This window comes from Erythrolamprus reginae, unplaced genomic scaffold, assembly GCF_031021105.1.
Source record: "Erythrolamprus reginae isolate rEryReg1 unplaced genomic scaffold, rEryReg1.hap1 H_53, whole genome shotgun sequence".
NCBI lineage: Eukaryota > Metazoa > Chordata > Lepidosauria > Squamata > Dipsadidae > Erythrolamprus > Erythrolamprus reginae.
Window position 1 is genome coordinate 9,539 of NW_027248510.1, and position 121,193 is coordinate 130,731.

Sequence of the window (121,193 nt, forward strand, 5' to 3'; positions counted from 1 at the left end):
AACATACATACTTACATTCAAGCCTAATTCCAGGCCTGCCGGAAAAGCCAGGTTTTAACAGCTTTCCGGGAGAACAGAAGGATGGAGATAATGCGGATCTCTAGAGGCAGTTGGTTCCAAAGGGTCAGAACCACCACAGAGAAGGCTCTTCCCCGAGGTCCCGCCAGCCGACATTGTTTGTCAGATGGGACCTGGAGATGGCCAACTCTGGGCCCTTACTGGCCACAGCCATTAAATTTAGGAGAAAATATCCCCCCCCTTTTTTTTTCTATGTTGGTCTTGTAGATATGTATGTTTTGTACTTTGTGCATTGATTTAAACTCTAGAAAAAATGCAGAGAAGAGCAACAAAAATGATTGGTCCTGGAGGCTAAAACATATGAAGAACAATTGCAGGAAATGGGTATGTCTAGTTTAATGAAAAGAAGGACCAGAGGTGACATGATAGCAGTGTTCCAATATCTCAGGAGTTGCCACAAAGAAAAAGGAGTCAAGATATTCTCCAAAGCACCTGAGGGTAGAACAAGAAGCAGTGAGTGGAAACTAAACAAGAAGAGAAGTAACTTAGAACTAAGAAATTTCCTGACAGCTTACCACCCGAAGTTGAGAATGTTCCAACACTGGAAGTTTTTAAGCAGATGTTGGATAACCATTTGTGTGAAGTAGTGTAGGGTTTCCTGCCTAAGTAGGCGGTTGGAGTAGAAGACCTCCAAGGTCCCTTCCAACTCTGCTGTTGTTGTTATATTGTTTGCTGCTGTTGTAGTAATAATAACAACAACAACAACAACAATAATTATTATTATTATTATTATTATTATTATTAGCCTGGTTGTCAGTTAGCCATATAGTTTGATAAGCTATTCTCTTTTTATTCTCTTTTGCTTTTTGTTTTTTATAAATCCTTTTGCAAACATTTCTTCTACCATATAGAGTATAGGCTATCACTCCCTCTTTCCTAGACCCCTTTTTCTAAACCCTGCTGCATACTGTTCCTTTTTCTGGAGATTTCTTTGCACGTCAATTCACAGAGGAACATGGCATTTAGCATTTAGCAGATATAAAATTTCTACCTTCAGGTATACTATATTGGATGAAGACCATAGGAATGAATTTGGATCCCTTAGAGCAGTGTTTCCCAACCTTGGCAACTTGAAGATATTTGGACTTCAACTCCCAGAATTCCCCAGCCAAGTTTGCGAAACACTGCCTTAGAATATCTGGCCTGATGGTGCTACCATGTAATAAGTCCTTGGGAAGCATGGGAAATCAGTCTTGGGATGTAGAGAGGTTTTGATTTACACTGAGAGTCACCCTTAACAAAGATGATCGTGTCATTCTTTAAACCTTCCTGAACATTTACAATGGAAAGAGCCCAGAAATATTTCACTCCTCAACTCACAACAGAATACCTTATTCCACCACACTTGAAATTTTGGGCTTAGAAAATTTAGAGGTACGTCGCCTTTGATGTAATCTAAATGTAGTTCATAAAATCATCTGCCACAATGTTTTATCTGTCAATGAATACCTCAGCTTCAACCACAACAACACACAAGCACACAATACATTGAAACTCAATGTAAAAGCTTCAAAATTCCACTACAGAAAATACGACATGAGCACCAGGGTGATCAATGCCTGGAATGCACTAACTGACTCTGGTTCTTCCCCAAACCCCCAAACCCTTAACCTTAGACTGCAATCGACCTCACCCCTTTCCTAAGAGGTCTGTAAGGGGCGTCCATAAGTGCACCACTGTGCCTACCGTCCCTGTCCTACTGTAGTATTGCCCAAATTTATCTATACCTATTTTGGTTTTGTTTATATTCATACCTGTTATCATGTATATGTTTTTAGAAATAAATAAAATAAAAATATTTCCTTTTAAAAAATTCATTTAGGGTAAAATATTTCCCAATTATTATTATTTATTATATTTGTATGCCGCCCCTCTCCGAAGACTCGCAGCGGCTCACAACAACAATCCCCCCCCTTTTTGTATGTTGGTCTTGTAGATATGTATATTTTGTATTTTCTAGATTGCTTTGTTTTAAATTCAATAAACATTTTTTTAAAAAATAAAATAAATCTACAGCTCAGCACATATCTAATCTTGATAAGCCAAGTAGCATCACATTTCACTATTTCTCTAGGCTCACATGCAAAAGTCAGTTGCTAGAATGAAAAACGATTTGGCATTTATACAGTGAAAACATCTTGCAAATGCCTTAGGTAAAGACGGGACCATAATGTTTTTCTTCTGCTCTCAGGAGATGGCAATCACATAGGCAACATCTGTGCCTGAAACGTGACTAATAGAGGAGTTGTAACCATCGAGCACCGAATTGCTAGAAGATACCGGAAAAGAGAAGAAACGCAGAGGAACTTCCTCTTCCGGAAGACTCGGGAGGAATGTGGTGTTAGAGCGTCTTTTGTGCTCTTCCGAGGACCGAAGCAGCCGCTGGAAGGTGAGTTGAGGGCAGGTGGGGGGAGAGTCCGGGAGCAAGTCGGACTGTTTGGTTCCCTCCAAGGCCTGGAAGCAGAGAAGCAACCGGGCTGAAGCGCGTCAGCTGCTGGTGCTGCAGGTTCCTCCTCTGCCCAAATTTAATCCCACTGGTGCTGTACTCTGTGATACTGGTGGCTGCAATTTTCTGCTGGTGGGAAGATTGAAAAAGTCTCTCAAGTTAAGGTTGATTCTCTGGGAATGGCTTCCCTCCAGAGGTTGTGAGTTTCTCCATCACTGGGGGTTGTGAGAGAGTTGGGAGGGACTTTGCGGGTCTTCTATTCCGATCCCTGCGCAAGCAGGAGACCCAATACCATTTCAGGCAATCGGTTAACTGTTCTCAGGGTCAAGAAAATTCTCCTTAGTTGTTGGCTGGTTCTCTCCTGGGTTAGTTTCCAACCACTGCTTCTTGTCTTTCCTTCTGGTGCATTGCAAAATAAGTTGACCCTCTTTTTCTTGATCCCTCAAGTGTTGGAAAATGGCTGTCCTGTCATACCTAGTCCTTCCTTTCACTGGACTAGACAAACCCAATTCCTGCAACTCTTCTTTATATCTTTTAGCCTCCAGCCCCCTAATCATCCCTACTTCTCTTCTCTGCGATCTTTATAGAGTCTCTACTACACTTTTTTTAATGTGGCAATCAAAACTTGTCACAGTAATCCAAGTGTGATCTTACTAAAGCATTATAAATCGATATGAACACTTCTCATGATCCTAAGTGTAGCCCTTTGTTAAGACAGCCTAGGATTGCATTAGCTTTTGTGGCTACTGCAATCACACAGTTGACTCTTTTTAGGGGATTGTTCACTAATAATAATAATAATAATAATAATAATAATAATAATAATTATTATTATTATTATTATTATTATTATTTATTAGATTTGTATGCCGCCCCTCTCTGAAGGGTAGGACTTCAAGATCCATCTGATAGTTACTGCTATTGAGCCAGGTTATAAAAACTGATTGTGAGCAATCTTATACTGCAACAAAATTATTGGATTTCAGAAAAACAAATGTTAATGAAATGGGGGAATATTTAAATATTTTTATTATTACTATTTATTAGATTTGTATGCCGTCCCTCTCCGCAGACTCGAGGCGACATACTAATAATGAATTAAGAGAGTGGGATATAATGGTAGAAGCGAGTGCCCAGTGGACTGTATTAAAAAAGGCCATCTTAAAAGCCACTGGACCGTATGTAAGGCAAATAACTAAAGGTAAAAGGAAGAAGAAACCGCTTTAATGAAAAAAACTCTTCTGGAAGTATAGCTGACAGTTGTATAAAATGAGACAGAAGGAGGTGAAACAGGTAATATATGCCGCTAAAGCCTGAAAAGAGGAAGAAATTGCCAAATCTGTAAAGAAGGGGGATAAAACCTTCTTTAGATATATAAGGAGAAAAACTGCAGCATCACAAAGTTTGTACATACATTGATGTGAATAAGGAGGTCGCTGAATAGCTACTTCTGCTCAGTTTTCTCACAAGACAGCTTACAATATACAGTAATACCTCGACTTACGAATTTAATTGGTGTCGGGAGGAGGCTCGTAAGGTGAAAAGTTCGTATCATGAAACATTGTTTCCCATAGGAATCAATGGAAAAGCGATTAATGCGTGCAAGCCCCAAAATCAGAAACCGTCCGCCACCACCGAAGGAGGCTTGAGCCTCCCGATCCTCCCCGCCCCTTTGCCATGCATGTCATCCTGCATGCAGGATGCCATGCAGTCAGGAAGGTCATCCTGCTTCCCCCCCCCAGCCAAAAACACAAAGGCGGTCTGCCGCCGCCCGCGGAGCAATGGGAAGCTGAAGCAGCCGGCGGTTTGAGCCTCCCTTTGCTGCATGCTGCTTTGCCCTGCCTGTGGTCGTGGGCGAAGTGCTGGGGGGAGGGAGTTAGGAAGGTTCTTTTTCTTTCTTTCCTTTCTTTCTCTCTTTTCCTCCCTCTCTCTTTTTTCTATCTGTTTCTCTCTCTTCCTCCCTCCCTCTCTTTCCCCCCCTCTTCTTTCTATCTCCCTCCCTCATTCTCTCTCACTCTTTCCTGCTCTTTCTCTTCCTCCTTTCCTTTCTATTTATCTCTCCCTCCCTTCTTTCTCTCTTTCTTCTCTTTCTTCTCTCTGTCTTACTCTTTTCTTCTTCTTTTTTGCCCTGCAACACCACTCACGTGCACAAATATGTTTTTGGGTCCAGAAGCGCAGGGGCTTCCCAGGAAACTTTCCTTTTTCCCACCTGGGACCCGGAGAAGGCAGCTGTCAGATTCGGGCCGAAAACGCTCTGAGGCAGCAGCAAAAGCCCCGCCATCAGCCCAAGCAATTAGTGTGATGAAGTAGGAGTGGGAGGGCGCCAGGCACCGGGCAGTAGCCGTGGGATGGTCGGGGGAACCGCGATAGGCCGGCGGCCGGGCTTGGGTAGCAGGTGGGCCATGGCATGCTGGCGGCCAGATCTGGGTGGCGATGGGGGAACCGCGGTAGGCCGGCGGCTGGACCTGGGTGGCGGGTGGACTGCAGCAAGCCGGTTGCCTGATTTGGGCGGCGGGGAGACGGCGGGGGAACCGCGATAGATAGGCTGCCTGGCCTGGGTGGCGGGCAAGCTGTCGGCTGGGTCTGGGCAACGGGGCCGTGGCGGGGGAACCACGATGGGCCAGTGGCCGGGTCTGGGTGGTGGCCGGGGCGGAGCAAGCCAGCGGCCGGGTCTGGGGGGCTGGGCGGCAGCGGGGGAACCGCAATAGGCCGATCGTATTCTGCAGTTTTGCAGCCGAGCCAAAGAGACGGGCTAGCAGGCGCTGCTCCGACTCTGTCTGCGATGGCGGCGATCCAAAGGAGGCAAAAGAGCCCAAGTGTTGGAGCTGCCGCCGCCACCCCTACTTGTAACTTCAAGCATAAACCTCTCTCTCCCCCTCTCCTTCCTTCCTCCCTCTCTCTCCCTCCTTCCCTCTCTCCCTCCCTCGCCCTCTCCCTTCCTCCCTGCCTCTCTCCCCCTCCTCTTAATAGTCCCTCCGTAGGGGATCTGGAGTCTCCCCGGTCTGTTTGATACTCCTGCTCCCGGGAAAGCTGGGTTCTGTCCTGCAATGCCATCCGGGGGCAACAGCTGCCCTCCTGCCCTGCCCCGGGGCTTTGGGTCTTGCCTGCCTTTCTCCTCCCCAGCGGCCAGCCTGGCCGCACCTCTTCCTAACCTCCCTCCCTCTCCTCCTCCTCCCATCTCCCTCCCAGCCTCCCATCCGGCCGACAGCTCCCCGGCGATGCAAAGCCTTGAGTAAAAGCCTTATGGGAAAAGAAGACGAACCTGAGGGGGGGTCCCTGGGCGGTGGGTGTAGATGGGATTTAAAAGGCCCCCTCTCCTGTCCTTGCGGGGGAGGAGAAAGGCGGACCAAAGCCGAAGCCACGCCTCCTCTTCCTCCTCCTCCTCTTCTTCCTCTGCCGCCTCCTGGTTTAAGAACCTTCTCAAGCTCAGAAATGGCACAAGGCACAGCTCCAGCGCAGGGCCTGAGCGCGCCATCCCCAGGGCAGGAGGGTGGCTGGTGCCCCTGGAGGGCATCGCAGGATAGAACCCAGCCTTTTGCTTCTGCACGGCAAGGCCTTCAGGCACCTGAAAGAGAATCGTGCTGCCACAACGGCATCCTGAGCAACACGGAGCCTTCCCGGAAGCGGCAGGGGCTTCAGTGGAGCCCAGGGGTTTCCCAGCAGCTACCTGTCAGACTAAGCTTTTGTTGCCTGCGAAGAAGCCGCAGAACCAAGCAAACAATTCAACAAGGGCTGCTCCCTACAGGGAGGGAGAGCTTCGCCCTCCGCTCTCCTGAAGGCTTTTGCTCTGTTCTATGGCTTCTTCGCAGGCAACAAAAGCTTAGGCTGACAGGTAGCTTCCAGCCAACTGGGCGTCTCTTGGCAGAGCAGAGGCTTCCTCCGCTGGCGCTGGGAAAAGGCTGAACTGCCCCACTCCTGCCTTTGTGCAGGTCTCCGGGAACGGCTGTTTTACCCTTCCGCTCCTGACTTGGTTCAGCCGCGGCCGCCCTGGCCAGTGAACTTCCAGGGTCTCCGGCTGCTTAGCTCCTCTCGATGCAGCTCAGCCGAACAAAACCTCCCGGAAGAGAATCCCAGCGGGGGCAGCAACCAAATAGGAAATTCCGGGTGGTGACAGTCACAAGGCAGGGGAATCCCCGGGGCAGTAAGAGAGCACATGCGCTGTAATAGACCACACACACCCGGGCTCGGGTTCGTAAGGTGAAAATGGTTCTTAAGACAAGGCAAACAAATCTTAAACTCTGGGTTCATATCACAAAAAGTTCGTATGAAGAGGTGTTTGTAAGATGAGTTATCACTGTAATATATATATATATTTCTTTTTTCAAATGATATCTAATTATTTTATAAACAATTAAAATTCTCTTTTTCTTTGAATCTTACAGACTAAGAGGATGGCAATAACAGCACTCGGGACAATTGTAAATAACAAGCAACATTGAAAACGAAGAAAATCAAGCGAAAAAATCATAATATTTTCCATTTTTCAAAGAAAACCATACAATTCTCCTCTTCCAGAAGCTGTTAGACAAGAGAGAGAAAATCAAGAAACATTTCAAGCTCAAATAAGCAGATTATGTAAAACTCAAGAATACGTTACATGGTTTTTCCTCCATCAGCAAAAAAGGGAGATATCTGGAAGGTCAGTTGAAATGAAAAGGTCAATAATAAAGCCATGTAGAGCAGACAGTAATGCAGGCCTCTCCCAGTGAGGAAGAAAATGGCTTGAATGAAAGCACCACTAAACAAGGCATTGTCCATATTTTTGATGAACTCAGCTTTGGAAAACAAGATATTGCAAATCACAGCTGTTTATGAGGAGCTAGACAGGAGAAGACTATCTAAAGGTAGGAAAAATTAGTCAGAATAGTTCCCTTGTGATTCTTGGAACAAACTACACAAGAGATAAGCCACAAAAGAACCCCCAAAGTATTAAATCTTTAGTGAACATGGCAACATGGTGGTACGCCAGAAGACACACATGAGGGTGGAAACATATGACTGTACAGATTGTGTGAACATTTCATTAGAAATTCTCAGGTCATGAGACACTAAAGGATGCAGACATAGGAATAACACAATTTGAATATCCGTTCTGTGAGGAAAGTTTCCAAGAGAAAATTCCAGTCTAGTGAAGCACCCAAGACTCGCAAAAAAGAGAAAACATTTGAATGTGCTGACTGTGTAAAAAAACACGGTCACAATTTCAGTCATGAATCACCAGAGGAGTCACACAGGAGAGAAACCCTTTGAATGTCCTGACTGTGGGAAAGGTTTTAGTCAGAGTTACCACTTGGTGCAACACCAGAGGACTCACACAGGAGAGAAACCCTTTGAATGTCCTGACTGTGGTAAAAGTTTTAGTCAGAGTCAACACTTGGTGCAACACCAGAGGACTCACACAGGAGAGAAACCCTTTGAGTGTCCTGACTGTGGGAAAAGTTTTAGTCAGAGTCAACACTTGGTGCAACACCAGAGGTCTCACACAGGAGAGAAACCCTTTGAATGTCCTGACTGTGGGAAAAGTTTTAGTCAGCGTCCCCACCTGGTGACACACCACAGGACTCACACAGGAGAGAAACCCTTTGAATGTCCTGACTGTGGGAAAAGCTTTATTGATAGTTCTCACCTGGTGACACACCAGAGGACTCACTCAGGAGAGAAACCTTTTGAATGTCCTGACTGCGGGAAAAGTTTCAGTCAGAATTCCAGCTTGGTGACACACCAGAGGACTCACACAGGAGAGAAACCCTTTGAATGTCCTGACTGTGGGAAAGGTTTCAGTGATAATTCCAGCCTGGTGACACACCAGAGGACTCACACAGGAGAGAAACCCTTTGAATGTCCTGACTGTGGTAAAAGTTTTAGTCAGAGTCAACACTTGGTGAAACACCAGAGGACTCACACAGGAGAGAAACCCTTTGAATGTCCTGACTGTGGTAAAACTTTTAGTCAGAGTCAACACTTGGTGCAACACCAGAGGACTCACACAGGAGAGAAACCCTTTGAATGCCCTGACTGTGGGAAAGGTTTTAGTCAACGTTACCACCTGGTAAGACACCGGACGACTCACTCAGGAGAGAAACCCTTTGAATGCCCTGACTGTGGGAAAGGTTTTAATCAGAGTTACCACTTGGTGCAACACCAGAGGACACACACAGGAGAGAAACCATTTGAATGTCCTGACTGTGGGAAACGTTTTAATCAGAGTCAACACTTGGTGCAACACCAGAGGACGCACACAGCAGAGAAACCATTTGAATGCCCTGACTGTGGGACAGGTTTCAGTAATACTTCCAAACTGGTGACACACCAGAGGACTCACACGGGAGAGAAACCATTTGAATGCCCTGATTGTGGGAAAGGTTTCAGTAATAATTCCAGCCTTGTGATACACCAGAGGACCCACACAGGAGAGAAACCCTTTGAATGTCCTGACTGTGGTAAAAGTTTTAGACTGAGTCAACACTTGGTGAAACACCAGAGGACTCACACAGGAGAGAAACCCTTTGAATGCCCTGACTGTGGTAAAAGTTTTAGTCAGAGTCAACACTTGGTAAGACACCACAGGAGTCACACAGCAGAGAAACCATTTGAATGCCCTGACTGTGGGACAGGTTTCAGTAATAATTCCAAACTGGTGACACACCAGAGGACTCACACAGGAGAGAAACCATTTGAATGCCCTGACTGTGGGAAAGGTTTTAGTCAGAGTCAACACTTGGTGAAACACCAGAGGACTCACACAGGAGAGAAACCCTTTGAATGTCCTGACTGTGGGAAAAGTTTTAGTCAGAGTCAACACTTGGTGAAACACCAGAGGACTCACACAGGAGAGAAACCCTTTGAATGCCCTGACTGTGGGAAAGGTTTTAGTCAACGTTACTACCTGGTAAGACACCGGACGACTCATTCAGGAGAGAAACCCTTTGAATGCCCTGATTGTGGGAAATGTTTTAGTCAGAGTCACCACTTGGTGCAACACCAGAGGACTCACACAGGAGAGAAACCCTTTGAATGTCCTGACTGTGGGAAAAGTTTCAGTAATAATTCCAGCCTGGTGAAACACCAGAGGACTCACACAGGTGAGAAACCCTTTGAGTGCCCTGACATAGAAACATAGAAGACTGACGGCAGAAAAAAACCTCATGGTCCATCTAGTCTGCCCTTATACTATTTCCTGTATTTTATCTTACAATGGATACATAGAAATATAGAAGTCTGACGGCAGAAAAGGACCTCATGGTCCATCTAGTCTGCCCTTATACTATTTTCTGTATTTTATCTTAGGATAGATATATATTTATCCCAGGCATGTTTAAATTCAGTTACTGTGGATTTATCTACTACGTCTGCTGGAAGTTTGTTCCAAGGATGTACTACTCTTTCAGTAAAATAATATTTTCTCATGTTGCTTTTGATCTTTCCCCCAACTAACTTCAGATTGTGTCCCCTTGTTCTTGTGTTCACTTTCCTATTAAAAACACTTCCCTCCTGGACCTTATTTAACCCTTTAATATATTTAAGTGTTTTGAATATGTCCCCGCTTTTCCTTCTGTCCTCCAGATTATACAGATTGAGTTCATGAAGTCTTTCCTGATACGTTTTATGCTTAGGACCTTCCACCATTCTTGTAGCCCGTCTTTGGACCCGTTCAATTTTGTCAATATCTTTTTGTAGGTGAGGTCTCCAGAACTGAACACGGTATTCCAAATGTGGTCTCACCAGCATTCTATATAGCGGGATCGGAATCTCCCTCTTCCTGCTTGTTATACCTCTAGCTTTGCAGCCAAGCATCCTACTTGCTTTCCCTACCGCCTGACTGCACTGTTCACCCATTTTGAGACTGTCAGAAATCACCACCCCTAAATCCTTTTCTTCTGAAGTATTTGCTAACACAGAACTGCCAATACAATACTCAGATTGAGGATTCCTTTTCCCCAAGTGCATTATTTTACATTTGGAAACATTAAACTGCAGTTTCCATTGCTTTGACCATTTATCTAGTAAAGCTAAATCATTTACCATATTACAGACGCCTCCAGGAATATCAACCCTATTGCACACTTTAGAGTCATCAGCAAATAGGCAAACCTTCCCTATGTCACTCACAAACATATTAAAAAGAATAGAACCCAGAACAGACCCTTGTGGCACACCGCTTGTAACCTGACTCTGCTCAGAATACTCGCCATTAACAATAACTCTCTGATGTCTATGCTTCAGCCAGCTGCAAATCCATTGAACTATCCAGGGATTAAGTCCAATCTTCACTAATTTATCTATCAGCTCTTTATGTGGAACCGTATCAAAGGCTTTGCTGAAGTGCAGGTAGGCAATATCCACGGCACCACCTTCATCCAACACCTTTGTGACATAGTCAAAGAAATCAATGAGATTAGTCTTACATGATTTGCCTTCAGTAAAGCCATGCTGATTTGGGTCCAATAAGTTATTGTTTTTTAGGTGCTGATTTATCCTCTTTTTGAGTAGAGTCTGCCCTTCTTCTGGATAGGCACAACACTGGCCATTCTCCAATGCTCAGGAACTTCTCCTGTTAACAAGGATTGGTTAAACAAATCAGTCAGGGGGGTGGTAGCAATGACAGATCTGAGTTCTTTAAGAACTCTGGGGTGGATGCCATCTGGACCCATTGCCTTATTTATCTTTAATCGTTCAAGTTCTTCTAAGACATCGGCTTCTAAGATCACTGAAGCTGAATCCGTACAGCTGGAAGAAATGCTATATCCCTCTATAGTATTATTTTGTAAGGTGTCTTTTGAGAAAACTGAACAGAAGTAGCTATTGAAATGGTCAGCGATCTCCTTATTGCCATTAATGCATGTATTATTCCCGGTACTAAGCTTCGTGCTGCCGCAGTTTTTCTTCTTCCTATCACAAATATATCTGAAGAAGGTTTTATCTCCCTTCTTTACAGATTTGTCAATTTCTTCCTCTTTTGAGGCTTTAGCAGCATATATTATCTGTTTCACCTCCTTCTGTCTCATTTTATACACCTCTCTATCAGCTATACTTCCAGACTCTTTTTACCTCCTATAGGCAGCCTTTTTCATTGACTATAGCCCTTACATCAATGCTAAACCATAACGGTTTCTTCTTCCTTTTACCTTTAGTTATTTGTCTTACATACAGTCCAGTGGCTTTTAAGATGGCCTTTTTTAATACAGTCCACTGGGTGCTCGCTCCTGCCATTTTATCCCTCCCCTTTAATTCATTATCTAAATACACTGGGAGCTCGCTCCTGCCATTTTATCCCTCCCCTTTAATTCATTATCTAAATATTCCCCCATTATATTAAAATTTGTGTTTCTGAAATCCAATACTTTGGTTGCATTATAGGATTGCTCAAAATGAGTTTTTACATCAAACCACAAACATAGATGGTCACTGCAACCTAAATTTTCTGCCACCTTGACCTCTGAAACCCAATTCCTATTCGTAAAAACTAAATCTAGAATATTCTCCCCTCTAGTTGGTGTCTTAACCAGCTGTGCCAGAGCTGCTCCTGTAAAGGCCTCTACTATATTCTTATTTTTGCATGTAAGGGCACTGGGGATATTCCAGTCAACATCAGGCATGTTGAAATCACCCATAACCACAATATCTCCCTTTGCTGCCATTTGCGTAATTTCATCCACCATTTTGTTGTCATATTCCTCAGATTGCCCTGGAGGCCTACATATCACCCCAATTCTAATGATAGAACCTTCTTTATTTTGCATGCAAATCCATAGAGTCTCCAGATCTTGACATGTATTTTGAATTAGTGCTGTTTTTAGACTTTCTTTAACATAAATGGCTCCTCCACCTCCCCTTCTCTCTATTCTATCTTTCCTATTCTGTATATCCTGGTATGGATATTTCCCATTCATTAGAATCCTTAAGCCATGTCTCAGTTATGGCAACCAGATCCAAATTATCTCTAGATATTATGGCCATTAACTCACAGAGCTTGTTGCTCAAGCTTTGAGCATTCGTGCACATTACCCGAAGAACATTATTTTCATTATTAGTTTGCCCCTTATCATCAACAACTACATCTATTTTATTTGCAGCTCCCTTTTCATTAGCTTCCAGAAACTGATTTATCCTCATTGGTCGGGGACAGAAATCCTCCACATCTGGTACATCTCTGTCCCCTTTACCTAGTTTAAATGCCTGTCCAAAAAAGTCCTGAATTCCTGGGTACCTCTGTATGATGGATGCAAACCATCCCTCTTAAACAACTCCCTATTAGACCACCTACTGACATCATGACTTACATAGACAAAACCTTCACCTTTAAACCACTGCCTTAACCACACATTAAACTCTCTGATACAAGTTGTTTTATCCTCCTGGCCACAAACCGGTAACACCTCTGAGAAAGTCACTGAATCAGTTATTTTACCCAGCTCCACACTTAGACATTGAAAATCTCTTTTTACTAAATTAACATTTCTCTGGGACAAATCATTTGTGCCAAGATGCACCACCACATCAACGTTATTACCTTTACTCACAGCCTTGACAATGTTTGTAATCCGCCTCCTGTCCCTGCTGGCAGTGGCTCCTGGGAGACACCTCATCACCTTCACCACATCCTTACTCTATCCCAAATGAACACCTCTAACAATCGAATCACCCACAAGAAAATGTGTCCTCTTTTTATTTCTACTAACTGCCCTTGGTTTGGTGACACTATGCACCTCATTTACAACAACTTCTCCTTTGAACATCCCCTCATTCTCCACCTGAGGGGCCTTGCTAATACCTACAACATCCTTACTATTTAAATCCACAAGAACATTATAGGAATTGGATACAGAGAGACCAAAATTGCTATGTTTTTGCTCAACTGCACGTAATCTTCCTGAACCAACAGTTGTCCACAGAGCCCTCCTCCTCGGGAGGCGCTTTGGAAGTGGAGGCTGCACACATGGCTGCATTACAGCACGTGGCTGGGACAATCTTTCCACTTCTGCCTGCAAGCTACAAACTAAGGACTGCAATCTAGAGATATCGCCATATAAACTATATGTCCTTATGCAAAGAGGGCAGCTCCCCAAGTTCCACAAGGTACTACGGAACACAACAGCCAAACAAGTGTTACACTGCACCAAACCAGTCATCTTAACAATGTATAGAAATACAAGTACTTAGCAAGAAAACCAACCCCTATTGCTACCCAACTTTGCTGATTTTGGTTTGAAGTTTTCTCTACTTCCCAGTCTAGACCCACTCCAGCCTAATGTGTGAGTGGTCTGTGCTTAAACACAATCAGCCAATAAATTTGTCCCTTACAGTCTGTAATATCCCCTCCTCCTTGAATTAAAAAAATACAAACTGTAAAAGAGCACCAGTTTTCTCTCCTCTTTCTCTGTGTTCTGAAAGTGCAATTTAAAATGGCTTTCCCCACCTTTTTATACTTCCCAGTCTAGACCCACTCCAGCCTAATGTGTGAGTGGTCTGTGCTTAAACACAATCAGCCAATAAATTTGTCCCTTACAACCAGTAATATCCCCTCCTCCTTGAATTCAAAAAATACAAACTGTAAAAGAGCACTAGTTTTCTCTCCTCTTTCTCCCCTGTGACTATGGGAAAGGTTTCAGTAATAATTCCAACCTGGTGACACACCAGAGGACTCACACAGGAGAGAAACCCTTTGCCGTCAATCTTCTATGTTTCTATGAATGCCCTGACTGTGGGAAAGGTTTCAGTAATAATTCCAACCTGGTGACACACCAGAGGTCTCACACAGGAGAGAAACCCTTTGAATGTCCTGACTGTGGTAAAAGTTTTAGTCAGAGGTCCCACTTGTTGCAACACCAGAGGACTCACACAGGAGAGAAAACTTTTGAATGTTCTGACTGTGGAAAAAGATTTAGTTGCACTTCCAGTCTGGTGCAACACCAGAGGACTCACACAGGAGAGAAACCCTTTGCCGTCAATCTTCTATGTTTCTATGTTTCTATGAATGCCCTGACTGTGGGAGAGGTTTCAGTAATAATTCCAACCTGGTGACACACCAGAGGTCTCACACAGGAGAGAAACCCTTTGAATGTCCTGACTGTGGTAAAAGTTTTAGTCAGAGGTCCCACTTGTTGCAACACCAGAGGACTCACACAGGAGAGAAAACCTTTGAATGTTCTGACTGTGGAAAAAGATTTAGTTGCACTTCCAGTCTGGTGCAACACCAGAGGACTCACACAGGAGAGAAACCCTTTGAATGCCATTACTGTGGGAAAGATTTCAGTCAGAGGTCCCACTTGTTGCAACACCAGAGGACTCGCACAGGAGAGAAACCCTTTGAATGTCCTGAGTGTGGGAAAAGTTTTAGTCAGAGTTGGAGCCTGGTGGAACACCAGAGGACTCATACATTAGGGAATCCCTTTGCATTTCCTTTTTTGGGGGAAAGGTTTTAGTCATAATTCCAGCTTGGTGAGACACCAGCAGACTCACACCATTGGGAAACCTTTGAAATGTCCAATCTGTGGACATTAACATAAATCATCCCTTATTACACACAAGGAAATTCACATGAGGCAACATTTCAAGAGTTTAGAGAAGTCTTGAATTTCATTTTTTGAACTCCCATTGAAAATGTAGGTGAATACCGTAATTGATTGTTGGAATTTTGGCCTGATTTAGTTTACTCTCACATTTCTCTGGATTAAATTTATAGGTGGGTAGAAAAGGAAAGTGGAAAATGGCCTCACTCGCATAACATTGACAGGTTTAATATGTTGTGTAAGAATTGTTAAATCTCTGCTGGTAATCTATCTGGTTCTGGGGGTCTTGTATTTTTTTTTTCTTTTTACCATCTCCATTAGCTCCATCATTGTTATTTTTTCATTAAACATATTTTTAATATTCTCAGGCACTTTTGGTAATTTAGCTCTTCCCAAATTATCTCTTACTCTTAATTTTTTTTTGTCATATAATTTTTTATTAAATTCATGAACTGTTGGAAATGCAGTGAGTTACCTGGCTCATTCTATCACATGTGATGGACTTGTCCGGAAGCACGTAAATTTTGGACCCAAATTCAACATTGGATTCAGAAGATTTTAAGAAAGACTATTGATCTTAGATCCAAGATATACCTTCTGAGTATTTTACCAGATAATTTTGATGAAGAAGAGACATATTTAATTATACATATGATTACAGAAGCTAGGGTTGTATATGCACAATGTTGGAAACAGAATAGGATACCAACGGAAAGGGAGGTTTTGAGAAAAACTATGGATTGTGCAGAGATGAGTAGATTGACTTTAAAATTTAAAGATAAACAAGACTCAGATTATTATAAAATTTGGGGGAAGTTTTATGATTGGATAGAAAATTAAGAGATATATTATGTATTAGTAATTGGTTAATTTTGGAAAAATTGAAACAAGAGAATTTGATTCAAGCTTTGCAAGCCAGATGGCAAAGATGAGAAATGGTGGTAGCACTATATAATGATATAACACAAAAATTACTTATTATTTAGATATACTGTAAACATATAGAAATTTATTTTACGATGTAGGTGATATATTATGAATAGCTTCTTTTACTAAAGATACATATATAGAGAGAGAATTTTTAATTGGCTATATGATATAAGATTAAATTTAGATAAAAGATATTTTATTATTCTTTACATTGTTATAACCTTTTGTAGTAAGACGGTGAGGGGAAAATTTTAAGTTAGAATTTTAAGAATTGCTAATAATGTATAAAATTAACAGAAACTTTTATACGGGGAAAGATAAGACCCTCCATGGAACGAGTAATGAGAAAAGAGGGGACAAATTTGTAGATGATACCAAACTGACAGGAATAGCCAAATCTCCAAAAGATATAGAAGGATCTTGACAGATTTTAACATTGGGCTCTATCAAATAAAATGAAATACAATGGTGAAAAAAGTTAGGTTCTACATTTAGGCAGGAAAAACAAAATTCACATGTACAATATATGTGGTACATTGCTCAACAGTAGTAACTGTGAGGGATATTGAAGTCCTAGTGGACAACCATTTAAATATGAGCCAGCAATGTGCAGCAGCTGCCAAAAAAGCCAACACGGTTCTAGACTGCATTAACAAAGGGATAGAATCAAGATCACACAGTGTTAATACCATATACTTACATCAACTTTTGCAGGAGGATTTGGCTTTAAGTAGTAAACACCTCTAACTGGAAAACCAGTAGCAGTGACTTTACCATTCTTAATGATGTAAGCTTCTGTTAGTTTATGAGTATTAGGTATTTATCATCTTTTATAATATTCATATCAACCATTCCCAATATGAGTGTTTCTGGTTCAAATTTGATCTCTATTCCGGTTATTTCCTTTATCCATTTCCATTTTAATTTTCAAAATTGTCTAACTTTCCCACAGGTCCACCACATATGAAAGTATGTGCCTAAATCGTCTTTACACTCCCAACAGTTTGGAGACATTCCTTTATAAATTTTTGCTAGTTTAACTGGTGTAAGATACCAACGATAGAAAGTTTTGTAAAGGTTTTCTTTATATACAGAAGAGATGGTAAGTTTTGAATTATAATCCCAGAGGTTTTCCCATTTATCTAGCTCAATTGTGTGGGCTATATTTTGGGCCCATTTAATCATAACCTCTTTGACTCTCTCTTCCTCCATTTCATTTTTAAGGAGGCATCTATAATTGTAATTCCAAAGGTTTTCCCATTTATTTAGCTCAATCGTGTGGCCTACAGTCTCTTGTTTACTAATACTACCCAATCTTTTAATCATAAAGCAGAGGCAGCTTGATAGTATAGCTTCTAATTTGGTAGACCCATGCCTCTTTGTTTTTTTGCAGCTTGTAAAAGTTTGCATTTAATTCTGGGTTTTTTCCCCTTCGAAATAAATTTTGTAACCGATTTATCCAATTCTTTGTAGAATTTTTGTTCATTTCTAATTGGGGCTGTCTGAAATAAATAAAGGACCTTTGGGAGTACGTTCATCTTAATTACTGAAATTCTACGTAACAGGGATATCTATAATTTAGACCACTTTAATAGATCTTTCTGGATATCCTTTAATAATTTTTGGTAATTATCTTCTTTTATTGAAGTACATTTAGCTGTTAGCCAGATTCCCAAATATTTAACTTTTTTAACCAACCTGATTCCTATGCTTTCTTCCAATTTCTTTATGTGTTTTTTAGACAGATTTTTAGTTAACATCTTCATTTTATCTTTGTTAATTTTGAGTCCTGCTACTCTTCCAAAATTTTCCATTTCCCTTAGTAATTCCAATCCAGAAGTTAATGGATTCTCTATAGACTATGTCATCCGCTAAAGCTTATGTTCTGTAATGTTTATCTTTGTAATGTTGATTTTGTAATGTTGAGCATTTGCCCAGGTTCGCCTGGTGCACCAGTTGCGACCGTATTTGGACAGGGAGTCTCTGCTTACAGTCATTCATGTCCTCATCACCTCAAGGTTCGACTACTGCAACACTCTCTACATGGGGCTACCTTTGAAAAGTGTTCAGAAACTTCAGATCATGCAGAATGCGGCTGCGAGAGCAACCATGGGCCATAGTTGATACGCCTATCAATGTTATTTCTAAGGTGCGTGGCCGCGCACCCCAAAATAACTTCCCAGGCAGCCTTTTCTAAGGCCGTGCAACGGGAGGTGCCGCCCGCCCCTGCCCCCCACCCCAGGCGCCTCCAGCCCCTCTTGTCCCTGGCCTCCCACCGCTGCTCGCCTGATCTGCCCCTCTCTCCGGCTTTCTCCTCCATCTCCTGCCTTGGGACGCAGCTCCTCCCGCAGCGGTGGCGGCTGCAGCTTCTCCTCATCTGGCCGCTAGTGAAGGGGCTGCAAGAGAGGAGGGGCAGGTGTTCTCGAAGCACTCCCAGGCTATAAGAGGATTTTCTCTGAGTGCTCCGGGAGCGCCCGCCCCGCCCCTCTCGAATTGCAGCCCCTTCGCTCGGGGCGCTTTCCCCGAGCGCTTCAGGTATGCCTCAAAATAAGAAAAACCTTCCGCGACCTCCAGAGAAGAAAGGAAGAGACAGAACGAGAGAGAGAGAGAGAGAGCAACAGACAGAGCGATGTAGAAAGAAAGATAGGGAGAGAGAAAGATAGCAAAAGAGAACGGGAGAGAGAAAGAGAGAGCAACAGACAGAGCGAGATAGAAAGAAAGAGGGAGAAAGTGAGAAAAAGAGCAGGAGGGTGGAGAGAGAAAGAGAGAATTTTTTTCCTGTTTGTCTGTCTGTCTGTCTATCTATCTCTATCTATCTGTTTATCTATCTATCTATCTATCTATCTATCTATCTATCTATCTATCTATCTATCTATCTTTCTTTCTATGCCGTTCAGTCCCAAAGTGACTGCCGCTCAGACACTATACTTTTCCGGCCACACAGAAATAAAATTTGAGAGAACATTGACACCCATGTCTCGTCAACACTCCACATGGCCTGCACTGGCTGCCGATCAGTTTCTGGGCACAATTCAAAGTGTTGATTATAACCTATAAAGCCCTACATGGCATCGGGCCAGAATACCTCTGAAAGCGCAAAACTTTTACCTTAGACTACAACCTCACTCCTTTCCTAAGAGGTGTGTAAGGTGTAATTGCACCAATGTGTCTATCATCCCTGTCCTACTGTAATATTGCCCAAATTTACCTCTACGTATTTTGCTTTTGTTGATATTTATACCTATTATCATGTACACATTTTACAAATAAATAAAATAAAAATATGTCATTTAAAAAATAAATTTAGGAGAAAATATCCCCCCCTTTTTTTCTGTTGGTCTTGTAGATATGTATGTTTTGTACTTTATGCATTGATTAAAGACTAGAAAAACTGCAGAGAAGAACAACCTAAGTGATTGGGACTGGAGGCTAAAACATATAAAATACGATTGCAGGAACTGGGTATGTCTAGTTTAATGAACAGAAGGACCAGGGGTGACGTGATAGCAGTGTTCAAATATCTCAGGAGTTTCCACAAGGAAGAGAGAGTCAACCTATTCGCCAAAGCACCGGAGGGTAGAACAAGAAGCAATGGGTGGAAACTAAACAAGGATAGAAATAACTTAGAACTAAGAAATTTCCTGACAGAACAATTAATCAGGGGAACAGATTGTTTCCAGAAGTTGTGAATGTTCCAACACTGGAAGTTTTTAAGCAGGTGTTGGATAACCATTTGTTTGAAGTAGTGTAGTAGGGTTTCCTGCCAAAGCAGGGGGTTGGTCTAAAAGACCTCCAGGATCCATTCCAACTCTCTTGTTGTTTTTATTGTTATTGTTGTTGTTATTTTAAGTCTGGTTGTCAGTTAGTCATTTAGTTTGATGGGTACTCTTTTGCTTTTTTACAAATCCTTTTGGAAACATTTCTTCCACCATATATAGGCTATCACTCCCTTTTTCCTAGATCCCATTTTCTAAACCCTGCTGCATACTGTTCCTCTCTCTGGAGACTTCCTTGTAGGTCAATTTACAGAGGAACATGGTATTTAGTGGATATAAAATTTCCTCCCTGAGGTACAGTATACTGGTTGCTCTTGGATGCAGACCACAAGAGTGAAGTTGGCTGCCTTACAGTTTCTGGCCTAATGGTGCTACCATGTAATACATCCTTGGGAGCCATAGGAAACCGGTCTTGGGATGTAGAGAGGTTTTGATTTCCACAGAGAGTCACCCTTAATAAAGATGATTGTGTCATTCTTCAAATTTTGGGCTCAGAAAAATTAGAGGTAAGTGGCCTTCAATCTGATGTAAATGTAGTTCATAAAATCATCTGCCATAATGTTTTGCCTGTCAATGAATGTCTCAGCTTCAAACGCAACAACACACAAGCACACAATAGATTGAAACGCAATAACACCTTGAAACTTAACTTCAGAAAATTCGACTTCAGCAACAGAGTGATCAATGCCTAGAATGCACTGCCTGACTCTGGTTCCTTCCCCAAACCCCAAAAATTTTAACCTTAAATTACAGTCGACTTCACCCCTTTCCTAAGAGGTCTGTAAGGGGCGTCCATAAATGCACCTACCATCCCTGTCCTACTGTAGTATTGTCCAAATTTATCTATACCTATTTTGGTTTTGTTTATATTTATACCTGTTATCATGTATACGTTTTGACAAATAAATAAAATAAAAATATGTCCTTTAAATAATAAATTTAGGGGAAAATATCCCGCCCCCTTGCAAACGCCTTAGGTAGAGAGGGGACAAGAGTGTTTTTCTTCTGCTATCAGATGGCAATTAGATAGGCCATATCGGTGCCAGAAACGTGCCTAATCCAGGAGTTAAAACCATCGAGTACCGAATTACTAGAAGAGATCGGAAGAGAGAAGAAACGCGGAGGAACTTCCTCTTCCGGAAGACTCACTGGAGGATGGTGGGGTGCAGAGCGGATCGAAGCATCAGCTGGAAGGTGAGTTGAGGGAAGGGGGGGGGGGAGAGTCCTGGAGCAAGTCGGGCTGTTTGGTTTCCTCCACGGCCTGGAAGCAGAGAAGCAACCGGGCTGAAGCGTGTCAGATGCTGGTGCTGCAGGTTCCTCCCCTGCCAAATTTAATCCCACTGGTGCTGCACTCTGTGAAACACGTGGCTGCAATTTTCTGCTGGTGGAAGATTGAAAAATTCTCAAGTTAAGGTTGATTCTCTGGGAATGGCTTCCCTCCAGAGGTTGTGGGTGCTCCATCACTGGGGGTGGTGGGAGAGTTGGAAGGAACCTTGCGGGTCTTCTATTCCGACGCCCTACACAAGCAGGAGACCCAATACCATTTCAGGCAATCGGTTAATTGTTCTCAGTGTCGGGAAAATTCTCCTTAGTTGTTGGCTGCTTCTCTCCTGGGTTAGTTTCCATCCGCTGCTTCTTGTCTTGCCTTCTGGTGCATTGCAAAATAAGTTGATCTCCTTTTTCTTCACCCCTCAAGTGTTGGAAGATGGCTGCCATGTCATACCTAGTCCTTCCTTTCACTGGACTAGACATACCCAATTCCTGCAACTCTTCTTTATATCTTTTAGCCTACAGCCCCCTAATCATCCCCACTTCTCTTCTCTGCTCTCTTTATAGAGACTCTACTACACTTTTTTTTAACATTGTGGTATTCAAAAAACGTTGCAGTAATCCTAAAGGTGATCTTTCTAAAGCATTATAAATTAATACTAATACTTCACATGATCTTAAATCTAGCCCTCTCTTAAGGCAGTTTTTGCTTTTGTGGGCCCTGCAATCACACTGTTTGCTCTTTTTAGGGGATTGTTCACTACGATAGGACTCCAAGATCCATCTCACAGTTACTGCTATTGAACCAGATTGTATCTATTCTGTACCTTGCCATTTGGTTTTTCTTCGCTAAGTGTACAACCTACTTTTTCTCTCTTTAATTTCATTTTGTTGGATAGGGCCCAGTGTTCAAATCTATAGATAGTCAAGTCCAAAGTCCACAAGGAAAGTCTGAATTTTACAAAATGGTATCAGAAGAGGCAGTTAAAAAGAGATACTTACCTTGGAAGAATTAATTAAAATAAAGACCACAAAAAAAATTACCGCATTTTTCGCTCTATAAGACGCACCTGCTGATAAGACGCACCTAGATGTTAGAGGAGGAAAATAGAACAAAAATATTTTGAGCCAAAAAGTAGCTACCACACATGAGCAAGTTCTTGCATCCATAATTCTATCCTTTCTATGTCTTCCTCCCTCTTTCCTCCCTCCCACTTTCCTTTCTATCTCTCCCTCCCTCTTTTCTTTCTATCTTTCCCTCCCTCTTTCCTTTCTATCTCTCCCTCCCTCTTTCCTTTCTATCTCTCCCTCCCTCTTTCCTCCCTCCCTTTTTCCTTTCTATCTCTCCCTCCCTCTTTCCTTTCTATCTTTCTTTCCCCCTGCCTTTCTCCAAGCCCTTCCTTTTCCCTCTCCCTAACTACCCCTTCTCCCTCCTTTCTATCTCTCCCTCCCCCTTTCTCTCTCCCTTCCTTCATCTTTCATTCCCTCTCTCTCCATCCCTCTTCCTTTCTCTCTTCCTTCCTCCCTCTTTTTTGTTCTTTCTCTCTCCCTCCTTCCCTCCCTCTATGTCTTTCCCTCCCCCTTCTTCCCCCCTCTCTTTCTCTTTCTCTTGCTTTCTTTCCCTGTCTTTCTCTCTTGCTTACTTTCTTGCTTTCTTTCTCATTCTTTCTCCCCTCTTTTCTTTCTCTCTCTCTTTCTCTCTCGTTCACCACGCCGGCAACAGAGAGAAAAAGAGAGAGAGAGAGAGGGAGAGAGAGTGGAGGGCGCCGTTGTCTTCGCCTCTTCCCGACAGCTCTGCAGCGAAGAGGAAACAGTCGCGCACCGCCTCCCGGGAGCCCGGCCGACTTTTGGAGCTGTTTTGTTTTCGGCCGGGCGGAGGCGGCGCGCGGAGGCGAAGACACGGTGCCCGGCCACGCTCCGCCTCCCGGGAGCCCAGCCGATTTTTGGAGCCGTTTTGTTTTCAGCTGGGCTCCCGGGAGGCGGAGCGTGGCCGGGTACCGTGTCTTCGCCTCCGCGCGCTGCCTCCGCCCGGCCGAAAACAAAACGGCTCCAAAAGTTGGCCGGGCTCCCGGGAGGTGGTGCGCGACTGTTTCCTCTTCGCTGCAGAGCCACACGGAGGCGAAGACACGGTGCCCGGCCACGCTCCGCCTCCCGGGAGCCCAGCTGAAAACAAAACGGCTCCAAAAATCGGCTGGGCTCCCGGGAGGCGGAGCGTGGCCGGGCACCGTGTCTTCGCCTCTGTGTGGCTCTGTAGCAAAGAGGAAACAGTCGCGCACCGCCTCCCGGGAGCCCGGCCGACTTTTGGAGCCGTTTTGTTTTCGGCCGGGCGGAGGCGGCGCGCGGAGGCGAAGACACGGTGAACGGTGCTTCGAGACCTCCCCGTCTCCTGAAGCGATTCCCGTAGCCTTCCCAAAGGCTCGGAACCGCCAACGCTCCTCCGGTGCCGCTCCGCCTCCTAAACCTGCGCGGTGGAGGCGTCCCCCGGCCCAGCACTCCCGGAGGCCGAAAGGCGCGGCTCTCTTCAGGGTTGGGAAGAGGAGAGGCGGCGACAGAGGCGGGACACTTTTGGTGAGTATATCGCCGCCCCCCCTCTGCTCCAGCGCCTCCCCCCCCTCCCTGCCTGCAGCTTCGCTCCATAAGACGCCGCTGATTTTTCATCCTACTTTGGGAGGAAAAAAACTGCGTCTTATGGAGCGAAAAATACGGTAAATACTTAGGAATTTGGATGACTTCGAATTATGCTACGATCAAAAAGGACAATTACGAACGATTAATTAAAGAAATACAACAAGATCTTAACAGATGGTCAAAATTAAACCTATCTATTATGGGGAAAATAGCTGCCATAAAATCAAACATTCTTCCAAGGTTTCTTTATCTATTTCAAGTTGCTCCAATAAATTTGAATAAAACTTTTTTCAATACTCTTCACAAACAAGTAAAGAAGTTTATTTGGACCAAGAAGAAGGCCAGAATAAAATTGAAAAACCTTCAAGACCTTAGATCCAGGGGTGGACTTGGACTTCCAGATTTTTATATGTATTATCAAGCTACCATTTTAACCATGATTAAAAATTGGATTACGCTCCAAAATACAAGACTCCTAACTCTGGAAGGATTCGATCTTCTTGCTGGGTGGCATACTTTCTTGACAGCAGACTACCACAAAATACCTAAATACTTCAAAAATCATTACCTACGTAAAACACTAATAACAATCTGGTTTACTATTAAAAAAAATTATTACACCTCAATACCAAAATGGATATCCCCCAATGAAATACTAATCTTTCCCAATCTTTTCTCGCACTCTAAAATTCTGAGATACCAACAACTACTCGACGAATCAGATGCTCTTATCCCTAAACAACAACTGAACAATCAAGGAATTAATATAGACTGGTTAACATATTTACAAATTAAATTAAAATACGAACAACACAAAAAGCAATTTGGATTTCAAAATAATAATGTAATAGACACGATTCTTTTCGGCCCCTCTACAAAAATGATCTCAAAATTGTACAACTACTTACTAATCCAAGAAAATCCCGAAGAGCAAGTGAAATGCTGTATGATAGCTTGGGCTCAGAATTTTGGATATACGATTAACCTAATTGAGTGGGAGAAAACATGGACATCAAATTATAAAATGACAACGGCAATGTCTTACAAGGAGAACCAAATTAAAATGTTTTATCGTTGGCATCTGCCCCCAGCAAGAATATCCAAAATGTTTCCCAACTTTTCACCGATCTGCTGGAAGTGCAAGACCAAACCTGGAACTTACTACCACACATGGTGGACATGCCCAATTGCACAAAAATATTGGACAACAATTCAATCCCTAATCGACCAAGTCATGTCAATCAAATTACCACTCAAACCCGAGCTTTATCTTTTAGGTATATTTAGACAAAACCTTACCAAGACACAAAAATATCTTATACTACAAATTATAACTGCAGCCAGAATATCATATGCCTCTCTTTGGAAATCTGATCAAGTACCCTCTTTCTTTACAATAATTACGAAAATTAATGAATGTGCTGAAATGTCTAAAATAGCAATGGAAGCACAAAACAAAAAAGATTCAGAATACTACGAAGTATGGGAAAATTGGCATAAATGGGTTTCTCAGAAAAAATACAAAAAACTTTTATTGTAAAATTCATACTCTATCACACCCTTCAACACTCAAGTACCTTCAACACTCAAATTAATATTAAAATAAATTAGAAAAGAAGCACCAAAAACTAATTAAATTTGCAACAAGAAAATATATTAAATCTCTTTTTATCTGTCTTCTAACTAACCCAACACACACTATAAACGTATTAACTACCTTTAGAATAACTAATCTTTATATACACCCATTATATCACCTATATACTCCCCACACTACAACTAAACAAAAGTCGTCCATAAAAACGTCTGCACTAAATGCAGATTCTTCTCTCTCTCCCTTTCCTTTTTTTTCTTTCCTCCTCCTTTTCACCGCTAGAACTTTAATGCCTATATATACTAAGAAATACGACATTTGAGTTATAAACATATATAAATATTAAGATTAGGAAAGTAAGAGTTATTACATTCCCTTTAAGACACCTGTGTATTACAACTCACGTGTATTACAATTCTATCATAAATGTTTTGTTTTTGAATTCTCCCTCCCCTTCCTACTCTACCCCACCCCCAACCCTTCGTTCTGTCCCCCTTCCCCCCAATCCCTTTCCTTGTTTTTAATTATATTTGTAAATAAATAAAGTATATTTTCAAAAAAAAAAATGAGGGGCTAATTGTGAGAAGAGTCTAAGAGGGATTAAGAATATACCTACACAAATAATATATTCAAAAGGAAGAAAATGAGTTGGGGAAGTTATTAGTACAAAAATAAAAGAAAGGGGGGGAAAGGTTAAGAGAGTAGAATTGGAAGGGAAATATTTACAATAATGGAATATTTGAGAGATTAAAAAATAATGGATGATTGACGGTGGAATGTCATGTAATTTTTTATGAATTATTTTATTATACCTAATTTTGTTAACAATATTAGCTGTGTATCAGTTTGTATAATTAGTATAAATATTTTAGTTAAAAGGTATTTTAATAAGTTAATTTATATTAGTTTGTTATTTGATGGACTGAATTATATTGGAAAGACCCTATTGGTCTTTCGAAAGGCCGTGAAGACCCGGCTTTGCTGGCAGGCCTGGGGGCTGTGAATACTACCACCTTTCACGGCCAAACTGTATTGATTGGATAGATATGTGTGTTAGGTCTATTGGATTGAGCATAAATTTATATTACAGGATTTTATGGTTTATAATTTTAGAGTATTATAATTTTAATATTTACTTCTTTCTACTATATTGTATTGTTTTATGTTTTTGTAAGAAGCCCTGAATCCTATGGGATTGGACAGCAAATAAACAAACAAATAAATAAATAAATAAATTGAACTAATTGAATTAGTTATTAACATTGACAGGGAAAAAAAGAATAAAGAAAAGGGAAATATATTAGACTCTAGTAGGTCAATTGTTGGAAAGATATATAATTTGGAAAATTATTACCCTTTTTTATAAGTTTGTTTTATATAAGATTTGTATTTGTATTTCTCTCTGTCACAGAAAGGATGTTCAAATGGTGTTATTCCTGTGTCTGCATCTATTAGTGCTTATGTCCAGTATATTTGGCGTCAACCTGCCAGGAAAGCAGTCAAAGGTGTCTGCGAGCTATGACTGATGTGACCATGCTAGAGGATGGGAACCTGGCCGCTTGTAGGGAAGCGAGCGGCTACTAGCATCTTGGCTATGTCCTGGTGAGATCTGGTATCTGCCGCTGGAATCCTTTCCTGCAAGTCTTGTAACAAGGTTGTTAGCTCTAGAAAAGAAGGAAGCCAAAGTGGCTGCCCTTACGGCCCAGGCGCCCGTCTGATGATTCATGACGAGGATCTGCTCAAGTCTCTTGTCCTCCAGCCATAACAGCTCTGCTGCATCGCCAGGAAGATTGGTGGGAGATAGGAGAGCCGTAACTGCTGGAGCGCTGAGTGTGGGAGCTAATTTTGGGGCAACGGTAAAGAATTAATTAATTAATTATTAATTAGATTTGTATGCTGCCCCTCTCCATAGACTCGGGGCGGCTCACAGCAATAATAAACAATATATAACAAATCTAATAATTTAAAAGAAACACTAAAAGCCCCATTATTAAAAGCAAACATACACACAAGCATACCATACATAACTGTATAGGCCCGGGGGAGATGTTTCAATTCCCCCATGCCTGACGGCAAAGGTGGGTTTTAAGGAGTTTACGAAAGGCGAGGAGGGTGGGGGCAGTTCTAATCTTTGTGGGGAGCTGGTTCCAGAGGGTCGGGGCTGCCACAGAGAAGGCTCTTCCCCTGGGGCATTGTTTAGTTGACAGGACCCGGAGAAGGCCAACTCTGTGGGACCTAATCGGTCACTGGGATTCGTGCGGCAGAAGGCGGTCCCGGAGATATTCTGGCCCGATGCCATGAAGGGCTTTATAGGTCATAACCAACACTTTGAATTGTGACCGGAAACTGATCGGCAACCAATGCAGACTGCGGAGTGTTGGTGTAACATGGGCAAACCTAGGGAAGCCCATGATTGCTCTCGCAGCTGCATTCTGCACGATCTGAAGTTTCCGAACACTTTTCAAAGGTAGCCCCATGAATTTCCTATCATTGGTCAAGGATAGAGTCCCTGTTGAAGGGGATTGACACTGCCCATGGACTGCATGGACAAAGAGGGGTGGACATGGTGTCACCTGGGCCTCCAGCGTACATAAGGAGAAAAGGGGATTGATATCTGACCCAGGAATGGCATAAGGGGCTGCAGCAGAAATGTTGCCAACGTTGCGAGCTTTAAATAAAGAGCAAAAGAGGGTGGGATGGAACAGCCCCACCGTTGCTGGGGGTTCTGGGTCTATGCCCTCATCATTGGATAGCTCTATATCAGGACCCCCTTCGTCCTCCTCAGAAGGATTCCTGAATTCTGCCACATAGGTAGATATAGACATATTTTGCCAGTTCTGGTTGTGAGGGTGACTCACGAGAGGTGGCATATTGAGTTGAGGAGCAGTGGCAACAGAGGTTTGGTTCCCCTCATGAATTGCATGCACTGTGCAATACTCTGAGTAAGAGCTGCTGAGATAATGGCTTGTACCTTGTTGGGATCCTGTAAGAATGGAATAGAGGGAAAGGCCTGGACAGACATTGCAGGAGGAGCAGGAGTTTGAAATAAGATGGAAGGCAGAGAATCAGGAGGAGGGGGAGGAGAAAGAGGAGAGGAGTAAAAGAGTTAAAGAAAAGCCCCAAATATCAGTATCTGCCAGTACTAAATGATTAGATCCCATCAGGGCAGAATTGCTGAGAGGTATCCCCCACTCGTGACAGCATGAGATTTTGAAGCCTGGTCACAGATTTTAGTTAAGGCCCTATGCAGCCTAGTTTCAGATTTTTTTGAGGCCTTGCTGGCTTTCGGCCTACCCTTCTTTGTCTTTAAGACACGTTTCCTGGAATGAGCAAATGAGTAGCCTAAGGCACTGGCACCTGGAGAGTTAGATTCCCCTTCAGGAGCAGAGGGCAATAAGGATTGTACCTCTGAGCCTTGAGCCATTGGGTTACTGCCAGCCATTGAAGTAAAGGCCCAGATAAAATGGCTGATGCAAAGCTGTGATTATAAAATGGCTGCCAGCAGTTAAGAATTCGAAAAGGGGGGGAGGCCTTTCCTGAGGGGATTAGCTCTGCTCAGATATAGTCTCCTTTTTTTATTTTATTCTTCTTCTCGTTTCTTTTAATACCAATCAGTGAAAATTTTGGAAATTGAAAGAACCCCCCCCCCCCTTGAATCAATTAATTAAATTACCAGTAATTTCTGCTGCTGATGATTATCATTAAGAGCCCAGGCTCAGGCAGTGGCAGGAGTGCTCCGCAGTGAACAAGCACCCTGCCGAGAGCCCCAAGAAACCATAGCTGAGAAATTATTCAGTAAAAGGCAAATTGCTGCCGAGCCCAACTGCCACCGGAGCCAATCAGCTGTTAGGCGGGAAGGAAGCAATTAATCAAAGCCAGGCGCCGAGAAAACCCGAAAATGGAAGAGAGGCTGTGAGGGAAGGACTTACAAAGGCATGGGGGAAGAAGGTACCTCTGCCCAGCTTTGGCTCGTAGAAATAGAAAAAAGGTAGCCGATAAGAGGTTGGCAGGCCTGGGCGGGGGTCGAGCACGGAAAGATGAACCTCCCCTCGCCCCTGAATAGCCCTTCCTGTGACAGCAGCCAGAAGGGAGGAAAAAGCAATTCTTTCTTCTTCTTTTTAAAAATATATATTTATTAAATTTTCCCTTTTTTTAAAAAAGTACATAATCATATTTACAGATGAATCTACATCGTATATCGACATTGTCTTTTATTACTTTTAGATTTCTTGATGTTTTATTTCAATGCTTCTTTTAAGTTTCTTTTTTTTGTCCATTGGTACCATTTTGTCCAGGTTTCATAATAGTCCGAGTCTTTTCGATTATTAAGTTCCATTGTCAATCTGTCCATCTCTGCACAGTGGTATATCTTCTTGATGACCTCGTTGTCTTCAGGTATTTGCGGATTTTTCCAGTTCTGTGCAAATACAATCCTTGCAGCTGTTGTAATATGCAAACTTAAATATTTTACATTTTTAGAATAGGTACCTCTCATAATACCCAATAGAAAAAATTATGGCGTATATTCTATTTTTGTATTTCTTATTTGACACAACCAATTATTTATTTTCTTCCAGTATTTTCTTGTCTCTGGACATAACCACCATTGGTGAAAGAAGGTGCCTTGAGTGTTTTTACATTTCCAACACGTTGGGCTGTAATTTTTGTGCATTTTAGCTATACGTGGGATCAGGAGACTGGTAGTTGTAATGGAAGAGAGGAGAAAGCAGTGAGGTAGATTGAACCACGTGTCCTGCACTGTGGAGGACTGAGGGGAAAAGCGGAGGGATTGAAAGACTACAAGCTTTTATAGTATGGGCTCAGTCCTCATTTGTTGACGGATGAGGTCAACCCACTGACTGCTATCGCCGCCTCTCTGGAGAATGAGTTAAAACAAAATTTTAAAATGTTAGAACATTGGAAGGGAGATATGAATGGGGAGAAGAAATTAAAAACTATGGGCATCTAGAAATGATAGAACTAAACAAAAATGATGAGTAAATATACCAATGAGGGGAGGGAAAAATATGGCCTAAAATCAAAGGCACAAGAAATAATGACTATTTCTGGAAGTTAAGTCATTGCGATTAATTAGGAAGGAAATTGAAAATTAGAGGTGGTAGGCCCAGGCGACAAAAATAGGAGGATGGAGGCAGCATTAGAGCAATAGTAGATACAGTGTTCCCTCGATTTTTGTGGGTTCAAACTTCGCGAATAGCCTATACCACGGTTTTTCAAACAATATTAATTAAAAAATACTTCACGGTTTTTTTCCTATACCACGGTTTTTCCCACCCAATGACGTCATATGTTATCGCCAAACTAATAATTTTTGCAAATAAATAATAAATAAATGATTATTGTTAATAAATAATTACGTTTATAAATATCAGGATCATTAAGTGTCTTATTCAAAGGTGAGTACCAGCAATAATGGTGAGTAAATGGTTGTTAAGGGAATGGGAAATGGTAATTTAGGGGTTTAAAGTGTTATGGGAAGGCTTGTGATACTGTCCATAGCCAAAAATGGTGTATTTACTTCCGCATCTCTACTTCGCGGAAATTCGACTTTCGCGGGTGGTCTCGGAACGCATCCCCCGCGGAAATCGAGGGAACACTGTATATCTGGAAGAATATATTTAAAATGTAAATAAAGATAAAGGGAAAGGTATAAGTTTAAGAAATAACTCCAACGCTGAATTTCTTTAATTATTCAATTTTTATGCCGCCCTTCTCTTTCAGACTCAGGTTGGCTTATAGCACTTTTTAACAGAGCCAGCATATTTCCCCCACAATCCGGGTCCTCATTTTACCCACCTCGGAAGGATGGAAGACTGAGTCAACCTTGAGCCAGTGATGAGATTTGAACCGCTGACCTTCAGATCTACAGTCAGCTTCAGTGGCCTGCAGTACAGCACTCTACCTGCTGCGCCACCCCGGCTCTTCTAGTCTGGTATTCATAAAATGGATTATGGTTAGATGTACTCAGGGAAGGGTGAGAGGGAGACAGAAAAAGTAAAAAGGGAGAGAAAGAGGAGGGAAGTAGGAGAGAGGGAGAAAGAAGGTAGCTAGGGAAGAGAGGGAGATAGAAGGAGGCAGGTAGTACAAAATATTGAAGCAAAGCATACTGGAGATAAAAGTATAAAAAGAGAAAACCAAGGATATATGTTCATGATATTTTGGATAGAAATATATAACTATGGATTTCTCGATAATATGGTATATGTATGTATGTCTTGTGTAGGTTTGGTGAAAAAATAAATATTTTAAAAAATAAACGAGGAATCATACATATCTTTGACCTCAAAGAATATAAGTGCTGGGAAAGCTCCATGGATGCACCTTTGAGGGGAAATGCAGAAACAGCAAACCACAGCTGCTTATGCACAAAAAGGTCCACACAGGAGAAAAGTCTTAAAAATGCTCCCAATGTGGTAAATCCTTTAGTGAGCATGGCAACATGGTGAAACGTCAGCGGAATCACATGATGTAACAATGTCCAGATTGTGTGAAAGTTTCATTGGAAGCTCCCACCTCATGAGACCACAGAGGACTCACATACGGGAGAGGGGGATTTGAACGAGAAAAATCTCTTTGAAAGTCTTGATTGTGGAAAAAGTTTCAGTGAGCATTTCAGCCTGGTAAAACACCAGAGGACTCACAGTAAAGAAACCCTTTGAAACATTTTAGTTGGTATTCCAGCCTTGTGAAACACCAAAAGACTCACACACAATAACAGGGTTGGAAGCGACCTTGGAGGTCTTCTAGTCCAACCCCCTGCCTAGGCAGGAAGCCCTACACCACTTCTGAAAAATGGTTGTCCAACAGCCTCTTAAAAACCTCCTGCGTTTTTCTAGTGGTGCATCTACAACTCCTGAAAGTAAGGTGTTCCATTGGTTATGCGTTCTCACTGTTAGGAAGTTTCTGCAGATATGAAGTTGTAAGTTGCTTCTCTCCTTGGTAAGTTCCATCCATTGCTTCTTGTCTTACTCACTGTTGCTTTGGAAACTAAGCTGACACTCTCGTCTTTATCAAACTCCTCCAGTATTGGAATACTTTTCAAGTTTGTTTTTTAATATTAATAATAATAATAATAATAATAATAATAATTATTATTATTATTATTATTATTATTATTATTAATATTAAAAAACAAACTTGAAAAGTATTCCAATACTGGAGGAGTTTGATAAAGACGAGAGTGTCAGCTTCCAATATTCCAGTATTCCAATTATTCCAATTATTATTATTATTATTAATTAGATTTGTATGACATTCCTTTCTGGAGACTCAGAGCGGCTCACAACAATCACAACAATATACAAATCCAATATTTAATAGAAACATAGAAGTCTGACGGCAGAAAACGACCTCATGGTCCATCTAGTCTGCCCTTATACTATTTTCTGTATTTTATCTTAGGATGGATATATGTTTATCCCAGGCATGTTTAAATTCAGTTACTGTGGATTTATCTACCACGTCTGCTGGAAGTTTGTTCCAAGGATCTACTACTCTTTCAGTAAAATAATATTTTCTCATGTTGCTTTTGATCTTTCCCCCAACTAACTTCAGACTGTGTCCCCTTGTTCTTGTGTTCACTTTCCTATTAAAACACTTCCCTCCTGGACCTTATTTAACCCTTTAATATATTTAAATGTTTCGATCATGTCCCCCCTTTTCCTTCTGTCCTCCAGACTATACAGATTGTTCATTAAGTCTTTCCTGATATGTTTTATGCTTAAGATTTTCCACCATTCTTGTAGCCCGTCTTTGGACCCGTTCAATTTTGTCGATATCTTTTTGTAGGTGAGGTCTCCAGAACAAAACATTTAAGAAACCCATCATTAAGAACCATTCAATACAATCATACCATTTATAAAACTATATGTTCAGGAGTATCTCAGTTATCCCAATGCCTGGCGACAAAGGTGGGTCTTAAGTAAGTTGCAAAAGGCAAGGAGGGTGGGGGCCGTTCTGCTCTCCGGGGGGAGTTGATTCCACAGGGCCGGGGCCACCACAAAGAAGGCTCTTCCCCTGGGTCCCGCCAGACAACATTGTTTCATCGACAGGACCCGGAGAAGGCCAACTCTGTGGGACCTAACCGGTCGCTGGGATTTGTGCGGCAGAACACGGTCTTGGAGATATTCTGGTCCGATGCCATGAAGGGCTTTATAGGTCATAACCAACACTTTGAATTGTGACTGGAAACTGATCGGCAACCAATGCAAACTGTGGAGAGTTGGTGTAACATGGGCATACCTAGGGAAGCCCATGATTGCTCTCGCAGCTGCATTCTGCACGATCTGAAGTTTCCAAACACTCTTTAGAGGTAGCCCCATGTAGTTGAACCTCAAGGTGATGAGGGCATAAGTTACTGTGAGAAGTGAGTCCCGGTCCAGATTGTCCCACCACGAGACGGGCATCTTACAGGTACTGGAGTTTGGCACCTATGTGTGTTTCTCGGCTGGTCTCTTTAGGGGAAAAAAGCTTGAAAATACAGAAACTCTGGTCGTGAGGGTAAGCCATTAACAACTTCTCACATTGAGAAGAGTTTCTATACCGTACAAGGTTTTTTTCTGTAAAGAGACCATCCGAGAGACAAACAGAGCTGCTAAACTCCAGTACAGGTAAGACGCCCCTCTCACGCCCAACCCCAACCTTCCGCACCCTGCTCCACCCCACCCGCCCTGCCACCCCCCCCAATTGCGTCCCACCACGAGATGGGCCCTGTCTTATCTTCGGGGAAGCAGGGTATCTACCATTATATATTTGCAGCAGTTCAAGATATATTTGATGATAGTCCTTTGCATTGCTAAGAATGCTTGATTGACCTAATTAAACAACTGGATTTGAATGGATATTTGAACATGGATCTCGATAGTCTTCTATGAAACATAAATAATGTAAGTGATTAGCATTGGGTCATTTTTGATTTTTTCATTGTAATATATACTTTTTTATTTTTTCAAATGATTTCTAATTATTTTATAAACAAAGCTCTACTTTTCTTTACAGACAAAGAGGAAGGCAATAAGAGCACTTGGGACAATTGTAAATCACACGCAACATTGAAAAGGGAAGAAAATCAAGCAAAAAAATCAAAATATTTTCCATTTCTTTTGGAAAACCATACAATTCTCCTCCTCTTCCAGAAGCTGTTAGACAAGAGAGAGAAAATCAAGAAAGATTTGCAGCTGGAATAAGCAGATTATGCAGAACTCAAGGATACGTTACATGGTTTTTCCTCCATCAGCAAAAAAGGGAGATATCTGGAAGTCAGTTGAGAGGAAAAGGTCAATACTAAAGCCATGTAGAGCAGACAGTAATGCAGGCCTCTCCCTGTGAGGACGAAAATGGCTTGAATGAAAGCACCACTAAACAAGGCATTGTCCATATTTTTGATGAACTCAGCTTTGGAAAACAAGATATTGCAAATCACAGCTGTTTATACATTGAGGAGCTAGACAGGAGAAGAGGCATGGACACTATCTCAGTGTAGCAAAAATTGGTCAGAACAGTTCCCTTGTGATTCTTGGAACAAACTACACAAAAGGGAAGCCACAAAAGAACCCCCAATATATTAAGTCTTTAATGAACATGGCAACATGGTGGTACTCCAGAAGACACACATGAGCGTGGAAACATATGACTGTGCAGATTGTGTGAACATTTCATTAGAAATTCTCAGGTCATGAGACACTAAAGGATGCAGACACAGCAATAACACAATTTGAATATCCTTTCTGTGAGGAAAATTTCAAAGAGAGAATTCCAGTCTAGTGAAGCACCCAAGGCTTACAAAAAAGAGAAAACATTTGAATGTGATGACTGTGTAAAATAACACAGTCACAATTTCAGTCATGAAACACCAGAGGAGTCACACAGGAGAGAAACTGTTTGAATGCCCTGAATGTGGGAAAACTTTTAGTCGCAGTTCCAACCTGGTGCAACACCAGAGGACTCACACAGGAGAGAAACCCTTTGAATGCCCTGACTGTGGGAAAGGTTTTAGTGATAATTCCAACCTGGTGCAACACCAGAGGACTCACACAGGAGAGAAACCTTTTGAATGCCCTGACTGTGGGAAAGGTTTTAGTCACAGTTCCCACTTGGTGCAACACCAGAGGACGCACACAGGAGAGAAACCCTTTGAATGTCCTGACTGTGGGAAACGTTTTAGTGATAATTCCAGCCTGGTGAGACACCAGAGGACTCACACAGGAGAGAAACTCTTTGAATGTCCTGACTGTGGGAAAAGTTTTAGTGAGAACTCCAAACTGGTGCAACACCAGAGGATTCACACAGGAGAGAAACCCTTTGAATGTCCTGACTGTGGGAAAACTTTTAGTCACAGTTCCAACCTGGTGCAACACCAGAGGACTCACACAGGAGAGAAACCCTTTGAATGTCCTGACTGTGGGAAAAGTTTTAATCAGAGTTCCCACCTGGTGACACACCAGAGGACGCACACAGGAGAGAAACCCTTTGAATGTCCTGACTGTGGGAAACGTTTTAGTGATAATTCCAGCCTGGTGAGACACCAGAGGACTCACACAGGAGAGAAACTCTTTGAATGTCCTGACTGTGGGAAAAGTTTTAGTGATAATTCCAGCCTGGTGAGACACCAGAGGATTCACACAGTAGAGAAACCCTTTGAATGTCCTGATTGTGGGAAAAGTTTTTTTCAGAGTTCCGGACTGGTGAGACACCAGAGGATTCAGACAGGAGAGAAACCCTTTGAATGTCCTGATTGTGGGAAAAGTTTTTTTCAGAGTTCTGGACTGGTGAGACACCAGAGGATTCAGACAGGAGAGAAACCCTTTGAATGTCCTGACTGTGAACAAAGTTTTAGTAAGAATTCCAACCTGGTGCAACACCAGAGGACTCACACAGGAGAGAAACCCTTTGAATGCCCTGACTGTGGGAAAGGTTTTAGTGATAATTCCAACCTGGTGCAACACCAGAGGACTCACACAGGAGAGAAACCTTTTGAATGCCCTGACTGTGGGAAAGGTTTTAGTCAGAGTTCCCACTTGGTGCAACACCAGAGGACTCACACAGGAGAGAAACCCTTTGAATGCCCTGACTGTGGGAAAGGTTTTATTAATAATTCCAACCTGGTGCAACACCAGAGGATTCACACAGGAGAGAAACCCTTTAAATGCCCTGACTGTGGGAAAGGTTTTAGTCAGAGTTCCCACCTGGTGACACACCGGAGGACTCACTCAGGAGAGAAACCCTTTGAATGTCCTGACTGTGGGAAACGTTTTAGTGATAATTCCAGCCTGGTGGCACACCAGAGGACACACTCGGGAGAGAAACCGTTTGAATGTCCTGACTGTGGGAAAAGTTTTACTCAGACTTGCCACCTGGTGACACACCGGAGGACTCACTCAGGAGAGAAACCCTTTGAATGTCCTGACTGTGGGAAAGGTTTTAGTGAGAATTCCAAACTGGTGCAACACCAGAGGACTCACACAGGAGAGAAACCCTTTGAATGTCCTTACTGTGGGAAAAGTTTTAGTCAGAGTTCCGGACTGGTGCGACACGAGAGGACTCACACAGGAGAGAAACCCTTTGAATGTCCTGACTGTGGGAAAGATTTTAGTCATAATTCCAGTCCGGTGAAACACCAAAGGATTCACACAGGAGAGAAACCGTTTGAATGTCCTGAGTGTGGGAAAAGTTTTAGTCAGAGTTGGAGCCTGGTGGAACACCAGAGGATTCACACAGGAGAGAAACCATTTGAATGTCCTTTTTGTGGGAAAGGTTTTAGTTATAATTCCAGCCTGGTGAGACACCAGCAGACTCACACCATTGAGAAATCTTTGAAATGTTAATTCTACGGTCATTACTTCAAGCATAAATCATCCCTTATTGTACACAAGGAAATTCACATGAGGCAACATTTCAAGTGTTTAGGGAAGTTTTGAATTTCATTTATTAACTCCCATTGAAAATGTAGGTGGGAAATTGATAGATAGATAGTGAATTAATGTCACACGAATTTTTCGAGGAATTTATGGTAGAAGAAAGATCTGAATTAGAAAGTAAAAGCCAAGAACAACCCTTAATAGACTTAGAAAGCGGAAATGAAGGAACTTCCAAAGATAAAGAACAGGAAGAAGAAGGAGTTCTCACTAGTGCGCAGAAAGAAAACAGAATAAACAGAAGACAACTAAGTGGGAATGGAAAGTACGGTGAAGCTACTTTCAATCAATGTAAATAGTTTGAGTTCACATACCAAACAAAAATGAATATTTAACAAACTACAAGAAGAAATCTTGAATATTATTTGTTTACAAGTTGTACACATTCCACAACAAAATGAAAAACAACTAGAAAATAATAAGCTAGAAAGAGTATTTACAGCCTTATCACACAACAAAAAAAGAGTTTGCGATATATGTGAAAAAAGGACTAGATGCCCCAATAATTTATGCTGATAAAAAAGGAAGAATTTGAATAATCTCAGTCCCAATTTTTAATATACAAATTACACTAGTAGTTATGTATGCGCCAAACAAAAATCAAAAAGCTTTTTAAAAAAAATTACATCAGAAATTGGTAGAACTGGAAGTTGAGCATATTTGTGTAATTGGGGATTTTAATGGTATAATTGATGCTGTTAAAGACTACAAAAGTGTAAATAGAAATTTATACAAAAAAAAAGGAAAGTGCTTCCAAAAACATTCCACCAAATGTGTGAAGAATTAAGCATGGGAGATTGTTGGAGAATGAGAAATAAAGATAAGAGAGAATATACATTTTACTCCAGAGTTGGTCTAGAATAGACTTGGTTTGGGCTAATTGTACAGTAGAAAATTGAATAAATTCCATTAAAATAGATATTAACAAATGGGCAAAATGTAAAAGTCTTTTGGAAAGGTGAAAGTAGAAAAAAATAAAAGATGGATGCTGAATTTGCAATTATTGAAAGATCAAGAATATATAGATTGGATTTTAAAAGAAATGGAGTTATTTCTTAAAGAAAATAATTATCAAGAAACTTCTCTGCAGAATCTATGGGACACAGCTAAGGCATACCAGAGAGGGTTAACAATAGCCTATACATTCAGAAAAAATAAAGAAAAAAGACAATGTAAAAATGAATTAATATGTAAACTGAAAAATTTAGAAAAAGAATCTCAGGATGATACAAGACAACAAATTGAGCTAATTAAACATAAATTAGAATTATTGGATCAGGAAAAGGTAGTAAGGAAATTAAGAGCTGCAAAACAAGATCAATTTCAAAACGCAAACAGACCAGGTAGATCAGTGTTTCCCAACCTGTTTTGAGCCGCGGCACATTATTCACATTTTCAAAATCCTGGGGAACATTGGGGGGGGGGGGGGCACAAAAAGGTTTGGACAAAAAATCGCTCTTTCTCCCTTTCGCTCTATTTCTCTCTCCCTCTCTCTTTCTCTCCCTCCCTCTTTCTCTCTCCATCCCTTTCTTTCTCCCTTCCTTCCTCTCTCTTTTGCTCTTTCTCTCTCCCTCCTTCCCCCCTCTTGCTGTCTTTCTTTCTTTCCTTTCTCTCATTCTGTCTCTCTTGCTATCTCTTTCTTTCTCCCTTCCTCTCTCTTTGGCTCTCTTTCTCTCTCCCTCCTTCCCCCCTCTTGCTGTCTCTTTCTTTCTTTCTCTTTCTCTCTCTCTCTCATTCTGTCTCTCTTGCTATCTCTTTCTCTCTTCCTTCCTTCCTTCCTCTCTTTTGCTCTTTCTCCCTCCTTCCCCCCTCTTGCTGTCTCTTTCTCTCTCTCTCTCATTCTGTCTCTCTTGCTATCTCTTTCTCTCTTCCTTCCTTCCTTCCTCTCTTTTGCTCTTTCTCCCTCCTTCCCCCCTCTTGCTGTCTCTTTCTCTTTCTCTCTCATTCTGTCTCTCTTGCTATCTCTTTCTTTCTCCCTTCCTTCCTCTCTCTTTGGCTCTCTTTCTCTCTCCCTCCTTCCCCCCTCTTGCTGTCTCTTTCTTTCTTTCTCTTTCTCTCTCTCTCTCATTCTGTCTCTCTTGCTATCTCTTTCTCCCTTCCTTCCTCTCTTTTGCTCTTTCTCCCTCCTTCCCCCCTCTTGCTGTCTCTTTCTCTCTCTCTCTCTCATTCTGTCTCTCTTGCTATCTCTTTCTTTCTCCCTTTCTTTGGCTCTCTTTCTCTCTCCCTCCTTCCCTCCTCTTGCTGTCTCTTTCTTTCTTTCTCTTTCTCTCTTTCTCTCATTCTGTCTCTCTTGCTATCTCTTTCTCTCTCTTCCTTTCTTTCTCTCTTTTGTTCTCTCTCTTCCTTCTCTGCGGAGGCCGGCAAAGCTTTTCCGGGTAGGCTGGCTGGGGGATAGGGCGCGCGCACGCACGCACCCCCGACGTTCCAAAGAAACTTCTCCGACCTCCGCTGTGAGAAGGTTTTCTCCGAGCGCTCGCCGGAGGAGCTGGAGAAAGGGGCAGATCGGGCGGGCGGGCGTCAGCGGCGAGAAGCCAGGGGCACGAGGGGAACGGAGGCACTGGGGGGTGGGGGCAGCCACGGCGCCGGCCTCCGCACTTTCATCGCTCCCCACCCCAAACTCCAACGCCCAGTTCCTTGCACGGCACTGGAAAAGGGTGCTGCATTGCCGGCTTCTACCTGGTGCTGCCAGGGAATCTCCAGCTGGGCAGGGCTCTCCTTAAGCTCTCCTTTTTCCTGCCTTCCTTCTTTGGGGCCCAGCAGGTTTGCGCCGGAAGCAGCGGCATGGGCCGGAGCCGGGGGACAGCTGCGAGTGGGAGCTCCAGGTCGAGGCACTGGCAGCGCCCCGCCCAGCTGGAGTTCCCTAGGAGCTTGGCGGCACACCTGGCTGTGTCTCGCGGCATACTAGTGTGCCGTGGCACACCGGTTGGGAAACGCTGAGGTAGATGGTTATCTTATAAATTGAGGAAAGAAAAGGAAAAAAGATCAATTCAACAGTTAACAGACAAGAATAAAATATTACACCACCAAGTAGAAAAAAAGAAAGAGATAGCATTAGAATATTATAAAGAACTATATGATAAAGATAACATTAGAGAAGAAGATATAATAAAATATTTAGAAGACTCAAAGATTAAGCCAATAAGTAAAGAAGATAAAGAAATGTTAAACAAAGAAATAACTAAGGAAGAGTTAGAACATGTAATCATGAAACAGAATAATAACTAAATCGCTGGACCGGATGAATTTCCAATTGAATTTTATAAGGCAACACTACATATAACAGGAGATTTATTATTAGGAATTTACAAAAACACGTTAAAAAATGTCATATATCCCTTATCATGGCAAGAAGCCAATATTGATACATAAAGAATGTGCAGATCCAGATCAGATTAAAAACTATACACTGATATCTTTGCTAAATGCCGATTACAAACTGTACATGTCAATTATAGTAGAGAGACTGAAAAATATACTAAATAAGATAATTCATCCAGATCAGAATGGTTTTCTGCCTGATAAGACAAATAAGATACAACACTAGAATAGTTTGAACATGTTAGGGTATTATGAAAGCTATAGCGATAAAGAATTTGCAAGGCTGCAGCAGAGGCTCTTGACCGGATTGTGCCGTTGCAACCTCTCTGCGGCACTAGACCCCGTAGAGCTCCATGGTTCAATGAGGAGCTCCGGGAGTTGAAATGTCAGAAGAGAAGTCTAGAGAAGCGATGGAGGAAGAGTAAGTCCAAATCCGATCAAACACTTGTAAGAGCTCTTGTTAAAACTTACAAAGTGGCGCTCAAGGTGGCAAGATGCGCATATCATGCCGCCTGGATTGCATCAGTGGAATCCCGCCCGGCCGCTCTGTTTAGGGTGACCCACTCCCTTCATAACCAGGGGGGAGTTGGGGAGCCCTTGCAGAGCAGTGCCGAGGATTTTAACACGTTTTTCGCTGATAAAATCCCTCGGATCCGAGCGGACCTCGACTCCAATTGGATAACAGAGTCGACTGACAACAAGTCAGTCGAGGTGACTGGGGCCCGTACTTGTCTATCTTTCTGGGAAGAGTTTGATCTGGTGACACCTGATGAAGTGGACAAGGCCATTGGAGCTGTGAGTTCTGCCACCTGTTTACTGGATCCGTGTCCCTCCTGGCTGGTCTTGGCCAGCAGGGAGGTGACACGGAGCTGGGTTCAGGAGATCGTTATTGCTTCTTTGGGGAGGGGGTCCTTTCCGGCTCCCTACAAGGAGGCACTTTTGCGCCCCCTCATCAAGAAGCCTTCCCTGGACACAGCCATTCTTAACTATCATCCAGTCTCCAACCTTCCCTTCATGGGGAAGGTTGTTGAGAAGGTGATTGCGCTCCAGCTCCAACGGTCCTTGGAAGAAGCCGATTATCTAGGCCCTCAGCAGTCAGGATTCAGGCTTGGCTACAGCACAGAAACTGCTTTGGTTGCGTTGATGGATGATCTCTGGTGGGCCCGGGACAGGTTTATCCTCTGTCCTGGTGCTTCTCGACCTCTCAGCGGCTTTGATACCACCGACCATGGTATCCTTCTGCATCGGCTGGAGGGGTTGGGAGTGGGAGGCACTGTTCTTCAGTGGTTCTCCTCCTATCTCTCTGATCGATCGCAATCAGTGCTAGTGGGGCGTCAGAGGTCGACCTCTAGGCCTCTCCCTTGTGGAGTGCCTCAGGGGTCAGTCCTCTCCCCCCTGCTATTTAATATCTACATGAAACCGCTGGGCGAGATCATCCAAGGGCATTGGGTGAGGTAACATCAGTACGCGGATGATACCCAGTTGTACATCTCCACCCCATGTCTAGTCAACGAGGGAGTGGATGTGATGTGCCTGGAGGCTGTTGGGGTCTGGATGGATGTCAACAGACTCAAACTCAACCCTGATAAGATGGAGTGGCTGTGGGTTTTGCCTCCCAAGGACAATTCCATCTGTCCATCCATTACCCTGGGGAGGGAATCATTGACCCCCTCAGAAAAGGTTCGCAACTTGGGCGTCCTCCTTGATCCACAGCTCCCATTAGAGAAACATCTTTCAGCTGTGGTGAAGGGGGCGTTTGCCCAGGTTTGCCTGGTGCACCAGTTGCGGCCCTATTTGGACTGGGAGTTACTGCTCACAGTCACTCACGCGTTCGTCACCTCGAGGTTCGACTACTGCAATGGTTTCTACATGGGGCTTCCTTTGAAAAGTGTTCTGAAACTTCAGATCGTGCAGAATGCGGCTGCGAGATCTATCGTGAGGCTTCCAAGATTTGCCCACGTTTCGCCAACACTCCGCCACCTGCACTGGTTGCCGATCAGTTTCCGGTCACAATTCAAAGTGTTTGTAATGACCTATAAAGCCCTACATGGCATCAGACCAGAATACCTCTGGGACTGCCTTCTGCCGCACGAATTCCAGCGGCCAATCAAGTCCCACAGTGTTGGCCTTTTCCGGGTTCTATCGACTAAGCAATGCTGTTTGGCGGGATCCAGGGGAAGAGCCTTCTCTGTGGCAGCCCCGACCCTTTGGAACCAGCTCCCCCCAGAGATCAGAATTGCCCCCACCCTCCTTGCCTTTCGTAAGCTCCTTAAAACCCACCTGTCATCGAGCATGTGGGAATTGAGATATTCCCCTCCCCCAGGCCTATACAATTTATGCATAGCATGTTTGTGTGGATGTCTTGCTTTTTAATAAGGGTTTTTTAGTTACTTTAATATTAGATTTGTCATATATTGTTTATTGTTGTTGTGAGCCGCCCCGAGTCTATGGAGAGGGGTGGCATACAAATCTAACAAATAAATAAATAAATAAATAAATAACTAAATAAAATGTTGTTTTTAGATGCTGAAAAAGCCTTTGATAATTTAAATTGGGAGTTTAAAAAAAAAAGGTATGGAATTTGGATCCAATTTTGAAAATAGGATAAACAATATATACTCTAAACAAAAGGCAAGGATCTTAGTTAATGGAGATTTGACGGATACATTTGATATTAGGAAGGGAGTGAGACAAGGGTGCCCGCTCTCCCCTTTCCTTTTTATATTGTCAATTGAAATTTTATTAAATCAAATTAGGATGAATCCTCAAATACAAGGAACCAAGGTCAAAAAACAAGTTTATAAAATACAGGCATTCGCAGACGAATTAGTCTTCTTTTTAGAAGATCCAATTAATTCAATGATACATTTATTAAAAGAATTGGAATCATATGGAAGGGTAGTTGGTCTTAAAATAAAGAGGAATAAAACCAAGATACTAACTAAAAACTGCAACCAAGACCAAACCATAACATTAATGGAGAGAACTGTATTTCAAATAGGAAAAAAAAAAAGTATTTAGGAATTTGGCTCTCATCTAGATATTCGTCTTTAAAAGAATTAAATTTTATTAAACTTTTATATAGAACCAAAGAAGACTTAGAAAAATGGTCCATATAAAATCTATCTTTAATGGGAAGGATTAGCACTATAAAATCTAATATACTTCTGAAATGGTTGTACCTCTTTCAAACGGCAGCAGTCCAATTGGATAAAAAAAAATTCAAACGTAAACAGAATAATGTTTAAATTTATTTGGCATAACAAAAAACAAGAATAAGTATAAAAGCACTGCAGGATTCGAAACTGAAAGGAGAATTTGGTCTTCCGAACTTAGAACTATATTATCAGGTGACAATATTACTGTGGATTAAAGAATGGATTAAATTGGGCAACAATAGAATTTTAGCAATGGAGGGACATAATATTAGTGAGGGATGGCACGCACACCAGGAGAGAAACCCTTTGAATGTCTTGACTGTGGGAAAGGTTTTAGTCAGAATTCCAAACTGGTGCGACACCAGAGGACTCACATAGGAGAGAAACCCTTTTAATGTCTTGACTGTGGGAAAAGTTTTAGTCAGACTTCCAATCTGGTGCAACACCAGAGGACTCACAAAGGAGAGAAACTGTTTGAATGTCCTGACTGTGGGAAAAGATTTGGTCAGAGGTCTGGACTAGTGAAACACCAGAGGACTCATACAGGAGAGTAACCCTTTGAATGTTCTGACTGTGGAAAAAGATTTAGTCAGAGTTCCCAACTGATGAGACACCAGAGGACTCACAAAGGACAGAAACCGTTTGACTGTGGAAAAAGATTTAGTTGCACTTCCAGTCTGGTGCAACACCAGAGGACTCACAAAGGACAGAAACCGTTTGAATGTCCTGACTGTGGGAAACGTTTTAGTCAGAGTTCCCACCTGGTAGAACACCAGAGGACCCATATTGGAGAGAAACCCTTTGAATGTTCTGACTGTGGAAAAAGATTTAGTTGCAGTTCCCAATTGGTTCAACACCGGAGGACTCACACAGGTGAGAAACACTTTGAATGTCCTGACTTTGGGAAAAGTTTTAGTGATAATTCTATCCTGGTGCAACACCAGAGGAATCACACAGGAGAGAAACCATTTGAATGTCCTGATTGTGGGGAAAGTTTTAGTTGCAGTTCCCATCTTGTGCAACACTAAAGAACTCACACAGGAGAGAAACCCTTCGAATGGGAAAAGTTTTAGTCAAAATTCCAGCCTGGTGAAACATCAGAGGACTCACAAGGAGTGAAACCGTCTGAATGTCCTGACTATGGGAAAAGTTTTAGTCAAATTCCCACCTGATGAAACACCAGAAGACTCACACATGAGAGAATTCATTTGAATGTCCTTTTTGTGGGAAAGTTTTAGTTATAATTCCAGCCTGGTGAGACACCAGCAGACTCACACAATTGAGAAATCTTTGAAATGTCCAATCTGTGGAGATTACTTCAAGCATAAATCATCCCTTTTTGCACACAAGGAAATTCACATGAGGCAACTTTTCAAAAGTTTAGAGAAGTCTTGATTTTCATTGATGAACTCCCATTGAAAATGTAGGTGAATAATTGATTGTTGGAATTTTGGCCTGGTTTAGTTTATTCAAAGTTCAATTCCAGAGCTATGGGTGGAAACTAAACAAGGATAGAAGTAACTTTGAACTAAGAAATTTCCTGACAGTTAGAACAATTAATCAGTGGAAAAGATTGCTTCCAGAAGTTGTGAACGTTCCAACACTGGAAGTTTTTAAGCAGATGTTGGATAATCATTTGCCTGAAATAGGGTTTCCTGCCTAACCTGCTTAGGTTGGTCTAAAAGATCTCCAAGGACATTCCAACTCTCCTGTTGTTTACTTTACTCTGTGGTTTCTTCCCCAAACCCCAAAAATTTTAACCTTAGACTACAGCCGACCTCGCCCCTTTCCTAAGAGGTCTGTAAGGGGCATTCATAAATGCACCACTGTGCCTACCATCCCTGTCCTACTGTAGTATTGTCCAAATTTACCTATACCTATTTTGCTTTTGTTTATATTTATACCTGTTATCATGTACATGTTTTGACAAATAAAATAAAAATATGTCCTTTAAACAATAAATTTAGGGGGAAATATTACACACACCTTCCGCTGTTGGGTGTGTGTGCGTTTTTGTATGTTGGTCTTGTAGAGATTATTATTATTTATTAGATTTGTATGCCGCCCCTCTCCGAAGACTCGGGGCGGCTCACAACAATAAAGACAGTACAAATCCAATAATTAAAAACAGTTTAAAACCCCTTAATATAAAAACAATCATACTTCTCATACAAACTGTAATAACTCTCAATAAAAGTTGAATCAAAAGCCAGTTTATTGTTCTGACAGGAACAAGGTAGATTAACTCAGTCAATTAGCAATTGTGTATTGAGAGCGCAATACAGTGACAGTTCTCAGTATTTATACAAACTAGCCCCAGCAACAGGCAGCTTTTACATTGATACAATTTTAGCGCTGAAAAGAGGCTAACCAATCAACATACTATAAACAAATCTGAACTTTTGACTTTTACTCTGTAACTGGGTAGGTAACTGGGCAGCATATCTAACACAAACCACACATAAAACGGAAATGGCCCAGGGGAATCAATTTCCCGATGCCTGACCACAGAGGTGGGTTTTAAGGAGTTTACGAAAGGCAAGGAGGATGGGGGCAATCCTAATCTCTGTAAGGGGCGTCCATAAGTGCACCACTGTGCCTACCGTCCCTGTCCTACTGTAGTATTGCCCAAATTTATCTATACCTATTTTGGTTTTGTTTATATTCATACCTGTTATCATGTATATGTTTTTAGAAATAAATAAAATAAAAATATTTCCTTTTAAAAAATTCATTTAGGGTAAAATATTTCCCAATTATTATTATTTATTATATTTGTATGCCGCCCCTCTCCGAAGACTCGCAGCGGCTCACAACAACAATCCCCCCCCTTTTTGTATGTTGGTCTTGTAGATATGTATATTTTGTATTTTCTAGATTGCTTTGTTTTAAATTCAATAAACATTTTTTAAAAAAATAAAATAAATCTACAGCTCAGCACATATCTAATCTTGATAAGCCAAGTAGCATCACATTTCACTATTTCACTAGGCTCACATGCAAAAGTCAGTTGCTAGAATGAAAAACGATTTGGCATTTATACAGTGAAAACATCTTGCAAACGCCTTAGGTAAAGACGGGACAATAATGTTTTTCTTCTGCTCTCAGGAGATGGCAATCACATAGGCAACATCTGTGCCTGAAACGTGACTAATAGAGGAGTTGTAACCATCGAGCACCGAATTGCTAGAAGATACCGGAAAAGAGAAGAAACGCAGAGGAACTTCCTCTTCCGGAAGACTCGGGAGGAATGTGGTGTTAGAGCGTCTTTTGTGCTCTTCCGAGGACCAAAGCAGCCGCTGGAATGTGAGTTGAGGGCAGGTGGGGGGAGAGTCCGGGAGCAAGTCGGGCTGTTTGGTTCCCTCCAAGGCCTGGAAGCAGAGAAGCAACCGGGCTGAAGCGCGTCAGCTGCTGGTGCTGCAGGTTCCTCTCCTGCCCAAATTTAATCCCACTGGTGCTGTACTCTGTGATACTGGTGGCTGCAATTTTCTGCTGGTGGGAAGATTGAAAAAGTCTCTCAAGTTAAGGTTCATTCTCTGGGAATGGCTTCCCTCCAGAGGTTGTGAGTTTCTCCATCACTGGGGGTTGTGAGAGAGTTGGGAGGGACTTTGTGGGTCTTCTATTCCGATCCCTGCGCAAGCAGGAGACCCAATACCATTTCAGGCAATCGGTTAACTGTTCTCAGGGTCAAGAAAATTCTCCTTAGTTGTTGGCTGGTTCTCTCCTGGGTTAGTTTCCAACCACTGCTTCTTGTCTTGCCTTCTGGTGCATTGCAAAATAAGTTGACCCTCTTTTTCTTGATCCCTCAAGTGTTGGAAAATGGCTGTCCTGTCATACCTAGTCCTTCCTTTCACTGGACTAGACAAACCCAATTCCTGCAACTCTTCTTTATATCTTTTAGCCTCCAGCCCCCTAATCATCCCTACTTCTCTTCTCTGCGATCTTTATAGAGTCTCTACTACACTTTTTTTAATGTGGCAATCAAAACTTGTCACAGTAATCCAAGTGTGATCTTACTAAAGCATTATAAATCGATATGAACACTTCTCATGATCCTAAGTGTAGCCCTTTGTTAAGACAGCCTAGGATTGCATTAGCTTTTGTGGCTACTGCAATCACACAGTTGACTCTTTTTAGGGGATTGTTCAATAATAATAATAATAATAATAATTATTATTATTATTATTATTAATTAGATTTGTATGCCGCCCCTCTCTGAAGGGTAGGACTTCAAGATCCATCTGATAGTTACTGCTATTGAGCCAGGTTACAAAAACTGATTGTGAGCAATCTTATACTGCAACAAAATTTTTGGATTTCAGAAAAACAAATGTTAATGAAATGGGGGAATATTTAAATATTTTTATTATTACTATTTATTAGATTTGTATGCCGTCCCTCTCTGCAGACTCGAGGCGGCATACAAATAATGAATTAAAGGGGAGGGATATAATGGTAAAAGCAAGCGCCCAGTGGACTGTATTAAAAAAGGCCATCTTAAAAGCCACTGGACCGTATTTAAGGCAAATAACTAAAGGTAAAAGGAAGAAGAAACTGCTTTAATGAAAAAAACTCTTCTGGAAGTATAGCTGACAGTTGAATAAAATGAGACAGAAGGAGTCGAAACAGATAATATATGCTGCTAAAGCCTGAAAAGAGGAAGAAATTGCCAAATCTGTAAAGAAGGGGGATAAAACATTATTTAGATATATAAGGAGAAAAACTGCAGCATCACAAAGTTTGTACATACATTGATGGGGATAAGGAGGTCGCTGACCATTTGAATAGCTACTTCTGTTCAGTTTTCTCACGACAGCTTACAATATAATACTATGGATAGATATAGCATTGCTTCCAGCTCCAGTGAACTCATTGCTAAACCATAGCGGTTTCTTCTTCCCTTTTCCTTTAGTTATTTGCCTTACAGTCCTGTGGCTTTTAAGATGGCCTTTTTGCCTTACGTCCACTGGGTGCTCGCTCCTGCCATTTTATCCCTCCTCTTTAATTCATTATTTAAATATTCCCCCATTGCATTAAATTTTGTTTTTCTGAAATCCAATACTTTGGTTGCAGTACAGGATTGCTCACAATCAGGTTTTACATCAAACCACAAACATAGATGGTCACTGCAACCTAAATTTTCTCCCACCTTGACCTCTGAAACCCAATTCCCATTCGTAAAAACTAAATCTAGAATATTCTCCCCTCTAGTTGGTGTCTTAACCAGCTGTGCCAGAGCTGCTCCTGTAAAGGCCTCTACTATATTCTTACTTTTGCATGTAAGGGCACTGGGGATATTCCAGTCAACATCAGGCATGTTGAAATCACCCATAACCACAATATCTCCCTTTACTGCCATTTGGGTAATTTCATCCACCATCTTGTTGTCATATTCCTCGGATTGCCCTGGAGGCCTATAGATCACCCCAATTCTAATGACAGAACCTTCTTTATTTTGCATGCAAATCCAGAGAGTCTCTAGATCTTGACATGTATTTTGAATTAGTGTTGTTTTTAGACTATCTTTAATATAAATGGCTACTCCACCTCCCCTTCTCTCTATCCTATCCTTCCTATACAGTGTATATCCTGGTATGGATATTTCCCATTCATTAGAATCCTTAAACCATGTCTCAGTTATGGCAACCAGATACAAATTATCTCTAGATATTATGGCCATTAACTCACAGAGCTTGTTGCTCAAGCTTCGAGCATTCGTACACATTACACGAAGAACTTTATTATCATTACAGTGTTCCCTCGATTTTCGCGGGTTCGAACTTCGCGGATAGCCTATACCACGGTTTTTCAAAAAAATATTAATTAAAAAAGACTTCGCGGTTTTTTTCCTATACCACGGTTTTTCCCACCCAATGACGTCATATGTCATCGCCAAACTAATAATTTTTGCAAATAAATAACAAAAAAATAATTATTGTTAATAAATAATTATGTTTATAAATATCAGGATCACTAAGTGTCTTATTCAATGGTGAGTACCAGTAATAATGGTGAGTAAAAGGTTGTTAAGGGAATGGGAAATGGTAATTTAGGGGTTTAAAGTGTTAAGGGAAGGCTTGGGATACTGTCTATAGCCAAAAATGGTGTATTTACTTCCGCATCTCTACTTCGCGGAAATTCGACTTTCGCGGGCGGTCTCGGAACGCCTCCCCTACGGAAATCGAGGGAACACTGTATTTGTTTTCCCCTTATCATCAACAACTACATCTATTTCATTTACAGCTCCTTTTTCACAAACTTCAACAAATTTATTAATCTTCATTGGTCGGGGACAGAAATCATCCACATCGGTTACATCTCTGTCCCCTTTACCTAGTTTAAATGCCTGTCCAAAAAATTTCTGAACTCCTCACCAAGCACCTGGGTACCTCTGTATGATGGATGCAAAACAGTGAGCATGTTTCAAAAGACTGCTGAAGGCAGCCCAGAGCAGCCGAGCCAGTCCAGCAAGTGAGGGAGGCGTCGGCAAGAGGCAGAGCCGAAAGGGACAGCGACAGGGACGTCTGCTTCTCAAACCCTTCGCTCATCTGGGCCCTGCCTATGTCAATTTGAAATGCCTCCTGCTCACTCACCGACTGGGGATTCTTCATCCTCCACCTCCCTTCCTTCAGATGGGAGATGCAGGCAAGGGCGGTGCATTTGAATGCCCTGAAGGATATGGATCCTCCTCTGCCTCCAGCTCTCGAGCAAAGCGGGAGGGGAAATACACTCTCGTGGGCTGCGTAAGAAAGCCGAGCTGACAGCCAAATTTCTAGCTGGGCTGAGCTGCCCTAATTTGTCTTTTCCAAACATGCTGATCACAGGAAATCTTTCTCTCTTCAAAACTTGGCCACAAATGAGTGTTCATGAGACTCTTGGAGCGAAATGGGAAAGATTTATTGCATTCAGAAGAAGGGTTCCTTCTGTTGCTCTTTAATCGTGCAATCTTTTTTGTCGTGCACTCTCCCCATCCTCGTTACCAAGAGAGAGGCGGACATGCATGAGAGAGGGGAGCAAAAAGAAATTACTTAAAAATTATTCATCAAGAAAAATATCCAACAAAAACAACTTGTAAAACTAGCAACCTACGTCACAAATCATAACATCAAATTGAAACGACAAACTGTAAACATCGATTGACACGAACTTTAAATTACAAAGAAAACAAACCCTTAAACCACTGATACGTATTGGCACTAACAATTACATCAAAAACATATGGATAAAACTTTAGGGAAATCTACACCACCTATGTGCTTAAACCACAGGCCGCAAAGCATGAAAGCCCCAGCTCTAACGCTGGCCTTCTCTTCTTAATACTCCTCTTTTACTCCAATTTCCTATCTCCCTTCCCCTTATATCTCTTTCCCCTCTTCCCCAACCCCCTACCTTTCTTCTTTTCTCCCTCCCCACCTACGTGTACTATATAAGTGAATTATAAATCTTAGAATGTACATTATATATATTCCCTTTTGCTTTTCTGTACCCTGTTTTTAATGTATATATTCAAGAAAATTATTTATTTATTTTTTTAAAAAAGAGAGAGGGGAACAAGGAAGTGCATAGCCGGCTGCTTCTGCCACTGAGCTCTGCTAGAAGTATGGCTGTCAGCTCTTCCTCAGGCAGCCCTCAAGAGTTTCTTTCTCCTACCGCCGGAGGAGGGTCAGTGGATACAACATCTGGAATGTGATGGAACTCCGTGTCCCATGTAGGAAGCGTGGACTGCCCCCACCCTGCCCCGCTCTGCCCTGCCCTGCCCAACCTGCCACCTCTAAATTGTGTCCCACCGCGAAATGGGCATCTTACAGGTACTGGAGTTTGGCACCTCTGTGTGTCTGTTGGCTGCTCTCTTTACGGGAAAAAAGCTTGAAAATACAGAAACTCTGGTCGCGAGGGCCAGCCATTAAGAACTTCTCACATTGAGAAGAGTTTCTGTACTATACAAGGTTTTTTTCTGTAAAGAGATCAGCCGAGAGACACACACAAAGCTGCTAAATTCCAGTACATCTAAGACACCAGTCTCACACTTAACCCCACCCTTGCCCCCTCTGCTCCACCCCACACACTCTGCCACCCCCAATTGAGTTCCACCACGAGACGGGCCCCTGTCTTATCTTCAGGGAAGCACGATATCTACAATTATATATCCCCAGCAAGTCAAGATTATTATTATTATTTATTATTTATTAGATTTGTATGCCGCCCCTTTCCGTACACTCGGGGCGGCTCACAACACAATAAAAACAGTTTATAACAAATCTAATAATTTACACTTTAAAATATTTTAAAAACCCATTATTAAACAGACATACACACAAGCATACCATACATAAATTGTATAGGCCCGGGGGAGATATCTCAGTTCCCCCATGCCTGACGACAAAGGTGGGTTTTAAGGAGTTTGCGAAAGGCGAGGGTAGGGGCAGTTCTAATCTCTGGGGGGAGCTGGTTCCAGAGAGTCGGGGCCGCCACCGAGAAGGCTCTTCCCTTGGGGCCCACCAACCGACATTGTTTAGTTGACGGGACCCGGAGAAGACCCACTGTGGGACCTAATCGGTTGCTGGGATTCGTGCAGCAGAAGGTTGTCTCGGAGATATTCTGGTCCGTTGCCATTAAGGGCTTTAAAGGTCATAACCAACATATCATTATCATAATCAAAGATATCATTGATATATCAAGATATATCTTTGATGATAGTCCTTTGTATTGCTAAGAATACTTGATTGATCCAATTAAACAACTGAATTTGAATGGATATTTGAACATGGATCTTGATAGTCTTCTATGAAACATAAATAACGTAAGTGATTAATATGGGAGGCATTTTTGACTTATTGATTGTACAGTGATACCTCATCTTACGAACTTAATTCGTTCCGTGACGAGCAGTGTTCCATCTAATTTTTTTTCGTTGTGGGCGGAAAAGTATAGTGTCTGAGCGGCAGTCCCTTCAGGACTGGACGGCATAGAAGTATGTATGTATGTATGTATGTATGTATGTATGTATGTATGTATGTATGTATGTATGTATGTATATCTAAATAAATAAATTTCCCTTCTTTTTTATTAAAAGAAATTAATAATAAAAGAAAACCAAAATCTATTACAGTGCATAGTTCCCTCTAAGCTGAGCAGTGAGCAATCGCTCACTTAAAAATCATCATCAACTCAGAGTTTTTCAAACCTGCCCAGAAGCCGAGAGGGAAAGAGTGAGAGGGAAGGAGAGAGAGAGGAAGAGAGGAAGAGAGAGAAACAGATAGAAAAAAGAGAGGAAGGAAAAGAGAAAGAAAAAGAATGGGAGTAAGGAAGAGAGAAAGAAAATCAAAATCTAGTTTGAAACTAGCTCAACTATTTAAGTGGCATTTTGATATTGATAGAGTTGCCCTATTATGAGCTCACTGTTATAGACACACAGTACAGTCTTTTATTTTGAAATTCTCTGAGGCAAAACAGGGTGGGTTTTTTAATTGTTTGTTTGTTTGTTTGTTTGTTTATTTATTTATTTATTATTTCTGTGCTGCCCAGTCCCGAAGGGACTGCCGCTCAGACAGTATACTTTTCCGCCCACCCCCCAAAAAAATTAGAGGGAAAACTGTTACAGCGTTCTCTCGATTTCCGCAGGGCATGCGTTCCGAGACCGCCTGTGAAAGTCGAATTTCCGCGAAGTAGAGATGCGGAAGTTAATACACCATTTTTGGCTATGGACAGTATCACAAGCCTTCCCTTAACACTTTAAACCCCTAAGTTACCATTTCCCATTCCCTTAATAACTATTTACTCACCATTATTACTGGTACTCACCATTGAATAAGACACTTAGTGATCCTGATATTTATAAACATAATTATTTATTAACAATAATTTTTTTGGTTATTTATTTGCAAAAATTATTAGTTTGGCGATGACATATGACGTCATTGGGTGGGAAAAACCGTGGTATAGGAAAAAAACCGCAAAGTATTTTTTAATTAATATTTTTTGAAAAACCGTGGTATAGGCTATTCGCGAAGTTCGAACCCGCGAAAATCGAGGGAACACTGTACCATTAAAACTAAAACAACCAGCAAAACCAAAAAACACAACTATTAATATATCCATGCTTTAAAATCTTCATTTCTTAATTATTTATCATAGTATTATAGTAATCTAATAATACTATGAAAATCTATCTGAACACCAATGCATCAATTAATATATTTCCATATTTACTTTTCTATAATTTCATTCAATATCTCAATTAATTAATCTCAAGCTCAATTAATTTTCAGGCACTTAGCATTTACTGTTATTAACTTTCACCAATCTTCTACATTTACAAGAATATTTTAAGTTCATAATGCAAAGTCATAAAATTATACAGTACATATCCCCTTATTTATCTTATGTATCTTCCATTAATTTTACCTATGTAAATCTATATAGTTCTAAATTCTAATCCAATTTTACAAATGAATACATCCTAATATTAAACAACACCTAAATATGTCTTTTACCATCATTCCATAGTCAATCCGTATTTTATAATCAATCTTCCCTCCTCAAATTTCCACCACTCTTGCCAAAGGGAAGAAACTATCTTGTTTTTCAGTAGCCTGCATTTTTCTTTTGATATTTGTTATTTTTCTTTTTAATTATAAGCTACCAAAGGTTTTTATGCAGGTGAGAAACATGAAAATTAAAGCATATTAAAAAATTGGATGATTGATATTTTTTTGCTAATCTTAATCTGCAGTAAAGAAATTTGGGTTTTTACAAAACCCACCATATTTTGCCTCAGAGAATTTCAAAATAAAATACTGTGTGTCTATAACAGTGACCTCAGAATAGGGCAACTCTATCAATATCAAAATGCCACTTAAATAGTTGAGCTAGTTTCAAACTAGATTTTCATTTTCTTTCTGTCTTTCTTACTCCCATTCTTTTTCTTTCTTTCCTTTCTTTCTCTCTTTTCCTCCCTCTCTCTTCTTTCTATCTCCCTCCCTCCTTCCCTCTCACTCTTTCCTGCTCTTCCTCTTCCTCCTTTCCTTTCCTTTCTATTGATCTCTCCCTTCTTTCTCTCTTCCTTCCTCTCTTTTTTCTCTCTGTCTTACTCTTTTTTTTTTGGCCTGCAACACCACTCACGTGCACAAATATGTTTTCGGGGCCAGAAGCGCGGGGGCTTCCCAGGAAACATTCCTTTTTCCCACCTGGGACCCGGAGAAGGCAGCTATCAGATTCGGGCCAAAAAGGCTCTGAGGCAGCAGCAAAAGCCCCGCCATCAGCCCAAGCAATTAGTGTGATGAAGTAGGAGTGGGAGGGCGCCAGGCACTGGGCAGTAGCCGTGGGACGGTCGGGGGAACCGCGATAGGCCGGCGGCCGGGCTTGGGTGGCAGGTGGGCCATGGCATGCTGGCGGCCAGATCTGGGTGGCGATGGGGGAACCACGGTAGGCCGGCGGCTGGACCTGGGTGGCGGGTGGACTGCAGCAAGCCGGTTGCCTGATTTGGGCGGCGGGGAGGCGGCGGGGGAACCACGATAGATAGGCTGCCGGGCCTGGGTGGCGGGCAAGCCGTCGGCTGGGTCTGGGCAACGGGGCAGTGGCGGGGGAACCACGATGGGCCAGTGGCCGGGTCTGAGTGGTGGCCAGGGCGGAGCAAGCCAGCGGCCGGGTCTGGGGGGCCGGGCGGCAGCAGGGGAACCGCAATAGGCCGATCGTATTCTGCAGTTTTGCAGCCAAGCCAAAGAGACCGGCTAGCAGGCGCTGCTCCGACTCTGTCTGCGATGGCGGCGATCCAAAGGAGGCAAAAGAGCCCAAGTGTTGGAGCTGCCGCCGCCACCCCTACTTGTAACTTCAAGCATAAACCTCTCTCCCTCTCTCTCTCCTTCCTCCCTCCCTCTCTCTCCCTCCTTCCCTCTCTCCCTCCCTCGCCCTCTCCCTTCCTCCCTGCCTCTCTCCCCCTCCTCTTAATAGTCCCTCCGGAGGGGATCTGGAGTCTCCCTGATCTGTTTGATACTCCTACTCCCGGGAAAGCTGGGTTCTGTCCTGCGATGCCATCCCGGGGCAACAGCTGCCCTCCTGCCCTGCCCCGGGGATGGCGCACCTGGGCCTCGCACTGGAGCTGTGCCTTGTGCCCGGCTTTGGGTCCTGCCTGCATTTCTCCTCCCCCGCAGCTGGCCTGGCCGCACCTCTTCCTAACCTCCCTCCCTCCCTCTCCTCCTCCCATCTCCCTCCCAGCCTCCCATCCGGCTGACAGCTCCCCGGCAATGCAAAGCCTTGAGGAAAAGCCTTATGGGAAAAGAAGGCGAACCTGAGGGGGGGGTCACTGGGCGGTGGGTGTAGATGGGATTTAAAAGGCCCCCTCTCCTATCATTGCAGGGGCGGAGAAAGGTGGACCGAATTCGGAACCACGCCTCCTCTTCCTCCTCCTCTTCTTCCTCTGTCGCCTCCTGGTTTAAGAACCTTCTCAAGCTCAGAAATGGCACAAGGCACAGCTCCAGCGCGGGGCCCGAGCGCGCCATCCCCAGGGCAGGAGGGTGGCTGGTGCCCCTGGAGGGCATTGCAGGATAGAACCCAGCCTTTTGCTTCTGCACGGCAAGGCCTTCAGGCACCTGAAAGAGAATCGTGCTGCCACCACGGCATCCTGAGCAACACGGAGCCTTCCCGGAAGCGGCAGGGGCTTCAGTGGAGCCCAGGGGTTTCCCAGCAGCTACCTGTCAGACTAAGCTTTTATTGCCTGCGAAGAAGCCGCAGAACCGAGCAAACAATTCAACAAGGGCTGCTCCCTGCAGGGAGGGAGAACTTCGCCCTCCGCTCTCCTGAAGGCTTTTGCTCTGTTCTATGGCTTCTTCGCAGGCAACAAAAGCTTAGGCTGACAGGTAGCTTCCAGCCGACTGGGCGTCCCTTGGCAAAGCCGAGGCTTCCTTCGCTGGCACTGGGAAAAGGCTGAACTGCCCCACTCCTGCCTTTGTGCAGGTCTCCGGGAACGGCTGTTTTACCCTTCTGCTCCTGACTTGGTTCAGCCGCGGCCGCCCTAGCCAGTGGACTTCCAGGGTCTCCGGCTGCTTAGCTCCTCTCGATGCAGCTCAGCCGAACAAAACCTCCCGGAAGAGAATCCCAGCGGGGGCAGCAACCAAATAGGAAATTCCGGGTGGTGACAGTCACAAGGCAGGGGAATCCCCGGGGCAGTAAGAGAGCACATGCGCTGTAATAGACCACACACACCCGGGCTCGGGTTCGTAAGGTGAAAATGGTTCTTAAGACAAGGCAAACAAATCTTAAACTCTGGGTTCATATCACAAAAAGTTCGTATGAAGAGGTGTTTGTAAGATGAGTTATCACTGTAATATATATATATTTCTTTTTTCAAATGATATCTAATTATTTTATAAACAATTAAAATTCTCTTTTTCTTTGAATCTTACAGACTAAGAGGATGGCAATAACAGCACTCGGGACAATTGTAAATAACAAGCAACATTGAAAACGAAGAAAATCAAGCGAAAAAATCATAATATTTTCAATTTTTCAAAGAAAACCATACAATTCTCCTCTTCCAGAAGCTGTTAGACAAGAGAGAGAAAATCAAGAAACATTTCAAGCTCAAATAAGCAGATTATGTAAAACTCAAGAATACGTTACATGGTTTTTCCTCCATCAGCAAAAAAGGGAGATATCTGGAAGGTCAGTTGAAATGAAAAGGTCAATAATAAAGCCATGTAGAGCAGACAGTAATGCAGGCCTCTCCCAGTGAGGAAGAAAATGGCTTGAATGAAAGCACCACTAAACAAGGCATTGTCCATATTTTTGATGAACTCAGCTTTGGAAAACAAGATATTGCAAATCACAGCTGTTTATGAGGAGCTAGACAGGAGAAGACTATCTAAAGGTAGGAAAAATTAGTCAGAATAGTTCCCTTGTGATTCTTGGAACAAACTACACAAGAGATAAGCCACAAAAGAACCCCCAAAGTATTAAATCTTTAGTGAACATGGCAACATGGTGGTACGCCAGAAGACACACATGAGGGTGGAAACATATGACTGTACAGATTGTGTGAACATTTCATTAGAAATTCTCAGGTCATGAGACACTAAAGGATGCAGACATAGGAATAACACAATTTGAATATCCGTTCTGTGAGGAAAGTTTCCAAGAGAAAATTCCAGTCTAGTGAAGCACCCAAGACTCGCAAAAAAGAGAAAACATTTGAATGTGCTGACTGTGTAAAAAAACACGGTCACAATTTCAGTCATGAATCACCAGAGGAGTCACACAGGAGAGAAACCCTTTGAATGTCCTGACTGTGGGAAAGGTTTTAGTCAGAGTTACCACTTGGTGCAACACCAGAGGACTCACACAGGAGAGAAACCCTTTGAATGTCCTGACTGTGGTAAAAGTTTTAGTCAGAGTCAACACTTGGTGCAACACCAGAGGACTCACACAGGAGAGAAACCCTTTGAGTGTCCTGACTGTGGGAAAAGTTTTAGTCAGAGTCAACACTTGGTGCAACACCAGAGGTCTCACACAGGAGAGAAACCCTTTGAATGTCCTGACTGTGGGAAAAGTTTTAGTCAGCGTCCCCACCTGGTGACACACCACAGGACTCACACAGGAGAGAAACCCTTTGAATGTCCTGACTGTGGGAAAAGCTTTATTGATAGTTCTCACCTGGTGACACACCAGAGGACTCACTCAGGAGAGAAACCTTTTGAATGTCCTGACTGCGGGAAAAGTTTCAGTCAGAATTCCAGCTTGGTGACACACCAGAGGACTCACACAGGAGAGAAACCCTTTGAATGTCCTGACTGTGGGAAAGGTTTCAGTGATAATTCCAGCCTGGTGACACACCAGAGGACTCACACAGGAGAGAAACCCTTTGAATGTCCTGACTGTGGTAAAAGTTTTAGTCAGAGTCAACACTTGGTGAAACACCAGAGGACTCACACAGGAGAGAAACCCTTTGAATGTCCTGACTGTGGTAAAACTTTTAGTCAGAGTCAACACTTGGTGCAACACCAGAGGACTCACACAGGAGAGAAACCCTTTGAATGCCCTGACTGTGGGAAAGGTTTTAGTCAACGTTACCACTTGGTGCAACACCAGAGGACACACACAGGAGAGAAACCATTTGAATGTCCTGACTGTGGGAAACGTTTTAATCAGAGTCAACACTTGGTGCAACACCAGAGGACGCACACAGCAGAGAAACCATTTGAATGCCCTGACTGTGGGACAGGTTTCAGTAATACTTCCAAACTGGTGACACACCAGAGGACTCACACGGGAGAGAAACCATTTGAATGCCCTGATTGTGGGAAAGGTTTCAGTAATAATTCCAGCCTTGTGATACACCAGAGGACCCACACAGGAGAGAAACCCTTTGAATGTCCTGACTGTGGTAAAAGTTTTAGTCAGAGTCAACACTTGGTAAGACACCGGACGACTCACTCATAAGAGAAACCCTTTGAATGCCCTGACTGTGGGAAACGTTTTAATCAGAGTCACCACTTGGTGCAACACCACAGGAGTCACACAGCAGAGAAACCATTTGAATGCCCTGACTGTGGGACAGGTTTCAGTAATAATTCCAAACTGGTGACACACCAGAGGACTCACACAGGAGAGAAACCATTTGAATGCCCTGACTGTGGGAAAGGTTTCAGTAATAATTCCAGCCTTGTGATACACCAGAGGACTCACACAGGAGGGAAACCCTTTGAATGTCCTGACTGTGGTAAAAGTTTTAGTCAGAGTCAACACTTGGTGAAACACCAGAGGACTCACACAGGAGAGAAACCCTTTGAATGTCCTGACTGTGGGAAAAGTTTTAGTCAGAGTCAACACTTGGTGAAACACCAGAGGACTCACACAGGAGAGAAACCCTTTGAATGCCCTGACTGTGGGAAAGGTTTTAGTCAACGTTACTACCTGGTAAGACACCGGACGACTCATTCAGGAGAGAAACCCTTTGAATGCCCTGATTGTGGGAAATGTTTTAGTCAGAGTCACCACTTGGTGCAACACCAGAGGACTCACACAGGAGAGAAACCCTTTGAATGTCCTGACTGTGGGAAAAGTTTCAGTAATAATTCCAGCCTGGTGAAACACCAGAGGACTCACACAGGTGAGAAACCCTTTGAGTGCCCTGACATAGAAACATAGAAGACTGATGGCAGAAAAAAAACCTCATGGTCCATCTAGTCTGCCCTTATACTATTTCCTGTATTTTATCTTACAATGGATACATAGAAATATAGAAGTCTGACGGCAGAAAAGGACCTCATAGTCCATCTAGTCTGGCCTTATACTATTTTCTGTATTTTATCTTAGGATAGATATATATTTATCCCAGGCATGTTTAAATTCAGTTACTGTGGATTTATCTACTACGTCTGCTGGAAGTTTGTTCCAAGGATGTACTACTCTTTCAGTAAAATAATATTTTCTCATGTTGCTTTTGATCTTTCCCCCAACTAACTTCAGATTGTGTCCCCTTGTTCTTGTGTTCACTTTCCTATTAAAAACACTTCCCTCCTGGACCTTATTTAACCCTTTAATATATTTAAGTGTTTTGAATATGTCCCCGCTTTTCCTTCTGTCCTCCAGATTATACAGATTGAGTTCATGAAGTCTTTCCTGATACGTTTTATGCTTAGGACCTTCCACCATTCTTGTAGCCCGTCTTTGGACCCGTTCAATTTTGTCAATATCTTTTTGTAGGTGAGGTCTCCAGAACTGAACACGGTATTCCAAATGTGGTCTCACCAGCATTCTATATAGCGGGATCGGAATCTCCCTCTTCCTGCTTGTTATACCTCTAGCTTTGCAGCCAAGCATCCTACTTGCTTTCCCTACTGCCTGACTGCACTGTTCACCCATTTTGAGACTGTCAGAAATCACCACCCCTAAATCCTTTTCTTCTGAAGTATTTGCTAACACAGAACTGCCAATACAATACTCAGATTGAGGATTCCTTTTCCCCAAGTGCATTATTTTACATTTGGAAACATTAAACTGCAGTTTCCATTGCTTTGACCATTTATCTAGTAAAGCTAAATCATTTACCATATTACAGACGCCTCCAGGAATATCAACCCTATTGCACACTTTAGAGTCATCGGCAAATAGGCAAACCTTCCCTATGTCACTCACAAACATATTAAAAAGAATAGGACCCAGAACAGACCCTTGTGGCACACCGCTTGTAACCTGACTCTGCTCAGAATACTCGCCATTAACAATAACTCTCTGATGTCTACGCTTCAGCCAGCTGCAAATCCATTGAACTATCCAGGGATTAAGTCCAATCTTCACTAATTTATCTATCAGCTCTTTATGTGGAACCGTATCAAAGGCTTTGCTGAAGTGCAGGTAGGCAATATCCACGGCACCACCTTCATCCAACACCTTTGTGACATAGTCAAAGAAATCAATGAGATTAGTCTTACATGATTTGCCTTCAGTAAAGCCATGCTGATTTGGGTCCAAGAAGTTATTGTTTTTTAGGTGCTGATTTATCCTCTTTTTGAGTAGAGTCTGCCCTTCTTCTGGATAGGCACAACACTGGCCATTCTCCAATGCTCAGGAACTTCTCCTGTTAACAAGGATTGGTTAAACAAATCAGTCAGGGGGGTGGTAGCAATGACAGATCTGAGTTCTTTAAGAACTCTGGGGTGGATGCCATCTGGACCCATTGCCTTATTTATCTTTAATCGTTCAAGTTCTTCTAAGACATCGGCTTCTAAGATCACTGAAGCTGAATCCGTACAGCTGGAAGAAATGCTATATCCCTCTATAGTATTATTTTGTAAGGTGTCTTTTGAGAAAACTGAACAGAAGTAGCTATTGAAATGGTCAGCGATCTCCTTATTGCCATTAATGCATGTATTATTCCCGGTACCAAGCTTCGTGCTGCCGCAGTTTTTCTTCTTCCTATCACAAATATATCTGAAGAAGGTTTTATCTCCCTTCTTTACAGATTTGTCAATTTCTTCCTCTTTTGAGGCTTTAGCAGCATATATTATCTGTTTCACCTCCTTCTGTCTCATTTTATACACCTCTGTATCAGCTATACTTCCAGACTCTTTTTACCTCCTATAGGCAGCCTTTTTCATTGACTATAGCCCTTACATCAATGCTAAACCATAACGGTTTCTTCTTCCTTTTACCTTTAGTTATTTGTCTTATATACAGTCCAGTGGCTTTTAAGATAGCCTTTTTTAATACAGTCCACTGGGTGCTCGCTCCTGCCATTTTATCCCTCCCCTTTAATTCATTATCTAAATACACTGGGACTGGGAGCTCGCTCCTGCCATTTTATCCCTCCCCTTTAATTCATTATCTAAATATTCCCCCATTATATTAAAATTTGTGTTTCTGAAATCCAATACTTTGGTTGCATTATAGGATTGCTCAAAATGAGTTTTTACATCAAACCACAAACATAGATGGTCACTGCAACCTAAATTTTCTGCCACCTTGACCTCTGAAACCCAATTCCTATTCGTAAAAACTAAATCTAGAATATTCTCCCCTCTAGTTGGTGTCTTAACCAGCTGTGCCAGAGCTGCTCCTGTAAAGGCCTCTACTATATTCTTATTTTTGCATGTAAGGGCACTGGGGATATTCCAGTCAACATCAGGCATGTTGAAATCACCCATAACCACAATATCTCCCTTTGCTGCCATTTGCGTAATTTCATCCACCATTTTGTTGTCATATTCCTCAGATTGCCCTGGAGGCCTACATATCACCCCAATTCTAATGATAGAACCTTCTTTATTTTGCATGCAAATCCATAGAGTCTCCAGATCTTTACATGTATTTTGAATTAGTGTTGTTTTTAGACTTTCTTTAACATAAATGGCTCCTCCACCTCCCCTTCTCTCTATTCTATCTTTCCTATTCTGTATATCCTGGCATGGATATTTCCCATTCATTAGAATCCTTAAGCCATGTCTCAGTTATGGCAACCAGATCCAAATTATCTCTAGATATTATGGCCATTAACTCACAGAGCTTGTTGCTCAAGCTTTGAGCATTCGTGCACATTACCCGAAGAACATTATTTTCATTATTAGTTTGCCCCTTATCATCAACAACTACATCTATTTTATTAGCAGCTCCCTTTTCATTAGCTTCCAGAAACTGATTTATCCTCATTGGTCGGGGACAGAAATCCTCCACATCTGGTACATCTCTGTCCCCTTTACCTAGTTTAAATGCCTGTCCAAAAAAGTCCTGAATTCCTGGGTACCTCTGTATGATGGATGCAAACCATCCCTCTTAAACAACTCCCTATTAGACCACCTACTGACATCATAACTTACATAGACAAAACCTTCACCTTTAAACCACTGCCTTAACCACACATTAAACTCTCTGATACAAGTTGTTTTATCCTCCTGGCCACAAACCGGTAACACCTCTGAGAAAGTCACTGAATCAGTTATTTTACCCAGCTCCACACTTAGACATTGAAAATCTCTTTTTACTAAATTAACATTTCTCTGGGACAAATCATTTGTGCCAAGATGCACCACCACATCAACGTTATTACCTTTACTCACAGCCTTGACAATGTTTGTAATCCGCCTCCTGTCCCTGCTGGCAGTGGCTCCTGGGAGACACCTCATCACCTTCACCACATCCTTACTCTATCCCAAATGAACACCTCTAACAATCGAATCACCCACAAGAAAATGTGTCCTCTTTTTATTTCTACTAACTGCCCTTGGTTTGGTGACACTATGCACCTCATTTACAACAACTTCTCCTTTGAACATCCCCTCATTCTCCACCTGAGGGGCCTTGCTAATACCTACAACATCCTTACTATTTAAATCCACAAGAACATTATAGGAATTGGATACAGAGAGACCAAAATTGCTATGTTTTTGCTCAACTACACGTAATCTTCCTGAACCAACAGTTGTCCACAGAGCCCTCCTCCTCGGGAGGCGCTTTGGAAGTGGAGGCTGCACACATGGCTGCATTACAGCACGTGGCTGGGACAATCTTTCCACTTCTGCCTGCAAGCTACAAACTAAGGACTGCAATCTAGAGATATCGCCATATAAACTATATGTCCTTATGCAAAGAGGGCAGCTCCCCAAGTTCCACAAGGTACTACGGAACACAACAGCCAAACAAGTGTTACACTGCACCAAACCAGTCATCTTAACAATGTATAGAAATACAAGTACTTAGCAAGAAAACCAACCCCTATTGCTACCCAACTTTGCTGATTTTGGTTTGAAGTTTTCTCTACTTCCCAGTCTAGACCCACTCCAGCCTAATGTGTGAGTGGTCTGTGCTTAAACACAATCAGCCAATAAATTTGTCCCTTACAGTCTGTAATATCCCCTCCTCCTTGAATTAAAAAAATACAAACTGTAAAAGAGCACCAGTTTTCTCTCCTCTTTCTCTGTGTTCTGAAAGTGCAATTTAAAATGGCTTTCCCCACCTTTTTATACTTCCCAGTCTAGACCCACTCCAGCCTAATGTGTGAGTGGTCTGTGCTTAAACACAATCAGCCAATAAATTTGTCCCTTGCAACCAGTAATATCCCCTCCTCCTTGAATTCAAAAAATACAAACTGTAAAAGAGCACTAGTTTTCTCTCCTCTTTCTCCCCTGTGACTATGGGAAAGGTTTCAGTAATAATTCCAACCTGGTGACACACCAGAGGACTCACACAGGAGAGAAACCCTTTGCCGTCAATCTTCTATGTTTCTATGTTTCTATGTTTCTATGAATGCCCTGACTGTGGGAAAGGTTTCAGTAATAATTCCAACCTGGTGACACACCAGAGGTCTCACACAGGAGAGAAACCCTTTGAATGTCCTGACTGTGGTAAAAGTTTTAGTCAGAGGTCCCACTTGTTGCAACACCAGAGGACTCACACAGGAGAGAAAACTTTTGAATGTTCTGACTGTGGAAAAAGATTTAGTTGCACTTCCAGTCTGGTGCAACACCAGAGGACTCACACAGGAGAGAAACCCTTTGCCGTCAATCTTCTATGTTTCTATGTTTCTATGAATGCCCTGACTGTGGGAGAGGTTTCAGTAATAATTCCAACCTGGTGACACACCAGAGGTCTCACACAGGAGAGAAACCCTTTGAATGTCCTGACTGTGGTAAAAGTTTTAGTCAGAGGTCCCACTTGTTGCAACACCAGAGGACTCACACAGGAGAGAAAACCTTTGAATGTTCTGACTGTGGAAAAAGATTTAGTTGCACTTCCAGTCTGGTGCAACACCAGAGGACTCACACAGGAGAGAAACCCTTTGAATGCCATTACTGTGGGAAAGATTTCAGTCAGAGGTCCCACTTGTTGCAACACCAGAGGACTCGCACAGGAGAGAAACCCTTTGAATGTCCTGAGTGTGGGAAAAGTTTTAGTCAGAGTTGGAGCCTGGTGGAACACCAGAGGACTCATACATTAGGGAATCCCTTTGCATTTCCTTTTTGGGGGAAAGGTTTTAGTCATAATTCCAGCTTGGTGAGACACCAGCAGACTCACACCATTGGGAAACCTTTGAAATGTCCAATCTGTGGACATTAACATAAATCATCCCTTATTACACACAAGGAAATTCACATGAGGCAACATTTCAAGAGTTTAGAGAAGTCTTGAATTTCATTTTTTGAACTCCCATTGAAAATGTAGGTGAATACCGTAATTGATTGTTGGAATTTTGGCCTGATTTAGTTTACTCTCATATTTCTCTGGATTAAATTTATAGGTGGGTAGAAAAGGAAAGTGGAAAATGGCCTCACTCGCATAACATTGACAGGTTTAATATGTTGTGTAAGAATTGTTAAATCTCTGCTGGTAATCTATCTGGTTCTGGGGGTCTTGTATTTTTTTTTTCTTTTTACCATCTCCATTAGCTCCATCATTGTTATTTTTTCATTAAACATATTTTTAATATTCTCAGGCACTTTTGGTAATTTAGCTCTTCCCAAATTATCTCTTACTCTTAATTTTTTTTTGTCATATAATTTTTTATTAAATTCATGAACTGTTGGAAATGCAGTGAGTTACCTGGCTCATTCTATCACATGTGATGGACTTGTCCGGAAGCACGTAAATTTTGGACCCAAATTCAACATTGGATTCAGAAGATTTTAAGAAAGACTATTGATCTTAGATCCAAGATATACCTTCTGAGTATTTTACCAGATAATTTTGATGAAGAAGAGACATATTTAATTATACATATGATTACAGAAGCTAGGGTTGTATATGCACAATGTTGGAAACAGAATAGGATACCAACGGAAAGGGAGGTTTTGAGAAAAACTATGGATTGTGCAGAGATGAGTAGATTGACTTTAAAATTTAAAGATAAACAAGACTCAGATTATTATAAAATTTGGGGGAAGTTTTATGATTGGATAGAAAATTAAGAGATATATTATGTATTAGTAATTGGTTAATTTTGGAAAAATTGAAACAAGAGAATTTGATTCAAGCTTTGCAAGCCAGATGGCAAAGATGAGAAATGGTGGTAGTACTATATAATGATATAACACAAAAATTACTTATTATTTAGATATACTGTAAACATATAGAAATTTATTTTACGATGTAGGTGATATACAGTGGTCCCTCGACTTGCGCGTTCTCGATTAGCGCGAAACGCTGCAACGCGGTTTTTCAAAAAATATTATTTAAAAAAATAAAATATTAAAAAATAAATTTTTTTTTATTCTGTTCCCTGAATGGAGACCGCCGGCCGCTCAATCGGGCCGGCAGGGAACAGAATGGAGCCTTCCGCGGCGGGGCTGGGGGAGCCGAGCCCAGCCCCGTGACATTCGCTTTCCTGCCACCCGATTGAGCGGCCGGCGGTCTCCATTCAGGGAACAGAATGGAGCCTTCCGCGGCGGGGCTGGTAGGAGGGGAGCCGAGGGGATAACCAAGCCCAGCCCCGTGGGATTCGCCTTCCTCCCGCTTGCAGCCGAGTGATCGTGGGCTCCTTCGCAACCTCAGAGAGCTTCCTGGTTTTCGTGAGCTTTCATGCCCAGGAAGCTCTCCGAGGTTGCGAAGGTTACATCTTCCGCTGCCAGCCAGGCCATGCTGGCGGCAGCGGAACAATCGCTGGCTGTCAACTTTTCTTTTTAAAACTGGGCAGGAGCTGACTTGCCTCCCCAGTGCTAAAAAGAAAAGTTGACAGCCAGCGCTGCGAAACCTTCTTGCGACACCTCTCTTCTTTCCCCCCCTCCCTCTCAGGCAACCCATTCACATGCCATTAACTTGCACTGAGCAAGAGACGCACCCTTCTCGCCATCTCGTCGCGCGCGGGTGGGCGTGGCAGACAAAAGACTGCCGCTATTCCAGAGGGGGCATTCCGATTTTCGAAAGAGATGGGAAAGGGGCGGGGCGGCTCGAGTCACGTGACCCGGAGCGCTCCCGGCGAAATGAATGACTTTTTAAAAAAGGGGGTTCAGGCTCAGGAGGACCACGGAAAGCTGCGAAGATGGCGGCGTCGGCGTTTGGCGGCATGGGGATTCTGGCGGCTGGTCTCCTTCGCAGTCACGTGGCCATCGTGACGGGCGGAGGCACGGGCATCGGCAAGGCTATCGCTGCTGAGTTGCTGCATCTCGGTGGGCAACGGAGCTCCCAAAGGAGAGAGCCGAGTAGCCTCTCTGGCAGCGGGCTGATTTCTCCTCCCTTGAGGGAATGCTGCCAGGTTACAGACTCTCCTGCGAGGCCTTCCTCCCTGTTATGGATGGTAGCTTTAGGACTTGGACAAGAGTGACAGGATGTCTCTGGAGATTCTCAGTCTTCCATGGTTGTCCCAAAAGTGCTTTCTTTCAAAAGGCAACTGGACTTTCTTGATTACAGTGATCTCTCGAGGGGCGAGGTGGGGGAGAACGGGAGGCTCAGCATTCCGTCAGCCGCAGCGCTGGCTGTCAACTTTTCTTTTTAAAACTGGGCAGGAGCTGACTTGCCTCCCCAGTGCTAAAAAGAAAAGTTGACAGCCAGCGCTGCGACTGACGGAATGCTGAGCCTCCCGTTCTCCCCCACCTCGCCCCTTCCGGTTTCGGCGTTCGGCAACGGAGTCCGGCGCTGGGCCATGCGGGGCCGCTCATCCAGGGGGGCGTGGACTGGCAAGCGGCAAGCGGCAAGTGATCTGGCGGGAAGACCAAGGGAAGGTTCCTTCAGCCGCCCAACACCTGATCCGCTCCGCAGCGCAGCAGCAGCGAGGAGCTGAAGATGGGGTTTCCCCTTTGCCTTTACCCCATCTTCGGCTCCTCGCTGCTTCCGCGCTGCGGAGCAGATCAGCTGTTGGGCGGCTGAAGGAATCTTCCCTTGGTCTTCCCCACCGCCCACACGCAAACTCCACCATCTTCGCATGTGCGGCCATGAAAAAAATGGCGCACATGCGCAGATGGTGGTTTTACTTCCGCATCCAGTATAACGCGGAAATCGGTTAGCGCGGGAGGTCTTGGAACGTAACCCCCGCGCTAATCGAGAGATCACTGAATAGCTTCTTTTACTAAAGATACATATATATAGAGAGAATTTTTAATTGGCTATATGATATAAGATTAAATTTAGATAAAAGATATTTTATTATTCTTTACATTGTTATAACCTTTTGTAGTAAGACGGTGAGGGGAAAATTTTAAGTTAGAATTTTAAGAATTGCTAATAATGTATAAAATTAACAGAAACTTTTATACGGGGAAAGATAAGACCCTCCATGGAACGAGTAATGAGAAAAGAGGGGACAAATTTGTAGATGATACCAAACTGACAGGAATAGCCAAATCTCCAAAAGATATAGAAGGATCTTGACAGATTTTAACATTGGGCTCTATCAAATAAAATGAAATACAATGGTGAAAAAAGTTAGGTTCTACATTTAGGCAGGAAAAACAAAATTCACATGTACAATATATGTGGTACATTGCTCAACAGTAGTAACTGTGAGGGATATTGAAGTCCTAGTGGACAACCATTTAAATATGAGCCAGCAATGTGCAGCAGCTGCCAAAAAAGCCAACACGGTTCTAGACTGCATTAACAAAGGGATAGAATCAAGATCACACAGTGTTAATACCATATACAGTGAACCCTCGAGTTTCGCGTCCTCAAGGATCGCGAAAGGGCTATTTCGCTAGTTTGCAACCCGGAAGTAAACTCCACCATCTACGCATGCGTGCCCTTCCACGCATGCGTAGATGGTGGAGTTTCCCCGCCGGGCAGAGGCTTCCCTGGGTCTTCCCCCTCTTGCCCCGTAAGACCCCAGCGGCGGTGGGCTGGAGCGAGAGCTTGGGGCACCCTAGCTCCGCTTCCCAGCTGGGAAGCGGAGCCGGCAACAGCGTGGGCGGGCGGGCGGCGCGCGCGAGCTTGGGGCAGCCTAGCTCCGCTCCCCAGCTGGGGAGCGGATCTAGGGAGTCCCCCACCGCGCGCGCGTTGCTGGGGAAAGCGCGCGCGCTTGGGAACATCCCAGCTTCGCTCCCAGCTGGGGAGCGGATCTAGGGAGTCCCCACCGCGCGCGCGTTGCTGGGGAAAGCGCGCGCGCTTGGGAACATCCCAGCTTCGAAGCTGGGATGTTCCCAAGCGCGCGCGCTTTCCCCAGCAACGCGCGCGCGGTGGGGGACTCCGTAGATCCGCTCCCCAGCTGGGAGCGAAGCTGGGATGTTCCCAAGCGCGCGCGCTTTCCCCAGCAACGCGCGCGCGGTGGGGACTCCCTAGATCCGCTCCCCAGCTGGGAGCGAAGCTGGGATGTTCCCAAGCGCGCGCGCTTTCCCCAGCAACGCGCGCGCGGTGGGGGACTCCCTAGATCCGCTCCCCAGCTGGGAGCGAAGCTGGGATGTTCCCAAGCGTGCGCGCTTTCCCCAGCAACGCGCGCGCGGTGGGGACTCCCTAGATCCGCTCCCCAGCTGGGGAGCGAAGCTGGGATGTTCCCAAGCGCGCGCGCTTTCCCCAGCAACGCGCGCGCGGTGGGGACTCCCTAGATCCGCTTCCCAGCTGGGGAGCGAAGCTGGGATGTTCCCAAGCGAGCGGGCACCCAGGGAAGCCGTTGTGCGAGCAACGGGGTGGGCGGGCGAAGGGCGGGCGGCAGTAGAAGCAAAAACACCATCTGCGCAAGCGCAGATGGTGTTTTTACTTCCGCACCGCTACTTCGCTAAAAATCGATCATCGCGTGGGGTCCTGGAACGGAACCCTCGCGATGATCGAGGGTTCACTGTACTTACATCAACTTTTGCAGGAGGATTTGGCTTTAAGTAGTAAACACCTCTAACTGGAAAACCAGTAGCAGTGACTTTACCATTCTTAATGATGTAAGCTTCTGTTAGTTTATGAGTATTAGGTATTTATCATCTTTTATAATATTCATATCAACCATTCCCAATATGAGTGTTTCTGGTTCAAATTTGATCTCTATTCCGGTTATTTCCTTTATCCATTTCCATTTTAATTTTCAAAATTGTCTAACTTTCCCACAGGTCCACCACATATGAAAGTATGTGCCTAAATCGTCTTTACACTCCCAACAGTTTGGAGACATTCCTTTATAAATTTTTGCTAGTTTAACTGGTGTAAGATACCAACGATAGAAAGTTTTGTAAAGGTTTTCTTTATATGCAGAAGAGATGGTAAGTTTTTAATTATAATCCCAGAGGTTTTCCCATTTATCTAGCTCAATTGTGTGGGCTATATTTTGGGCCCATTTAATCATAACCTCTTTGACTCTCTCTTCCTCCATTTCATTTTTAAGGAGGCATCTATAATTGTAATTCCAAAGGTTTTCCCATTTATTTAGCTCAATCGTGTGGCCTACAGTCTCTTGTTTACTAATACTACCCAATCTTTTAATCATAAAGCAGAGGCAGCTTGATAGTATAGCTTCTAATTTGGTAGACCCATGCCTCTTTGTTTTTTTGCAGCTTGTAAAAGTTTGCATTTAATTCTGGGTTTTTCCCCCTTCGAAATAAATTTTGTAACCGATTTATCCAATTCTTTGTAGAATTTTTGTTCATTTCTAATTGGGGCTGTCTGAAATAAATAAAGGACCTTTGGGAGTACGTTCATCTTAATTACTGAAATTCTACGTAACAGGGATATCTATAATTTAGACCACTTTAATAGATCTTTCTGGATATCCTTTAATAATTTTTGGTAATTATCTTCTTTTATTGAAGTACATTTAGCTGTTAGCCAGATTCCCAAATATTTAACTTTTTTAACCAACCTGATTCCTATGCTTTCTTCCAATTTCTTTATGTGTTTTTTAGACAGATTTTTAGTTAACATCTTCATTTTATCTTTGTTAATTTTGAGTCCTGCTACTCTTCCAAAATTTTCCATTTCCCTTAGTAATTCCAATCCAGAAGTTAATGGATTCTCTATAGACTATGTCATCCGCTAAAGCTTATGTTCTGTAATGTTTATCTTTGTAATGTTGATTTTGTAATGTTGAGCATTTGCCCAGGTTCGCCTGGTGCACCAGTTGCGACCGTATTTGGACAGGGAGTCTCTGCTTACAGTCATTCATGTCCTCATCACCTCAAGGTTCGACTACTGCAACACTCTCTACATGGGGCTACCTTTGAAAAGTGTTCAGAAACTTCATATCATGCAGAATGCGGCTGCGAGAGCAACCATGGGCCATAGTTGATACGCCTATCAATGTTATTTCTAAGGTGCGTGGCCGCGCACCCCAAAATAACTTCCCAGGCAGCCTTTTCTAAGGCCGTGCAACGGGAGGTGCCGCCCGCCCCTGCCCCCCACCCCAGGCGCCTCCAGCCCCTCTTGCCCCTGGCCTCCCACCGCTGCTCGCCTGATCTGCCCCTCTCTCCGGCTTTCTCCTCCATCTCCTGCCTTGGGACGCAGCTCCTCCCGCAGCGGTGGCGGCTGCAGCTTCTCCTCATCTGGCCGCTAGTGAAGGGGCTGCAAGAGAGGAGGGACAGGTGTTCTCGAAGCACTCCCAGGCTATAAGAGGATTTTCTCTGAGTGCTCCGGGAGCGCCCGCCCCGCCCCTCTCGAATTGCAGCCCCTTCGCTCGGGGCGCTTTCCCCGAGCGCTTCAGGTATGCCTCAAAATAAGAAAAACCTTCCGCGACCTCCAGAGAAGAAAGGAAGAGAGAGAACGAGAGAGAGAGAGAGAGAGCAACAGACAGAGCGAGGTAGAAAGAAAGATAGGGAGAGAGAAAGATAGCAAAAGAGAACAGGAGAGAGAAAGAGAGAGCAACAGACAGAGCGAGATAGAAAGAAAGAGGGAGAAAGTGAGAAAAAGAGCAGGAGGGTGGAGAGAGAAAGAGAGAGAATTTTTTTCCTGTTTGTCTGTCTGTCTATCTATCTGTTTATCTATCTGTTTATCTATCTATCTATCTATCTATCTATCTATCTATCTATCTATCTATCTATCTTTCTTTCTTTCTATGCCGCTCAGTCCCAAAGTGACTGCCGCTCAGACACTATACTTTTCCGGCCACACAGAAATAAAATTTGAGAGAACATTGACACCCATGTCTCGTCAAAACTCCACATGGCCTGCACTGGCTGCCGATCAGTTTCTGGTCACAATTCAAAGTGTTGATTATAACCTATAAAGCCCTACATGGCATCGGGCCAGAATACCTCTGAAAGCGCAAAACTTTTACCTTAGACTACAACCTCACTCCTTTCCTAAGAGGTGTGTAAGGTGTAATTGCACCAATGTGTCTATCATCCCTGTCCTACTGTAATATTGCCCAAATTTACCTCTACGTATTTTGCTTTTGTTGATATTTATACCTATTATCATGTACACATTTTACAAATAAATAAAATAAAAATATGTCATTTAAAAAATAAATTTAGGAGAAAATATCCCCCCCTTTTTTTCTGTTGGTCTTGTAGATATGTATGTTTTGTACTTTATGCATTGATTAAAGACTAGAAAAACTGCAGAGAAGAACAACCTAAGTGATTGGGACTGGAGGCTAAAACATATAAAATACGATTGCAGGAACTGGGTATGTCTAGTTTAATGAACAGAAGGACCAGGGGTGACGTGATAGCAGTGTTCAAATATCTCAGGAGTTTCCACAAGGAAGAGAGAGTCAACCTATTCGCCAAAGCACCGGAGGGTAGAACAAGAAGCAATGGGTGGAAACTAAACAAGGATAGAAATAACTTAGAACTAAGAAATTTCCTGACAGAACAATTAATCAGGGGAACAGATTGTTTCCAGAAGTTGTGAATGTTCCAACACTGGAAGTTTTTAAGCAGATGTTGGATAACCATTTGTTTGAAGTAGTGTAGTAGGGTTTCCTGCCAAAGCAGGGGGTTGGTCTAAAAAACCTCCAGGATCCATTCCAACTCTCTTGTTGTTTTTATTGTTATTGTTGTTGTTATTTTAAGTCTGGTTGTCAGTTAGTCATTTAATTTGATGGGTACTCTTTTGCTTTTTTACAAATCCTTTTGGAAACATTTCTTCCACCATATATAGGCTATCACTCCCTTTTTCCTAGATCCCATTTTCTAAACCCTGCTGCATACTGTTCCTCTCTCTGGAGACTTCCTTGTAGGTCAATTTACAGAGGAACATGGTATTTAGTGGATATAAAATTTCCTCCCTGAGGTACAGTATACTGGTTGCTCTTGGATGCAGACCACAAGAGTGAAGTTGGCTGCCTTACAGTTTCTGGCCTAATGGTGCTACCATGTAATACATCCTTGGGAGCCATAGGAAACCGGTCTTGGGATGTAGAGAGGTTTTGATTTCCACAGAGAGTCACCCTTAATAAAGATGATTGTGTCATTCTTCAAATTTTGGGCTCAGAAAAATTAGAGGTAAGTGGCCTTCAATCTGATGTAAATGTAGTTCATAAAATCATCTGCCATAATGTTTTGCCTGTCAATGAATGTCTCAGCTTCAAACGCAACAACACACAAGCACACAATAGATTGAAACTCAATAACACCTTGAAACTTAACTTCAGAAAATTCGACTTCAGCAACAGAGTGATCAATGCCTAGAATGCACTGCCTGACTTTGGTTCCTTCCCCAAACCCCAAAAATTTTAACCTTAAATTACAGTCGACTTCACCCCTTTCCTAAGAGGTCTGTAAGGGGCGTCCATAAATGCACCTACCATCCCTGTCCTACTGTAGTATTGTCCAAATTTATCTATACCTATTTTGGTTTTGTTTATATTTATACCTGTTATCATGTATACGTTTTGACAAATAAATAAAATAAAAATATGTCCTTTAAATAATAAATTTAGGGGAAAATATCCCGCCCCCTTGCAAACGCCTTACGTAGAGAGGGGACAAGAGTGTTTTTCTTCTGCTATCAGATGGCAATTAGATAGGCCATATCGGTGCCAGAAACGTGCCTAATCCAGGAGTTAAAACCATCGAGTACCGAATTACTAGAAGAGATCGGAAGAGAGAAGAAACGCGGAGGAACTTCCTCTTCCGGAAGACTCACTGGAGGATGGTGGGGTGCAGAGCGGATCGAAGCATCAGCTGGAAGGTGAGTTGAGGGAAGGGGGGGGGGGAGAGTCCGGGAGCAAGTCGGGCTGTTTGGTTTCCTCCACGGCCTGGAAGCAGAGAAGCAACCGGGCTGAAGCGTGTCAGATGCTGGTGCTGCAGGTTCCTCCCCTGCCAAATTTAATCCCACTGGTGCTGCACTCTGTGAAACACGTGGCTGCAATTTTCTGCTGGTGGAAGATTGAAAAATTCTCAAGTTAAGGTTGATTCTCTGGGAATGGCTTCCCTCCAGGGGTTGTGGGTGCTCCATCACTGGGGGTGGTGGGAGAGTTGGAAGGAACCTTGCGGGTCTTCTATTCCGACGCCCTGCACAAGCAGGAGACCCAATACCATTTCAGGCAATCGGTTGATTATTCTCAGTGTCAGGAAAATTCTCCTTAGTTGTTGGCTGCTTCTCTGCTGGGTTAGTTTCCATCCGCTGCTTCTTGTCTTGCCTTCTGGTGCATTGCAAAATAAGTTGACCTCCTTCTTCTTGACCCCTCAAGTGTTGGAAGATGGCTGCCATGTCATACCTAGTCCTTCCTTTCACTGGACTAGACATACCCAATTCCTGCAACTCTTCTTTATATCTTTTAGCCTACAGCCCCCTAATCATCCCTACTTCTCTTCTCTGTTCTTTTTATAGAGACTCTGCTACACTTTTTAAAATATTGTGGTATTCAAAACACGTTGCAGTAATCCTAAAGGTGATCTTTCTAAAGCATTATAAATTAATATTAATACTTCACATGATCTTAAATCTAGCCCTCTCTTAAGGCAGTTTTTGCTTTTGTGGCCCCTGCAATCACACTGTTCGCTCTTTTTAGGTGATTGTTCACTACGATAGGACTCCAAGATCCATCTCACAGTTACTGCTATTGAACCAGATTGTATCTATTCTGTACCTTGCCATTTGGTTTTTCTTCGCTAAGTGTACAACCTACTTTTTCTCTCTTTAATTTCATTTTGTTGGATAGGGCCCAGTGTTCAAATCTATAGATAGTCAAGTCCAAAGTCCACAAGGAAAGTCTGAATTTTACAAAATGGTATCAGAAGAGGCAGTTAAAAATGAGGGGCTAATTGTGAGAAGAGACTAAGAGGGATTGAGAATACCTACACAAATAATATATTCAAAAGGAAGAAAATGAGTTGGGGAAGTTATTAGTACAAAAATAAAAGAAATGGGGGGAAAGGTTAAGAGAGTAGAATTGGAATGGAAATATTTACAATAATGGAATATTTGAGAGATTAAAAAATAATGGATGATTGACGGTGGAATGTCATGTAATTTTTTATGAATTATTTTATTATACCTAATTTTGTTAACAATATTAGCTGTGTATCAGTTTGTATAATTAGTATAAATATTTTAGTTAAAAGGTATTTTAATAAGTTAATTTATATTTATAAAGATTATAATTTATATAATATATAAAAATTATAATTTATAAAGAACTCAGATCTGTCATTGCTGCCCCCCTGACTGATTTGTTTAACCAATCCTTGTTAACAGGAGATGTTCCTGAGGATTGGAGAATGGCAAGTGTTGTGCCTATCCACAAGAAGGGCAGTAGAGAAGAAGCTGGTAACTACAGGCCAGTTAGCTTGACATCAGTTGTCGTTAAAATGATGGAGACTCTACTGAAAAAGAGGATAAATCAGCACCTAAAAAACAATAAATTATTGGACCCAAATCAGCATGGCTTTACTGAAGGCAAATCATGTCAGACTAATCTCATTGATTTCTTTGACTATGTCACAAAGGTGTTGGATGAAGGTGGTGCCGTGGATATTGCCTACCTGGACTTCAGCAAAGCCTTTGATACGGTTCCACATAAAGAGCTGATAGATAAATTAGTGAAGATTGGACTTAATCCCTGGATAGTTCAATGGATTTGCAGCTGGCTGAAGCATAGACACCAGAGGGTTGTTGTGAATGGCGAGTATTCTGAGCAGAGTCAGGTTACAAGCGGTGTGCCACAAGGGTCTGTTCTGGGTCCTATTCTTTTTAATATGTTTGTGAGTGACATAGGGGAAGGTCTGGTAGGGAAGGTTTGCCTATTTGCCGATGACTCTAAAGTGTGCAATAGGGTTGATATTCCTGGAGGCGTCGGCAATATGGTAAATGATTTAGCTTTACTAGATAAATGGTCAAAGCAATGGAAACTGCAGTTTAATGTTTCCAAATGTAAAATAATGCACTTGGGGAAAAGGAATCCTCAATCTGACTATTGTATTGGCAGTTCTGTGTTAGCAAATACTTCAAAAGAAAAGGATTTAGGCGTAGTGATTTCTGACAGTCTCAAAATGGGTGAACAGTGCAGTCAGGCAGTAGGGAAAGCAAGTAGGATGCTTGGCTGCATAGCTAGAGGTATAACAAGCAGGAAGAGGGAGATTATGATCCCGCTATATAGAATGCTGGTGAGACCACATTTGGAATACTGTGTTCAGTTCTGGAGACCTCATCTACAAAAAGATATTGACAAAATTGAACGGGTCCAAAGACGGGCTACAAGAATGGTGGAAGGTCTTAAGTATAAAACGTATCAGGAAAGACTTAATGAACTCAATCTGTATAGTCTGGAGGACAGAAGGAAAAGGGGGGACATGATCGAAACATTTAAATATATTAAAGGGTTAAATAAGGTCCAGGAGGGAAGTGTTTTTAATAGGAAAGTGAACACAAGAACAAGGGGACACAATCTGAGGTTAGTTGGGGGAAAGATCAAAAGCAACATGAGAAAATATTATTTTACTGAAAGAGTAGTAGATCCTTGGAACAAACTTCCAGCAGACGTGGTAGATAAATCCACAGTAACTGAATTTAAACATGCCTGGGATAAACATATATCCATCCTAAGATAAAATACAGAAAATAGTATAAGGGCAGACTAGATGGACCATGGGGTCTTTTTCTGCCGTCAGACTTCTATGTTTCTATTAGTTTGTTATTTGATGGACTGAATTATATTGGAAAGACCCTATTGGTCTTTCGAAAGGCCGTGAAGACCCGGCTTTGCTGGCAGGCCTGGGGGCTTGAATACTACCACCTTTCACGGCCAAACTGTATTGATTGGATAGATATGTGTGTTAGGTCTATTGGATTGAGCATAAATTTATATTACAGGATTTTATGGTTTATAATTTTAGAGTATTATAATTTTAATATTTACTTCTTTCTACTATATTGTATTGTTTTATGTTTTTGTAAGAAGCCCTGAATCCTATGGGATTGGACAGCAAATAAACAAACAAATAAATAAATAAATAAATTGAACTAATTGAATTAGTTTTTAACATTGACACGGAAAAAAAGAATAAAGAAAAGGGAAATATATTAGACTCTAGTAGGTCAATTGTTGGAAAGATATGTAATTTAGAAAATTATTACCCTTTTTTATAAGTTTGTTTTATATAAGATTTGTATTTGTATTTCTCTCTGTCACAGAAAGGATGTTCAAATGGTGTTATTCCTGTGTCTGCATCTATTAGTGCTTATGTCCAGTATATTTGGCGTCAGCCTGCCAGGAAAGCAGTCAAAGGTGTCTGCGAGCTATGACTGATGTGACCATGCTAGAGGATGGGAACCTGGCCGCTTGTAGGGAAGCGAGCGGCTACTAGCATCTTGGCTATGTCCTGGTGAGATCTGGTATCTGCCGCTGGAATCCTTTCCTGCAAGTCTTGTAACAAGGTTGTTAGCTCTAGAAAAGAAGGAAGCCAAAGTGGCTGCCCTTACGGCCCAGGCGCCCGTCTGATGATTCATGACGAGGATCTGCTCAAGTCTCTTGTCCTCCAGCCATAACAGCTCTGCTGCATCGCCAGGAAGATTGGTGGGAGATAGGAGAGCCGTAACTGCTGGAGCGCTGAGTGTGGGAGCTAATTTTGGGGCAACGGTAAAGAATTAATTAATTAATTATTAATTAGATTTGTATGCTGCCCCTCTCCATAGACTCGGGGCGGCTCACAGCAATAATAAACAATATATAACAAATCTAATAATTTAAAAGAAACACTAAAAGCCCCATTATTAAAAGCAAACATACACACAAGCATACCATACATAACTGTATAGGCCCGGGGGAGATGTTTCAATTCCCCCATGCCTGACGGCAAAGGTGGGTTTTAAGGAGTTTACGAAAGGCGAGGAGGGTGGGGGCAGTTCTAATCTTTGTGGGGAGCTGGTTCCAGAGGGTCGGGGCTGCCACAGAGAAGGCTCTTCCCCTGGGTCCCGCCAAACGGCATTGTTTAGTTGACGGGACCCGGAGAAGGCCAACTCTGTGGGACCTAATCGGTCACTGGGATTCGTGCGGCAGAAGGCGGTCCCGGAGATATTCTGGCCCGATGCCATGAAGGGCTTTATAGGTCATAACCAACACTTTGAATTGTGACCGGAAACTGATCGGCAACCAATGCAGACTGCGGAGTGTTGGTGTAACATGGGCAAACCTAGGGAAGCCCATGATTGCTCTCGCAGCTGCATTCTGCACGATCTGAAGTTTCCGAACACTTTTCAAAGGTAGCCCCATGAATTTCCTATCATTGGTCAAGGATAGAGTCCCTGTTGAAGAGGATTACCACTGCCCATGGACAAAGAGGGGTGGACATGGTGTCACCTGGGCCTCCAGCGTACATAAGGAGAAAAAGGGATTGATATCTGACCCAGGAATGGCATAAGGGGCTGCAGCAGAAATGTTGCCAACGTTGCGAGCTTTAAATAAAGAGCAAAAGAGGGTGGGATGGAACAGCCCCACCGTTGCTGGGGGTTCTGGGTCTATGCCCTCATCATTGGATAGCTCTATATCAGGACCCCCTTCGTCCTCCTCAGAAGGATTCCTGAATTCTGCCACATAGGTAGATATAGACATATTTTGTCAGTTATGGTTCTGAGGGTGACTCACGAGAGGTGGCATATTGAGTTGAGGAGCAGTGGCAACAGAGGTTTGGTTCCCCTCATGAATTGCATGCACTGTGCAATACTCTGAGTAAGAGCTGCTGAGATAATGGCTTGTACATTGTTGGGATCCTGTAAGAATGGAATAGAGGGAAAGGCCTGGACAGACATTGCAGGAGGAGCAGGAGTTTGAAATAAGATGGAAGGCAGAGAATCAGGAGGAGGGGGAGGAGAAAGAGGAGAGGAGTAAAAGAGTTAAAGAAAAGCCCCAAATATCAGTATCTGCCAGTACTAAATGATTAGAACCCATCAGGGCAGAATTGCTGAGAGGTATCCCCCACTCGTGACAGCATGAGATTTTGAAGCCTGGTCACAGATTTTAGTTAAGGCCTTATGCAGCCTAGTTTCAGATTTTTTTGAGGCCTTGCTGGCTTTCGGCCTACCCTTCTTTGTCTTTAAGACACGTTTCCTGGAATGAGCAAATGAGTAGCCTAAGGCACTGGCACCTGGAGAGTTAGATTCCCCTTCAGGAGCAGAGGGCAATAAGGATTGTACCTCTGAGCCTTGAGCCATTGGGTTACTGCCAGCCATTGAAGTAAAGGCCCAGATAAAATGGCTGATGCAAAGCTGTGATTATAAAATGGCTGCCAGCAGTTAAGAATTCGAAAAGGGGGGGAGGCCTTTCCTGAGGGGATTAGCTCTACTCAGATATAGTCTCCTTTTTTTATTTTATTCTTCTTCTCGTTTCTTTTAATACCAATCAGTGAAAATTTTGGAAATTGAAAGAACACCCCCCCTCCCTTGAATCAATTAATTAAATTACCAGTAATTTCTGCTGATGATGATTATCATTAAGAGCCCAGGCTCAGGCAGTGGCAGGAGTGCTCCGCAGTGAACAAGCACCCTGCCGAGAGCCCCAAGAAACCATAGCTGAGAAATTATTCAGTAAAAGGCAAATTGCTGCCGAGCCCAGCTGCCACCGGAGCCAATCAGCTGTTAGGCGGGAAGGAAGCAATTAATCAAAGCCAGGCGCCGAGAAAACCCGAAAATGGAAGAGAGGCTGTGAGGGAAGGACTTACAAAGGCATGGGGGAAGGAGGTACCTCTGCCCAGCTTTGGCTCGTAGAAATAGAAAAGTAGCCGATAAGAGGTTGGCAGGCCTGGGCGGGGGTCGAGCACGGAAAGATGAACCTCCCCTCGCCCCTGAATAGCCCTTCCTGTGACAGCAGCCAGAAGGGAGGAAAAAGCAATTCTTTCTTCTTCTTTTTAAAAATATATATTTATTAAATTTTCCCTTTTTTTAAAAAAGTACATAATCATATTTACAGATGAATCTACATCGTATATCGACATTGTCTTTTATTACTTTTAGATTTCTTGATGTTTTATTTCAATGCTTCTTTTAAGTTTCTTTTTTTTGTCCACTGGTACCATTTTGTCCAGGTTTCATAATAGTCCGAGTCTTTTCGATTATTAAGTTCCATTGTCAATCTGTCCATCTCTGCACAGTGGTATATCTTCTTGATGACCTCGTTGTCTTCAGGTATTTGCGGATTTTTCCAGTTCTGTGCAAATACAATCCTTGCAGCTGTTGTAATATGCAAACTTAAATATTTTACATTTTTAGAATAGGTACCTCTCATAATACCCAGTAGAAAAAATTATGGCGTATATTCTATTTTTGTATTTCTTATTTGACACAACCAATTATTTATTTTCTTCCAGTATTTTCTTGTCTCTGGACATAACCACCATTGGTGAAAGAAGGTGCCTTGAGTGTTTTTACATTTCCAACACGTTGGGCTGTAATTTTTGTGCATTTTAGCTATACGTGGGATCAGGAGATTGGTAGTTGTAATGGAAGAGAGGAGAAAGCAGTGAGGTAGATTGAACCACGTGTCCTGCACTGTGGAGGACTGAGGGGAAAAGCGGAGGGATTGAAAGACTACAAGCTTTTATAGTATGGGCTCAGTCCTCATTTGTTGATGGATGAGGTCAACCCACTGACTGCTATCGCCGCCTCTCTGGAGAATGAGTTAAAACAAAATTTTAAAATGTTAGAACATTGGAAGGGAGATATGAATGGGGAGAAGAAATTAAAAACTATGGGCATCTAGAAATGATAGAACTAAACAAAAATGATGAGTAAATATACCAATTGAGGGGAGGGAAAAATATGGCCTAAAATCAAAGGCACAAGAAATAATGACTATTTCTGGAAGTTAAGTCATTGCGATTAATTAGGAAGGAAATTGAAAATTAGAGGTGGTAGGCCCAGGCGACAAAAATAGGAGGATGGAGTCAGCATTAGAGCAATAGTAGATACAGTGTTCCCTCGATTTTTGTGGGTTCAAACTTCGCGAATAGCCTATACCACGGTTTTTCAAAAAATATTAATTAAAAAATACTTCACGGTTTTTTTCCTATACCACGGTTTTTCCCACCCAATGACGTCATATGTTATCGCCAAACTAATAATTTTTGCAAATAAATAAAAAAAAATGATTATTGTTAATAAATAATTACGTTTATAAATATCAGGATCATTAAGTGTCTTATTCAAAGGTGAGTACCAGCAATAATGGTGAGTAAATGGTTGTTAAGGGAATGGGAAATGGTAATTTAGGGGTTTAAAGTGTTATGGGAAGGCTTGTGATACTGTCCATAGCCAAAAATGGTGTACTGTATTTACTTCCGCATCTCTACTTCGCGGAAATTCGACTTTCGCGGGTGGTCTCGGAACGCATCCCCCGCAGAAATCGAGGGAACACTGTATATCTGGAAGAATATATTTAAAATGTAAATAAAGATAAAGGGAAAGGTATAAGTTTAAGAAATAACTCCAACGCTGAATTTCTTTAATTATTCAATTTTTATGCCGCCCCTCTCTTTCAGACTCAGGGTGGCTTATAGCACTTTTTAACAGAGCCAGCATATTTCCCCCACAATCCGGGTCCTCATTTTACCCACCTCGGAAGGATGGAAGGCTGAGTCAACCTTGAGCCAGTGATGAGATTTGAACCGCTGACCTTCAGATCTACAGTCAGCTTCAGTGGCCTGCAGTACAGCACTCTACCTGCTGCGCCACCCCGGCTCTTCTAGTCTGGTATCCATAAAATGGATTATGGTTAGATGTACTCAGGGAAGGGTGAGAGGGAGACAGAAAAAGTAAAAAGGGAGAGAAAGAGGAGGGAAGTAGGAGAGAGGGAGAAAGAAGGTAGCTAGGGAAGAGAGGGAGATAGAAGGAGGCAGGTAGTACAAAATATTGAAGCAAAGCATACTGGAGATAAAAGTATAAAAAGAGAAAACCAAGGATATATGTTCATGATATTTTGGATAGAAATATATAACTATGGATTTCTCGATAATATGGTATATGTATGTATGTTTTGTGTAGGTTTGGTGAAAAAATAAATATTTTAAAAAATAAACGAGGAATCATACATATCTTTGACCTCAAAGAATATAAGTGCTGGGAAAGCTCCATGGATGCACCTTTGAGGGGAAATGCAGAAACAGCAAACCACAGCTGCTTATGCACAAAAAGGTCCACACAGGAGAAAAGTCTTAAAAATGCTCCCAATGTGGTAAATCCTTTAGTGAGCATGGCAACATGGTGAAACGTCAGCGGAATCACATGATGTAACAATGTCCAGATTGTGTGAAAGTTTCATTGGAAGCTCCCACCTCATGAGACCACAGAGGACTCACATACGGGAGAGGGGGATTTGAACGAGAAAAATCTCTTTGAAAGTCTTGATTGTGGAAAAAGTTTCAGTGAGCATTTCAGCCTGGTAAAACACCAGAGGACTCACAGTAAAGAAACCCTTTGAAACATTTTAGTTGGTATTCCAGTCTGGTGAAACACCAAAAGACTCACACACAATAACAGAGTTGGAAGCGACCTTGGAGGTCTTCTAGTCCAAACCCCTGCCTATGCAGGAAGCCCTACACCACTTCTGAAAAATGGTTGTCCAACAGCCTCTTAAAAACCTCCTGCGTTTTTCTAGTGGTGTATCTACAACTCCTGAAAGTAAGGTGTTCCATTGGTTATGTGTTCTCACTGTTAGGAAGTTTCTGCAGATATGAAGTTGTAAGTTGCTTCTCTCCTTGGTAAGTTCCATCCATTGCTTCTTGTCTTACTCACTGTTGCTTTGGAAACTAAGCTGACACTCTCGTCTTTATCAAACTCCTCCAGTATTGGAATACTTTTCAAGTTTGTTTTTTAATATTAATAATAATAATAATAATTATTATTATTATTATTAATATTAATATTAAAAAACAAACTTGAAAAGTATTCCAATACTGGAGGAGTTTGATAAAGACGAGAGTGTCAGCTTCCAATATTCCAGTATTCCAATTATTCCAATTATTATTATTATTATTATTATTAATTAGATTTGTATGACATTCCTTTCTGGAGACTCAGAGCGGCTCACAACAATCACAACAATATACAAATCCAATATTTAATAGAAACATAGAAGTCTGACGGCAGAAAAAGACCTCATGGTCCATCTAGTCTGCCCTTATACTATTTTCTGTATTTTATCTTAGGATGGATATATGTTTATCCCAGGCATGTTTAAATTCAGTTACTGTGGATTTATCTACCACGTCTGCTGGAAGTTTGTTCCAAGGATCTACTACTCTTTCAGTAAAATAATATTTTCTCATGTTGCTTTTGATCTTTCCCCCAACTAACTTCAGACTGTGTCCCCTTGTTCTTGTGTTCACTTTCCTATTAAAACACTTCCCTCCTGGACCTTATTTAACCCTTTAATATATTTAAATGTTTCGATCATGTCCCCCCTTTTCCTTCTGTCCTCCAGACTATACAGATTGAGTTCATTAAGTCTTTCCTGATATGTTTTATGCTTAAGATTTTCCACCATTCTTGTAGCCCGTCTTTGGACCCGTTCAATTTTGTCAATATCTTTTTGTAGGTGAGGTCTCCAGAACAAAACATTTAAGAAACCCATCATTAAGAACCATTCAATACAATCATACCATTTATAAAACTATATGTTCAGGAGTATCTCAGTTATCCCAATGCCTGGCGACAAAGGTGGGTCTTAAGTAAGTTGCAAAAGGCAAGGAGGGTGGGGGCCGTTCTGCTCTCCGGGGGGAGTTGATTCCAGAGGGCCGGGGCCACCACAAAGAAGGCTCTTCCCCTGGGTCCCGCCAGACAACATTGTTTCATCGACAGGACCCGGAGAAGGCCAACTCTGTGGGACCTAACCGGTCGCTGGGATTCGTGCGGCAGAACACGGTCTTGGAGATATTCTGGTCCGATGCCATGAAGGGCTTTATAGGTCATAACCAACACTTTGAATTGTGACTGGAAACTGATCGGCAACCAATGCAGACTGTGGAGAGTTGGTGTAACATGGGCATACCTAGGGAAGCCCATGATTGCTCTCGCAGCTGCATTCTGCACGATCTGAAGTTTCCAAACACTCTTTAGAGGTAGCCCCATGTAGTCGAACCTCAAGGTGATGAGGGCATAAGTTACTGTGAGAAGTGAGTCCCGGTCCAGATTGTCCCACCACGAGACGGGCATCTTACAGGTACTGGAGTTTGGCACCTATGTGTGTTTCTCGGCTGGTCTCTTTAGGGGAAAAAAGCTTGAAAATACAGAAACTCTGGTCGTGAGGGTAAGCCATTAACAACTTCTCACATTGAGAAGAGTTTCTATACCGTACAAGGTTTTTTTCTGTAAAGAGACCAGCCGAGAGACAAACAGAGCTGCTAAACTCCAGTACAGGTAAGACGCCCCTCTCACGCCCAACCCCAACCTTCCGCACCCTGCTCCACCTCACCTGCCCTGCCACCCCCCAATTGCGTCCCACCACGAGATGGGCCCTGTCTTATCTTCGGGGAAGCAGGGTATCTACCATTATATATTTGCAGCAGTTCAAGATATATTTGATGATAGTCCTTTGCATTGCTAAGAATGCTTGATTGACCTAATTAAACAACTGGATTTGAATGGATATTTGAACATGGATCTCGATAGTCTTCTATGAAACATAAATAATGTAAGTGATTAGCATTGGGTCATTTTCGATTTTTTCATTGTAATATATACTTTTATTCTTTTTTAACTATCATCTCTAATTATTTTATAAACAAAGCTCTACTTTTCTTTACAGAGAAAGAGGATGGCAATAAGAGCACTTGGGACAATTGTAAATCACACGCAACATTGAAAAGGGAAGAAAATCAAGCAAAAAAATCAAAATATTTTCCATTTCTTTTGGAAAACCATACAATTCTCCTCCTCTTCCAGAAGCTGTTAGACAAGAGAGAGAAAATCAAGAAAGATTTCAAGCTCAAATAAGCAGATTATGCAGAACTCAAGGATACGTTACATCGTTTTTCCTCCATCAGCAAAAAAGGGAGATATCTGGAAGTCAGTTGAAATGAAAAGGTCAATAATAAAGCCACGTAGAGCAGACAGGAATGCAGGCCTCTCCCTCTGAGGAAGAAAATGGCTTGAATGAAAGCACCACTAAACAAGGCATTGTCCATATTTTTGATTAACTCAGCTTTGGAAAACAAGATATTGCAAATCACAGCTGTTTATACATTGAGGAGCTAGACAGGAGAAGAGCCATGGACACTATCTCAGTATAGCAAAAATTGGTCAGAACATTTCCCTTGTGATTCTTGGAACAAACTACACAAAAGGGAAGCCACAAAAGAACCCCCAATATATTAAGTCTTTAATGAACATGGCAACATGGTGGTACGCCAGAAGACACACATGAGCGTGGAAACATATGACTGTGCAGATTGTGTGAACATTTCATTAGAAATTCTCAGGTCATGAGACACTAAAGGATGCAGACACAGCAATAACACAATTTGAATATCCTTTCTGTGAGGAAAATTTCAAAGAGAGAATTCCAGTCTAGTGAAGCACCCAAGGCTTACAAAAAAGAGAAAACATTTGAATGTGATGACTGTGTAAAATAACACAGTCACAATTTCAGTCATGAAACACCAGAGGAGTCACACAGGAGAGAAACTGTTTGAATGCCCTGAATGTGGGAAAACTTTTAGTCGCAGTTCCAACCTGGTGCAACACCAGAGGACTCACACAGGAGAGAAACCCTTTGAATGCCCTGACTGTGGGAAAGGTTTTAGTGATAATTCCAACCTGGTGCAACACCAGAGGACTCACACAGGAGAGAAACCTTTTGAATGCCCTGACTGTGGGAAAGGTTTTAGTCAGAGTTCCCACTTGGTGCAACACCAGAGGACGCACACAGGAGAGAAACCCTTTGAATGTCCTGACTGTGGGAAACGTTTTAGTGATAATTCCAGCCTGGTGAGACACCAGAGGACTCACACAGGAGAGAAACTCTTTGAATGTCCTGACTGTGGGAAAAGTTTTAGTGAGAACTCCAAACTGGTGCAACACCAGAGGATTCACACAGGAGAGAAACCCTTTGAATGTCCTGACTGTGGGAAAACTTTTAGTCACAGTTCCAACCTGGTGCAACACCAGAGGACTCATTCAGGAGAGAAACCCTTTGAATGTCCTGACTGTGGGAAAAGTTTTAATCAGAGTTCCCACCTGGTGACACACCAGAGGACGCACACAGGAGAGAAACCCTTTGAATGTCCTGACTGTGGGAAACATTTTAGTGATAATTCCAGCCTGTTGAGACACCAGAGGACTCACACAGGAGAGAAACTCTTTGAATGTCCTGACTGTGGGAAAAGTTTTAGTGATAATTCCTGCCTGGTGAGACACCAGAGGATTCACACAGTAGAGAAACCCTTTGAATGTCCTGATTGTGGGAAAAGTTTTTTTCAGAGTTCTGGACTGGTGAGACACCAGAGGATTCAGACAGGAGAGAAACCCTTTGAATGTCCTGACTGTGAACAAAGTTTTAGTAAGAATTCCAACCTGGTGCAACACCAGAGGACTCACACAGGAGAGAAACCCTTTGAATGCCCTGACTGTGGGAAAGGTTTTAGTGATAATTCTAACCTGGTGCAACACCAGAGGACTCACACAGGAGAGAAACCTTTTGAATGCCCTGACTGTGGGAAAGGTTTTAGTCAGAGTTCCCACTTGGTGCAACACCAGAGGACTCACACAGGAGAGAAACCCTTTGAATGCCCTGACTGTGGGAAAGGTTTTATTAATAATTCCAACCTGGTGCAACACCAGAGGATTCACACAGGAGAGAAACCCTTTAAATGCCCTGACTGTGGGAAAGGTTTTAGTCAGAGTTCCCACCTGGTGACACACCGGAGGACTCACTCAGGAGAGAAACCCTTTGAATGTCCTGACTGTGGGAAACGTTTTAGTGATAATTCCAGCCTTGTGGCACACCAGAGGACACACTCGGGAGAGAAACCGTTTGAATGTCCTGACTGTGGGAAAAGTTTTACTCAGACTTCCCACCTGGTGACACACCGGAGGACTCACTCAGGAGAGAAACCCTTTGAATGTCCTGACTGTGGGAAAGGTTTTAGTGAGAATTCCAAACTGGTGCAACACCAGAGGACTCACACAGGAGAGAAACCCTTTGAATGTCCTTACTGTGGGAAAAGTTTTAGTCAGAGTTCCGGACTGGTGCGACACGAGAGGACTCACACAGGAGAGAAACCCTTTGAATGTCCTGACTGTGGGAAAGATTTTAGTCATAATTCCAGTCTGGTGAAACACCAAAGGATTCACACAGGAGAGAAACCGTTTGAATGTCCTGAGTGTGGGAAAAGTTTTAGTCAGAGTTGGAGCCTGGTGGAACACCAGAGGATTCACACAGGAGAGAAACCATTTGAATGTCCTTTTTGTGGGAAAGGTTTTAGTTATAATTCCAGCCTGGTGAGACACCAGCAGACTCACACCATTGAGAAATCTTTGAAATGTTAATTCTACGGTCATTACTTCAAGCATAAATCATCCCTTATTGTACACAAGGAAATTCACATGAGGCAACATTTCAAGTGTTTAGGGAAGTTTTGAATTTCATTTATTAACTCCCATTGAAAATGTAGGTGGGAAATTGATAGATAGATAGTGAATTAATGTCACACGAATTTTTCGAGGAATTTATGGTAGAAGAAAGATCTGAATTAGAAAGTAAAAGCCAAGAACAACCCTTAATAGACTTAGAAAGTGGAAATGAAGGAACTTCCAAAGATAAAGAACAGGAAGAAGAAGGAGTTCTCACTAGTGCGCAGAAAGAAAACAGAATAAACAGAAGACAACTAAGTGGGAATGGAAAGTACGGTGAAGCTACTTTCAATCAATGTAAATAGTTTGAGTTCACATACCAAACAAAAATGAATATTTAACAAACTACAAGAAGAAATCTTGAATATTATTTGTTTACAAGTTGTACACATTCCACAACAAAATGAAAAACAACTAGAAAATAATAAGCTAGAAAGAGTATTTACAGCCTTATCACACAACAAAAAAAGAGTTTGCGATATATGTGAAAAAAGGACTAGATGCCCCAAAAATTTATGCTGATAAAAAAGGAAGAATTTGAATAATCTCAGTCCCAATTTTTAATATACAAATTACACTAGTAGTTATGTATGCGCCAAACAAAAATCAAAAAGCTTTTTTAAAAAAATTACATCAGAAATTGGTAGAACTGGAAGTTGAGCATATTTGTGTAATTGGGGATTTTAATGGTATAATTGATGCTGTTAAAGACTACAAAAGTGTAAATAGAAATTTATACAAAAAAAAAGGAAAGTGCTTCCAAAAACATTCCACCAAATGTGTGAAGAATTAAGCATGGGAGATTGTTGGAGAATGAGAAATAAAGATAAGAGAGAATATACATTTTACTCCAGAGTTGGTCTAGAATAGACTTGGTTTGGGCTAATTGTACAGTAGAAAATTTAATAAATTCCATTAAAATAGATATTAACAAATGGGCAAAATGTAAAAGTCTTTTGGAAAGGTGAAAGTAGAAAAAAATAAAAGATGGATGCTGAATTTGCAATTATTGAAAGATCAAGAATATATAGATTGGATTTTAAAAGAAATGGAGTTATTTCTTAAAGAAAATAATTATCAAGAAACTTCTCTGCAGAATCTATGGGACACAGCTAAGGCATACCAGAGAGGGTTAACAATAGCCTATACATTCAGAAAAAATAAAGAAAAAAGACAATGTAAAAATGAATTAATATGTAAACTGAAAAATTTAGAAAAAGAATCTCAGGATGATACAAGACAACAAATTGAGCTAATTAAACATAAATTAGAATTATTGGATCAGGAAAAGGTAGTAAGGAAATTAAGAGCTGCAAAACAAGATCAATTTCAAAACGCAAACAGACCAGGTAGATCAGTGTTTCCCAACCTTTTTTGAGCCGCGGCACATTATTCACATTTTCAAAATCCTGGGGAACATTGGGGGGGGGCACAAAAAGGTTTGGACAAAAAATCGCTCTTTCTCCCTTTCGCTCTATTTCTCTCTCCCTCTCTCTTTCTCTCCCTCTTTCTCTCTCCATCCCTTTCTTTCTCCCTTCCTTCCTCTCTCTTTTGCTCTTTCTCTCTCCCTCCTTCCCCCCTCTTGCTGTCTTTCTTTCTTTCCTTTCTCTCTCTCATTCTGTCTCTTGCTATCTCTTTCTTTCTCCCTTCCTCTCTCTTTTGCTCTTTCTCTCTCCCTCCTTCCCCCCTCTTGCTGTCTCTTTCTTTCTCTTTCTCTCTCTCTCTCATTCTGTCTCTCTTGCTATCTCTTTCTTTCTCCCTTCCTCTCTCTTTGGCTCTCTTTCTCTCTCCCTCCTTCCCCCCTCTTGCTGTCTCTTTCTTTCTCTTTCTCTCTCTCTCTCATTCTGTCTCTCTTTCTATCTCTTTCTCCCTTCCTTCCTTCCTCTCTTTTGCTCTTTCTCCCTCCTTCCCCCCTCTTGCTGTCTCTTTCTTTCTCTTTCTCTCTCTCTCATTCTGTCTCTCTTGCTATCTCTTTCTCCCTTCCTTCCTCTCTCTTTGGCTCTCTTTCTCTCTCCCTCCTTCCCCCCTCTTGCTGTCTCTTTCTTTCTTTCTCTTTCTCTCTCTCTCTCATTCTGTCTCTCTTGCTATCTCTTTCTTTCTCCCTTCCTCTCTCTTTGGCTCTCTTTCTCTCTCCCTCCTTCCCCCCTCTTGCTGTCTCTTTCTTTCTTTCTCTTTCTCTCTCTCTCTCATTCTGTCTCTCTTGCTATCTCTTTCTCTCTTCCTTCCTTCCTTCCTTCCTCTCTTTTGCTCTTTCTCCCTCCTTCCCCCCTCTTGCTGTCTCTTTCTCTTTCTCTCTCATTCTGTCTCTCTTGCTATCTCTTTCTTTCTCCCTTCCTTCCTCTCTCTTTGGCTCTCTTTCTCTCTCCCTCCTTCCCCCCTCTTGCTGTCTCTTTCTTTCTTTCTCTTTCTCTCTCTCTCTCATTCTGTCTCTCTTGCTATCTCTTTCTCTCTTCCTTCCTTCCTCTCTTTTGCTCTTTCTCCCTCCTTCCCCCCTCTTGCTGTCTCTTTCTCTCTCTCTCTCTCATTCTGTCTCTCTTGCTATCTCTTTCTCCCTTCCTTCCTCTCTCTTTGGCTCTCTTTCTCTCTCCCTCCTTCCCCCCTCTTGCTGTCTCTTTCTTTCTTTCTCTTTCTCTCTTTCTCTCATTCTGTCTCTCTTGCTATCTCTTTCTCTCTCTTCCTTTCTTTCTCTCTTTTGTTCTCTCTCTTCCTTCTCTGCGGAGGCCGGCAAAGCTTTTCCGGGTAGGCTGGCTGGGGGATAGGGCGCGCGCACGCACGCACCCCCGACGTTCCAAAGAACCTTCTCCGACCTCCGCTGTGAGAAGGTTTTCTCCGAGCGCTCGCCGGAGGAGCTGGAGAAAGGGGCAGATCGGGCGGGCGGGCGTCAGCGGCGAGAAGCCAGGGGCACGAGGGGAACGGAGGCACTGGGGGGTGGGGGCAGCCACGGCGCTGGCCTCCGCACTTTCATCGCTCCCCACCCCAAACTCCAACGCCCAGTTCCTTGCACGGCACTGGAAAAGGGTGCTGCATTGCCGGCTTCTACCTGGTGCTGCCAGGGAATCTCCAGCTGGGCAGGGCTCTCCTTAAGCTCTCCTTTTTCCTGCCTTCCTTCTTTGGGGCCCAGCAGGTTTGCGCCGGAAGCAGCGACATGGGCCGGAGCCAGGGGACAGCTGCGAGTGGGAGCTCCAGGTCGAGGCACTGGCAGCGCCCCGCCCAGCTGGAGTTCCCTACGAGCTTGGCGGCACACCTGGCTGTGTCTCGTGGCATACTAGTGTGCCGTGGCACACCGGTTGGGAAACGCTGAGGTAGATGGTTATCTTATAAATTGAGGAAAGAAAAGGAAAAAAGATCAATTCAACAGTTAACAGACAAGAATAAAATATTACACCACCAAGTAGAAAAAAAGAAAGAGATAGCATTAGAATATTATAAAGAACTATATGATAAAGATAACATTAGAGAAGAAGATATAATAAAATATTTAGAAGACTCAAAGATTAAGCCAATAAGTAAAGAAGATAAAGAAATGTTAAACAAAGAAATAACTAAGGAAGAGTTAGAACATGTAATCATGAAACAGAATAATAACTAAATCGCTGGACCGGATGGATTTCCAATTGAATTTTATAAGGCAACACTACATATAACAGGAGATTTATTATTAGGAATTTACAAAAACACGTTAAAAAATGTCATATATCCCTTATCATGGCAAGAAGCCAATATTGATACATAAAGAATGTGCAGATCCAGATCAGATTAAAAACTATAGACTGATATCTTTGCTAAATGCCGATTACAAACTGTACATGTCAATTATAGTAGAGAGACTGAAAAATATACTAAATAAGATAATTCATCCAGATCAGAATGGTTTTCTGCCTGATAAGACAAATAAGATACAACACTAGAATAGTTTGAACATGTTAGGGTATTATGAAAGCTATAGCGATAAAGAATTTGCAAGGCTGCAGCAGAGGCTCTTGACCGGATTGTGCCGTTGCAACCTCTCTGCGGCACTAGACCCCGTAGAGCTCCATGGTTCAATGAGGAGCTCCGGGAGTTGAAATGTCAGAAGAGAAGTCTAGAGAAGCGATGGAGGAAGAGTAAGTCCAAATCCGATCAAACACTTGTAAGAGCTCTTGTTAAAACTTACAAAGTGGCGCTCAAGGTGGCAAGATGCGCATATCATGCCGCCTGGATTGCATCAGTGGAATCCCGCCCGGCCGCTCTGTTTAGGGTGACCCACTCCCTTCATAACCAGGGGGGAGTTGGGGAGCCCTTGCAGAGCAGTGCCGAGGATTTTAACACGTTTTTCGCTGATAAAATCCCTCGGATCCGAGCGGACCTCGACTCCGATTGGATAACAGAGTCGACTGACAACAAGTCAGTCGAGGTGACTGGGGCCCGTACTTGTCTATCTTTCTGGGAAGAGTTTGATCTGGTGACACCTGATGAAGTGGACAAGGCCATTGGAGCTGTGAGTTCTGCCACCTGTTTACTGGATCCGTGTCCCTCCTGGCTGGTCTTGGCCAGCAGGGAGGTGACACGGAGCTGGGTTCAGGAGATCGTTATTGCTTCTTTGGGGAGGGGGTCCTTTCCGGCTCCCTACAAGGAGGCACTTTTGCGCCCCCTCATCAAGAAGCCTTCCCTGGACACAGCCATTCTTAACTATCATCCAGTCTCCAACCTTCCCTTCATGGGGAAGGTTGTTGAGAAGGTGATTGCGCTCCAGCTCCAACGGTCGTTGGAAGAAGCCGATTATCTAGGCCCTCAGCAGTCAGGATTCAGGCTTGGCTACAGCACAGAAACTGCTTTGGTTGCGTTGATGGATGATCTCTGGTGGGCCCGGGACAGGTTTATCCTCTGTCCTGGTGCTTCTCGACCTCTCAGCGGCTTTGATACCACCGACCATGGTATCCTTCTGCATCGGCTGGAGGGGTTGGGAGTGGGAGGCACTGTTCTTCAGTGGTTCTCCTCCTATCTCTCTGATCGATCGCAATCAGTGCTAGTGGGGCGTCAGAGGTCGACCTCTAGGCCTCTCCCTTGTGGAGTGCCTCAGGGGTCAGTCCTCTCCCCCCTGCTATTTAATATCTACATGAAACCGCTGGGCGAGATCATCCAAGGGCATTGGGTGAGGTAACATCAGTACGCGGATGATACCCAGTTGTACATCTCCACCCCATGTCCAGTCAACGAGGGAGTGGATGTGATGTGCCTGGAGGCTGTTGGGGTCTGGATGGATGTCAACAGACTCAAACTCAACCTTGATAAGATGGAGTGGCTGTGGGTTTTGCCTCCCAAGGACAATTCCATCTGTCCATCCATTACCCTGGGGAGGGAATCATTGACCCCCTCAGAGAAGGTTCGCAACTTGGGCGTCCTCCTTGATCCACAGCTCCCATTAGAGAAACATCTTTCAGCTGTGGTGAAGGGGGCGTTTGCCCAGGTTTGCCTGGTGCACCAGTTGCGGCCCTATTTGGACTGGGAGTTACTGCTCACAGTCACTCACGCGTTCGTCACCTCGAGGTTCGACTACTGCAATGGTTTCTACATGGGGCTTCCTTTGAAAAGTGTTCTGAAACTTCAGATCGTGCAGAATGCGGCTGCGAGATCTATCGTGAGGCTTCCAAGATTTGCCCACGTTTCGCCAACACTCCGCCACCTGCACTGGTTGCCGATCAGTTTCCGGTCACAATTCAAAGTGTTTGTAATGACCTATAAAGCCCTACATGGCATCAGACCAGAATACCTCTGGGACTGCCTTCTGCCACACGAATTCCAGCGGCCAATCAAGTCCCACAGTGTTGGCCTTTTCCGGGTTCTATCGACTAAGCAATGCTGTTTGGCGGGATCCAGGGGAAGAGCCTTCTCTGTGGCAGCCCCGACCCTTTGGAACCAGCTCCCCCCAGAGATCAGAATTGCCCCCACCCTCCTTGCCTTTCGTAAGCTCCTTAAAACCCACCTGTCATCGAGCATGTGGGAATTGAGATATTCCCCTCCCCCAGGCCTATACAATTTATGCATAGCATGTTTGTGTGGATGTCTTGCTTTTTAATAAGGGGTTTTTAGTTACTTTAATATTAGATTTGTCATATTGTTTATTGTTGTTGTGAGCCGCCCCGAGTCTATGGAGAGGGGCAGCATACAAATCTAACAAACAAATAAATAAATAAATAAATAAATAAATAAATAAATAAAATGTTGTTTTTAGATGCTGAAAAAGCCTTTGATAATTTAAATTGGGAGTTTAAAAAAAAAAAGGTATGGAATTTGGATCCAATTTTGAAAATAGGATAAACAATATATACTCTAAACAAAAGGCAAGGATCTTAGTTAATGGAGATTTGACGGATACATTTGATATTAGGAAGGGAGTGAGACAAGGGTGCCCGCTCTCCCCTTTCCTTTTTATATTGTCAATTGAAATTTTATTAAATCAAATTAGGATGAATCCTCAAATACAAGGAACCAAGGTCAAAAAACAAGTTTATAAAATACAGGCATTCGCAGACGAATTAGTCTTCTTTTTAGAAGATCCAATTAATTCAATGATACATTTATTAAAAGAATTGGAATCATATGGAAGGGTAGTTGGTCTTAAAATAAAGAGGAATAAAACCAAGATACTAACTAAAAACTGCAACCAAGACCAAACCATAACATTAATGGAGAGAACTGTATTTCAAATAGAAAAAAAAAAAAGTATTTAGGAATTTGGCTCTCATCTAGATATTCGTCTTTAAAAGAATTAAATTTTATTAAACTTTTATATAGAACCAAAGAAGACTTAGAAAAATGGTCCATATAAAATCTATCTTTAATGGGAAGGATTAGCACTATAAAATCTAATATACTTCTGAAATGGTTGTACCTCTTTCAAACGGCAGCAGTCCAATTGGATAAAAAAAAATTCAAACGTAAACAGAATAATGTTTAAATTTATTTGGCATAACAAAAAACAAGAATAAGTATAAAAGCACTGCAGGATTCGAAACTGAAAGGAGAATTTGGTCTTCCGAACTTAGAACTATATTATCAGGTGACAATATTACTGTGGATTAAAGAATGGATTAAATTGGGCAACAATAGAATTTTAGCAATGGAGGGACATAATATTAGTGAGGGATGGCACGCACACCAGGAGAGAAACCCTTTGAATGTCTTGACTGTGGGAAAGGTTTTAGTCAGAATTCCAAACTGGTGCGACACCAGAGGACTCACATAGGAGAGAAACCCTTTTAATGTCTTGACTGTGGGAAAAGTTTTAGTCAGACTTCCAATCTGGTGCAACACCAGAGGACTCACAAAGGAGAGAAACTGTTTGAATGTCCTGACTGTGGGAAAAGATTTGGTCAGAGGTCTGGACTAGTGAAACACCAGAGGACTCATACAGGAGAGTAACCCTTTGAATGTTCTGACTGTGGAAAAAGATTTAGTCAGAGTTCCCAACTGATGAGACACCAGAGGACTCACAAAGGACAGAAACCGTTTGACTGTGGAAAAAGATTTAGTTGCACTTCCAGTCTGGTGCAACACCAGAGGACTCACACAGGAGAGAAACCCTTTGAATGTTCTGATTGTGGGAAAAGATTTAGTCAGAGTTCCCAACTGATGAGACACCAGAGGACTCACAAAGGACAGAAACCGTTTGAATGTCCTGACTGTGGGAAACGTTTTAGTCAGAGTTCCCACCTGGTAGAACACCAGAGGACCCATATTGGAGAGAAACCCTTTGAATGTTCTGACTGTGGAAAAAGATTTAGTTGCAGTTCCCAATTGGTTCAACACCGGAGGACTCACACAGGTGAGAAACACTTTGAATGTCCTGACTTTGGGAAAAGTTTTAGTGATAATTCTATCCTGGTGCAACACCAGAGGAATCACACAGGAGAGAAACCATTTGAATGTCCTGATTGTGGGGAAAGTTTTAGTTGCAGTTCCCATCTTGTGCAACACTAAAGAACTCACACAGGAGAGAAACCCTTCGAATGGGAAAAGTTTTAGTCAAAATTCCAGCCTGGTGAAACATCAGAGGACTCACAAGGAGTGAAACCGTCTGAATGTCCTGACTATGGGAAAAGTTTTAGTCAAATTCCCACTTGATGAAACACCAGAAGACTCACACATGAGAGAATTCATTTGAATGTCCTTTTTGTGGGAAAGTTTTAGTTATAATTCCAGCCTGGTGAGACACCAGCAGACTCACACAATTGAGAAATCTTTGAAATGTCCAATCTGTGGAGATTACTTCAAGCATAAATCATCCCTTTTTGCACACAAGGAAATTCACATGAGGCAACTTTTCAAAAGTTTAGAGAAGTCTTGATTTTCATTGATGAACTCCCATTGAAAATGTAGGTGAATAATTGATTGTTGGAATTTTGGCCTGGTTTAGTTTATTCAAAGTTCAATTCCAGAGCTATGGGTGGAAACTAAACAAGGATAGAAGTAACTTTGAACTAAGAAATTTCCTGACAGTTAGAACAATTAATCAGTGGAAAAGATTGCTTCCAGAAGTTGTGAACGTTCCAACACTGGAAGTTTTTAAGCAGATGTTGGATAATCATTTGCCTGAAATAGGGTTTCCTGCCTAACCTGCTTAGGTTGGTCTAAAAGATCTCCAAGGACATTCCAACTCTCCTGTTGTTTACTTTACTCTGTGGTTTCTTCCCCAAACCCCAAAAATTTTAACCTTAGACTACAGCCGACCTCGCCCCTTTCCCAAGAGGTCTATAAGGGGCATTCATAAATGCACCACTGTGCCTACCATCCCTGTCCTACTGTAGTATTGTCCAAATTTACCTATACCTATTTTGCTTTTGTTTATATTTATACCTGTTATCATGTACATGTTTTGACAAATAAAATAAAAATATGTCCTTTAAACAATAAATTTAGGGGGAAATATTACACACACCTTCCGCTGTTGGGTGTGTGTGCGTTTTTGTATGTTGGTCTTGTAGAGATTATTATTATTTATTAGATTTGTATGCCGCCCCTCTCCGAAGACTCGGGGCGGCTCACAACAATAAAGACAGTACAAATCCAATAATTAAAAACAGTTTAAAACCCCTTAATATAAAAACAATCATACTTCTCATACAAACTGTAATAACTCTCAATAAAAGTTGAATCAAAAGCAAGTTTATTGTTCTGACAGGAACAAGGTAGATTAACTCAGTCAATTAGCAATTGTGTATTGAGAGCGCAATACAGTGACAGTTCTCAGTATTTATACAAACTAGCCCCAGCAACAGGCAGCTTTTACATTGATACAATTTTAGCGCCGAAAAGAGGCTAACCAATCAACATACAATAAACAAATCTGAACTTTTGACTTTTACTCTGTAACTGGGTAGGTAACTGGGCAGCATATCTAACACAAACCACACATAAAACGGAAATGGCCCAGGGGAATCAATTTCCCGATGCCTGACCACAGAGGTGGGTTTTAAGGAGTTTACGAAAGGCAAGGAGGATGGGGGCAATCCTAATCTCTGGGGGAAGTGGATTCCAGAGGGTCAGGGCCGCCACAAAGAAGGCTCTTCCCCTGGGTGCGGCCAGATGACATTGTTTAGTCGTCGGGACCCAGAGAAGGCCAACTCAGTGGGACCTAAGCGGTCGCTGGGATTCGTGCGGCAGAAGGCAGTCCCAGAGATATGTATGTTTTGTATTTTGTACATTGGGTTGTTTTAATTCAATAAAAATCATTTAAAAAATAAAATAAATGTAGGGCTCAGCACATATCTAACTCTATGATATCACACAGTACCTGAATTTAAACATGCCTGGGATAAACATATATCCATAGTATAAGGGCAGACTAGATGGGGTCTTTTTCTGCCGTCAATCTTCTATGTTTCTGTTTAACAATGATATTATTATTATTATTATCATCATCATCATTATTTATTGTCTTTATATGCCGCTCACTCCAAAAGGACTGTGAGTGGCTAACAATTGGAATAAATGCAACAAAAATTAAAAAAGTTAAAATCTAAAAATAAAAATCAATAATAACAATAATATAAAAAACATACATACTTACATTCAAGCCTAATTCCAGGCCTGCCGGAAAAGCCAGGTTTTAACAGCTTTCCGGGAGAACAGAAGGATGGAGATAATGCGGATCTCTAGAGGCAGTTGGTTCCAAAGGGTCAGAACCACCACAGAGAAGGCTCTTCCCTGAGGTCCCGCCAGCCGACATTGTTTGTCAGATGGGACCTGGAGATGGCCAACTCTGGGCCCTTACTGGCCACAGCCATTAAATTTAGGAGAAAATATCCCCCCTTTTTTTTCTATGTTGGTCTTGTAGATATGTATGGTTTGTACTTTGTGCATTGATTGAAACTCTAGAAAAAATGCAGAGAAGAGCAACAAAAATGATTGGTCCTGGAGGCTAAAACATATGAAGAACAATTGCAGGAAATGGGTATGTCTAGTTTAATGAAAAGAAGGACCAGAGGTGACATGATAGCAGTGTTCCAATATCTCAGGAGTTGCCACAAAGAAAAAGGAGTCAAGATATTCTCCAAAGCACCTGAGGGTAGAACAAGAAGCAGTGAGTGGAAACTAAACAAGAAGAGAAGTAACTTAGAACTAAGAAATTTCCTGACAGCTTGCCACCCGAAGTTGAGAATGTTCCAACACTGGAAGTTTTTAAGCAGATGTTGGATAACCATTTGTGTGAAGTAGTGTAGGGTTTCCTGCCTAAGTAGGCGGTTGGAGTAGAAGACCTCCAAGGTCCCTTCCAACTCTGCTGTTGTTGTTATATTGTTTGCTGCTGTTGTAGTAATAATAATAATAATAACAACAATAATAATAATAATTATTACAGTGTTATTAGCCTGGTTGTCAGTTAGCCATATAGTTTGATAAGCTATTCTCTTTTTATTCTCTTTTGCTTTTTGTTTTTTATAAATCCTTTTGCAAACATTTCTTCTACCATATAGAGCAGGGGTCCCCAAACTTTTTACACAGGGGGCCAGTTCACTGTCCCTCACACTGTTGGAGGGCCGGACTATTAAAAAAACGTGAACAAATCCCTATGCACACTGCACATACATTATTTAAAGTAAAAAACAAAATGGGAACAAATACAATATTTAATATTATTCTTCCTCTTTCTCTCTCCCTTTCTCTCTGTCCTTCTGTCTTTCTAGTTCTCACTCTTTCTCTCTGTCCTCTCTCTCTCTTCCTTTCTCTCTCCCTCTCTATCTTTCCCTCTTTCTCTCCCCCCTCTTTCTTTCTCTCTCTCTTCTCTTTCTCTCACTCACTCTCTTTCTCTCTCCCTCTTTCTCTACCTTTCTTTCTCTTTCTCTCTCTCCCTTTCTCTGTCCCTCTTTCTTTCTCTCTGTCCCCCTCTTTCTTTTTCTCTGTCCCTCTCTTTCTTTCTCTCTGTCCCTCTCTTTCTTACTCTCTGTCCCTCTTTCTTTCTCTCTGTCCCTCTCTTTCTTTCTCTCTGTCCCTCTCTTTCTTTCTCTCTCATCTCTGTGTGGGGGGGAGGCAGCTGCTTGAAAACCCCTGACCTCCATCACCTCCCCCCCACGGCACAAGGCGAGCACACCTCGCCACTGACACAGGCGGCGGGGACTGCCCTGTCCCCCTCTCCCTCCTGCGCAAAACTACGCAGCCCCAGATCGCTCGCTTCTCCAGCCAGCAAAGCCGACTGCCCGGCTTTGCTGGCTGATGCAGGAAAGGAAAGTGTCACATTTAAAAAGCACGCCACTTTCTGGGACTGCGACGCCGTGGTGGCCTTCAAGCGCGGCCCTTCGCGGCGCCCCACCACCCGTTCCTGCAGGAAGAGATCGGGCACTTTACCGGGAGGTGGAGGCGGCTGGGTGCCGGGGAGGGCGAAGGAGTGGACGCGCCTCTCAGCTGCAGAGCGGAACGGGGGTGTAGATCAGCGGCGGAGTCTGGTGCTGGGGCCATGCGGGACCGCTCATCCAGGCGCGCGTGGACCGGCAAGCCTGGATGAGCGGTCCCGCATGGCCCCAGGCCCCCAACGCCGGACTCCGCCGCTGATCTCCACCCCTGTTCCGCTCTGCAGCTGAGAGGCGCGTCCACTCCTTCGCCCTTCCCGGCACCCAGCGTCCGGCCCCACGCCGCCTCCACTTCCCGGTAAAGTGCCCGATCTCTTCCTGCAGGAACGGGTGGTGGGGCGCCGCGAAGGGCCGCGCTTGAAGGCCACCACGGTGCCGCAGTCCCAGAAAGTGGCGTGCTTTTTAAATGTGACGCTTTCCTTTCCTGCATCAGCCAGCAAAGCCGGGCAGTCAGCATTGCTGGCTGGAGAAGCGAGCGATCTGGGGCTGCGTAGTTTTGCACAGGAGGGAGAGGGGGACAGGGCAGTCCCCGCCGCCTGTGTCAGCGGCGAGGTGTGCTCGCCTTGTGCCGTGGGGGGGAGGCGATGGAGGTCAGGGGTTTTCAAGCAGCCGCCTCCCCCCCACACACAAACTTAGCCATGGTGCACTTAGCTGTGACTTTCAGTGGACAGTTTTTCAATTGCCAATCGCCTTTTCATGAATTTCGCGTCCACTCACCGCGGAGGAGGAGGTGGAGAGGCAAGGGGGCGGGGAAGAAAGCGGGCCTGCAATTGGCCAATTTCTTTCTCGCCTTTAGGGAGAGGAACTGTTGCTGCTCTGCCATAGGGCAGCAACAGTTTCTCTCCCTAAAGGCGACAAAGGAAGGGGCCAGTTGCAGTCCCGCTTTGCTCCCCGCCACCTTGCCTCTCCACCTTCTCCTCGCTGAGCAGCCGACTGCGGTGAGTTGACAGGAGATTCGGGAGCTTATTTTATCGACCAGTAAAATCTCGTGAGCTTGCCACGGGCCGGTTAAAAGACCTCGTTGGGCCGCATCCGGCCCGCGGGCCGTAGTTTGGGGACCACTGATATAGAGTATAGGCTATCACTCCCTCTTTCCTAGACCCCTTTTTCTAAATCCTGCTGCATACTGTTCCTTTTTCTGGAGATTTCTTTGCAGGTCAATTCACAGAGGAACATGGCATTTAGCATTTAGCAGATATAAAATTTCTACCTTCAGGTATACTATATTGGATGAAGACCATAGGAATGAATTTGGATCCCTTAGAGCAGTGTTTTTCAACCAGTGTGCCGTGGCACACTAGTGTGCCGCGAGACATGGTCAGGTGTGCCGCGAAGCTCAGAGAGAGAAAGAAAGAAAGAGAGAAAGAAAGAGAGAGAGAAAGCAAGCAAGAGAGAGAACAAGAGAGAGAAAGAAAGCAAGAGAGAGAGAAAGAGAGGGAGGGAAGGAGAGAGAGAGAAAGACATAGAGGGAGGTAAGGAGGGAGAGAAAGAGAGCAAAATAGAGAGGAAGGAAGGAAGAGAAAGAAAGAGGGATAGAGAGAGAGAAAGAAAGAGGAAGGAAGGGAGAGAGAGAGAATATTTTTGTCCAAACTTTTTTTAGCCCCCCCCCCGCTTCGCTCAATGTGCCCCAGGGTTTCGTAAATGTAAAAAATGTGCCGCGGCTCAAAAAAGGTTGAAAATCACTGCCTTAGAGCAGTGTTTCCCAACCTTGGCAACTTGAAGATATTTGGACTTCAACTCCCAGAATTCCCCAGCCAAGTTTGCGAAACACTGCCTTAGAATATCTGGCCTGATGGTGCTACCATGTAATAAGTCCTTGGGAAGCATGGGAAATCAGTCTTGGGATGTAGAGAGGTTTTGATTTCCACTGAGAGTCACCCTTAACAAAGATGATCGTGTCATTCTTTAAACCTTCCTGAACATTTACAATGGAAAGAGTCCAGAAATATTTCACTCCTCAACTCACAACAGAATACCTTATTCCACCACACTTGAAATTTTGGGCTTAGAAAATTTAGAGGTACGTCGCCTTTGATCTAATCTAAATGTAGTTCATAAAATCATCTGCCACAATGTTTTATCTGTCAATGAATACCTCAGCTTCAACCACAACACACAAGCACACAATACATTGAAACTCAATGTAAAAGCTTCAAAATTCCACTACAGAAAATACGACATGAGCACCAGGGTGATCAAGGCCTGGAATGCACTAACTGACTCTGGTTTCTTCCCCAAACCCCCAAACCCTTAACCTTAGACTGCAATCGACCTCACCCCTTTCCTAAGAGGTCTGTAAGGGGCGTCCATAAATGCACCAGTGTGCCTACCATCCCTGTCCTACTGTAGTATTGTCCAAATTTATCTATACCTATTTTGGTTTTGTTTATATTCATACCTGTTATCATGTATATGTTTTTAGAAATAAATAAAATAAAAATATTTCCTTTTAAAAAATTCATTTAGGGTAAAATATTTCCCAATTATTATTATTTATTATATTTGTATGCCGCCCCTCTCCGAAGACTCGCAGCGGCTCACAACAACAATCCCCCCCCCTTTTTGTATGTTGGTCTTGTAGATATGTATATTTTGTATTTTCTAGATTGCTTTGTTTTAAATTCAATAAACATTTTTAAAAAAAATAAAATAAATCTACAGCTCAGCACATATCTAATCTTGATAAGCCAAGTAGCATCACATTTCACTATTTCACTAGGCTCACATGCAAAGGTCAGTAGCTAGAATGAAAAACGATTTGGCATTTATACAGTGAAAACATCTTGCAAACGCCTTAGGTAAAGACGGGACAATAATGTTTTTCTTCTGCTCTCAGGAGATGGCAATCACATAGGCAACATCTGTGTCTGAAACGTGACTAATAGAGGAGTTGTAACCATCGAGCACCGAATTGCTAGAAGATACCGGAAAAGAGAAGAAACGCAGAGGAACTTCCTCTTCCGGAAGACTCGGGAGGAATGTGGTGTTAGAGCGTCTTTTGTGCTCTTCCGAGGACCGAAGCAGCCGCTGGAAGGTGAGTTGAGGGCAGGTGGGGGGAGAGTCCGGGAGCAAGTCGGGCTGTTTGGTTCCCTCCAAGGCCTGGAAGCAGAGAAGCAACCGGGCTGAAGCGCGTCAGCTGCTGGTGCTGCAGGTTCCTCCCCTGCCCAAATTTAATCCCACTGGTGCTGTACTCTGTGATACTGGTGGCTGCAATTTTCTGCTGGTGGGAAGATTGAAAAAGTCTCTCAAGTTAAGGTTCATTCTCTGGGAATGGCTTCCCTCCAGAGGTTGTGAGTTTCTCCATCACTGGGGGTTGTGAGAGAGTTGGGAGGGACTTTGCGGGTCTTCTATTCCGATCCCTGCGCAAGCAGGAGACTCAATACCATTTCAGGCAATCGGTTAACTGTTCTCAGGGTCAAGAAAATTCTCCTTAGTTGTTGGCTGGTTCTCTCCTGGGTTAGTTTCCAACCACTGCTTCTTGTCTTGCCTTCTGGTGCATTGCAAAATAAGTTGACCCTCTTTTTCTTGATCCCTCAAGTGTTGGAAGATGGCTGTCCTGTCATACCTAGTCCTTCCTTTCACTGGACTAGACAAACCCAATTCCTGCAACTCTTCTTTATATCTTTTAGCCTCCAGCCCCCTAATCATCCCTACTTCTCTTCTCTGCGATCTTTATAGAGTCTCTACTACACTTTTTTAATGTGGCAATCAAAACTTGTCACAGTAATCCAAGTGTGATCTTACTAAAGCATTATAAATCGATATGAACACTTCTCATGATCTTAAGTGTAGCCCTTTGTTAAGACAGCTTAGGATTGCATTAGCTTTTGTGGCTACTGCAATCACACAGTTGACTCTTAATTTAGGGGAATGTTCAATAATAATAATAATAATAATAATAATAATAATAATAATAATAACAACAACAACAATAACAATAACAATAATAATTTATTAGATTTGTATGCTGCCCCTCTCTGTAGGGTAGGACTTCAAGATCCATCTGATAGTTACTGCTATTGAGCCAGGTTATAAAAACTGATTGTGAGCAATCTTATACTGCAACAAAATTATTGGATTTCATAAAAACAAATGTTAATGAAATGGGGGAATATTTAAATATTTTTATTATTACTATTTATTAGATTTGTATGCCGTCCCTCTCCGCAGACTCGAGGCAACATACAAATAATGAATTAAGGGGGTGGGATATAATGGTAGAAGCGAGTGCCCAGTGGACTGTATTAAAAAAGGCCATCTTAAAAGCCACTGGACCGTATGTAAGGCAAATAACTAAAGGTAAAAGGAAGAAGAAACCGCTTTAATGAAAAAAACTCTTCTGGAAGTATAGCTGACAGTTGTATAAAATGAGACAGAAGGAGGTGAAACAGGCAATATATGCCGCTAAAGCCTGAAAAGAGGAAGAAATTGCCAAATCTGTAAAGAAGGGGGATAAAACCTTCTTTAGATATATAAGGAGAAAAACTGCAGCATCACAAAGTTTGTACATACATTGATGTGAATAAGGAGGTCGCTGAGTAGCTACTTCTGCTCAGTTTTCTCACAAGACAGCTTACAATATACAGTAATACCTCGACTTACGAATTTAATTGGTGTCGGGAGGAGGCTCGTAAGGTGAAAAGTTCGTATCATGAAACATTGTTTCCCATAGGAATCAATGGAAAAGCGATTAATGCGTGCAAGCCCCAAAATCAGAAACCGTCCGCCACCACCGAAGGAGGCTTGAGCCTCCCGATCCTCCCCGCCCCTTTGCCATGCATGTCATCCTGCATGCAGGGTGCCATGCAGTCAGGAAGGTCATCCTCCTTCCCCCCCCAGCCAAAAACACAAAGGCGGTCTGCCGCCGCCCGCGGAGCAATGGGAAGCTGAAGCCGCCGGCGGTTTGAGCCTCCCTTTGCTGCATGCTGCTTTGCCCTGCCTGTGGTCATGGGCGAAGTGCTGGGGGGAGGGAGTTAGGAAGGTTCTTTTTCTTTCTTTCCTTTCTTTCTCTCTTTTCCTCCCTCTCTTTTTTCTATCTGTTTCTCTCTCTTCCTCCCTCCCTCTCTTTCCCCCCCTCTTCTTTCTATCTCCCTCCCTCATTCTCTCTCACTCTTTCCTGCTCTTTCTCTTCCTCCTTTCCTTTCTATTTATCTCTCCCTCCCTTCTTTCTCTCTTTCTTCTCTTTTTTCTCTCTGTCTTACTCTTTTCTTCTTCTTCTTTTTTGCCCTGCAACACCACTCACGTGCACAAATATGTTTTTGGGTCCAGAAGCGCAGGGGCTTCCCAGGAAACTTTCCTTTTTCCCACCTGGGACCCGGAGAAGGCAGCTGTCAGATTCGGGCCGAAAACGCTCTGAGGCAGCAGCAAAAGCCCCGCCATCAGCCCATACAATTAGTGTGATGAAGTAGGAGTGGGAGGGCGCCAGGCACCGGGCAGTAGCCGTGGGATAGTCGGGGGAACCGCGATAGGCCGGCGGCCGGGCTTGGGTAGCAGGTGGGCCATGGCATGCTGGCGGCCAGATCTGGGTGGCGATGGGGGAACCGCGGTAGGCCGGCGGCTGGACCTGGGTGGCGGGTGGACTGCAGCAAGCCGGTTGCCTGATTTGGGCGGCGGGGAGACGGCGGGGGAACCGCGATAGATAGGCTGCCTGGCCTGGGTGGCGGGCAAGCTGTCGGCTGGGTCTGGGCAACGGGGCCGTGGCGGGGGAACCACGATGGGCCAGTGGCCGGGTCTGGGTGGTGGCCGGGGCGGAGCAAGCCAGCGGCCGGGTCTGGGGGGCCGGGCGGCAGCAGGGGAACCGCAATAGGCCGATCGTATTCTGCAGTTTTGCAGCCGAGCCAAAGAGACCGGCTAGCAGGCGCTGCTCCGACTCTGTCTGCGATGGCGGCGATCCAAAGGAGGCAAAAGAGCCCAAGTGTTGGAGCTGCCGCCGCCACCCCTACTTGTAACTTCAAGCATAAACCTCTCTCTCCCTCTCTCCTTCCTTCCTCCCTCTCTCTCCCTCCTTCCCTCTCTCCCTCCCTCGCCCTCTCCCTTCCTCCCTGCCTCTCTCCCCCTCCTCTTAATAGTCCCTCCATAGGGGATCTGGAGTCTCCCCGGTCTGTTTGATACTCCTGCTCCCGGGAAAGCTGGGTTCTGTCCTGCAATGCCATCCGGGGGCAACAGCTGCCCTCCTGCCCTGCCCCGGGGATGGCGCACTCGGGCCTCACACTGGAGCTGTGCCTTGTGCCCGGCTTTGGGTCTTGCCTGCCTTTCTCCTCCCCAGCGGCCAGCCTGGCCGCACCTCTTCCTAACCTCCCTCCCTCTCCTCCTCCTCCCATCTCCCATCCGGCCGACAGCTCCCCGGCGATGCAAAGCCTTGAGTAAAAGCCTTATGGGAAAAGAAGACGAACCTGAGGGGGGGTCCCTGGGCGGTGGGTGTAGATGGGATTTAAAAGGCCCCCTCTCCTGTCCTTGCGGGGGAGGAGAAAGGCGGACCAAAGCCGAAGCCACGCCTCCTCTTCCTCCTCCTCCTCTTCTTCCTCTGCCGCCTCCTGGTTTAAGAACCTTCTCAAGCTCAGAAATGGCACAAGGCACAGCTCCAGCGCGGGGCCTGAGCGCGCCATCCCCAGGGCAGGAGGGTGGCTGGTGCCCCTGGAGGGCATCGCAGGATAGAACCCAGCCTTTTGCTTCTGCACGGCAAGGCCTTCAGGCACCTGAAAGAGAATCGTGCTGCCACCACGGCATCCTGAGCAACACGGAGCCTTCCCGGAAGCGGCAGGGGCTTCAGTGGAGCCCAGGGGTTTCCCAGCAGCTACCTGTCAGACTAAGCTTTTGTTGCCTGCGAAGAAGCCGCAGAACCAAGCAAACAATTCAACAAGGGCTGCTCCCTACAGGGAGGGAGAGCTTCGCCCTCCGCTCTCCTGAAGGCTTTTGCTCTGTTCTATGGCTTCTTCGCAGGCAACAAAAGCTTAAGCTGACAGGTAGCTTCCAGCCGACTGGGCGTCTCTTGGCAGAGCAGAGGCTTCCTCCGCTGGCGCTGGGAAAAGGCTGAACTGCCCCACTCCTGCCTTTGTGCAGGTCTCCGGGAACGGCTGTTTTACCCTTCCACTCCTGACTTGGTTCAGCCGCGGCCGCCCTGGCCAGTGAACTTCCAGGGTCTCCGGCTGCTTAGCTCCTCTCGATGCAGCTCAGCTGAACAAAACCTCCCGGAAGAGAATCCCAGCGGGGGCAGCAACCAAATAGGAAATTCCGGGTGGTGACAGTCACAAGGCAGGGGAATCCCCGGGGCAGTAAGAGAGCACATGCGCTGTAATAGACCACACACACCCGGGCTTGGGTTCGTAAGGTGAAAATGGTTCTTAAGACAAGGCAAACAAATCTTAAACTCTGGGTTCATATCACAAAAAGTTCGTATGAAGAGGTGTTTGTAAGATGAGGTATCACTGTAATATATATATATTTCTTTTTTCAAATGATATCTAATTATTTTATAAACAATTAAAATTCTCTTTTTCTTTGAATCTTACAGACTAAGAGGATGGCAATAACAGCACTCAGGACAATTGTAAATAACAAGCAACATTGAAAACGAAGAAAATCAAGCGAAAAAATCATAATATTTTCCATTTTTCAAAGAAAACCATACAATTCTCCTCTTCCAGAAGCTGTTAGACAAGAGAGAGAAAATCAAGAAACATTTCAAGCTCAAATAAGCAGATTATGTAAAACTCAAGAATACGTTACATGGTTTTTCCTCCATCAGCAAAAAAGGGAGATATCTGGAAGGTCAGTTGAAATGAAAAGGTCAATAATAAAGCCATGTAGAGCAGACAGTAATGCAGGCCTCTCCCTGTGAGGAAGAAAATGGCTTGAATGAAAGCACCACTAAACAAGGCATTGTCCATATTTTTGATGAACTCAGCTTTGGAAAACAAGATATTGCAAATCACAGCTGTTTATGAGGAGCTAGACAGGAGAAGACTATCTAAAGGTAGGAAAAATTAGTCAGAATAGTTCCCTTGTGATTCTTGGAACAAACTACACAAGAGATAAGCCACAAAAGAACCCCAAAAAGTATTAAATCTTTAGTGAACATGGCAACATGGTGGTAAGCCAGAAGACACACATGAGGGTGGAAACATATGACTGTACAGATTGTGTGAACATTTCATTAGAAATTCTCAGGTCATGAGACACTAAAGGATGCAGACATAGGAATAACACAATTTGAATATCCTTTCTGTGAGGAAAGTTTCAAAGAGAAAATTCCAGTCTAGTGAAGCACCCAAGACTCGCAAAAAAGAGAAAACATTTGAATGTGCTGACTGTGTAAAAAAACACGGTCACAATTTCAGTCATGAATCACCAGAGGAGTCACACAGGAGAGAAACCCTTTGAATGTCCTGACTGTGGGAAAGGTTTTAGTCAGAGTTACCACTTGGTGCAACACCAGAGGACTCACACAGGAGAGAAACCCTTTGAATGTCCTGACTGTGGTAAAAGTTTTAGTCAGAGTCAACACTTGGTGCAACACCAGAGGACTCACACAGGAGAGAAACCCTTTGAGTGTCCTGACTGTGGGAAAAGTTTTAGTCAGAGTCAACACTTGGTGCAACACCAGAGGTCTCACACAGGAGAGAAACCCTTTGAATGTCCTGACTGTGGGAAAAGTTTTAGTCAGCGTCCCCACCTGGTGACACACCAGAGGACTCACACAGGAGAGAAACCCTTTGAATGTCCTGACTGTGGGAAAAGCTTTATTGATAGTTCTCACCTGGTGACACACCAGAGGACTCACTCAGGAGAGAAACCTTTTGAATGTCCTGACTGCGGGAAAAGTTTCAGTCAGAATTCCAGCTTGGTGAAACACCAGAGGACTCACACAGGAGAGAAACCTTTTGAATGCCCTGACTGTGGGAAAGGTTTCAGTGATAATTCCAGCCTGGTGACACACCAGAGGACTCACACAGGAGAGAAACCCTTTGAATGTCCTGACTGTGGTAAAAGTTTTAGTCAGAGTCAACACTTGGTGAAACACCAGAGGACTCACACAGGAGAGAAACCCTTTGAATGTCCTGACTGTGGTAAAAGTTTTAGTCAGAGTCAACACTTGGTGCAACACCAGAGGACTCACACAGGAGAGAAACCCTTTGAATGCCCTGACTGTGGGAAAGGTTTTAGTCAACGTTACCACCTGGTAAGACACCGGACGACTCACTCAGGAGAGAAACCCTTTGAATGCCCTGACTGTGGGAAAGGTTTTAATCAGAGTTACCACTTGGTGCAACACCAGAGGACACACACAGGAGAAAAACCATTTGAATGTCCTGACTGTGGGAAACGTTTTAATCAGAGTCAACACTTGGTGCAACACCAGAGGACGCACACAGCAGAGAAACCATTTGAATGCCCTGACTGTGGGACAGGTTTCAGTAATACTTCCAAACTGGTGACACACCAGAGGACTCACACAGGAGAGAAACCATTTGAATGCCCTGATTGTGGGAAAGGTTTCAGTAATAATTCCAGCCTTGTGATACACCAGAGGACCCACACAGGAGAGAAACCCTTTGAATGTCCTGACTGTGGTAAAAGTTTTAGACTGAGTCAACACTTGGTGAAACACCAGAGGACTCACACAGGAGAGAAACCCTTTGAATGTCCTGACTGTGGTAAAAGTTTTAGTCAGAGTCAACACTTGGTGAAACACCAGAGGACTCACACAGGAGAGAAACCCTTTGAATGCCCTGACTGTGGGAAAGGTTTTAGTCAACGTTACCACCTGGTAAGACACCAGACGACTCACTCAGAAGAGAAACCCTTTGAATGCCCTGACTGTGGGAAATGTTTTAATCAGAGTTACCACTTGGTGCAACACCAGAGGACTCAAACAGGAGAGAAACCATTTGAATGTCCTGACTGTGGGAAACGTTTTAATCAGAGTCACCACTTCGTGCAACACCACAGGAGTCACACAGCAGAGAAACCATTTGAATGCCCTGACTGTGGGACAGGTTTCAGTAATAATTCCAAACTGGTGACACACCAGAGGACTCACACAGGAGAGAAACCATTTGAATGCCCTGACTGTGGGAAAGGTTTCAGTAATAATTCCAGCCTTGTGATACACCAGAGGACTCACACAGGAGGGAAACCCTTTGAATGTCCTGACTGTGGTAAAAGTTTTAGTCAGAGTCAACACTTGGTGAAACACCAGAGGACTCACACAGGAGAGAAACCCTTTGAATGTCCTGACTGTGGGAAAAGTTTTAGTCAGAGTCAACACTTGGTGAAACACCAGAGGACTCACACAGGAGAGAAACCCTTTGAATGCCCTGACTGTGGGAAAGGTTTTAGTCAATGTTACCACCTCGTAAGACACCGGACGACTCATTCAGGAGAGAAACCCTTTGAATGCCCTGATTGTGGGAAAGGTTTTAGTCAGAGTCACCACTTGGTGCAACACCAGAGGACTCACACAGGAGAGAAACCCTTTGAATGTCCTGACTGTGGGAAAAGTTTCAGTAATAATTCCAGCCTGGTGAAACACCAGAGGACTCACACAGGTGAGAAACCCTTTGAGTGCCCTGACATAGAAACATAGAAGACTGACGGCAGAAAAAAACCTCATGGTCCATCTAGTCTGCCCTTATACTATTTCCTGTATTTTATCTTACAATGGATACATAGAAATATAGAAGTCTGACGGCAGAAAAGGACCTCATGGTCCATCTAGTCTGCCCTTATACTATTTTCTGTATTTTATCTTAGGATAGATATATATTTATCCCAGGCATGTTTAAATTCAGTTACTGTGGATTTATCTGCCACGTCTGCTGGAAGTTTGTTCCAAGGATGTACTACTCTTTCAGTAAAATAATATTTTCTCATGTTGCTTTTGATCTTTCCCCCAACTAACTTCAGATTGTGTCCCCTTGTTCTTGTGTTCACTTTCCTATTAAAAACACTTCCCTCCTGGACCTTATTTAACCCTTTAATATATTTAAGTGTTTTGAATATGTCCCCGCTTTTCCTTCTGTCCTCCAGATTATACAGATTGAGTTCATGAAGTCTTTCCTGATACGTTTTATGCTTAGGACCTTCCACCATTCTTGTAGCCCGTCTTTGGACCCGTTCAATTTTGTCAATATCTTTTTGTAGGTGAGGTCTCCAGAACTGAACACGGTATTCCAAATGTGGTCTCACCAGCATTCTATATAGCGGGATCAGAATCTCCCTCTTCCTGCTTGTTATACCTCTAGCTTTGCAGCCAAGCATCCTACTTGCTTTCCCTACCGCCTGACTGCACTGTTCACCCATTTTGAGACTGTCAGAAATCACCACCCCTAAATCCTTTTCTTCTGAAGTATTTGCTAACACTGAACTGCCAATACAATACTCAGATTGAGGATTCCTTTTCCCCAAGTGCATTATTTTACATTTGGAAACATTAAACTGCAGTTTCCATTGATTTGACCATTTATCTAGTAAAGCTAAATCGTTTACCATATTACAGACGCCTGCCTCCAGGAATATCAACCCTATTGCACACTTTAGAGTCATCGGCAAATAGGCAAACCTTCCCTACCAAACCTTCCCCTATGTCACTCACAAACATATTAAAAAGAATAGGACCCAGAACAGACCCTTGTGGCACACCGCTTGTAACCTGACTCTGCTCAGAATACTCGCCATTAACAATAACTCTCTGATGTCTACGCTTCAGCCAGCTGCAAATCCATTGAACTATCCAGGGATTAAGTCCAATCTTCACTAATTTATCTATCAGCTCTTTATGTGGAACCGTATCAAAGGCTTTGCTGAAGTGCAGGTAGGCAATATCCACGGCACCACCTTCATCCAACACCTTTGTGACATAGTCAAAGAAATCAATGAGATTAGTCTTACATGATTTGCCTTCAGTAAAGCCATGCTGATTTGGGTCCAATAAGTTATTGTTTTTTAGGTGCTGATTTATCCTCTTTTTGAGTAGAGTCTGCCCTTCTTCTGGATAGGCACAACACTGGCCATTCTCCAATGCTCAGGAACTTCTCCTGTTAACAAGGATTGGTTAAACAAATCAGTCAGGGGGGTGGTAGCAATGACAGATCTGAGTTCTTTAAGAACTCTGGGGTGGATGCCATCTGGACCCATTGCCTTATTTATCTTTAATCGTTCAAGTTCTTCTAAGACATCGGCTTCTAAGATCACTGAAGCTGAATCCGTACAGCTGGAAGAAATGCTATATCCCTCTATAGTATTATTTTGTAAGGTGTCTTTTGAGAAAACTGAACAGAAGTAGCTATTGAAATGGTCAGCGATCTCCTTATTGCCATTAATGCATGTATTATTCCCGGTACTAAGCTTCGTGCTGCCGCAGTTTTTCTTCTTCCTATCACAAATATATCTGAAGAAGGTTTTATCTCCCTTCTTTACAGATTTGTCAATTTCTTCCTCTTTTGAGGCTTTAGCAGCATATATTATCTGTTTCACCTCCTTCTGTCTCATTTTATACACCTCTCTATCAGCTATACTTCCAGACTCTTTTTACCTCCTATAGGCAGCCTTTTTCATTGACTATAGCCCTTACATCATTGCTAAACCATAGCGGTTTCTTCTTCCTTTTACCTTTAGTTATTTGTCTTACATACAGTCCAGTGGCTTTTAAGATGGCCTTTTTAAATACACTGGGAGCTCGCTCCTGCCATTTTATCCCTCCCCTTTAATTCATTATCTAAATACACTGGGAGCTCGCTCCTGCCATTTTATCCCTCCCCTTTAATTCATTATCTAAATATTCCCCCATTATATTAAAATTTGTGTTTCTGAAATCCAATACTTTGGTTGCATTATAGGATTGCTCAAAATGAGTTTTTACATCAAACCACAAACATAGATGGTCACTGCAACCTAAATTTTCTGCCACCTTGACCTCTGAAACCCAATTCCTATTCGTAAAAACTAAATCTAGAATATTCTCCCCTCTAGTTTGTGTCTTAACCAGCTGTGCCAGAGCTGCTCCTGTAAAGGCCTCTACTATATTCTTATTTTTGCATGTAAGGGCACTGGGGATATTCCAGTCAACATCAGGCATGTTGAAATCACCCATAACCACAATATCTCCCTTTGCTGCCATTTGGGTAATTTCATCCACCATTTTGTTGTCATATTCCTCAGATTGCCCTGGAGGCCTACATATCACCCCAATTCTAATGACAGAACCTTCTTTATTTTGCATGCAAATCCATAGAGTCTCCAGATCTTGACATGTATTTTGAATTAGTGTTGTTTTTAGACTTTCTTTAACATAAATGGCTCCTCCACCTCCCCTTCTCTCTATTCTATCTTTCCTATTCTGTATATCCTGGTATGGATATTTCCCATTCATTAGAATCCTTAAGCCATGTCTCAGTTATGGCAACCAGATCCAAATTATCTCTAGATATTATGGCCATTAACTCACAGAGCTTATTGCTCAAGCTTTGAGCATTCGTGCACATTACCCGAAGAACATTATTTTCATTATTAGTTTGCCCCTTATCATCAACAACTACATCTATTTTATTTGCAGCTCCCTTTTCATAAGCTTCCAGAAACTGATTTATCCTCATTGGTCGGGGACAGAAATCATCCACATCTGTTACATCTCTGTCCCCTTTACCTAGTTTAAATGCCTGTCCAAAAAAGTCCTGAATTCCTGGGTACCTCTGTATGATGGATGCAAACCATCCCTCTTAAACAACTCCCTATTAGACCACCTACTGACATCATGACTTACATAGACAAAACCTTCACCTTTAAACCACTGCCTTAACCACACATTAAACTCTCTGATACAAGTTGTTTTATCCTCCTGGCCACAAACCGGTAACACCTCTGAGAAAGTCACTGAATCAGTTATTTTACCCAGCTCCACACTTAGACATTGAAAATCTCTTTTTACTAAATTAACATTTCTCTGGGACAAATCATTTGTGCCAAGATGCACCACCACATCAACGTTATTACCTTTACTCACAGCCTTGACAATGTTTGTAATCCGCCTCCTGTCCCTGCTGGCAGTGGCTCCTGGGAGACACCTCATCACCTTCACCACATCCTTACTCTATCCCAAATGAACACCTCTAACAATCGAATCACCCACAAGAAAATGTGTCCTCTTTTTATTTCTACTAACTGCCCTTGGTTTGGTGACACTATGCACCTCATTTACAACAACTTCTCCTTTGAACATCCCCTCATTCTCCACCTGAGGGGCCTTGCTAATACCTACAACATCCTTACTATTTAAATCCACAAGAACATTATAGGAATTGGATACAGAGAGACCAAAATTGCTATGTTTTTGCTCAACTGCACGTAATCTTCCTGAACCAACAGTTGTCCACAGAGCCCTCCTCCTCGGGAGGCGCTTTGGAAGTGGAGGCTGCACACATGGCTGCATTACAGCACGTGGCTGGGACAATCTTTCCACTTCTGCCTGCAAGCTACAAACTAAGGACTGCAATCTAGAGATATCGCCATATAAACTATATGTCCTTATGCAAAGAGGGCAGCTCCCCAAGTTCCACAAGGTACTACGGAACACAACAGCCAAACAAGTGTTACACTGCACCAAGCCAGTCATCTTAACAATGTATAGAAATACAAGTACTTAGCAAGAAAACCAACCCCTATTGCTACCCAACTTTGCTGATTTTGGTTTGAAGTTTTCTCTACTTCCCAGTCTAGACCCACTCCAGCCTAATGTGTGAGTGGTCTGTGCTTAAACACAATCAGCCAATAAATTTGTCCCTTACAGCCTGTAATATCCCCTCCTCCTTGAATTAAAAAAATACAAACTGTAAAAGAGCACCAGTTTTCTCTCCTCTTTCTCTGTGTTCTGAAAGTGCAATTTAAAATGGCTTTCCCCACCTTTTTATACTTCCCAGTCTAGACCCACTCCAGCCTAATGTGTGAGTGGTCTATGCTTAAACACAATCAGCCAATAAATTTGTCCCTTACAACCAGTAATATCCCCTCCTCCTTGAATTCAAAAAATACAAACTGTAAAAGAGCACTAGTTTTCTCTCCTCTTTCTCCCCTGTGACTATGGGAAAGGTTTCAGTAATAATTCCAACCTGGTGACACACCAGAGGACTCACACAGGAGAGAAACCCTTTGCCGTCAATCTTCTATGTTTCTATGTTTCTATGAATGCCCTGACTGTGGGAAAGGTTTCAGTAATAATTCCAACCTGGTGACACACCAGAGGTCTCACACAGGAGAGAAACCCTTTGAATGTCCTGACTGTGGTAAAAGTTTTAGTCAGAGGTCCCACTTGTTGCAACACCAGAGGACTCACACAGGAGAGAAAACTTTTGAATGTTCTGACTGTGGAAAAAGATTTAGTTGCACTTCCAGTCTGGTGCAACACCAGAGGACTCACACAGGAGAGAAACCGTTTGCCGTCAATCTTCTATGTTTCTATGTTTCTATGAATGCCCTGACTGTGGGAGAGGTTTCAGTAATAATTCCAACCTGGTGACACACCAGAGGTCTCACACAGGAGAGAAACCCTTTGAATGTCCTGACTGTGGTAAAAGTTTTAGTCAGAGGTCCCACTTGTTGCAACACCAGAGGACTCACACAGGAGAGAAAACCTTTGAATGTTCTGACTGTGGAAAAAGATTTAGTTGCACTTCCAGTCTGGTGCAACACCAGAGGACTCACACAGGAGAGAAACCCTTTGAATGCCATTACTGTGGGAAAGATTTCAGTCAGAGGTCCCACTTGTTGCAACACCAGAGGACTCACACAGGAGAGAAACCCTTTGAATGTCCTGAGTGTGGGAAAAGTTTTAGTCAGAGTTGGAGCCTGGTGGAACACCAGAGGACTCATACATTAGGGAATCCCTTTGCATTTCCTTTTTGGGGGAAAGGTTTTAGTCATAATTCCAGCTTGGTGAGACACCAGCAGACTCACACCATTGGGAAACCTTTGAAATGTCCAATCTGTGGACATTAACATAAATAATCCCTTATTACACACAAGGAAATTCACATGAGGCAACATTTCAAGAGTTTAGAGAAGTCTTGAATTTCATTTTTTGAACTCCCATTGAAAATGTAGGTGAATACCGTAATTGATTGTTGGAATTTTGGCCTGATTTAGTTTACTCTCACATTTCTCTGGATTAAATTTATAGGTGGGTAGAAAAGGAAAGTGGAAAATGGCCTCACTCGCATAACATTGACAGGTTTAATATGTTGTGTAAGAATTGTTAAATCTCTGCTGGTAATCTATCTGGTTCTGGGGGTCTTGTATTTTTTTTTTCTTTTTACCATCTCCATTAGCTCCATCATTGTTATTTTTTCATTAAACATATTTTTAATATTCTCAGGCACTTTTGGTAATTTAGCTCTTCCCAAATTATCTCTTACTCTTAATTTTTTTTTGTCATATAATTTATTAAATTCATGAACTGTTGGAAATGCAGTGAGTTACCTGGCTCATTCTATCACATGTGATGGACTTGTCCGGAAGCACGTAAATTTTGGACCCAAATTCAACATTGGATTCAGAAGATTTTAAGAAAGACTATTGATCTTAGATCCAAGATATACCTTCTGAGTATTTTACCAGATAATTTTGATGAAGAAGAGACATATTTAATTATACATATGATTACAGAAGCTAGGGTTGTATATGCACAATGTTGGAAACAGAATAGGATACCAACGGAAAGGGAGGTTTTGAGAAAAACTATGGATTGTGCAGAGATGAGTAGATTGACTTTAAAATTTAAAGATAAACAAGACTCAGATTATTATAAAATTTGGGGGAAGTTTTATGATTGGATAGAAAATTAAGAGATATATTATGTATTAGTAATTGGTTAATTTTGGAAAAATTGAAACAAGAGAATTTGATTCAAGCTTTGCAAGCCAGATGGCAAAGATGAGAAATGGTGGTAGCACTATATAATGATATAACACAAAAATTACTTATTATTTAGATATACTGTAAACATATAGAAATTTATTTTACGATGTAGGTGATATATTATGAATAGCTTCTTTTACTAAAGATACATATATATATAGAGAATTTTTAATTGGCTATATGATATAAGATTAAATTTAGATAAAAGATATTTTATTATTCTTTACATTGTTATAACCTTTTGTAGTAAGACGGTGAGGGGAAAATTTTAAGTTAGAATTTTAAGAATTGCTAATAATGTATAAAATTAACAGAAACTTTTATACGGGGAAAGATAAGACCCTCCATGGAACGAGTAATGAGAAAAGAGGGGACAAATTTGTAGATGATACCAAACTGACAGGAATAGCCAAATCTCCAAAAGATATAGAAGGATCTTGACAGATTTTAACATTGGGCTCTATCAAATAAAATGAAATACAATGGTGAAAAAAGTTAGGTTCTACATTTAGGCAGGAAAAACAAAATTCACATGTACAATATATGTGGTACATTGCTCAACAGTAGTAACTGTGAGGGATATTGAAGTCCTAGTGGACAACCATTTAAATATGAGCCAGCAATGTGCAGCAGCTGCCAAAAAAGCCAACACGGTTCTAGACTGCATTAACAAAGGGATAGAATCAAGATCACACAGTGTTAATACCATATACTTACATCAACTTTTGCAGGAGGATTTGGCTTTAAGTAGTAAACACCTCTAACTGGAAAACCAGTAGCAGTGACTTTACCATTCTTAATGATGTAAGCTTCTGTTAGTTTATGAGTATTAGGTATTTATCATCTTTTATAATATTCATATCAACCATTCCCAATATGAGTGTTTCTGGTTCAAATTTGATCTCTATTCCGGTTATTTCCTTTATCCATTTCCATTTTAATTTTCAAAATTGTCTAACTTTCCCACAGGTCCACCACATATGAAAGTATGTGCCTAAATCGTCTTTACACTCCCAACAGTTTGGAGACATTCCTTTATAAATTTTTGCTAGTTTAACTGGTGTAAGATACCAACGATAGAAAGTTTTGTAAAGGTTTTCTTTATATGCAGAAGAGATGGTAAGTTTTGAATTATAATCCCAGAGGTTTTCCCATTTATCTAGCTCAATTGTGTGGGCTATATTTTGGGCCCATTTAATCATAACCTCTTTGACTCTCTCTTCCTCCATTTCATTTTTAAGGAGGCATCTATAATTGTAATTCCAAAGGTTCTCCCATTTATTTAGCTCAATCGTGTGGCCTACAGTCTCTTGTTTACTAATACTACCCAATCTTTTAATCATAAAGCAGAGGCAGCTTGATAGTATAGCTTCCAATTTGGTAGACCCATGCCTCTTTGTTTTTTTGCAGCTTGTAAAAGTTTGCATTTAATTCTGGGTTTTTTCCCCTTCGAAATAAATTTTGTAACCGATTTATCCAATTCTTTGTAGAATTTTTGTTCATTTCTAATTGGGGCTGTCTGAAATAAATAAAGGACCTTTGGGAGTACGTTCATCTTAATTACTGAAATTCTACGTAACAGGGATATCTATAATTTAGACCACTTTAATAGATCTTTCTGGATATCCTTTAATAATTTTTGGTAATTATCTTCTTTTATTGAAGTACATTTAGCTGTTAGCCAGATTCCCAAATATTTAACTTTTTTAACCAACCTGATTCCTATGCTTTCTTCCAATTTCTTTATGTGTTTTTTAGACAGATTTTTAGTTAACATCTTCATTTTATCTTTGTTAATTTTGAGTCCTGCTACTCTTCCAAAATTTTCCATTTCCCTTAGTAATTCCAATCCAGAAGTTAATGGATTGTCTATAGACTATGTCATCCGCTAAAGCTTATGTTCTGTAATGTTTATCTTTGTAATGTTGATTTTGTAATGTTGAGCATTTGCCCAGGTTCGCCTGGTGCACCAGTTGCGACCGTATTTGGACAGGGAGTCTCTGCTTACAGTCATTCATGTCCTCATCACCTCAAGGTTCGACTACTGCAACACTCTCTACATGGGGCTACCTTTGAAAAGTGTTCAGAAACTTCAGATCATGCAGAATGCGGCTGCGAGAGCAACCATGGGCCATAGTTGATACGCCTATCAATGTTATTTCTAAGGTGCGTGGCCGCGCACCCCAAAATAACTTCCCAGGCAGCCTTTTCTAAGGCCGTGCAACGGGAGGTGCCGCCCGCCCCTGCCCCCCACCCCAGGCGCCTCCAGCCCCTCTTGCCCCTGGCCTCCCACCGCTGCTCGCCTGATCTGCCCCTCTCTCCGGCTTTCTCCTCCATCTCCTGCCTTGGGACGCAGCTCCTCCCGCAGCGGTGGCGGCTGCAGCTTCTCCTCATCTGGCCGCTAGTGAAGGGGCTGCAAGAGAGGAGGGGCAAGTGTTCTCGAAGCACTCCCAGGCTATAAGAGGATTTTCTCTGAGTGCTCCGGGAGCGCCCGCCCCGCCCCTCTCGAATTGCAGCCCCTTCGCTCGGGGCGCTTTCCCCGAGCGCTTCAGGTATGCCTCAAAATAAGAAAAACCTTCCGCGACCTCCAGAGAAGAAAGGAAGAGAGAGAACGAGAGAGAGAGAGAGAGAGCAACAGACAGAGCGAGGTAGAAAGAAAGATAGGGAGAGAGAAAGATAGCAAAAGAGAACGGGAGAGAGAAAGAGAGAGCAACAGACAGAGCGAGATAGAAAGAAAGAGGGAGAAAGTGAGAAAAAGAGCAGGAGGGTGGAGAGAGAAAGAGAGAGAATTTTTTTCCTGTTTGTCTGTCTGTCTGTCTATCTATCTGTTTATCTATCTGTTTATCTATCTATCTATCTATCTATCTATCTATCTATCTTTCTTTCTATGCCGTTCAGTCCCAAAGTGACTGCCGCTCAGACACTATACTTTTCCTTCCACACAGAAATAAAATTTGAGAGAACATTGACACCCATGTCTCGTCAACACTCCACATGGCCTGCACTGGCTGCCGATCAGTTTCTGGTCACAATTCAAAGTGTTGATTATAACCTATAAAGCCCTACATGGCATCGGGCCAGAATACCTCTGAAAGCGCAAAACTTTTACCTTAGACTACAACCTCACTCCTTTCCTAAGAGGTGTGTAAGGTGTAATTGCACCAATGTGTCTATCATCCCTGTCCTACTGTAATATTGCCCAAATTTACCTCTACGTATTTTGCTTTTGTTGATATTTATACCTATTATCATGTACACATTTTACAAATAAATAAAATAAAAATATGTCATTTAAAAAATAAATTTAGGAGAAAATATCCCCCCCCTTTTTTCTGTTGGTCTTGTAGATATGTATGTTTTGTACTTTATGCATTGATTAAAGACTAGAAAAACTGCAGAGAAGAACAACCTAAGTGATTGGGACTGGAGGCTAAAACATATAAAATACGATTGCAGGAACTGGGTATGTCTAGTTTAATGAACAGAAGGACCAGGGGTGACGTGATAGCAGTGTTCAAATATCTCAGGAGTTTCCACAAGGAAGAGAGAGTCAACCTATTCGCCAAAGCACCGGAGGGTAGAACAAGAAGCAATGGGTGGAAACTAAACAAGGATAGAAATAACTTAGAACTAAGAAATTTCCTGACAGAACAATTAATCAGGGGAACAGATTGTTTCCAGAAGTTGTGAATGTTCCAACACTGGAAGTTTTTAAGCAGATGTTGGATAACCATTTGTTTGAAGTAGTGTAGTAGGGTTTCCTGCCAAAGCAGGGGGTTGGTCTAAAAGACCTCCAGGATCCATTCCAACTCTCTTGTTGTTTTTATTGTTATTGTTGTTGTTATTTTAAGTCTGGTTGTCAGTTAGTCATTTAGTTTGATGGGTACTCTTTTGCTTTTTTACAAATCCTTTTGGAAACATTTCTTCCACCATATATAGGCTATCACTCCCTTTTTCCTAGATCCCATTTTCTAAACCCTGCTGCATACTGTTCCTCTCTCTGGAGACTTCCTTGTAGGTCAATTTACAGAGGAACATGGTATTTAGTGGATATAAAATTTCCTCCCTGAGGTACGGTATACTGGTTGCTCTTGGATGCAGACCACAAGAGTGAAGTTGGCTGCCTTACAGTTTCTGGCCTAATGGTGCTACCATATAATAAATCCTTGGGAGCCATGGGAAACCGGTCTTGGGATGTAGAGAGGTTTTGATTTCCACTGAGAGTCACCCTTAATAAAGATGATTGTGTCATTCTTCAAATTTTGGGCTCAGAAAAATTAGAGGTAAGTGGCCTTCAATCTGATGTAAATGTAGTTCAGAAAATCATCTGCCATAATGTTTTGCCTGTCAATGAATGTCTCAGCTTCAAGCACAACAACACACAAGCACACAATAGATTAACACTCAATAACACCTTGAAACTTAACTTCAGAAAATTCGACTTCAGCAACAGAGTGATCAATGCCTAGAATGCACTGCCTGACTCTTTGGTTCCT

General features: G+C 42.8%; 3 protein-coding genes and 3 pseudogenes across 10 annotated transcripts; all 6 read left to right on the top strand.

The window, feature by feature from the left end:
- Positions 1-6,903: 6,903 nt before the first annotated feature.
- LOC139155761 (zinc finger protein 850-like) lies at positions 6,904-37,392 on the top strand. 5 transcript variants are annotated; one of them, XM_070731035.1, is made up of 3 exons: positions 6,904-9,615; positions 14,208-14,403; positions 35,156-37,392. In XM_070731035.1, exons 1-3 carry the CDS (start codon positions 7,734-7,736, stop codon positions 37,071-37,073), a joined length of 3,996 nt encoding a protein of 1,331 aa, XP_070587136.1. In that variant the 5' UTR covers positions 6,904-7,733; the 3' UTR covers positions 37,074-37,392. The 5 variants fall into 5 exon arrangements, with proteins under 5 accessions (XP_070587136.1, XP_070587135.1, XP_070587138.1 ...); XM_070731034.1 differs by lacking the exon at positions 14,208-14,403 and adding an exon at positions 26,722-26,728 and having other exon boundaries at positions 6,904-8,556; positions 35,336-37,392; XM_070731033.1 differs by lacking the exon at positions 6,904-9,615 and adding an exon at positions 17,709-17,715 and having other exon boundaries at positions 14,384-14,860; positions 35,168-37,392.
- Positions 37,393-43,611: 6,219 nt separating this feature from the next.
- Positions 43,612-45,537, top strand: LOC139155765 (zinc finger and SCAN domain-containing protein 2-like; annotated as a pseudogene).
- A 5,848-nt stretch (positions 45,538-51,385) lies between these two features.
- Positions 51,386-88,381, top strand: LOC139155762 (zinc finger protein 850-like). Of its 2 annotated transcripts, XM_070731039.1 has the most exons (4): positions 51,386-51,447; positions 57,042-59,021; positions 64,393-64,489; positions 86,065-88,381. In XM_070731039.1, the coding sequence occupies exons 2-4, from the start codon at positions 57,869-57,871 to the stop codon at positions 87,884-87,886; spliced, it is 3,072 nt and encodes a 1,023-aa protein (XP_070587140.1). In that variant the 5' UTR covers positions 51,386-51,447; positions 57,042-57,868; the 3' UTR covers positions 87,887-88,381. The 2 variants fall into 2 exon arrangements, with proteins under 2 accessions (XP_070587140.1, XP_070587139.1); XM_070731038.1 differs by lacking the exons at positions 51,386-51,447; positions 57,042-59,021; positions 64,393-64,489 and adding an exon at positions 74,014-74,101 and having other exon boundaries at positions 85,146-88,381.
- Positions 64,384-65,652, top strand: LOC139155768 (zinc finger protein 572-like; annotated as a pseudogene).
- LOC139155758 (zinc finger protein 850-like) lies at positions 74,064-118,245 on the top strand. 3 transcript variants are annotated; one of them, XM_070731030.1, is made up of 4 exons: positions 102,673-102,826; positions 107,303-110,339; positions 115,038-115,215; positions 115,248-118,245. In XM_070731030.1, the coding sequence occupies exons 2-4, from the start codon at positions 108,131-108,133 to the stop codon at positions 115,777-115,779; spliced, it is 2,919 nt and encodes a 972-aa protein (XP_070587131.1). In that variant the 5' UTR covers positions 102,673-102,826; positions 107,303-108,130; the 3' UTR covers positions 115,780-118,245. The 3 variants fall into 3 exon arrangements, with proteins under 3 accessions (XP_070587129.1, XP_070587131.1, XP_070587130.1); XM_070731029.1 differs by lacking the exons at positions 115,038-115,215; positions 115,248-118,245 and having other exon boundaries at positions 107,303-109,199; positions 109,284-110,663; XM_070731028.1 differs by lacking the exons at positions 102,673-102,826; positions 115,038-115,215; positions 115,248-118,245 and adding an exon at positions 74,064-74,101 and having other exon boundaries at positions 107,303-110,663.
- On the top strand, positions 94,758-96,799 carry LOC139155763 (zinc finger and SCAN domain-containing protein 2-like; annotated as a pseudogene).
- Positions 118,246-121,193: the final 2,948 nt, after the last annotated feature.

What these genes read in the sequence shown, in the direction of transcription:
- LOC139155761 (XM_070731035.1), top strand. Translation starts at nt 7,734, where the DNA reads ATGAATCACCAGAGGAGTCACACAGGAGAGAAACCCTTTGAATGTCCT. An exon ending in GACTCACACAGGTGAGAAAC is followed by an intron (nt 9,616 to 14,207) that starts CCTTTGAGTGCC and finishes ATCTTCTATGTT; the next exon opens with TCTATGAATGCCCTGACTGT. An exon ending in TGTTCTGACTGTGGAAAAAG is followed by an intron (nt 14,404 to 35,155) that starts ATTTAGTTGCAC and finishes ATGTGGGAAAAC; the next exon opens with TTTTAGTCGCAGTTCCAACC.
- LOC139155762 (XM_070731039.1), top strand. Translation starts at nt 57,869, where the DNA reads ATGAATCACCAGAGGAGTCACACAGGAGAGAAACCCTTTGAATGTCCT. An exon ending in ATGTCCTGACTGTGGTAAAA is followed by an intron (nt 59,022 to 64,392) that starts GTTTTAGTCAGA and finishes ACTGTGGGAAAG; the next exon opens with GTTTCAGTAATAATTCCAAC. An exon ending in GGTAAAAGTTTTAGTCAGAG is followed by an intron (nt 64,490 to 86,064) that starts GTCCCACTTGTT and finishes TTTTAGTCGCAG; the next exon opens with TTCCAACCTGGTGCAACACC.
- LOC139155758 (XM_070731030.1), top strand. Translation starts at nt 108,131, where the DNA reads ATGAATCACCAGAGGAGTCACACAGGAGAGAAACCCTTTGAATGTCCT. An exon ending in ACACCAGAGGACTCACACAG is followed by an intron (nt 110,340 to 115,037) that starts GTGAGAAACCCT and finishes GGTCTCACACAG; the next exon opens with GAGAGAAACCCTTTGAATGT. An exon ending in ACTCACACAGGAGAGAAACC is followed by an intron (nt 115,216 to 115,247) that starts GTTTGCCGTCAA and finishes GTTTCTATGTTT; the next exon opens with CTATGAATGCCCTGACTGTG.